Source organism: Glycine soja, chromosome 7, assembly GCF_004193775.1.
Source record: "Glycine soja cultivar W05 chromosome 7, ASM419377v2, whole genome shotgun sequence".
Lineage (NCBI taxonomy): Eukaryota > Viridiplantae > Streptophyta > Magnoliopsida > Fabales > Fabaceae > Glycine > Glycine soja.
The window spans coordinates 43,634,555-43,778,733 of record NC_041008.1 but is presented as its reverse complement, the minus strand read 5'-3'; the positions used below and the strand labels follow the sequence as shown (position 1 = coordinate 43,778,733).

Sequence of the window (144,179 nt, the reverse complement as noted above, 5' to 3'; positions counted from 1 at the left end):
CCAAGCATTATTTGAAGACAGAATACAGCATGATGTGCTTTTCACACAACAGGTAGTATATGTCCAGCAAATTCCTCAATCTCATATCATATCTATACGAGTCTCAGCTTTGAAAACAAGTCAGTGGCTATTTTCAGTATATTTTTTATTCAACCAGCCGCCTCTGATCTTTGAAAGTCCACATCCATTATCATATTAATTAGCTATTCAACAAATTCACGCTGGAAATGGAATTTACCTGAATATGCTCAAGAAAATTTGGCCTCACTAAAGAGGATAATTTTAATTCAAATTTGATCTTTTGTTGAACAAAAACATCTATCAATTTTTAAAAACAAATTAATAACATCACATTTTCCTTTGGCACAAACATAACATAACATAACATGACGTTATTAATAATTGAAAATTAGAATATTATCTGGTTATTTCCTTACTCTTTCCTCATCCGCTTTATGGAAAGTCCATGGCTCCACCGTTAGTAAAAAAATGCCAGGTTATATGCATCTTTGGCGTCTTCATCCGGAAAAGCACTTATAGCTAGGCATCGTAATTTCATAATATATTATATTCTTTGGCGGACCCAAGCTAAACGAGCGTTGATTAAAGGTTGAAGTTAACTTTTAATATATTTTTTTTTTAATAAAATCACAACACAAGTGCTCTTGGGAGAGACAAATGTGGGTTATCACCACTTATGCTTGTAAAACTTCAGCTGAGAGAAAAAGTAAAATTGATCCCATTTAAGTTTAGCTTTTTTATGAGAAAAATGTAAGTTTAAATTTCAGCACATGCTAAAAACTTATGACAATATAAAATTGCTATAAAAACTTTCTGGAAATATTAACTTAGTAAAAAAAAGTGTAAGAAGTAAATTTTAAAACAGAAAAATCAACTTGTTATTGTTTTGAGTGATATTAGACTTTATTCCTTTAAATAAGTATGAATTTTGTGAATAAAAAAAAATGTGAATGAAAAGAAATAATTCCATTAAAGGTGACTGATTAAGTTTTCTAACAAAAATTAATAATAAATAACATTGATAGATATTTGATGACAATGATATAGCAAAAAAACTTAAAATAGAGAAAATTACATACCAAGTAGATAGTTTAACGTAAAAGATATTACAACCGTTGGGAGTAATCACTTTTCCAATTACTTACTTCAATTCAAAGTCAACAACATGTTATAATAATATGAACTAAAAAAATGCTTTCATGGGAAAAAACAATCTGCACAAGGACTTTCTGTACCGGTCAATGATGAATGAGGTGATTAAAAAACAATAACTAAATGAAAGAGAGAGGCACACCAAATTAAACAAGCGCAACAACTCTTGTTTGGTCTTGTAGATGTAGCAAAACAGCTCTCTTTATTCAATTGAATGAAGCTTTGACAATCACACGACCAGATTGGGTTGTTTCCCCATCAGGGGGCCACACAAGAGGTGGCTGCTATAGGATCTTCTTCAGCAAGTACTGCTTTCCTTGTTTTAAAGGAGAAAGAAAATAAGACACACTATTGTTTTTTTCTGTGTGAAGACTTTTCTTTCTCCCTTCTCACAATCTGTAACAATCACTGGCAACTTCTAAGATCATATCAGTGATTGTGAGAAGCTTAAGGCTTAACAGCTCCAGTAGTAGTAGCTGCTTCAAGCAAAACTAAGTTCAATTCCAATGGAGTTAACTCCAAGAGGAAGAACCCAAGGCCATGTGTTGACCTTTGAGAGAGATGCAGATTCCTTTGTGGAGGAAGATAAGGAGCTTCAGTCCAAGTGGGCTGCTATAGAGAAACTACCTACTTTCAAAAGGATTAAGACTTCTTTTGTTGATGTCAGTCAGGAGGAGGGTGCAAGCAGCAGCAGCAGCAGCACTGTCATCACGTTGAGAAGCGGCAGCAAAAGGGTGGCTGATGTTTCCAAGCTTGGAGCTGTGGAAAAGCGTTTGTTCATTGACAAGCTCATCAAGCACATTGAGAATGATAACCTCCAACTGCTGCAGAAACTTAGAGAAAGGATGGACAGGTATTTACACTTGCCTTGATCAAGTTGCAAAAGATGTTCTTTGTGTTGTTACAAACAAAATAGGGGTAACATTTTGTTTGAGTAATTGGTAGAGTGGGGTATTGACAAGTGACAACAACCCTTCATATTTGTCATCTAAAATAGGATAGCTTTTGACCTGTTTTCAAAATTCTATTTGGTGTTAGAAACTTCCTTTTTGTGTTTCCCCCATTGATTGGTTTTCTTTTTATTCAGTTTCCCCATTTTGATTGTGTAGAGACATAAATGGGGTACCAGTTGATGTAGGCACTTTATTTCAAGAAATTGACAAATTGGTTGTTTTCAGAGTCAATGTGAAGTTACCTACTGTGGAGGTCAAGTACAAGAACCTGAATGTAAGAGCAGAATGTGAGGTTGTTCAAGGGAAGGCATTGCCAACTCTATGGAACTCTTTTTCTAGCTCACTTTCTGTAAGTAGATGCTTCCTCCTTGAACCTAAGCAGGCCACTCTCTTATGAAACCGAATAATATATAAAGCAATATTAAGAGACACAAGCTAAAAGAAAAAAAAAAACAAAGAAATATCTGTGGCTGTTCATACTAAAATGGGCTAAATTTATCACTTGAACAGGGTTTCATGAAGAATATATCGTGTACTTCTCAAGGGGCAGAGATAAGCATTCTGAATGATGTCAGTGGCATCATAAAGCCATCAAGGTAATTGAATATGTTATGTGCGTATGTTATTTTAGAACATGAGATAACTTAGAAATGCTAACAACACACTCTTTATTTTTGGTTGAAATTTATTGAAATTCATTTAGAGTAAGTAAGACTGGGAGTGAGACCCACATGATTTAATGGGTTTCAACCAAATTTTAAACAAAGTAAAGAGTGTGTTACTAATATTTCTCATTTTTAGCTAGTTACTGACAAAATAAGTGTTCATGTCCACATGAATGTATTCAAGCACATGTTTTCAGTCTTTCAGTATTGAGTCCCTTAAAATTCACAAGTAGCGAAAACTCTATTAAGCATGGATATTGTATTGTGACAAAAAAAATGATAGAACTTACAGTAAAAGGGGCCAAATTGCTAAGTTATCAAAGATGGTTCTGAATGCAGGCTTACTCTTCTTCTCGGTCCACCAGGGTGTGGGAAAACGACTTTGTTAAAGGCACTGGCTGGAAAATTAGAGCAATCTCTCAAGGTCTGTATTTTATACACAATATACAGTGAAATCATTGGACAAATTCATTTAGTTCAAGTAGCTCTTTGTATCTAAGTTTTCATAATCATATAGAAAACTTGTTTGAGCATAACATAAACTAATCAGGAATATGGGCACTACAATTGATGCTTCTTCATATATGAAGGAATTCTAAAAGTCTTTCAAAAACTAATGTAATGGAGCAAGCTGAATTTCCCAATACTCCAATCCCTGTGACATTCTACTGCTTCTACTTATCTTCAGTTTTCTGGAGAAATCTCTTACAATGGCTACAAGCTAGATGAATTTGTTCCCCAAAAAACATCTGCTTACATAAGCCAATATGACCTGCACGTTCCAGAGATGACAGTGAGAGAAACAATCGACTTTTCAGCACGCTGCCAAGGTGTTGGAGGCAGAGCTGGTAATGTTTCTTACTCAATCGTTGATTACCCACAAAATTGTAACTAGTTACAGTACCAGTAGTAATTCATATATATCCTTTGTAATGCAGATCTAGTGGCTGAAATCAGCAGGAGAGAAATAGAAGAAGGGATCATCCCTGACCCAGATATTGATACCTATATGAAGGTAATTTTAGTTTGTACAACTCATATTTCATAATTACCAAACAACCAGTTTACAAAGAAAATAGCAATATTTTTGCAGGCAATTTCAGTTGAAGGACAAAGCGAAAATCTTCAAACAGAGTATGTTTTAAAGGTACATCTGCTTCAAGCAGGGCTGAGTTAGAGTACATACTTATTGAGTGGTTCATTTAAGATGTTTCTATCCTTTTTGACATGTGAATACAAACTTTTGATATACCAGATTCTCGGACTGGATATCTGTGCTGACATACTGGTAGGTGATGCACTAGATAGAGGCATTTCAGGTGGACAGAAGAAAAGGCTAACTACTGGTATGTGGAATGATAAATAAGATTTTATATGCCATTTTGTTGTAATTGAAAAATTCAGAACTCAATATTCTCCTTGTAACTATTAGAACTCCTGGCTGAAAATATATGAAATGCCTCACCTCTTTACTAGACCAATGATCAATGATAAATTGAAGGCTAGTGAAACTTCTGCTTAGGCTGCAAATAAACTATTTATTCTTCATCTTCATAATATTTTCCACTTAATGTATCCATTTAATTTTTTTTTTTCAAAATACTATGACAGGAGAAATGATTGTGGGTCCTATAAAAGCTCTTTTTATGGATGAAATATCAACTGGCTTGGACAGCTCCACAACCTTTCAAATAGTTACATGTCTCCAGCAATTGGTGCACATCACAGATGCAACTGCAGTGCTTTCACTCCTTCAGCCAGCACCAGAAACCTATGAGTTATTTGATGATCTTATATTAATGGCAGAGGGGAAGATAGTATACCATGGCCCCCGAAGCCAAGCACTCCAATTTTTTAAGGATTGTGGTTTCTGGTGCCCAGAAAGAAAAGGAGTGGCAGACTTTCTTCAAGAGGTGAGATAACAAAAGATCCCCTGTTCTCTCCTTTTCTTTTTTTTGGTGTCATAGGGAGCCAGGCATTGCTAACTGGACCTTAACTTTTGTTCAGTACTTAGCTACCATTCAGCCAAAGCTCAAGAGAGTTTTCCTTCTTGTTTAATTCACTTTGGCCTCATAACATAGCCTCAATTTTCAACTATGTACAGGTAATCTCTAAGAAGGATCAAAGGCAATACTGGTACCGCACTGATATTCCTTACAAATATGTTTCAGTGGATGAATTCTCTCAAATATTCAAATCAAGTTATTGGGGGAGAATGTTAAATGATGAGCTCTCACGGCCAGATGATAAATCAGAGTCCCATAAAAATGCTTTATCATTTAGCAAGTACTCCTTGGGAAAATTGGATTTGTTTAAAGCTTGTATGAAGAGAGAGATTCTTCTCATGAAACGGAACTCATTTATCTATGTATTTAAAACTGCACAGGTTAGTATCGGGTTCAACCCAACTAAGTGACACCTGAATACTTCAGCCAGTTACTTGGATCTTACTTGTTTCCTTTTCTCATTTTGCAGCTAACAATCACAGCTATCATAACAATGACAGTCTTCATACGTACTCAGCGGGCTGTGGACTTGATAGGTGCAAACTATTTATTGGGTTCATTGTACTATACACTTGTCCGCCTCATGACTAATGGGGTTGCAGAGTTAATCATGACTATTACTAGACTCCCTGTTGTTGATAAGCAGAAGGAATTCTATCTCTATCCAGCTTGGGCATACTGCCTTCCATCGGCCATTCTAAAGATTCCATTTTCAGTTCTTGATTCTATAGTTTGGACATCAGTAACATATTATGTTATAGGCTACAGCCCTGAAATAACAAGGCAAGTACTTTGTTTAATTTCATGCACACACAAAATAGCCTACTTTTCTTTTACTTTGCAAAGTTTTTCTTATCTCTCTCTCTCTTATGGGATTAGGTTCCTCCGCCAGTTTCTTTTGTTGGTCACTTTGCATATGTCATCAACTTCCATGTGTCGTTGTCTTGCTTCAGTTTTCAAAACTGATGTTGCAGCTACAACTGTTGGTTCCTTGGTCTTAGTACTGATGTTCTTGTTTGGAGGCTTTATTCTTCCTCGGCGTAAGCAATTTTTATCGTCTCTAGCTATAAGATGTTGTACTAATCACAAAGTTACTCATGTCTCATGGAGTTATATTCACTGCAGCATCACTACCACGGTGGTTGAGGTGGGGATTTTGGCTTTCTCCCATGTCATATGGGGAAATAGGAATAACACTAAATGAATTTCTTGCTCCTCGCTGGCAAAAGGTATCTTCTAAGACAATTATTTATTCAGCTTCATGATAGGTCAGAGTCTTATGTATATATCTAAATTATTTTCCTTTTTATTTGCAGATCCAAGAGGGAAATATCACTGTAGGGAGGGAGGTTCTTAGGAGTCACGGTTTAGATTTTGACAGCCACTTCTATTGGCTATCAGTTGGAGCCCTACTTGGTTTCACCATACTATTTGATTTTGGATTTGTCTTGGCATTATCATACATAAAACGTAAGTCCTATCTAAGTTAATACAAGGAAAAGAATCGAACAGTTAAATTATTTTGTTCAATCCACTGACTTAATGGGGAATGGATCCAGAGCCTAAGATGTCTCGAGCTTTAGTCTCAAAAAAGAGGCTCTCTCAACTAAGGGAACGAGAAACAAGCAATAGTGTGGAACTAAAGTCAGTTACTGTTGATATTGGCCACACACCAAGGGAAAATCAAAGCACAGGTGAATAAAGCTTCTATGATAAATTATCTCAAAGAAGAGTTATTTCTTTCAAGCAAAAATAGTAAGGAATTTTGGTATCTTTTACATGGTTGGTCATGCAGGGAAAATGGTCTTGCCCTTTGAGCCACTGTCAATAGCATTTAAGGACGTCCAGTATTTTGTTGACATTCCTCCGGTAAAAAGCACTCCTATCTTGTTTGTCATGATTTGAGGTCATTGACATTTGACAATGTTGTCAATTTAGATTTTTAACACTGTCATTCTGAACAGGAGATGAAAAAACATGGTTCTGATGAGAAAAGGCTACAATTGCTCTGTGATATCACAGGAGCATTTAGGCCAGGAATTCTCACTGCACTGATGGGGGTCAGTGGAGCAGGAAAGACAACTTTGATGGATGTTCTTTCAGGAAGAAAAACTGGAGGTATCATTGAAGGAGATATAAGAATTGGAGGATACCCCAAAGTGCAAAAGACATTTGAAAGAGTTTCAGGTTACTGTGAGCAGAATGACATACATTCTCCATATATAACCGTTGAAGAATCTGTCACATACTCAGCTTGGTTACGGTTGCCAACAGAAATTGATTCTGTCACAAAAGGGGTATGACGTCCTTATCACTTTCACCGTGGTTTCTCTTCCCCAGACAACATATGTATTTTATAACTTTCTAAATTGTGTATATCTACTGAGCAGAAATTTGTTGAAGAAGTCCTTGAAACAATTGAACTTGATTATATAAAGGATTGTTTAGTTGGCATCCCTGGTCAAAGTGGCTTGTCTACCGAACAGCGTAAAAGACTAACCATTGCAGTGGAGCTGGTTTCCAATCCATCAATAATATTCATGGATGAACCTACATCTAGTTTGGATGCTCGAGCAGCTGCAGTTGTTATGCGTGCAGTGAAGAATGTTGTTGCCACTGGCAGGACGACAGTTTGCACTATACACCAACCAAGCATCGACATATTTGAGACTTTTGATGAGGTAGTCCAAAGTTCCTTCTGTTGATAATGTTTGTGAAATAACAGCTTTGAAAATGTGTAATAAGTCTCTATCTTATGTACAGAATAAGATAGTATGTATACTGAAGTCTAAAACCCTACAACTAAATAAGTTCGTACATCTCTTTCTGTGATTTAGTAAATATCTTGATTTTTTTGCTTCTAGAATTGGAAGTGGCAAGAAGCAAAAACTGACTTCCCTTCTTTGCAAATGTAGAAATAAAATGCATGATATTACCTTCTCTGTCATGTTGACAAGGAAAATAATATACAGGTCAGAACTAAAAATAAGTTATTTTTCATGCAGTTGATTCTAATGAAATCTGGAGGACGGATTATTTATAGCGGAATGCTAGGCCATCATTCAAGTAGACTGATTGAATATTTTCAGGTATGCTCAAACCCAGTAGTAAAGTACATAGCATTTTATATTCTGGGTAAATTAATGATCATCTTATTTTCGAATGTCCTTTTCTTACAATAGTCTTAGACATGCAAGTGACTGATAACAAACTGGTCACAAGACTAATAATAAAAAATGCCCTTAGGGGAGAATCTTTATCTCTCACTTCTTCACTTATGTTGTTGAAATTTGAATCTAATTCCACTGTCCATCAGAATATACCTGGGGTGCCAAAGATCAAGGACAATTATAATCCTGCAACCTGGATGTTGGAAGCTACCTCTGCATCTGTAGAAGCAGAACTTAAAATAGATTTTGCACAAATATATAAAGAGTCCCACCTTTGCCGGTGAGAATCCAATCAACTGTTATTCATTTAACAAATTTATAAACTTATGTTTTTCAGGATTTACATGCCATATCTGGTTTTAGTTGTAATGGTAATGATCACACATTTCAGAAAACACTGATCCCAAGTTTTGAATTGCTGTTTCTGTTTCTAGGGATACCCTTGAATTGGTGAGAGAGTTGAGTGAACCACTGCCAGGTTCAAAAGATTTGCACTTTTCAACTCGCTTCCCACAAAATAGTTTGGGACAGTTCATGGCATGCCTTTGGAAGCAACACTTGTCTTATTGGAGAAGTCCTGAGTACAACTTAACACGTTTCATTTTCATGATTGTTTGTGCAATCATATTTGGAGCAGTATTCTGGCAGAAAGGGAAAAAAATGTAAGTTTCTTTTTGTATACTTGTATGATTTGCACAGAAAATAACTTTTTCATTTTATCTGGAAAAATAAATATGTATGTTAAAAGAAACTCCACAACCTCAAACTCCAGACAATGTAGATGCAACATTTTATCCAAATATGCCCACTGTTTCACTGTCTGTCTGCAACAAAGGGACTCAGGTGGAAAAAGTTAACATATATGAGGTTCTTATAGTTTTGATAAGTTCATTCAACAGAGAGAAGTCGAAATCCATAAAATAGTACTTTCAGATTCTTCATTGTGATAATCACAGATAGAAACAACTATATTACTCCACCAAGTTCCATAAATAGCAATATAGCATGCCTTATTAATACATTTTGGAAACATAAGACAGCGTATATTTTATATCAAAAACATACTAGGCACAATCAGCATAAGACATTCTTAAACTGTGAATTTTATGATGCAGACTACATTAATGTTAACATCATTCTAGACTTCTAGTGTAATGTTGAAGTTGCACAGATGAAAGCGCTGACATATACTTTTTCTATGGTTAAAGAAACAATCAGCAGGATTTGTTCAACGTACTTGGATCAATGTATATTGCTGTAATATTCTTGGGTCTAAATTACTGTTCAACAATTCTACCATATGTGGCTACTGAGCGTGCTGTCTTGTATCGAGAAAAATTCGCTGGAATGTACTCTTCCACAGCTTATTCATTTGCACAGGTTTGCAGTCACTTCAAGCAAATTCAAGTGATACTTCTTTGATAGGAAAATCAGTAATGTTATTAAATCTGTGATATTCTTTTCTTAATGTAGGTGGTCATTGAAATACCATATATCTTGGTGCAATCAATTTTATATGTGGCTATCACATATCCAATGATAGGTTTCCATTGGTCAGTTCAGAAAGTGTTTTGGTACTTCTACACCACATTCTGTACATTTTTATACTTTGTATATCTTGGAATGATGGTAATGTCGATGAGCTCAAATCTCGATATAGCTTCTGTATTGTCGACTGCAGTCTACACCATATTCAATCTCTTTTCTGGATTCCTCATGCCAGGACCGGTAAGTCTTTTATAGCACCACAAGGGCTTGAATTTGTACCTTAATTATATTATATTTTCATCCAAGATTTTTTTTGAGGGAATTTGGATCCAAAGTTAACATGTGGAGAAAAGCATAAATTGATGCAAAACCCAAGTTTTTAGTAATCCAATCCTAGTCAAATGCTTACTTTTAAAGATAAATTTTATCCTTTCCCAAAATGTAATCCATTCCATCACTGAAAGATCATACAGTCTATCAACGTCAACATTCATAACAAAAAACTATCATGGATAATCATTTCTTGAATTTTTCTTTATAGCATCATGCACACAGAAACAACAGTAATTTGGAAAATAAGGATAAGATGCTTTAAAGCCTGACATAGTAACTGTTACTTTTTTATGCAGAAAATTCCTAAATGGTGGATTTGGTGCTACTGGATTTGTCCTACTGCTTGGTCCTTGAATGGCCTCCTAACTTCACAATATGGAGACATAGAGAAGGAGGTACTTGTATTCGGGGAACGAAAATCAGTTGGTTCCTTTTTAAGAGATTACTATGGGTTCCGGCATGACAGATTAAGCCTCGTGGCTGTGGTGCTCATTGTTTACCCAATTGTTTATGCCTCTCTGTTTGCCTATTTCATAAAGAAAATGAATTACCAAAAGAGATAAGATAGACACAGACACAGACACACATTGGATCTTCAGCAGTATGGTGGCTTTAATTTTCATGTATAGAAATATAGAAATATGTGGCTGTGGCTACATGGATTAGCAAGATCTGTACTGCAAGGTGTTTATATATAATATTCAGATTTGTTTTATAGTTCTGTTGTTGGTACTGTAGACCCTGAGGTGCTTACAAACAAACATGTCAACAAGTGAGATAGGTTTATGGGACTTAAAGTCCAGTTATTTTTTCAGAAAAAAGCTAGTTATGCAGTGATAAAGAATATTCAAGTTGTATAAGTTAAAATAACACCTTTTCATTAATAAAACTGAGGGCTTAAAAAACTTTTGTACCTATGATATATATTTTTCATTTTAATTCTCTTTAATTTTTTATTATTATTTACGTCCCTGTTTTTTTTAATCATTTTAGGATCTTTGATGTCAAAGAGACAATATTGGATGATGATGTGACTAACAAAAATTAGATAAACTTATTTTCAAAATAATAGGAATTAAAATGAACATCTTTTAATATAAGAGGAATTTATATAAAAAGTTTATAATTTTATAAAGAAAGAAATAATAAGGGAAGAGACTAAAATATTTTTTTTAATATAGATGAAAATAAAAAATAATTTTAAGATCAAAATTAAAAAAGATATATTATAGGAATTAAAAACTTATTTAACCTAAAAATAAGACACTAACTTTTATGATGATCGGCTTTCAAGTACTTGCTGGCCCAATGTTCTGTTTCCAGACATCTTCAATAAGAGCAAATAAATCAAAATGATTAGACGAGTCACATTTTCTAGAAGTGATAAAGAAGAGGAGTTTTATTATTGAACTGAGTTGCCAAAACTACATAACATATAACTTTAAGATAAAAAGGCTGAAAGTTACTAGATTATGAGACAACAAATATTTTTATTGACAGTTTTTTGTAGGCCTTCATATAATTGAGTACTCTAAGTTAAATGGCAAAACTCCGCAAAAGTAAAAGAGATAAAAGTGTTTTAATTTGAGCCTTTGAATTATTCTATGACCAAATGAAGTTAACTGGTCAACTCATCTCATGGGAACAGGGAAAGAGTAGCTATGCCACCACTTTTAGTTGCACGCAATGTATGTTCTTTGAAGCACAAAAAATAAGAGTTATACATGATTACCTTTTCCCACCTAGGAGCAAGAAATTCATTCACAGTTAAGCCTATCTCTCCATATGTCAAAGGAGAAACCCAAAATCCCCACTGCAATCAAGATGGCATATATGCTGCAATGGAAAAGTAACTAAACTTTATCTTCTGAATAAAATTCCCTGTTAAAATTAAATCAGTTCTGGATTCTTACGTTTTGGAATGATGAAGCCACCAAATAGTAAAACAACTAGTATGGTCATAGTACCAGCTGTCACAGAAGCAACCACAGTTTGACAAATTGTGGCAATGAATCGAAACATGGATACCGAAGTCATGTGTATGATAAATGAGAGAAGGAACTGGCGAAAGAACCTGAAGAAAATTTGGTTAATATGCCAGAAATATCAAAACAGACTTTCAATAGTAAAGAAACAACACAAATCAACTATATCCTATAGATTCTCCATGGAGTCTTCTTGTAACCAAGAATAAGCAAGAAGCCTTTAGCATCATTGTAAACAAATCATATTAATTGTGTTAAATTCTAGAGGCAAAGGCAACTTCAGATGTAGTTCTTTCTAGTACCCAATGACTAATAAGTATCAAGTGTTTTGTATGTAAATTTACTCTCATATCTAACAATACACAAATGAAAAATTTGGGAACATAGTTAGCATTCCATCAAAGACTAACCTGCCAATCTCGGGGCTTAACCAATGACATAATAAGAAAGTGTTGTCCAAATGAAAGATTCCAACAATGAAAGCGGAATCTTTAAAACAGCAGATGGAATTGTATAAGCCCAGGCAGGAAAAAAACACAACTCCTTTTGCTTGTAAATCACTGCAAGTCTTGATACAGTCATAGATAGTTCCGGAAATCCATCAACGAGAAGTATGATGAGTGAATAAAACGATGAACCCATAAAATAATTCCCATGGAGCACATCAACAGCCATTTGTGTTCGAATGAAAACAGTCATTGCTACAAATGCAACAGTGACAAGCTGCATCGATAAAGAATACAAAAATACTTAGAAACTTGAGGAGTTTGGTGTAGTTATCATGACATGAAATCATGAAAGTAAAAAGAAAACAAACACAAAATACCTGTGTTGACTTGAATACATAAACAAAAGAGTTTCTTTTCATTAGAAGAATTTCCCTCATCATGCAAGCCTTAAATAATTCCCATTTTGTTAATGAGTATTTTTTAAATACAAGGGCATTCTTGTGGCTGAGACTCATCAAATGGCTTTGAGAGCTCCTCCTTCAGCTTTAGACCAAAAGGGAAATCCTTAAATTTCTCAATGAACTGGTCAATTGAAACATAACTGTAAGGTTTTTCTGAGCTATTCCAATACCGTGCTTGATCTTTCGTAGAGGTAACCTGGATTTTACAAGCATTTAATATGGTCAAAATCTATATCATATCATGTTAGAAAATGGAGATACACAATTGGGCTTAACATACTTCTTGAAGAAAGTCAGCAGTGCCTTTTCTTTGTGGGCATTTAAACCCACAGTCCTCAAAGAACTCAAGTATATAATCATGCGGTCCGTGGTACACAATTTTCCCTTCTGCCATTAAAACAATATCATCAAAGAGATCAAAGGTCTCTGGTGCTGGCTGAAGGAGTGAAATTAATGCAGTGGCATTTGTGATATGCACCAGATGCTGAAGACAAGAGATAATCTGGAAAGTAGTGGAGCTGTCTAAACCATTGGATATTTCATCCATAAAGAGTGCTTTTGTTGGTCCAACAATCATCTCTCCTGTACAATACTCCAGAATCAGAAGCTTGATCACTTCATATATCAACTAATTCTCTAAAGGTGTATAAGTTTGATAAGCTATTATTTTGCAGTATAGCAGTAATACCTGTAGTTAACCTTTTCTTTTGACCACCAGATATACCTCTTCTTATATCAACTGATGTATTGGCACATATATCAAGACCAAGTATCTGCATGTCATTGTAATATTCAATAAACAATAATAGAACAAATATTTAGTGGGAAAAATGATTTACAAGCCAGTAATAAAATGAGTAGACTACCTTTAAAATATAGTCTGTCTGAAGGCTACTCTTTAGAGCTTTAATTGATGTTGCCTGTACCAGAAACATTGCTTTTGAAGTAATAATCATCAAGACTCAGGACAACAGATTTGCATAAAGGCTTTTGAAGGACTAAATTGGATTACAAAGTCATGCACCAGTTATCCTAGTGACATTGTAAACAAAAATAACTATTCCAAGTTTTGCAGAAAACAATAGGCACTTGTCATACTGAAATTCAGGTTTAAAAGAGTGAAATTGGGTTAAGAAAACAATCATAACTTTCTCAAAGCTACAGCTTGAGAATTCTTAAAATTTGGACTTAGGGCCTAACTCAACACTACAAAAAGTTATAATATGAGGATTGTCCAAGCTATATTTAATTTATATCTCTAATTGATGTGGAACTAAATACCACCCTTGAGGCTGCAATTAAGGCAGTCCTCAAGAGGTCATAATTAAGGTTGGTTAGGAATGACTACAATAAAGTAGATTTCCAACAAGAATTTTGTCATTTTAATAATTTTTATTATAGAATTTGGTATATTGAAGTTAAGTTAGATGAAAATGCTGACATCCCTAAGGACTCCATCATTGCTGTCATGTTCATGTTTGCGTGACCATATATGCATCTAAATCAGGGTCTGGGACTATTCCTGCCTCTTTCTCCTTTCTACTGATTTCCATCAGAAGTTCTTTCATACACGGAGCAAAATTCATCACTCGTTTCTAAAGCCAATATATGAAATTTATTTAATTTTTAACTTTAAGTATACCTACCGGAGTGGCTTCCTACGCCTTGACAACGTGCTGAGAAATCAAGTGTTTCCCTCACAGTCATTTCTGGAATATGCAGATCATATTGGCTTACATACGCTGAGGATTTCTGAGGAATGAATTCTTCTAGCATGTGTCCATTGTAAGAAATGTCCCCTTGAACGTATAAAAAAGAATGCACCACAACAATCAGGGGAAGGACTCATTTTAACTTGAAATAGTTGTCAAATTTTGAAATGTAATATAAAATAAATACAAAGATTGAGTTTATTCTGCCTCATGCATAAATAATTTCATTTTAGTTCATTGGATTATGTCTGAACTGAAAATGGCAGTAAGTCAAAAAGTACAAACAACTAATAATGAGCATTGAATATAATTCACGTACCAATGCTCAAAGGATTCAATATAAAAAATATAACCAAAGATCTAAATCTGCTGAATAAATTTAGATTCAGGAATATCTGCGTTTTTTTCTTTGGAGAATTTGAAGGTAAACTCATTTTTGGAGAAGCAGAACTATTGTTTCTCTCTTCCCTGCAGAAAGAATGTCATCTCTCAACCACCACTCAGTTGTTGTTTCTTTCTTAATTCACTCATTTTCAGAATTATCAGTGTGTCTACACTCTACACTCTACACTCAGAAACAAGCTTGAAACATTGGTGCCCATTGTCGAAGACTCCATGGCTAAGTCAAATTGTCACCATGACTAAGTCCCATATCGATTAGAAGAGAGGACAATCACTCCAGAGCTTATTATAAAAGAGACATTATAACACCATAGTACTCATACCTTTCTCGGCCTTTTGGCTAAGATCAAGTGTAGTATCTGTTCTTATCAGTTTAATATCTGATATGTGGACCATTGGTCCACACGATATTAAATTACTTTTTTAAAGGGGAGAATCCAAAACAGTGGCTTGCTACTGGGATTTTCATGTGTCGCCCAAGTGTTGCACTATAGCATGGGCCTGGCACACCCTATATTTCAGTTTAAATTATGATCTGTGAGATAATTTTCATTATGGATTCAGGGAATGACCATAGAGAGGATTGCTTCGGCTTATTTTTAGTTTATTTGGTTTTCTGAACAGAAACGAGTAAATGAGCATTACATGAATCTAATTCATGTATTTAGGCCCAAAGGATTCAACATGAGAAATATAAGAAAAGATCTAAACCAAGTTACCTCTCCTTCCTTTTGACCAACCTTATGTCTCCTCATTAAATTACCTAACTATACCACTCTTGAGCATCGAATATTTACAGAATGTTAGTCTATTCTTTTATGCTACAAAGGGAAAGAGAAAGAGAGCGAATCTAAAAGAGAAATGATTACTTGTCAATTCTTTTCCTGAATTTCTGCAGCAATCGAAGATTATCATTTTCAATGTGTTTAAATAAGCTTCTCTATGAACATGTGCCGTTCTTGAGCTCCAAGCTTGCTGACATCAACAACCTGTTTCCCTTCAATTTTCTTACCTGCTTCCATGCCATCATAAATAATTTAATAATAAATTAATTCTTAAATTTTATAATTTGTTATTAAATTATTTATAAGATTAATTTATTATTTTTTTTATACTTTCAAAAAAGATTATTACATCACAATTTTGAAGATAAATTTCACAATTTACTCTTTTTTTTTTTTTTACTTTTCCTTTCATTTTTTTATATTTAGGGAAAAAGGGGGGGGGGGGGGGGGAAAGATATCTGAACGGGAGGAAAAAAAATACAGATAAGACTCCCTCCTATCCTAAATTTAAGATATTTTTAATTAATTCTCACTTATTAAAATAGTTAATTAATTTAATTAATAATATTAAATTATTAATGATTTATATACTTTTTTCAAAATTATTCAGGTAATTACTTTCCGTGTTAATATGTGTTAGTCATTTTATTATCATAGTAAGACAGTGAATAGATTATTTTATTAACTTATAATATTTATTATAATGTAATTAAGAATAGTTTGATAAAATTAATAATTAATATAAGAGATTATTTGAAAATAATCTTATAAAAAATTTAAAGAATGGATCTAATATTTAGAAACAGATGGAGATGGAGAACTATACTAATTTTAAAATTTTCAAAAAAAAAAAATCTTTTCATTTTTTCCTTTGAAGTTTGAAAGTTTTCTCTTATTATATACTACAATACCAAACATACCCTAGAAATATGAAATTAAATATACAATTTTACATTTTCTACCTTTCTTTCTCATTTTTGGAAATACAAAACGAATTTTGTCTAAATTAGTAAATTCACGCAATTTTCTAACTTAAATCATTCGCCAACTTCTTCAATAATCTAGTTAATTTTTAGCATGAAGGCTTTATTTGTTTCGAAAGGAAATGGGAGGACAGAAAAAAGAAGGAATGAAAAGTTTTTTTTTTAAAAGAGCAATCCTTCTCCGTTTGGTGACGAGAGACAAAGAAGGGAAGCTGTGCAATACGCAAATGAGACAACTTTTTATCCTTTTGTTGTGTTTATTTTGAGATGGAAAGGGAGTTTATACAATCATTAAATTTAGTTAAGGAATTATTTGTCATTTCTCACTTTTTTTTTTCTTTCACTTCACTTTCTATTCACCATTACAACCAATCCCTCCAAACTTCTGAACCAAATCAGATAAATTTTATTTTAAGAAAGTACCTCTCCTTTTCTCAAATCAAATACCAACAAAATCTTATTTCACTAAATAAAATTCATTACAACAATTACATGATGACATCATTCAACTCAATTAAATATCAAAATTTCATACATGTAATTTAACATATAATTCTTTCGGACAATTCTTCTAATCCATCAAACCAAACACGTTATAGTATTATTAGAAGATTTAGATGTATTTTTTGTTCCTGTATTTTAATGTTTTTTTCATTTTCATCCTTGTAATTTTTTTTTCTATTTACAAGAATTAAAACAAACAATATTTGAAAAACAAACCCATTTTACAAAAATTAAAACAATTTTTTTTACAAGAATAAAAACGAAAAAAAATACTAAAATAAAAAAATTTAAACCTTATTGGAAACTCATTTGTCATCACGCTAACAGTATTTGAACCATTTGTCTCATACTGTACAGATACTTATATATCCATATCCATATCATCACGGTGACCTCACCAAAATGATATCATTTATTAAAAGAATACTAAATTGATGGCATAAATATATAAACCGTGATAATTAAAAGAATATGAAACTGAACCGTAAATATCTTGTATTTATTGATTAATTAATACAAGGCAATTTCCTCAAATTGCTTAAAACTGTTATGGCGTTATCCCTATTATCACATATATAATGGCCTAATAGCATTGACCCCATATTTAACAGGTTCACAGGTTTCATAATCAAGATTCTGTTCTGAACAGGTGAAGTGTCAACCTCGGGTTTTCCCCATATATATTGATGACAGCTACTATTACTATGGATGTATAACATGTCAATACTCTAAACCCAAAATCTAAGACTTACCCAGTTTCTAAAATAATATATTAAGAAAAGGTGGAAGCTTACAGCAGAAAACACCTGATATACAACATTACATTGCCCCATACTCTAATGATTCCCAGTTGAAGGGCTGGAAGACATAATAAACTCTAGGTGAGCTTTTGAAGAGCAAAGCTACACAGACACACACAACTGCTATGGTCACCATGGAGAGCATGACTGGCCTATAAACCATTGCTGTTTTCATGCCACCATAAGCCACCTTCTGCTGGCATGCCCTACATTGACGGGGCATTGCTGTGGTTTCAATCTTCTCAGTCTTTAAGCTTGGAACTCTACATGTCCTATTTCCATCTGATTGCTTCTGCGTTGTGTTACTATCTACAACAGTTCCAGGGATATCAACCAAATGTTGTCTTTCACCTTTTTTGTTGGTCTTGTTCTGGACTAGTTGAATGTAAGAGTAATAGCCCCTAAGGCAAGCATGGTCGTTAGGGGTCAAACCTGTACTGTCCCGGGCACTTTTCCATGCTTCAATTCCCACCTGAACACAACAGAGATAAGGTTAGAAACGTTGTATACTAAAGTGTGTTCAGTAATTCAATCAAGGCCAATGTAAATATACAGAAAACCATGCAAACTTTCCTGCACAACTACTTCGCGCAAAATGTTCACGCTAGAGTACATACTCGCTGAGAAGTCCTAAAGCCATATAAGCCCGCTAGAAACCATTATATTGAACCCAATGATCAAAGGTCCACCTCCTCAATTGAACACTCCAGTGGGAATGGCAACAAGAGAATGGAATAATCATTCCCCACCCAATGTTTGGTGTGGTTATGACTTTCATTCATTGCAACACTAGTCACATTGACAATAGATCCCTTATATAGCAATAAGGTAGGATGGTAGTGGTGCATTGAAGTCGTGGCAAAATATCTTTTTTTGTTTTTTTTTTTTCATTTCAGAAAAGCACATGGAATACAGATTATTGAATTTATAATACCACGATTCTAATTTGGAGAAAGTGATTGTTTAAACTCATTTTTAGCTCAATTCTCTTCCCATTCTATCCACCTCCATTCCACCAGACTAAATATAAAGTGAAAAGTGGGAGAGACAGTGCTCTAAGTAAAATTATTGAAGCCTTTATAGCAATCTCATTTCAATCTTGGAGACACTGCTCTAAAAGCCTGAAAATACATAAAGCATACAGACAATAAAGGATTACCATTCGTGGATCATTGGTTAATGCATCCAACACATTCTCTGAGCCACTCATACTTGCTGCAACATGAAGAGGAGTCAACCCAGCTGGCCCGACAGTATCAGGTCTAAATAAGAATCTGTCAGGGGCTTTGGCAACTTGCTTCATTTCACTGTCTGCACCATCTGAGGTTTTAACTGGAACAAATCTTAACAGTAGTTCTACCATAGGCCTACAGTTTCTCTTTACAGCTCTGTGTAGAAGACCCATGTTCAACAATGCAAGCTCAATGGAGGCATGCTCTCCTGCATCAACACCACCCTCAAATATAATGTCCAAGAGTTTCTTCATCACAGCACACCAACCATGGTCCATGGAGAAGTCAACAAGCCAAGCGAACCGATTGAATTGGAAGAGATCATGGAAAGGAGCCATGGAACCTAGCTTAAATTTCACATGACTTCTATGAAGAAGCCAACCCATTTCTTGCAAGAAATCCAAAGCTCGAGTCTTTTCTTCCATATGTTGGTTTTTTATCTGGATATCATCAGTGGTTTCAGCTTCCTCAATCACATTTTCCAGCTTGCAGATCTCCGAACAAACTTCTTGCTCTGCAACTATAAATGGAAAGGAACAGCTGCTAAGACCATGATCTTCCACCTGACAGTAAAAATTATCAAAATATTGCTTCAGACGATAGCAGAATAGAAAAATCCATTTCAAATGTATTGCTTTATCTGCAAGAACCATCTTTGCTTTCTAAACTATATGGGACTAAGGTTACAAAAGCTATAAGTAACCAATTGGGAGGCATCAACAACAGCAATATTGAATCATTAACAAAGGAGTTATTCATCAATGACATTTCAGAAGCAAGCACCAGAGCTTTGTGTTCTTCTGTTAGTTTCAGGAATTTTACAGCATACAATCTAAAAATTACAAAATGAAATTAAACCATGTTTCACTTTGCTGAAATGAAAAACCCAAAGAACAAATGCTCAGAATACTTTTGGAGTATGATGAATTGATACTACCTCAATAAACCCCCTCCCAGTTACATTTGGTATTTGACAAGAGAAGCTTAGATGCTGAATGGGTGCATCAGCTCCACCTATCAAATCATGACAACTAGCATGTACCAGATACTTCCCTTCAAGTGCACAGTGCAACCTGGAAATCATTAGCAACAGATCAACATCTGGGCTAATCCCAACAAACAAAAATTAGAACTCAGATCTTCCCTATTTCCAAATCATATACAGAAAATGAATAACTAAATCCAATTTATACCCTGGAACTTAGGTAAAAGTGTCCACACACACACATCCCAAAAAAAATCTCTCTCATCCCTTTGCGAAATTATTTCAGTGGCTGGATAACTACAACTGCACAGTATTTAGCATATGAAGCCACCTTTCTTTCAAAATTACACCCAATTACATTAATGTTTTTGCCTTTTTCTAATCCCTTATGAAATTGTATATCCAGCAGCATGATATACTAGAATCTTTCAAGTCAACAATTTTGATTATTAATAGATGTAAAGAGATTTACCTTGTGCTAGATTGGGAAAGGTTGAAACCTTTCACAATAAACTGAGCACTAGCACTTGCAGGAACAGCAAGTGGATTAATGCATGAAATCATACAATGTTGTGGGCTTTTGAGACGCAAGGGCACATCTAAGACTACCTGACCTGCAGAAGAGATACATGAAATCAAAAAACAGTTTCTAGCAACCAAATTAATGAACAATGAGTTCTTCATGATACTAAAAAAATACAGTTACATGAGAGGAATGCTCACACAACACACAGTATGAGGAAGAACAAACCGTTATACAGGAAAGCTACAGCGTGCTGCACCCTTGCATATACCCATCCTGTTCTCCAAAACGAATCATTTGATGCAGCAAGAAGCTTTCTCAAGCTTGATCCTAGATTACAGTAGAGCTGCAATATCAAAATAGCAATAAGCACATTTAGATTCCTTTCCCCCTTTTAAATAGATTCATCCAGTAGCCAGCATTTGTGGCATTATATCAAACAATACCTCCTCCCATGCAGATTTTTCAAGACGGAGATATATTGTTAATATGATACAACCTGGCCTTATATAGCTCTCTATCTCCGTGGGACTGCGGGATAACCAGTTGAGAATCTGAAACACAAAATAACTGTAAATCAAACGCAGCACAAAGAAATATTGCTGTAAAATTGTCTATAGCAACTTCATGGCACAAAAAAGTACCTGTGATCGGAGAAGAAGGGGAAAATCAGATGGATCCTTGCCAAAGAGTTTAAAAACAATTCGATCTGTGCGACTCTGTAAACAGTAAACAAATAACATGTCATTCTGAGTCAGCCACAAAAAGTAGACCTACACACTAATGAAAAGGCAAAGAACCTGAAAAGGGGACTTCAAATGATGACCTTGGCAAAATAGTATCTTTATCAGTAAAGATATCTATACAATCATTTAAGTAATCTAAATATTTTGATACAAAGTAAATAGCAGAATTATTAAATTATTCAGAAAAGAGGAAATGGATTTAAATTACATCAAGAGTATACCTGAGCTTCTCCACTGGAACTAGATGGTGATTGGGTAGAGGTTGAATCTGAGTTTCTACTTGTCTGTGGAGGACTTGTTTTGAGAGAATCACATTGCAACCATGAGGCATGGTCAATAAACCCCATCCCTGAAGCCACAGGAGGATAAGGCTTCTTATGATTCTCAACAGTATTCTGTATATCATTGTAAACATTATTAAGGTCAATGTTATTCAAGTTTCCCCTTCCTACTTTAGTCTCTGCTGTAGTTAATTGGGATGGAACGCTGTCCCTTGGTTCACATACATTTGAGAGCAGTGGTCCTGAAGGAGGTTTTAAATTTCCTACTCCACCATCACCTGAAGCTATACATTTTTGTGTCATGCCATTAGCAGGTGTTTCATACTGCACCACCGACATTGGAGGGTCCTGAGCGATGATGCCATTGTCTGTCTTGATGGAAGAAGAAGGCCTGGAAGCTTCAGGAGCATTTGAGTTAAGGTTGGGTTTATCATGATCAGCTCCATGCGTCCCAGCATTTACCAAGCCTTTAGATTCCTCCAGTAAGGGTGCTAACCTTCCACCATTATTTGGACCAGCCAGACTTGCCAGGTTCTTCAGCAGATGAGAGAGAATATCTTGGTTCCTTGTATGATCTGAGCCATTGGCTGCAAATTATAGAAGGCATAAAATGTGGAGTCAAATAAATATGCCAATGATGACATCCAGGATGAAGGTGAAATGCAAAAATGTTCCAACACCAGAGACATCAGTATAACTATTAGCTCAAGTCATAAGCAATTTTCTTCTTTTTCAAGTCAATTTTCAGCAGAACATACAGTCAGGCTTTCTAGCTTTGCAATAGGAATGTGCCAAAAAGTCATCAGAAGGCACAAACAAAAGGAAGTAAATAATCACAAAGATGATATACTTGGAAAACAGAAAATCACAATCATGCTTTTTTTTTTATCAAATACTTTGTGCTAAAATAAATTTCAATTTGGTCTGGTTCCTGATAAAATGTCAAAAATCAAGTACCTAACTCCTTGTGCCCGCACAATATTCTTATTTAGGCAGATGAAAGTCTTTAGTAGAGCAGAAAAGTCAAGCTATGCTGTTAAAGCTAACAACCTAAGTTTTAACTTGAGTTTAACATTAGCAACAATCAGGTGAAGCTTAGCATAGGAGAAAAGTAGAATCCTCAAGTCATCAAGCTACTAAGAAAAAAATTTATTAAATACAACTGCATCATAAAAGTATAAGAATACCATTTGCAAAACTAGACTATGCAACAAAGCCGCTCATCTCAGGATCTCAAATGTCCAAATTCTCTAAATTAGCATCAACACAGATGACACCTACCTTATTAAGATTTTACAACTAAAAAGAATTATCAAACATTAACAATTAGTAGCATGGGTTCATCATCATTACAGTTACATAGTGCGTCAGCCTAATAAATAAATGAAGAAGAATGCCTAGCAGATAAACTTAGGATGTCACAAATACTTACAATGCAAATTGGTCAGTATCCGTAACAGACTCATCAGCAGATAGTTACTGTCCCTTTGATCGTTCAGAGAGCCTTCATTAACAACAGAGACATCAGGATGAGTTTTTCTCCTCCTCCTATTGTGGCCTGCCAAACGCCTTCGACAACTTCTCTTCCCTTCATCAAACTCTTGAAGAACATGAAACCTGTCAAAAAATTAACAGGTTGCATCCAACTTGAGTACACAAAGGTAGGTAAATGCAGTGAAATTCTTCTATTATATTTTAAAATAAAAATTATTTCAAACAACTTCCACTTAGGACTAAACTACAAGAAAAAAAGGATCTTCCCTTTTCTGAACTTTCATAAAAAAATTTAATATGATGATTACATAAAAAATATGAAATGTATATTATAACCCCCAAGAAATTATCAGTTTGCAACCTAACTGACCTGCTACACTGTTGACAGAAACGTTGCATAACATTTCCCACTAGTGCCATAGTGGCCTTAGAATGAACATCACAAACCTTATGCCGACGGTGGTAATCCTTGGCATTACTAAGATCAGCCCTACAATCTTGCACCTGACAAACGGCACGGTTAGAGGTAGTAGTAGTAGTAGTTGTTGTATTGGTCCCAATTACCTTTGTTTTCTTTCCACTTTTTTCCTCTTCTTCCAGCATGAGAGGGTAACCTTGACCCCCAAGGTTCAAACTAAGAGAACCACCCTCATCATTCAGCCCCTCACCTTCACCTTCAGCTATAACATCCCTCCTCCTTTTCTCCAATTCCCTCTTACCTTCACCTAAGATGAATACAGAAGAAGACAAATTGGTGGTAGATGGATTAGCATTTTTTGCAGGAATTTCAGGATGAGGTGGGAAAAACTGGCAACCCCTACAATCTGATGGCACTGAATTGAGTGGTTGAGCAGTGAAAAGATCACCATCCCATCTCCAATCATTCAAATCCCATTCCAAACTCCTCTTCCCATTCCCAACAACAGCTTTCTTCATTCCTGACACCACAGGTCCATACAAGTACTGATTCTTCCCCCCAAACTCAGCTTCCATCAATCAAAATCTAACTGTTGCAACGAAGCCCAATTCCTATTCCTATTCTAACCGCACCTGCAAAAAACACATCAACTCATAATAAAAACTCAAAAGGGTGGCAGGCCAGAACAGAAAAATTGAAACTTGCAGGAGCATTTTGACACAAGCTTGAGAATTTACATGATGAGAATAAGAATTATTTTGTGGTTTTTCAGGAAGTGGGGAGAAAAGAGAAGAGGTGGCCTTAAAAGGGAACAAGAGAGAAATAAGGAACAGATTATGTGACATCAAAATGTCTCTTTTTTCTGTGCTGACTGCTCAGACTGAGGACTCATGATGAATCTGTTAGTTCTTATATTGAGTGTGACTGTGACCACATTCTCATCATGCCTTGTGGTTTGGTAAAACTTAAGGAATCTCCACTGTCCCAAACCCATTTACTACTTTTCTGGATCGTTGAAAATTGAGAAACATAGTTGAATTTCTAAAAGTAAATAATATATATATATATATATATATATATGATCACGGACCAGCAGTTATGAATAAAGTGCTCGAGTGTGATCATAGATATAGTATCATACAATAGTTTTTTTGTTTTTTACATAACAAAGTATCACTAGTTTTATTGATAATTATTGTTTGTTCAGATTCCCTCCTCATTTTTACTGAGTTCTCTCTTTTCAATTATATTCTTTTTATTTAGAATACTGAAATTCAAAATCTTATTGTAATCTTAGTAACATAGAATAGTTTATGGCTTTGTGCTAGTATTATTAAGAATTTTTTTTACTGTCAAAGTTTAATATAAAAATATTTTTAATGTATAAGTTTTACATTATCAATTAATTTTAAATATATATATATATATATATATATATATATATATATATATTATAATTTTTAAGATAAGTATTGTAAAATTCACAATATTATTATATATAATTTATAATTAAATAGCAATATAAAATTTTTACTCTATTTATGTATATATTATTTTTTTTATTAAACTGTTTATCATTTTAATCTCTTACCTAATAAAAACATTTTTACAGTTTGTTTAAAGATTAATATAAAAAAATTTACTCTATCTATCACAAATAATTTCAGATGTAGTTTTTAAAATAATTATGATAAAATCAATAAATTTATATTATTATGAAACAAAAAATTTAGAATGTTAGTAAATTTTAATGAAAATTTTGTTTAGATAGTTTTCTTAAAATTACAAAGAATATTTTCTGGTAGTGAAAAAAAAAATGCAGAGAATCTAGCGCCAGCAAAATTAGAGAGAATCTCAAATTCTCAATATCTGTGATCAGGGATCTCAATTTAGAAATTAAAGGATCTAACTCACCCATTAATAAAAGACTTAAATAATTTTTTGTTTATAACATAGTACTTTTTTGTTTTTGTTCTTGTAAATCTTTTTTCGTTTTAATTCTTATAAAATATATTTATTTCATTTTCTTCCTTAAAATTTTATATGAGATTTTGAGTGATTTTTGAACAATGAAGATTCAATTCATGAGTTACCGTATAAGCCAATTTTATCTACGACATAAAGATTCATTCATATTAAAAAAAAAAAAAAACTTGTGGTTAATTAGGGACGCGTCATTAAACTTTTTAGCTCAGAATGTGAAAGATATTATAGAAAAATGCAAAACAGATAATAAATACCTCACAGTCTAGTACCTTTTTTCAAAATATCTTGAACAGATGATAGTATTATTTTACACATTGTGGGGGAAAGAGATTGTTCACATATCTTCCTTAAATTCAAAGGGTAATAATTATAGGTTTGCATACAGGAACTGAAAAGTAAAATAAAAATAAGTATATGAACACACTTTTTAAAAAAAAATATGTTTAAAGTGTTCGATAAATAATCAAATTTTATTTTAAATTTCTAACAAATTTTATTATTATTTTAAATATTTGATATATTAATTTTTTTTTGTTGAGTTTTTAACTTAATACCATCACAATTATTAATAATATTAATAAAATTTCAATATATCATAAACTAAAAATAATAACCCCCTTCCGTGCGAGATCGAAGATAACCGTCTCTCTCAGGCAGCCATATAGTTTCTGAGGGAAGCTGGCTTTACTTAAATTGATAAATGGTAGTACGAAGTTCTACCAAAAAAAAATTGATAGTGGCAAGTACCAACTATTGAGGGATGATTATTCAAGCAATTAATCCTACATTTTCACTTTAAGGTACGTAGTAGATGAACTCACCTCATATATCATTCATTGTTTGTGTCCAGCCTTAAAAGGTAAATGAAAGCTACAGATCTTCACGTGGGTCTGAGCAATTGATTGAAATTGGAAAAGGGTTTTTAAAGTGACTCAAAATCCACATGGGAATTTCTTTAGATATTATTGGCATTGCGATCCAAACATTTCTCTGGAATTAAGGTTTGGATCAACTCAACTACAAAATCTAGTAGTATGGCCTTATCATTATCGAAACTTTGTAATTTGAGCCAACGTTACTAAATCATGTTTTTCTCAAAAACATTTTATATACTTTTTTTTCCTTACCATTGTATCATTTCTCCTAATTAAATATAATTTTTAACTTAACTAACTATTATGATTAACTCTCAATAAAAAGGCCCCGTGCAATCTACAGAGACTAATGATTCAATAATAACACGAAAACGAATGGTGCAATAAGTCTAACAATAATATTAATATAAACTTTAATATTATCTTAAAATTTGAATTTTAATTAATTAATTTGTGACAAATATTTTTTGTCGCTATATTCATTACCAAACATATGCAAACGCTTTTTTGATCGCTAAAACAACAGCGAGATAACCTAGCGCGAATTGGATTTACTATCGATTTTTTTTTTTTTATTGCTAATTGAGTCGCTGACATTATTAGTGACCGATTTACTTTATTTAGCCCCAAAATCATAGGCCGCTAAATCATCTTTTATTTTATTGTATTACACATAACATCTATCTATCTTTATTTAATATTTACAACAATCTCTTTCACAAAGAGTATCAGCATAATTCTTTCAAACATTTAAGAGGATTCATGTAGAAATTAAAAAAAAAAAGTGATGTTGTGCCTAGGTGTAACAAAATAATAGATTTAAAAAAATTTAATTCAAGATCATGGTGGATCAAATCAAAATAATTCACTAATTCATTTTGACTCATTTAAAAAATTTGATCCATTCATAATCTACTAATGAAACTTAATATTTTTGTCATCATAATATTTATATAAAATATCAACTAACTTAATTAATGATTAATCATCGTCAAAAAATTTAACTTATCACCTTTTGATAAAAAATTTCTCTCTATTTATATTTTTTATTTGCAAAATTCAAATTTAAAATCTTATTTAAAAATATTAAATTTAATATTACTCGAATTAACAACTTATTGATAAGAATCATAGAAAAGATTCAAACCTAGAATATTTAATGATAACAATTTTTAGCAATGGATATTCCACCTATCCATAAAAAATTAAAAATTAAATAATTATTATAGAAAAATTATATATAATTATTTATGATTAGATTATAGTATAAATTATGCATTGCATATTTTCTTCTGCCATTTTGTTATATTTTACAGTTTACACATATAAGCAATATAGCTCTAGCTTAATTGAACAAAATTGAGGTGGTTTTATTAATATACATGCATATCAGATGTGTGTCCAAAGACAGAGACAAACTGAATCTGTCCTTCCAAATTCTAGACTGCCATTGGATTTGACGTAGCTTTTTACCCAAAAATAAGATTTTAATTGATCCTCTAGGACTAGTACCATAACAAAAAGCTAGTATAAGATGCTCTTGGTTCTTGGCCCCTTCCCTTTAATTGCAAGCCAGTAGGTCCATTACATGCATTAATTAAAATGGATTTGAATCAAACATTTATACAGTGTCTGGATCAGGAAAGAACTTTAGCATGCGGGTTCCTCCTTATCACCACCACCTCCCTCAAAGGTCCTACAAGCTAAATGTTCTAATGTTCAAGAAGATATGTTATATTTATAAAATAAAATTATATAATAATTTATACAACACTTTGTATTTTCTCAATTTTCATATATTATCTATTTTATTCATATTTTCTCTCTCCTTTTTATTATGAATATATGGAAAATTTCTCGGTTAACAGTATATGTTCATGTTGTATCTGAATTGAATACCGACACATGTACAATATAATTGTTTTCATTTAAGAGAATTATTGTATTATCATCAATCTTTTTATGTACGTTTTTTTTAATCTCTGGATATATATATTAAAAAATCATGGCCACAACATTGAATATGACATTTTTTTTAAAAAATTTAACTACGTTTATACTTTCTCAATAAATTTTGTAAGAGATTATAGATCAAGAAGCATACGTTGATAATGTCAGATCAAAATAAATATAATTTATACAAAAATTTTGGAAAAAATACAAGTTATATTAAAAAAAAAGTAAATTGTGTTCCTCTAATTTAAGAGACGTTCTTGCCCAGCTTATTTTATAATATAATTATTCTTATTGGGTGATGAATACGAGTTATATTTGAGTTTGTTTTAAATTACATAAGTTGTTGTGAATTTTTTTGCTTACGGAAATTCTCAACATAATCAACAATTAGTTTTAAATATTTATCATTAATTTTGCAGATGATAAAAGCATATTTGGAAAGAGAGAATCTCACCCAAAGATATTCCACCAAATTCCTAGATTGATATTAGTCATCATAACATCTGTGGATATTCCGTAGTAATTAACATCATGATAAAAATGAAACAGTCATGGAACATAATCAAGAACCCAAGAAGATCAGATTAACTAAAACAACAGAGGAGAACAAAACAAAGGAAAGTAAAGAAATTGAGTAATGGGTAGTAGAAAGAAGAGAGTGAGTGTGCATATCAATTACACTACATTCATTAATTGTACGTAATGTGGTCCCAGAGAGAGACCAAATCACTGGCAACTCGATCATGTGCTTGGTGTGGACGACGTTGCCTCCTTCCTCAGTATGTGGACCTAAGATTATTTTGTCCTACACTCCCTCTTTCTCTTTATTACGTATTACGTTGCTAAGAAAGAAATATATATACGGAGAGAAATTTAATTAGAAAGGAGATCAGAAAAGTGTGTGATAATTTTATAATTTCCCTCATTTAGATGGTACACCAAGAGTGGGGGAGAGCCGGAAAAGACAAGTGAGTCACACCCAATTATCTTTCATGAGTTGAGAAGATATACTTGAGTGTGTTTTTTTAAAACAAAAATTTATAACATACAAAACAATATATTTTATATTAAGAAAAATAGTAGAGTGATTAAAAAATAATTATTTTTAAGATTTAATTTAGTTTTTTTTATTAATATACATTTTTATACAAGTTATTTATGTATTTTTACCCTCTTTTCTCTTATTTAAATCAGTCACGATAAATTTCTCTATTTTTTTTTTCTTTCTTTCTTATTTCTATTAATTTAAATGCCACGTTTTATTTTATTTTCTTTATACTTTCTTTTTATCATTTTTCCTATTATTTCTTTCTTCACCATTTCAGTCATTAAAAAAATAAATAAACCAAAACGTGTCTGCTGAACATAATGTAAATATGTGGTCAAACCTTGCTTATTAAAAGAGAATTCTCGCTTTTCTAAATTAGGAGGATTTTTCCATATTCATTGGATATTTTCTCCCATCAGAATCAGTACATGTTCCATTTCAATTTGCTTATTTACCGGAGAAAAGGTAAATCTCACTAACAACGGTTCATGCATGGACAAATAACAGATTCTGTGCACAATGATCGTAAACCTTTTGTTTTTCTTTCTTTTTTCTTTTTATGAATTATGTAAACTAATAATAATCGTTATTTAAATTTCATAAAATATCTTGGCATATTTGTGCGACCACCATTTTTCAAATCTTTACAATGTACCGTAGAATTAGATCTCTTTCAAACTCAACCTCCAAAAGGACCAAAACAAAAGTGATCTTGCCAACAATGCAAACATGAAAAACCTGCACTCTCTTAATTAGTGCCTGAATCAATAAGAGAAGTGGTATATGATATTCATATTTTGAAGAAACAGCTATAGGTCTCTTTCTTGTTTGTTTTAGAGTTTCTCAGCTCTTAGCGTACGTTCTAAGAGTTGTTTTCTTTAATACATAGGATCTTGGATACTGTGTAAAGGAACTTTAGTGTTTATGTGCATTTGTATAATATGACATGATTAACAAATAATTTTATTCTTTAAGCATATATGATGAATGTCCATTAGTATGATATGACATGATTAACAAATAATTTTATTCTTTAAGCATATATGGTGAATGCCCATTAGTATAATAAGACATGATTAACAAATAACTTTATTCTTTAAGCATATATTGTAAGAGATTTGATTTGATCATGTTATGGAAAGACAACATAAACGACTAATTTTAGTCATAATGTGTCATGTCGTCTAAAAGACCTTAAGTCACTTGTAATCAACTGATGATACTGACTTGAGACTTATTCTTGTGGAACATGCTCAGACTTAACATCACTGTCACGGGAAGACAATATTAACCACTAATGTAGGGTATAATGTGTCATGTAGCCTAAAGGACCTTAAGCCAACATCACTTATAATCAAATTACAGTGACTTGGAGGTTAATGTTACAAAATACGCTTAAACTAAATGTGCTTCTATTCCAATAATTAATGCGTGCTAATATTATAAGATAATTATATTAGTTATTTATCATTTAGTGAGTTTTATTTTATGTGATCAAATTAAGTGAGTCCGTTAGACAACTACATTAGAGAATATGGACTTAAATGAACAGATGTTAGTGTTGGTCCATTAGGAAATAATGGAAACCTTATTAAGTTAATAGACTATAAGAAGACTATAGTCCCTACTATACTAGTCGTCACATATAATTTCTTTTCTCCCCATCTGAAGAGTTACAAATGTCATATTAAGAAATAAAGAGGTTTTGATTGAGGAAGAACCATGAAGTTACTAGTTACGCTGTTAATCGGTTATCCGTTCCGTAACAGATCCTAAGAAGAGTACATGGATCAGAAATCACCTACAGATTCAGATCTTGCTGCGTTTGTTTGATCAATCAGTATAGATCCAGGTATTCCTAAAACTCTTTCTAATAATCTAATGTAATGTGTTCTTGATGGTTATTGATATTTTATATAGATCTCCTAAAATTTCAACAATAAGTAGTTATGTTAAAAGCCAAGTCCAGTCATTAGCGGATACATCATGATCCAAATTCAAGAGAAGAAGCTGAAGTTAACGTGTATAAAAGGAGTTCGAGTAGGATAAAAGAACCAACTGAACTAGCACTACTACACTACCCAGAGAAGATCAATTTCATTCTCTCGATTCCAAAGCTTATTTTGGCCGAAAACCATCCTTCAAACCACCGCTCTATGTAATTAGAACTTGTGTTCAGCTATCTCCTATGATCACTAGCACAACAAATCCCAAACTTGTGTGCTTAAAAATATATCTGTCGGAAAAAGTAAGTTCCTTAAATAAATTTCAATATATTAAAAGATTATTCTTTGAGTCTCGAGAAATATCCGGATTCACCTAAAAACACCCTATGAAGAAATAAAGTATTAGTCACTTCCTTTGCTACGCACATGCATTATCAACCGAACTAGGTCCAACCAAAATCAGTTTTACTGCAGCCAAACGAGGGCCCAATTTGTATAAGCCTCTTGGCTCATAAACCTTCGTTAGTCCAAAATGCTAACAGAGGATAATACTATTTTTTGGGTCCAAACACAGCATAAAACTGTATTTAGATCCAGGCTTTCAGGTCTCCCCATTGAGACAAAAATAAAAATGGCCTTACAATGATCTAATGCACGACCAATATGAAAATATACATGGGCATGGCACTATCCTCCTAAACTCAGTCATAATTAAATTCCTTTGTTAGGCTGTAGTTTACTGTCTTGTAATTTTTATTCTCAATGTTCAAAAAAAGTTATACTGATAAATTAAAGTTTTTAATACATTTTTTCATATAAAGTACATAATTTTTGTACTACCATTTTAAAAAATAAACATTAACATAACTACGCTCCAAACAGTAAAGAATTTATACTTAACCAGAAAGTACATTAGGTAAAAGAATGAGTATGTTTAGATTTCAGTTAAGAACCTTCAAATCGCGATTTAGATAATATTTATCATAGACATTTTTTTTAATACCAAAACCATGATTTGGAACTTTCCCATAAAAAACACGCACAAATTGGTTGACTTGACCTATACATTTGATTTTTGACTGAACTTTTGTTGTAGTTGCATCTCCTGGATGTTTCCTGGGTAGCTCTTTAAAACATGGGCATTTTGTGATCCCAATTCGCACGTATATATCCAAACAAATAAAAAGACAAAATCAAAATGATATTTCTGGCATTCTGACTATGAAATTGACCTTTAACTTTATAAAAGGTGATTTACAAATTAATTTTGTAATTAACACAATTCTATATTTTTAGGTGAATAACCCAAATAAAAAAAAGAGAGAAAAACTTGATGGAATCTTTAAGAAAGGTGCCAAGGAGATAAATTCAGAAGCCAGCCAAATCCAGCATCACAAATGCAATTCCAGCGAAGGCTTCTAAAAGTTGACAACAGTACAATACGAGCACTATGCTATCTTTATCGATTTTTGGTGTATAGCATTTAGTTTACGCAAAACTGTTTTTAACACCTTTTTTGTGAACTAATTATTTAAAACTTTTTAATTGCTAAAAAAACATAAATAATTTCATGTTTAATAAAAAAATGATGAAATAGTCCAAACACTCACTATTTAATTTAATTACAAATTGATAACAATAACTTGATTAAGTTTTATAATAATTAGTTTAAAATTATTTTTTACGTACTATGATTTCAGATAAGTTGAAGTATAAATAATGCACTAACTCATAGTATTAGGTAAATGAAGCATCTCTGTGTAGGGAAGGTTTTTTTTTTTATATTAAAAGTGAAAACGATAGAAAAGAAATAAGATTATTTTTTTTAGATTAAAAATAAAAATAGAAAAGATATATTATTTAGATGGGCAAATAAATAACATGTTTCTTTAAAAATTACATGTTTTCTATAACTCATTCTGTTATTCTATTACATTACATGTTTTATTATATATTATACAATATTATATTATTGTCTTAAATAATTTAAACAAGTATTTCATTCTATTATTAAGTTAGGATTTTTGTAATATATTTGTCACTAAATTAAAGAATTTTTTTAAAATATAATAAATCATCATAAATAATAAATAATTCGTATAATGAGTCTCGCTCGATTCTTGGTTGGATTATAATCTTGATGTCAACAAAAAAGATCATTTTTTTATCTTCTTTTTATGCAATATTTTTTTATTTAATTTTTATGATTTTAACCATAACAGAAAACTATAAATAATATTTTAATTAATATAAAATTGAATTTTAATCATATTAATTTATACTTAAAAGTCAAAATGCCATACTCAAACTATAAATTTGATACAATCAATTTGGCCGGTTATTACTTTTTTTTCATTAATTTAAATTTCAACTTTATATAAGTATCACATTTTTTTTTACATTTATCAACTTACATAATTTGTTACAATAAATAACTATAACTATTTTAAAATACACTTAAAGTATAGCTTATTGACATACTCATTCTAGAGTCACCCATGAAAACTTTGATACTTAAGTCATTATGAGAAGGAGTGAAGAAGTGATCAAATTGGAGAGTAAAGACATATTAATTTTATGTTCTTGTTTTTGGCCCTTTTATGTTGAGATTCATCATTCATCCCTCACGAGTAGTGTTAATTTTGTAATACGTCTTTCTCGCCTCACGTGATTTTCGGAGGTTGTTTTGTTATTGGATAAATTTTAGTTCTGATTTGTTGTTTCGCATGTGTATTACCTTGATGTATCATTGACTGTGTGTTCTTACAGCTTTTGGGTCTCTCGTGCACATTTGTCTCTTGTTTTTACACTTTTATGATCTAAAACGAATAATTAATCAACTGATAACCATGTTTTAATGTGAAAAAGATTATGAAAAAAGTTGAAAGAAAGTAGAAACATTATCGACAGTAGTGGCTCATGTATTTTTCTATTTTGTTTGTTTGTTTGATTTGATTAATTTTCAGGCTACTCTAATGATATTAAGTCACAATCTAATTATTCTTGCAGTAGATTGTCTTCTCGCAAACGATAAATTATAAGATCCAAAATATCCTTTGATGAGGCCTGATCCCTCCCGTATATATAAAACAAATTTATACATAACTTAAAATTAATGTTCAGAATGCACTTACTTTATTATAAAACTATAAATATGAAATGGTAAAGCAAAAGTGCAAAACCTTTGGGTTTGAGACTAACTTAGAGTTTAATTATTAACAAAAAAAACTTAGTGTTTAATTTTTCTTTAAATTATATCTAAACGGAATAAAAGTTACAAAAATTATATTATTGACAGTGGCAGACACAGACAGACAACAGCTAGATTTACAAATTGGAACATTAATTAAATACGTAAATTACGTGTTTCTTATAGTACTTGTTTTTTAGGAAAGAAAATGATAAAAAAAAAAGAACAATGATGTATTTTTTATGATTTTAATTAATAGGCATACATTGCTAATATATATAAAAAATTATATCATTAAATAAATATAAAAAGTATATGATTTTTAAAATATTATATAAAAGTAAACAAACTTATTAAATGTATTTTAAACTATTATTATAATATTTATTTATCTGAATGAAGAAACTAAAAAAATAAATTTATATTTATAGAAGTATTTTTTTAAGTTTTAAAAAGTTATTTGTTCTCTCATTGACTGGACTATTTGTAACGGAGAATGGAGAATCGTGAATAAGGAAAAGAAGGATAAAAGAGAAAGAGAGAGAGAGAGTATCCGCCGTTTTGGAAACGGGCTTTTGAGTTTGTTGACTTGGCAAAGGCAAAGGCAGCGGTTGTAATAAATATGAATAAATAGCGTTTGGTGATGTTCATAAGACGTGTCTCTGTCTTTCTTCTCGGTGAAGTCAAGGTTGTTCTGTTCTTCTACGCAGACACACACACAAACACATAACATAACGCCCCTCCTTCTCTTCTTCTTTCCCTTCAAATTCTATTTCTTCATCCATTTTGTGCTCCAAACAGCACAAACATTACAATCACACCGGTGTTCTTCGCTTTCTACTCTTCTAAAAGGTGGGAATTTTTTTTCTTTCATAGCGCCAATTCTTCTTTCTGGGTTTTCGTTTCTCCGTTTTTGTTTTGTTCCTTTTCGTCTGTTATCCTTTTCCGTTTTTATTAAATATGCGTGGATGAGTGTTGATAAATTGATTTTAAATGAATTTAATTTTATAAAATTAATTTTAAAGTGATATGTTTTATGTTTAGATATTTTATTATAAAATTAAATTAGGATTAAAATTTAATATAATTTTTTTGAACCTAATGTAGTCAAAGTTGCTATAACTTAGAATTAATTTTGGATTTAAAATTAATTATAAATTCTTCATTAACATAAAATTAAACATATAAAAATATATCTTAAATCAATTTTGTCCTTAGAACAATTCTCCAAATATCAAACCAATAACTCACTAAAATAGTGAGATTTTTACAAAGTCCCTGCGACTATCTATTTATTTATTTAAAACCCAGAATTCTCTTTAATCAGTTTGGTTTTTCGCTTGCTTATTACTTTCTGGGACTAATTGAAAGTTGTTGTTTTTTTCTTTCTGGGATATGTTTAAGGTGGTTATGCATGCTTGTTTTTTGTTTGACCGGTTACCTTTTTAGGGTTTACACTTAACGGTTAAAGATATAAATAGTAGAAATAAGAAATTTTATACTTTCTGGCTTTCCGAAATTTGAGACTAATAGAATGTAACCGTAAACCTTTCTGGTTTCTTTGTTTTTAATCGTTTTTTGAAAGTGAAATTTGGTTTCACCACATTTATTTATTGGGGATAATATAATGTGCCACTGTTGGTTTTGATTTGTGGGGATGGTTAGTGATTTTTCTTCTTCTGAAGTTTAATTCATTTGTTGGTGTTTCTGTTTGCACTTTGACTAATTTGCATGTAACTAATTTGGTGTTCTGTCATGCAACAGCAGATTAATAGGAATGTGTGTCCTTTATTTGTACATATTTGTTAAATGCCCATGTGAACGGAAAAAAACCTTAGCCGATAGTGGCTACTTTTCTTATTATTCCCTTTGTGCTCCAGCCTGAGTATTTTTCTTCTCTTTGATTTTATTTTATAATGTTGCTGCGAAGTTACTGACAAATAGCATATTAGTTCATCTCTAAATTCTATTTCCTTGTCCTTGTCTATAGTTTTCTAATGGTGCTATTTATGTTTGTGTTCCTAGTGCTTTATTTGTTTTGCAAAATTAAAATGACTATTTAGTTATACGATTAAAGGGAAAAAAGATGAAAAAATTCTGTCAATTTATGAATTGCTTTCGATACTCTCATCATTTGAAAATCTGAACAGTTATAACGATCAATGTTTTGTCCCAAAAAGCAAATGATCATTGATCAAAAGTTGAGTTTATCAGAAATGCCGAAAAGGTGATTCCACAGTGTGAGAACTTCAAAGTTCTCCTAGAAGTATGTGCAATAAAAATGGCTGCTATCTGATCCACTTAAGGCAATTGTATATACACTAGCATGAGATAACAACCTAAATACATTTGCATAGGTGGTTGATTGGTTCTTTTCTTTTGTTTATGTCTGTTGTTGTTTATCCTCAGGGAAAGTGTGCCTAGTCTTATTTATACTTCTTTCAGTGACTTAACAGCTCATATTGAAACTTACCTACAGAATAGAGGATCATGGGTTGCTTTGGCTTCTGCAAAGGAGATGATAGTGTCACAGTTGCTGACAGAGGACCTTTCATGCAAAGCACTCCTACTGGTAATCTGCTATTTCCAGTCTTTTTTCGTTCTTTAAAATTTTTTGTTTTACAATTGCATCTTATATTTAATTTTATACAAGTCATTGTCGTGATTTGAAACGCAAGGTTCATGCTTTGTGTCTACAGTCTGTACAAATTCCTATACAACAACAATATGATCTTGCTGTCATTGACATTTCACACATTTCTTATATTTTTTTTGTGCCATTCTCAAGTGACCACCTTCTAAATTGAGATGTTCTGAAAATGGCCTGTCCAAAGTCTACATTTAGTGCTCCACTCAGTCTGTAGTTTAAGTGATTGTATTAATTGTATATTTATACTTCTGTTAGCACTTCATAAGTCTGGAATTTTGTTAATACAATGCAGGGAACCCCAGTTATCATGGAAGACACGCAGCAGTAACTGCTCCTCGGACTATAAATGTTCAACCTATTGGTGTCCCTTCAATTACAGTAGATGAGTTGAAGCCTTTGACAGATAATTTTGGCTCAAAATGTTTCATTGGTGAGGGTGCATATGGGAAAGTATATCAAGCCACATTGAAAAATGGGCGTGCAGTGGTAATCAAAAAGTTAGATTCCAGTAATCAGCCAGAGCAGGAATTTCTTTCTCAGGTTTGGCTCAATTGTAGTTGTAAACTTTTAATGATAAGATTGTAAAAGGGAATATGTTTCTATTCAGTACTTCTGATTCCCATCTTGTATAGGTCTCCATCGTATCAAGGCTAAAGCATGAAAACGTTGTTGAGCTTGTTAACTATTGTGTTGATGGTCCTTTCCGTGCCCTTGCCTATGAGTATGCTCCTAAAGGATCCCTTCATGATATTCTACATGGTTAGTCCTAACTAGTACTGTATTATCTCTCTTTTTCTGCACACAGATATATTCAAACTTACTTTTATTAATGTAATTTTAAGATTAATGCTGGCTGATTTTCTATAGAAACTTGTAACTGGTTTAGCCTGTGAGATTGAAAGCATGCCATCCTCCTTGGAAATGAAACTTAACAGCTTTGAAATTATACCATCAATCAGATGTTTTTATGCATATGTTCACCCACTAATCTTTTAATCTTTACTGATTGGATGAAAACGGCATGAAAAGCTCTTCAAGTTCTTTTGCCCATAGCATTGAAGCTGCTCTGTACGCACACATCCCATTAATTTCTTCATTATGATATGCAATTTTATTATAATTGTGGATACAGGACGCAAAGGTGTCAAGGGTGCACAACCTGGTCCAGTTCTCTCATGGGCTCAGAGAGTTAAAATTGCTGTTGGAGCAGCCAGGGGACTTGAATATCTTCATGAAAAGGCAGAGATTCATATCATCCATCGTTACATTAAGTCTAGTAACATACTTCTTTTTGATGATGACGTTGCGAAGATTGCTGATTTTGATTTGTCAAATCAAGCCCCTGATGCAGCAGCACGTCTTCATTCTACCCGTGTTCTTGGGACCTTTGGTTACCATGCTCCAGAGTAAGTTATTCCTGGAAGCCTAATATACTTGTTTGATCCTTTTTCTCAGTGCATGCTTGTTTTTTCACATACAGAAGACTTTTAAATAGAAGAATTTCTGCCTTAGTTGAAAGATGGAAAATTGGAACAAAAGAATATGAAAATTATAGTTGAGTAAACATGAAACTGATTAATTGTAAATTAGTAATATCTTTGGACAGTGTTGTACTGAACTTCAATCCACTTTACAGCCAATTATAAAGTTGGCTCATTGTCTCTCTTTACATAAGTTGTGGCTTTTTAGAACTTATTGGGCTTGATTTTTTTATGACAGATATGCAATGACTGGACAACTCACTTCAAAAAGTGATGTTTATAGCTTTGGAGTTATATTACTGGAACTCTTAACCGGACGTAAACCGGTTGATCATACACTACCCAGAGGACAGCAAAGCCTTGTGACTTGGGTACCAATATTTACTTGTTGCTGTTCTGTTGATAATTATTTTTGTGTTTTCTTCCCCTTTCAATTTTTTGATTTTACACATTCTGATTTTGTTCATTGGATTTTATCAGGCAACACCAAAGCTTAGTGAAGATAAGGTGAAGCAGTGTGTTGATGTTAGACTAAAGGGAGAGTACCCTTCAAAGTCAGTTGCAAAGGTAATTAGGCTATATTCTGGAAATGGAATATATATTGTCTTTAGTTCCAACAATGATATTCCAAAACACTTGCTTTTGTACATTTTGCTTGCAAACTTTCGATTCTATTCTTAATAAGCTTTAAAAAAAATGTGCTATATGTTATTTTGACCTTTTTTATTTTTCCTTGCCAACTACATAAATTATTTGAGAGAAAAATGTTAATACTTTTCATTTCATTTAATTGTTTTTGTATTTTGTAATAGATGGCTGCTGTTGCTGCATTGTGTGTGCAATATGAAGCTGAGTTTCGGCCAAATATGAGCATTATAGTGAAAGCTCTACAGCCTCTACTGAATACTCGATCTTCTCACTCAAAGGAATCATCCAACATGTAAATTCCAAAATCATTCTTCCCTTCTTTCAGACTGCAGAGTGTGTTGACCAATTGTCCTTGTGACACGTGTCTGTAATTACATATTCCGAGGTATTAGTATTAAAATATCATTTGCTGCGTTATTATATTTGTATCTCAACAAAACATGTTATAAAAATAGTGATGTAGGTGGCAAGAGATCATAGATAGTTAAGTTTATGGTTTGAACTTGAATACTTATTGGAATTTGTATTTGTTTGCTTGTTTATTTTTTCTCTCCCTACCAGCCGTGTACAAGTGAATTTATAAAATATTACTTCTCATGCATGTATAGTTGCATTACAATTTTAAAGTGAGGTTTTTTCTCAACGCATAGGGAATCTAGAAGCATGCTTATTTTTTCCGTTTTGATGTCGTTAAGTTTTACCGTTGAAACTTCTCAAACCTTTTCTAAATTATGGTGTGGCAGCATCACAATGCGAATATAGCTTATTAGTTTGTCTTTTAACTCAATTCTTTTTTTAGAATGTTGAGAATACTCTCTGATCACATTTCTTACCAAGGTGTGTTATCACTTTCTAAGTTTTTTCACTTCTACAATGGTTTATTGAAAGATTTTGTTATTTGCGGATGGTGTGCCATGCACAGAAAACAGAACTGGTTGAATATAGTTTTTACTAAGAACTATTTGACTTGAACCATGCGTTCATTGCGTTTTTTTTTTGGTCTTATGGTTTTCTTGGCGGAAGCTTTCTCAAGGGTAATCAAAGAGGATGGATATCACAAATAATAAGGAAAAAGTAATTAGGGGTGTGCAAAAATTAATTCGGTAAAAAAATCGAATCAAACTAGTTTTAAACTGTTTTACTCGGTTCGATTTTATACCAAATAGTCAAACTGATTTAGAAACAGGTTCAAAATCAAACTGGTTTTAAAAATTGGTTTGAACTAGTTTTGAATAGGTTTTTGAACTATTTTTTTTTAAATAAAAAAAATATTTAAGTGAAAATTAATTTGGTTAACCAAATTAGTTTTATAAAATAGTGAACTTTTTTTTTCTTGAACTAGTTCGGAAAAAAATAATTTTGATTACAATTCAATTAAAACCGTTTTTTTGTTTTTTTGCATGCCTCTAAATGTAGTATATCACGTTACTTTTAAATATCTAAATGAGAAATGTAAGTTACACTCCATTTTTTTTTAGTAAGTTTTGTAATGATTTTCTCCTAATTTATATTAAATGAGAAACAAAACTTACCAAAATTAATTATTTTTAATAGATTCTAACCAATTAAAGAAATAGTCTTTGAGAAGAATGTTGCTAACATTCCTCTATTTAAAAAATTATATGTAATGAAAAATGATTTAATAACAATTGTACTTTGTTTAGTTTGTCTTTGATTAAAACTGACTTGTTTAACTAATCAAATAAAGAATTGGAGATCTTGCTGATTATGAAAATTTGACAACAGCTTATTTTATTATCATTCAAGTTCATTTAAATGAAAAAGAAAAATATAAGGGGAGCATGTTTTCACTTTCGGATTCCACAGTCAAATAAACCCTTAATTCTCAGATTTCCCAAGAACCTCTTGTTAGAATTAGTGTTTGGATTCTTCTAAAAAAGGAAGAATTTGTGTATGAATTCTTGTCCGAGTGTTAGTGACTTTAGCTGACCTGTTTGTCTAAAAACACCTTGATGCTATGGATGTATGGCGCTCTGGTTGCAACTTGTCTTTCAATGTCCAACTTGAACTTGTATTTTAAGTTTGAGCTTCAGATAACACAAATCTTGCTTTCATTTATTGGCATTCTTTTGTTTGACTCCTTTTTTTTTCTATTACTATTTTGGGTCTTATAATCTCCAGTTTTGGGCATATAGACCTTCCCTTCGATATGGATTTTGATACCATTGTCCAAGAATGAGAGAGATTGTATGTTGGTAGACCTAACTTGAAAAGTCTATTTGTCAAAAAATTCTTCATACTTGAGTTAGAACCCGATTATTTACCCTTTCAACCAGAAAAAAATTAAAAATAGTTAGATTTTAATAAAGTGTGAATTTTTAAAAATATATTATTATGTAATGAAGTGTATAGCATGTTTTAATTTTTATAATTAATGAAAGATATGTTAATAACGCAATAAATCATATTAGATAGTAGGATAATTTGTTTTGAATTTAATGATGATATACTCAATACACAATAGTTTTTTAGTGTCATCTAATAACATATTATAGTTTATGTAACTCTTAATATAATTTAGTAAAAGTTAATAAATTGATCGTAAATAATAATTTATTATTAAACGATGAACTGACGATCCTTTTTATCATATTAAAATATATCACACCAATTAATTCGTTGGTCTCAACGAAAGAGATTCACATCCTTTAAATTAAAATTGCTCAGAAGATTAGTTTTGAATCCATGTTTCGATCAGCCGAATAGAAAAAAGACACGGACATGTAATCATGAATCCATGTCTGGTAGGTAATTCAAACTGAAACTTCACACGTTTTGCCGCAGTTAAAAACAGGTTGCCTACGTTGCTGCCAGCCTCAACAACACCGACACGCTTCCATTTTATTCTTTACGATGCATATAATTAAGAAGAATCTAAATTTGTTCGTACTGAAAAGTCCATACCAAACCCCACCACAATAAGTCAGTCATGAAAATCAGCACATAGTTTCACCTATTTCTAACAAATTCCACCAACTTATTTCAGTAGATTAACATCAACACTTGTTAATTTTATCCTTTTTATGGTAAATAAAACAAATAATTCTTAGGTGATTGCAGTACTTATAGACACTTCTAACTGATTAATAGTTTAAAGTTACGTTAAAATAAATTCAACATAAACTTTGTTGACCGCTGTAATATAAATAAACTTTGTTGACCTTTTATTATTCTTATTTTAAGAATTTAATAAATATGTATCTTCAGTAATAGTATATTTATCATCACGATTAAATAACAATGTAACATATATTATTTATTATTTTTTTAATACCTTTACTTTTGAGTGATAAGTGATTTGATTTTGATTTAATGTGTGTTTAGATGGACGTTGATAAAATTAATTTTGAATTAAATTAGTTTTCTAAAATTGATTTTAATTAAAAATAATTTTGAAGTAATATAATTTATGTTTAGATGTTTTGTTATAAAATCAAGTTAAAAATAAATTATACTATAAAATTTTGGATCCAACATAAAAGTTATTTAAAGTTGTTTTAATCCAAAATCAATTTTAAACTTATAATCAATTTTAAGTTCTTTGAAATCAAACATCTAATATATAAAATTTATTTTGGACTCTGGAATTAATTCTTAAACGGCAAACCAAGTATTTACTCTTACAAGAATTACTCAAGAAACAAATGGTTACCATAATTTAGCCAAGGCTATAATTGATCCTTAGCTTTATCTAGCCAAGCTAATCTCACCAGATCATATATTCATTCACATGTAATGTTGGTAAACAAACAAAAAACCACCAAACTACAAATGGTAGAAGCAAATGGGTGAACCACTGCATTCAAAACAGGCCAATCTGCTTAACTTTTTGTAGACCTTTATTATTATATAAATGGTAAGTTATGCCTTTGATTAACATCACATTGGTTGAACTTGAGGACTTTTAATTGTTGAGATGGCTAGTGTGGGAAAGGAGCGTGCAGGGGCAGAGATAGTGTATGGTTCTGAAGAATGTTATCGCCAATCCATAGAGCTCTTAGAAGAGTTGGGTTTTCCAAAGGGTGTTCTTCCGTTGCAAGACCTGGTGGAGTGTGGAAGGGTTAGAGAAACTGGGTTTGTGTGGATGAAGCAAAAGGCCCCTTATGAGCATTTCTTTGAGGGAACCAACACGAGGGTGAGTTATGCTGTGGAGGTCACAGGCTATGTGGAGAAGTTTAGGATGAAGAAAATGACTGGCATTAAGAGCAAACAGATGATGCTGTGGGTGCCAATAGCTGAGATGAGCATTGAAGATCCTAAGGGCCAGAAGATACTCTTTAAGACCCCTATGGGGATTGGAAAGTCCTTCCCTATCATGGCTTTCATGACCCCAGAGGAAAAGGAAAAGCACCTGCTGTTGCAGGATAAGGAGATTCAAGAAAACAATTAGCTTTCCTCGTATACCATGATGTTCATGAATTAATACATGATACTACTGAGGTCCTGATTATGAATAATGAGCAACTAAAGTATTTAAGAACGTTTTACTATAATTGTTTAATTTCTATGCATGGTGAGTATAAATAATTTTACGCTATGAACTAATTAGAGAAATCGTTGTTGGTATAAACTTTAAGATAGTTATTGAAAAAGTCAATAAACATATTATATGACAGTTTGTTATGAAATGATAGTGTAAAAACTCTTTGTACACTTGGGTACATATACTATTACTCTTACTATACGTAAATTAGTTAATTTCATGGTTATAATTCATGGTGCGTGCAATTGCACACTTTGTTCTTTTGGTTGATTTGTAGAATGCGATGTTTACTATTTTCACCGTTGTTATATTTGTTCCAGAAGAATCGAATGATACGTTACGAAATAAAAATGTTATTAAATATTAGTGTTGCATGCAGAATGGGAACAACTGAGAAGGTTGTTGTTGGGTCTTTTACGGTTGACACACAAATCAGTGGAGTTTAAGACGATATTCGCTACCAAATTATTTTCTATACATGACAAGGTATCTATCTGCTACGTCTGCATATATACACCAAGGGAAAATCCTATTAACTCAAAACAGAGGCCTGCACCTGGCCAAGTTTAGTACGTTTAAGTAAATCAAAATTTGGCAATGATGCTTATTAAATTATAGAAATTTGAAAAGTTATTAAGCCTTCTTGTTTTCTTGTTGAGAGGACTAGATGATGAAAGCTTTTCACTGTGTGCATGAATGTAATTTTAAGTGAATGATATTAGTAGGGGCAATCAGATCGTCTCTCAAAAAAAATTTGATATTGAAAATTTAAAATTAAAAACTAGTTTTGCCTTATTCACCCATGTTTTGAACTTTATATGAAATGATTTAGCTTTAAGTCTTCGGTCATCATCATCTCATGTACTGAAGGTTTAGGTGTCATCATTAATTTTAATAAGTTTCACCTCATTAAAATCTAGTTTTACCTTGTTCACCCATATTAAAATGATTTAGGTTTAAGTGTCAACATCTCATGCACTCAAGGTCTCCGTTCAATTCTCCAGTCCTATCCCATTTTTAGATTAATATTATTAAGAGTCGTATATCCTTATTATTTTTTAAAATTTAAATACTTGTTTAGGTCTTAAAAATTAACTCAATCAAAATTTATAATTGAATGACATAATTATTCTTGTTAACACTCCTAAGTCGTACACACTAACACGAGGCTGCTATAATTATTGAACTTCAGAATCAAAGCTGAAAGTATGTCTGAAAGCTTGAATAGTTATAACAAAAACCAACGAATTCTCAAGTTCTTCAATCCCAAATGCAAAAAATTTGGGTCTCAAACTTTCATTTCCCTTCTCTTCTATATTAAACTTTATGATTATATTCTTGATTCACCAAAAAAAAAAAAAATATTATTGTCAAGAAAACGAAAATAAGCATTGTATTCCTAGGGTTTTGGTGGTATTAAAAGTGGTTGTCATAACAAATAAATTAGTGGAGAGCCTACGATGCCACCATAATCATCAAGAAATTCCTTACAGCAATTATAGACAATAACCACATCTTTTCTGTCTTTCACGCTTTGGTAAAATTTTCATGTCATCTTCCACAAGAAATATCAATTCCTTCATGATCCTAATGAGTGGTGAAAGAAATAAAAAAGCAAAGGGAATGTATGAATAGCAATGAGCTGTACACACTAGTGTAGTGTAAGGATTTTTTAGTCCCATATTAATACACAATCATCTACATTCTAACACCTACATCTATGCTATAACAACAAAATAGGTATACAAAACATCCCAAAGTAACTCTTTCCTTTCCATGTCTTTGATGTCAAACGTGGCAGTTATCCAAACTCAAGCTCAAAAGAATGCAAAAATGGCCCTTCAAGAGTGTATCTTATCCTCGAATTGGTACTTTTAGCTTTGAGAATTGAGATTCATGGCTCTACTTCCTTTGGTTCCTTCTGCCATTAGACTTAGAATCTGGATTCTCAGTCTTTTCTGTGTCAGAAGTCTCCTTCTGGTCCCCCAGCTCAATATTTCCTGCCAGGCTCTTTCGGCGTCTTCGATCCTGAAATGTCACCCACTTCATTTGAGAAACATATCATGTTTCTTAAGAAAAAAGAGTTTAATGGTTGTTGCAAGGAACATGATGAAGTTAAAACAAAAAACAACTGCCACACAAAGTTGGAAAGTTCTTGTGATTTAATGTATGAGATTATGAGAACTTAAACCTCGCGCGGTATGGGATATTCCTCTGATTCAAGCATGCGGACAACTTGACTCATCTTTGGTCTTTTCTCAGAATCTGGATCAACACACCTCAAAGCAGTCAAAAGGGCACGTTTAAGGGAACTTGTTGATGGCCTGGTCTCAATGTTAGGGTCTACCACCTCTTCTGCACGCCTATTCCCAACCATCATCTTCAGCCAGTCAACCAAATTTACCTACAACAACCATCCAAAGATATTAAGGGATGTTTGATAAGTTCTAAGTATAATAAGATAGTGTTATGAGAACAAATAAAGTTACCAACTACTCCATGGAAATTTCTAATGTATATCATTCTCCACAAATCAAGTGAAGATATGTATTAGTGAAAAGTTCCTTAACTCTTATCAATTTACCCACAAATCAATTTACACAAGTACATGTACATTAGAGTATTGATTTCTTTTACTCTTTACAGGTTACCAGTGACACACCTCAGCTGCTGGCCGGTTATAATCCACTGGGTCTCTTCCAGTAATTGCTTCGAGGAGCAATACCCCAAAACTATAAACATCACTCTTCTCGTTTAGTAATCCAGAATTGGCATATTCTGGAGCCACATATCTGACAAATGCAATTGAAACAGGAAAAAGATCATAGTTAGCCAACTAGAGCAGTTAAAAAGGCCAATTCAGTTAATTTTATAGGTTTTAGACAATAGTCAGCATTAGCAGTAGAGTTTATATTCAGAATTGACAATTAATCATAAATATTAAGGCAAAATGAAATGCTTGATGTTCAGTTTGATCTGGTATGCTCAGTGTGCAATTCATGAATAGATTACCGAGAGAAGTAAACCTACGAGATTACTATACAATTACTCACTGCATTATAAAATATATAAAAAATGCATAACAGCATTAGTCATAGTGTCTTACAAAGTGAGAACTAACAAGAAAAAGTACTTTGCATCATAAAGTCCCTAATCTGTAGGAATTAGACAAACAGCTTACCCAAAAGTACCCATTACTCGAGTTGTGATATGACTTTTTCCAGCACCCAATAACTTTGCCAGCCCAAAGTCAGATATTTTGGCATTGAAGTCATCATCAATTAGAATATTGCTTGATTTAATATCTCGATGTACAACTTTTGGCTCAATTGCCTCGTGCAAGTAAGCTAGCCTGCAATAGAGTAATAATAAATCAGTAAAAGGGAACTCACAAAAGATTAAGGAAATTAAAAAAAGGGGACTAAACAAGCATACGCTTTTGCAGTTCCAAGGAGAATTTTAATCCGAGCATCCCAAGTAAGAAAACCATACTGCTGCATGGCTCCATGAAGCCATTGCTCTAAATTGCCATTGTTAACATACTCATAAACCAGCAACCTGAAATAAACAGGGAATTCACTAGGGATCAAGAATCCAAATTATACAAACAGTACCCAAAAAAGTAGTATGCAAACGCAACTATAAAATAAAACCATGAAAACTATTTACTAATGAATTCTATGCTAAAAAAATTTCTCAACATCATTTGTTGTTAATAGATTTACAAGATACCACAGAAGTTATTTTAAGATTGTAAACTATTTCAATCAAACGATACAATCAAGATGAAAGTTGTTAGAAAGTTCTTGTGGGATTTGCTAATGTACACTTCTTTTCTAGAAGAAGTATTTTAGCAATCTATACTTTGGGAGTATTTTTAAAAATCGAAATTATAACTTTCTAAAATACTACTTTTAAAAAACAAACAATTGTATGTTAGCAAATCCCTAAAATAAAACCATGGACACCACTTATTAATAAATTATGTGCTAAAAATAACTCTCAACACCATTTATTGCAGTTAATAGATTGACCAAAAGGTATTTTGTAGACTTGTAAACTATTTCAATCAAATGAACAACTGATGATGACAGCAGACACAAACAGTTAAACACACATGCGTACACAATTGGTGACAAATGACAATTCATCTTTGCCTCTCTGCTGATTCCAAAATAGGTAGAATAAAAACACAAGTGGACATCTGGATGTTTAGCCCAAATAAAATGATAAAACAACATGCTACCTGTGAGTGCCTTCAATGCAATAGCCTAGAAGTCTAACCAAATTCTTGTGCCGCACATGGCCAATAGCCTCAACTTCCACTCTAAATTCCTTTTCAGCTTGTCCTCTGCATGATGTGCATCAACAGTATTAGATAAACCAACTGGCAACTGCATGCAGACATGCTAACAAAACATGAAACAAGAGATTAAAGACCTAGTTTGAAGCTGAAATTAACAATAAACTCCATAACGTAACAAAACAATTTAATGTCAAAACTTACAGATTGTTGAGTAGCTTCTTAACAGCCACAGGACTCCCATTGATTAACTGGCCCTGATAAACAACACCATATCCACCTTCACCAATAACGTTGTCTTTCGAAAACCTGTTTGTTGCAAGTTCTAGGTCCCTTAATGTAAACCAGTGTCCCCAGCCAAGGTGAGAGAATTCAGGCAGACCACACAAGGGGGACGGTGCAGTTATAGGATGCGAAGAAGACCAGTAAGTAGAAACAGACTTAGCACCACTTTCTTCACCTGATTGAGAGCCATCATCTTTCTTAAGATGAACAAAAGAGCCTGATTGACTGCTATTTTCCCCATTATTATTTGTTTGGATCAAAACCTTTTCGGAGTCTCTGTCACTAAACCTGTCATACAGACTCACAAAAGCTCCATTCTGAGGATGATTATTGGCTGAAACTTGATCAACTCTAATTTCCTTGATCTCATCTGAAATCGATAACATATGGCTAAGGGGAAGCATGCCATTGACTCTTCTAGATTTCTTTCTTGAAGTAAGACATATTGATATCACCACGAGAATGATTATAATGAACAACCCAACTATTATCCCCATCAATTCCCATGCTTTCAACCCAAAAACAGATGTTTCCTTGGACAACCCCGAATTTAGATCCGATGCCATTTGCCACTGCCAATATATATCTGCAGAAGTTTTCAATGTTAGATATAAGAAATCACTGCAATGCACGCCACACAGCAAATCATGTTGCAAAATAATACACATTATTGGCAAATTACTGGGATGACACCAAACTCTTGCATTGGATTCCTCGCACCATAAATACAACTATTTTTCTGAAAGAGAATCTCAAATCCAATGATACAAAATTCCAGCAAGAAACTAAAGTGTTTGACATCCTTCTCATATATAAAACAAATAGAAAAGTGCATTCATTTGCTGAAAGAAACTCAGTTACCCAGTAAACGTGCAAAAAAAAAAAAACTAAATTGCATATGACAAACTCAGCATTCAAATCCCAGACAAATCAACCAAACATGAACCAGAGCCGTGAAAGAAAATTGCAACAAGTTGACTCAGAAGGTTTTGTAAAACACAAATCTTTAGAAACCAAAAGAACATAAAAGTGAATAAAATCGATTTTATGTAGCACTTGATAACCAAATTAGAGAGAAAAACAAAAACCTCATTCAATGTGTACACAGGAAAAATGAGGCCAATAAATATCAAATTAGCTAAACAAAAAGCAACCAAGCAAAAAAATCAATGACCACAAAAGCAACTCAATTGTAAACATCACCTGTGACCTTCCAGCAACTTCGCAGAGATTTAAACACTGTTCACAATCAAAATCCTTGACAGATTTTTCTGCAGCCGCTTTTCAGACCCTGAATCAACTTAAACACTAGATCTCTTATGAACTCAAAATCCTCTTGGATAAGAACACGTTGGCACATGCCCATCTAAACCCCATTGTCAAAATATGATTTTGGTTTCAGGGATTCCTTAACTGTGCCAATGGGTCTGTGTTGCCAATCTCAAAAATGGACCTTTTCAGAGCAGCACCATTCCCCCTCTTCCTCACACACACTTCACAAACAGAAAGAGAAGGTAAAGGCAAGGCTTTCACCGACCCTTGTGTGCTGTGAAGTTGTTGGAGGGAATTGGAGAACACAAGAGGCACATGAAATTGTGAGAAGAGGGAAATGGTGTGGTTGGGTTAATAACAAGGCATGGAATTATCAGTGGTAGGTGATGGCCTAGGCAAGTGACATGGACTCACATTGCCATATGGTAAAAAATAAGCATCAAATTGGAAACTTTCTTTGCTGTTTCTTCAAATTTCTTCCCTCCCCCACACCTTCTTCTTTTATCTATCTCTCTCACATTCCCTCTGTGTATGCATTTCCCTTTTTATTTCCATTTCTACTCCATTTATTTTATTTTTTATTGTTTTTATTATTCCTAAGGTTTCTTCAGACGGTGACAGATAAACAAATGCTTCAATGGTACTATTTGACATTAAATACACAAGTGTGGAAAACGAAAAACAAATAGTGAAATCCCATTTTTCAATGAATAAATGGTTAACTATATTTTAATATCTCTCTCTTTCTTTTTCTTTTCTTTTCTTTTCTTTTCTTTTCTTTCTTTTCTTCTTTTCATTTTGTAATTTGTAAGTCAAACATCAATTTTTTAATATCATTATCTTTATTATTATTACTAGTAGTACTAATACATTACACAAGTAATCAGTGTGATCTTCTTGAGTTAAATGCTAGAATGCATATTTGTAAGAAAATAAAGATAAAAAAATAGGGTGAAAAGGTCAAATGAACAGACTGCACACCCAATAAGCCCTGAGTCATTTGTAATTGCAAATTTCCATTTCCTTGAATTGCGTAAATTATTAAATTTCATTTGAAGATCTATATTTAATGAGACTTTGTCATCTCATCCAGTAGGCTGGATAGTCAAGGAAACAGACTGGACACCATACCATTTTTTTCTTATAGCCTATAATACCCCTATTCTAGAAGTCCTTATCCTATGCATCCTAGGTGGGGAGGATGTAATCTTCCCTGCTTACCACCATATGCACATTAATAAAACTTTGACACTGTATTCTCATCCTCAACCACATGTCATGTGAGTGAATTCTAGTTTCTATATTCAACTTTGCTCTTCTTCGAAAGAGTAGGGAAGTAAAGGGGGGAAATGGATAGATGAAATTGTATACACTAAATTTTTCAACAGTATTTTCTTTAAAAAATCAATGTATAGTTTATTACACCAAAATACCAAATATACTGAACTTATCTCACAAACGAGGTTTGATGAAGGAAGTACTTAATCACATACCCAATGAGGGATGAAGGTCTTGTACAGAGTACAGTATGATGTGAAAGAGATATAATAGAAAACAAAAAAATGCTGTAATGTGATGAGAAATATATGACAATTTTAACTTGTTAAGACTATACACTCCACACTGTATGGAGCAATGATTGGTTTGGAATGCCTAAGCTTGCATACATTCCATACAGATGACACACACAAGCCAGTTGCAGTGATTTGCTTTTGTGGTCCCATGTTATTTCTTTTAGGAAAATTATTCTGATTTGGAAGCAGTGTGACACAGCTATATGACTTGTTTCAAATGCCTAGGGGTGCATTGCTTCACAATTCAGTTAAATGTAATTCTTTTTTGGATTACCGATTATAAAGTTACTGCTATCATTCTATTTACATAGAATGACTTGTTATCATGCTCTATTATATAATATTTGTATAACACACCACAGTATTTAATGACTTCTTCAATTGTAAGTTGTGGTGTGTTATACAAATAATTATAAATTTAAATATAAAATAAATTGAAGAAATTATTAAATATTGTGTATCATTGATAATGAATATTATATAACAGTAAGTAAAAAAATTAAAGAGATCAGACTTTTAAAATTAAGAAAAATTGTAGAAACAAACTGCTAAAATCAAAACATGTTATTTTTATATAAAAATTTAAAAGCTAAATCACATTAAGATTTAATAAAATTACGCTAATTTAAAATTTAATGCATTAAAAATAAAAATATCTTCAATTTAATACAATGTATTATAGTTTAAAATTTAATTAAAAAATAAGAAATAAAATTTGTAAGGAATAAAATTATAAATAAATTAAATATTCAATGCAAGAAAAATTACATAACTTACGAAGGATATAAATAACTTCTAACAATTAATACTCTTATTTAAAAATCAGGACTCAGATTTATAATACAAAAAAAAAATCCAAAAAACTTTTGTGATTATTTACTTTACTTATAAGGATTACCGGACTCAAAACATCCTGTTTAAGCAAGTATTGATGTAAAATACTATTAAATAACTTAGGGTGGCATGTCTTACAATGAATATTAAATTTATATTTTATAATTAGGGATAAGATTGTTCCAATGATTGATGTACATTTTTATATAAATATTTCAAAAACATAATAATAATATTATTATTATTATTATATAACTGATTTAATTGAGTATGAATTAAATGAGTATACAATTTAATGTAATAAGTATCAGAGTAAAAAAAAATATCATAATACACTACTACCATTATTATTAGTTATAATTTGATGTTATTTTTTATTATTTAAATTAATTAAAATTTAAATATGAATAAAATTAGTACATATTGAATTTTTATTTATTTTTAAAGTAGTACATATTTATTAAGTAAACATTTGTTTAATTTTAATCAAAATTTATTTTTAAATTGATTTTTTTATTCATTATTTCTTATCATCAAAAAACGAAAAGTATTTGAAATCTAAATTATTAGAATATTATCTTACACTTTGTTTGTATATATTTAACATTAGAAAAATATTTTTTTAAAAAAATTGAGAATATTAGAAAAATATATACTTCAAATTTAAAATGTCAAATTTTAATTATTAAAAAATAAATATATTTTAGGAGAATGAAAAGTTGAAAGATTACCTTACACTTTATTTGAAAGAAAAGAAAAGAAGAACGAAACACAGGAAGGAAATTGAAAGGAATTCCAAGTGAAAAATGATTTATTTATATTGGTAAAAAATTAGATTTTTTTTCTATTGTTTAGTTATATTAAAAAGTAAAAGAAAGAAATAAGAGATAAGTAAAAAAAAGATTGTGTTACCTTTTTTTTAAAAGTCTTGTAACCTGAAAAGAAAAACTACAATAACACTTCCCCTCCACAACTCATAAAAAAAGATATTATATACTTTTCTTCATAATATTTAACAATAAACATAATTAAAACTGAAGTTAGACATCAACTTTTCCATATATTGGTACAATTTTTTAAAACTAAAAATACTTAAAATAAAATAGAAAAATCATGTTGTTAAAATGAAACATATATAAGTCGAAGCATGAGAGAATAAAAGCATGTGTAGTGATGTAAAGTTGTTGGAAATTGTGTTGTTACAACCATAGTCAAATATAACAACAAAGACACCCAGAGAAAAAAGATATCTTATTGGTAAAATAATTTTATAATTACATTGTTATCAAGATAACAATCAAACAAGATAAAGATAAAAAAAAACAAACAGCTTGTCGTGTTAAATTTTATTTCGAATCATACATAGCAAGGGGAGAAATTATCTCAGGTGGGATCTAAGAATTTGTAATAATTTTTTTTGTTTTATTTCTCATTTTTATCCTTCTCATTTCATCTGAAATAAACAAAGTGTTAGAAAAAAGATGACAAAAAAAAAATGAAACTATAAAAAAAATCACTAGTATTTACAGGAGAATCAAAATTAAAAGTTATGAAGTAAAAGAGAAAGAAATTGTTACAAGACTTGTTATTCAGTAATAATGCTAGTTATACTACTTATAAAGTTTTTTTTAAAAGGAAACCTTGCTTGTTCAAAGCAGAAAAGTATACTAATATATTGTTTTAATTGCACGATTTATTGTTTTAAAATGTAATTATTTGAATGAATATATATATATATATATATATAATTATCAATATATAAATAATTGATGAAATAAAACTAAATATTGCACAATTGAATTTGTAATGAATTTGATTTTATTCTATCAATTGATTTGAATCAAGCAATTAATATATAAAAATAATTGATGAAAAAAACAAATATTATGAAATCAAATTAAATATTGCATGATTCAATCTGTAATAAATTTGAATATATATAATAATATATAAAAAAATTTATTGAGTAGTATTGATATATATTAATCAAATTAAATACTAATAACATCGTTAATAGAATAAATAAACAATTATTATTGTAAGCTAACTGAATAATAGCATAATCAATAATTATGGTAAGTTATTTTTAAATCAGGATAATATACATATAGTTTCTATAATTATAAAAAAATATTCAATACAATTTATTAATTATATTTCTTAATATTTGAATTAATCAGTTATGTAATATTTAGATAATCAATCAATTATCCACAAACATTAAAATATTGGATTAGTATGAAAATTTAAAATGAAAATTCTCATTTGCTCACACATATAAATATTATTTAATAAAAAAATATATTGAATATATATTTTTAAATCAATCAATTGATATATTTATCATATCAATTAATTGAAGATTTAATAAAATAATAAATAAATTTTTAATTATTAAGTAATTGAATTATTTAAAAAAAAATATGATATTCTCACATGATATCATCCCATAAAATCAAACCTTTAAATGAAACGAGTGTACCTTAATCATATATATCGTTTCATTTAACTACAGTATTTGTTTTAGTCTGCATGCGAGTTTATACTACTTGTTTTTTCTTTATTTTTTTCCGTGAATCACAATATCATATTCTACTTACATGTGAATTAGTGAACGAGTTAAAATTTGCAAATTTCAATTAAATTGTTTATCCATAAAACGCGTGTGCTTTTGATCAGTTTTGACATTGTTGTTTAGCAAGAGATATGACTTGCACAACATAATTATGTGCTCCTTCCAGAACAGATGTTGCAGTCAATGTCTCTTTAGAACACTAATTATTGTGTTTTTTCTGCGATAATTTTGTTTTAAGTTTGATTTATATATACTTGATTAACAATGCGGTTGCGGTGCTTCGCTTTTGTCAATTTAAATGGGGCCCAATCAAAAGAAAAAAAAATAGCAGAAACAAATTAAAGTACTGGGTGATAAGATAAATACCCGGTTAAAAGCATGACTTTAATTTTATTCTATAAAGATAATTGAAGTGAGAGATTAGGTATACTTAAGTATTGTTATGGTCTAAAAAAAATTATTGATATGGTGTAAGCGTAACTAGGAAGAATTCCATCATGATTAAGAAAAGGTTGAAAATGTTTCTATGATAGCGCAAACAATTTTTATGCTTTTTGCTATAATAAATTCCACTAATAAATTAATATTCTGTTTAATTATCGCATAAAACGAGAATCTTATGTTACAGTATTATATACTTTAAATTCACAATACAAACAAGCTAGAAGCAAGTCTTTTTTTAGTTATTTAAGTCTTTTATTTCATTTTGCAGGGTTTATATATGTTCCTTTTTTTTTCTTTCTATATAGCAAAGGTTAGGAAAGCAAAAGCTAGATGTGAAACATTTTCAAGTTATTTATTCACATGGAAAACATTTATTCTTCGACATATTTTTTTGGAACATCTTTAGCAGTTGATAAAAAATAAAGCAAGAGTTTTCTTTGACCAGACACATTTCAAAAGCAGCTCAAACAAAAGTTGATTTAGCATATAGTTGCATAATTGTATTCCCTAATAATGATGGAACATTACTTAATTGTTTTGTGTTACTTGGATGCACGCAATATTATTGACAGCGTATACTCAGTCTTTGTTCGTATCATTGCAAATTGCAATTATACAGCCCAAAATCAAAATCATTGGCAGCAGAGGGAGGAGTTTATTTTGTAAACCCAAACTCTTGAAAATTATGTGAGTGTATATGTACGTGATCATCATTTTCATTCATTTCTTTTACTTATATCCAAACTTGGTTCTCTTTCTTAGAAAGGATAGTAAATTTTTTTATTTATTTAGGTTAAATTAGATATTTATTCTCTAATTTATTTTTTAGATAAAATTTAGTTACTTAAATTTTCAAATCTTTTCAATTTGATTCTATCCCATAAATTAAATCAATGATATTAAAAAATCACATTTATAACAATTTTAAATTATCAAAATATATACATTATCAATTTAATTTAGACGATATTAAGTGATTTTAAATCCTCAGTGAGGAAGTGGTTGTAAATCTGTTAGAGTAAAAAAAAAAAGAATCTTTGCTTTTGTCTATCTCTACTTAATTTGTAATTTTTCATAATTTTTTTTTAAAAATCAAATGTAGAAGAATTATATTTATATTGGAGATCTTCAATTCGAGAGTCTAATGGAAATTGGATTATGGGTTGCTATGGAGCTTTTGGCGTCTCCGATAATCCCAAACCGGAGCTTTTAGCTATTCTATTTGGCTTATTTTTTACGAATCAAACTCGTCCTAATACTTACAACAAAGAGAATGATTCAACAAATCAAATAAAACATGACAAAACTTATATAGTTCGGTGTTGGCACTCTCTAATATATGCCAAAAAATATATCAAAATTAAATATTTATATATAGTAATCAATCAAGTTGAAATAACATAAATTTCATTATATAGTGATTTGAACAATATTTGTTATATAAAGTATTTTTTTATTATTTGGAACTTGGAAAGACATAATAAATGTGTTTGTTTTAGCTTATTTATGTTTTGCAATACACGTTGAATGTGAATCCTTATCCCACACCGGATTTACCTTCTAACAGCGATACAGACACATTTTATGTCTATTTTAGCATTTTGGTCCATTGTTTGACCATTCACAATAAAATTACACGTAGTATAGTAGCCAAATTACATTACTACAGTACTACTAATTCCAATAACTATGTCTACTAAATATCGTTTTGGAAAAAAGTTAAAAGCTTTACTAGATATTCTCAAGAAGAAAAATAGCTTTTCTTCCCTTTTCTTTGTCTCAGTACATATTGGGTAAACGAAGCAGGGAGACATTGGTGGCAGCATATATTCTCACAGATAACGTAAACAAATGCAAAGGCTCTTCTTCTGCCGACAATGGCCAATTTGGCCACTAGATTTTTTTACAATAAAATTCAGAGTCAACCTCTCAAGACTCAAGGACATTTGCCTTCTATAGTTAGATTTTGTCAGAGACTTAGATACATTAGGAACAACTGAACTTTGTACTTTGATACACAGATAAATAAATAACGTGAAAATTATGTGCGCGATTCATTCACTTGACACACACAACTCGCATTCATTTTTACACAAGAACCAAAAAAAAAAAAAAAGAGTCAAATAACCCTTTTTGGTCATTAAGCTTATTCCCTTAAAAATTTATTCTTGGCTTGTCTTGACCCTCTTGAAAGAGAGTCCTCCGTGTCCTAAATTTATATTGCATAATCTCCTTTTGGGACCCAAAACCGTAAACTTAATTATGCTTCGTATACATTTATAGCTAACAAAGTTCCAAAACCAACATTACACATGTTTAACAAAAATAAAACAAAATGAGAAGTCTCCCACATTAGATTATACCTTGTTATTGACATTTCATTAATCAAATCTAGTCCAACAACATTCAAGTCACAGACTAAAATATTACAAAAAGAATAATCATAACTGAATTACATCGTCTATCAATATATATATATATATATATATATATATATATATATATATATATATATATATATATATATATATATATATATATATATATATCAAAACCGATATTAACGAAGTGATGTTAAAATCGGTTTTCAAAAAACCGATGTTAACGTCGCTTCGTTAACATCGATTTTCTTCAAAATCGATGTTAACATATGATCAGTTAACATCGGTTTGTTGAATAAAACCGATGTTAACGTTCACATCAATTTGTTAACATCAGTTTTTTTATTTTATTGAAAATCGATGTTGAACTTGCATTTTAAATTATATTTGATGCGACCTATTTTGCTCGCGCTCTCTTCTTTTCCGTTTACCCTCTCACGTTTTCTTCTTCTCCGTGTACCCTCTCGCGCTCTCTTCTCCATTGCACTGTTAACATTGAAGCTTGTTGTTCTCCATTGCACTGAAGACTGTGATAGGTACGTTTCGTCTACCTGTGTTGTTCTATTGAATAGCTAGGTCTGTTTCTGGAACTCGTGGTTAAGCTAAGGACCTTTTTTGGTTTCTGGTGCAAGGATTGGTGAACTCGTGGTCACCTGAGGTACATTTCACTGCTAGTATGTGGTCTTTGTGGTCACCTGAGGTACATTTCACCTAAGTTACAATCTCGCCGGCATTGTCGTTGTTGGGTTCGAGGTACATTTCACTGCCTTCATGCCTTCATTGTAACTTTGTGCTTCCGCGTACGTGGTCTTTGTGCTCTTTCTTCTTATAGATTGTTAGTTAGTTTGTTAATTAGTTATTACTACTAGGGTTTGGAATGCAGCTAGTCTTGCTTGGAAAGCTGTGTCAAAATATTGCCTTATTTTGTTGAGTTGTTGCTTGGAAGCATCTACTTTCTTCCTTCACTGTTGTTGTGTACTCCTTTCTTTCATGCTCTAGTTTTTGTTTCCATGCTTCATATCCTATAGCTTTTTGGGATAATGCCTGTTCAAGTTGTTTGGCCTTATTGTTCATAGCTTCAGCAGCTTCTATTGATGATTGCTTAGATTCCCTAACACTGTTGAGCTTCTTCAAAACGTTTGACCCTATAGTAGCCACATGCACAGGCTAGCACTGCTTTCAATTATTTTCAGCTAGCTGCCATAGACTGCTAGGCTAGTGGATGACATTACATTTAAAGGCAGCTAAGCTAAAACTGGTTTAAGTTAGTTTCTGAAATCCACTACAAGTAAGAGCAAGAGTTCCTAAATTCAGCGCTAATTGTTTGTTTTTTTATTGGCAAATGTTAGTTGTTAGTTTGTTAATTTTTGTTAATGAGAGGGATTCAGGCCCACGACTTCTCCCTCACTCCTTCTCCCTTCAACCCCCAAACCAACCTTATAATTCTGTGTAATATTATGACTATGGTTTACTCATTGGTGTGGTTTAATGGTCATTGTTGGTAAGAGTATGAGACAATATTTTCTTCAAAACCATATTTAAGCACTCATCAGAACTTTTACAAGATATAATGTTGTTTGAATTCTCCCTTATTTAAAGAAAGCTCTAGCTGGGGGTGCCATCTTACCTAGCTACAAAATGGTTTAACGCCTAGGACCTATACACAACTATACAGATCATTTCTTCTGTTGCTTCCTTTCGTCTAATCTTTCATGTTTCACCATACAAGAACAATAAATGAGAAAAACAAACTGGGTGAGGAGTGTTGCTCACTGCAAATGTCATCATCAGCAATGTCGCCAACTAGAGATACTAGAGTGCTACTGCCTTCAAATTGCACTCTTTAGTATACTTATGCTTACCTTGTCAAGTGATGGTGCAGTAATCACAACATAGGGCTCTTTAAAATCACCTCAAAAAAGAACTCTTGTATCTTCCCTTGCTCGTTCCACTGTTTCACTCATTCTTATAGTGACATATATATGTACATAAGTCTTAATTCTAAAACCTATGCTAGAGGCCAAAAGCATTGTCAGCAAATCAACTGGGAGCATGACATTCTTATGGGAGAAAACACTACAGTGAGTCGTGCATGATCAGAAAGGGAGTAGTCTTCAGGCCATCTACCTTTCTCTACTTCTGGAGGGAACAAAATTGTGTTTTTTACACTGAAACCAATTGTTTGCTCCTGTGCATCATTTGAACTATCGTCCTAATCACCATTCTTGTTGTCATCTATATCTGGAGCTGTTGAACTCCAGATTTGCTGCTGCATCCAAATTATATCAAGATCATGGATTTATCCAACAAACTAGAAAAAGAAAGGATTAAAAAAATAAATGGGAATTCTGCCACTTATTCTACAACAAAGCCTTATCTCACTTGGCGAAAAACAAAATAAGAACTCTCAATGATTCTCTATGCAAAAATGTTTTACTTCACTAAATGACATTACATATGCCCTTTACAGGTTAGTTGTTCTTGTTGGATCAGCCACTTCCTAGTGGAACAAGGCTTATTTGTTCTTGTATCAGCCACTATTGATCAAATGACATGCTAGCAATAGTTTCTACGAATTACACATGACAAAACTCTTTGATTTTGATATGTTTATGTCTGATGACTCATAAACTAAAATATTGATAGGCAAATTCCTTATAGCATTGCTATTGTAACAGCTGTAACTTTCCGTAACTTTTAATAAGTAAATAAGAAATTAATAAATAAGTAAAAAAAAATTATTAGGTCATAAATTCCTACTATATAAGCCAAATGTTAACCTAGAGCAACTTTTTAGAAAACACATTATGTTCCTTTCTTCTTTTCTGACGCATAAGAACCCTAACAGAGCAACTAGAGGAGGAGCTCTAGAGAGTACCAGAGACGCCACAATTGCTAACAGAGAACATTTAAGCGACTACATCGAGGTAAGGGATGAGTTACTCACGCTTGGGGATTAGAATGAACATGTGTAGGGATCTCTAGATGATCAATTTTTGGGTTATTTTGGGGGTGTTTATGAAGTTTAATTATGTTTTCATGTTTAATCGCGGACTGAGTGTGTTTGATGAATCAATTGGTGTTCTGTTGCGAGTTTGTTGTAGAATTGATGTGTTCCTGTGTTAGGTGTGTACCTTAGGAATTAGAATTCTTTATAATTAGCATAAAAATTGTGTGGTGGTGATTTTGTTTATACCAAATATGTTGGCCTTTCAATCTTGTTCTTTTTTATTTTTCCACACCGCAGTGTATACGTGTACATATATATTGATACTTTTATTTCACAAACTTTATATTTTATTTCACGTGGGTGATTTTTCGTCATGAAATTCATATGTGTAGAGATTGTTGGATAATTGAATTGGCTAAAATCGTTTAAAGAAATTAACTAAAGTTGTATTCACATTGTAATTAGGCATTTTCTTGATGTTGGTAACTTAGTTGAAAAATGTTTAGAATATAGGTATACATGTTGTTCATATAAATCAATATGAGTATATATTTTATTGTTATATATAATTTGTATTTACTTGATGATATGTTTGATATTATTGTGATTATTTTATATTAATATATACTTAATACATTTGATATATATATATATATTGAATATAATATATTTATATATATATGTTTCACATGTATTTTTATAGTTATTTGTTTATAAATCTTGAAGTTAAATATTGTATGTTATTAGTATTATGATACATTGTTATTTAATTGTTGAATATATTTTGTAATTAGTTAAAGTGTGAAATGTTAAATTGTAGACATGAAATATGGTTGTGAATGAGTGTATGATTGATATTTGTAGTGATACTACTTGTCTTGTGAGTTATGAGTTATACAGTAACTCGACCAGTGTTTACCTTGAGAGAATTTTTATGCGCAGTGTTAAAGGAAATTGTAGGATTCCTAGTTAGGATCCTGAAGGGTTAAATTGTAGCGCAATTTGTTAAATATCTTTGAAATATAAGAGTGAGGTCATGGGTATTATATAACTCATAAACAGTGTTTGCGTGCAAAAAAAAAAATATTTTAGGGGTTGGACCTGAATCAGGAAGGTGAGGCCCAAACGGATTTTTCGGAGTCTAGGCCTTGGGGGTAAAGATACTCGGTTTGAGTGCTCTTTTAAGCCCATGTTGATCCCATGTGGTTGGGGCATTCTCGCAAAACAGAGTAACCCTAACTGGTCACCTTATGATGTTACTTAGTGAGAGTGACCGAGTATACCCATTGTGTGGTGTGCTTTGTCATGTACTCCTAAGCGTCTCAGTGTTATTTTTCACTGACATGGTATCACATTGCATATAGGCTTGAATCTTAGTATAATTGTTGCATAACGCTTGTGTTTGAATTTCATTGAGTTAACAAATGTGGTTGATGTTATTTTATGGAGTATGCGAACTTGAATGGGTGTGAATAATGTGTGCGATGTTGTGCGATAATGTTATTTATATAAAGTTAGCTTTAAGTATTATATATTTCACATGCTCTAATATTTTATTATATACGAATGTGATAAATTACTCCCGGTGTGTGTTTGTGTTTGGGCTGATTGCCACTTTGTTTCAAGTGAACCTTCATATGATGAGTCACATGCTAGAGATGGAGAGACTTAGTCTGTGATAGGGATATGCTATGATAAGTGTGACATTGGGGCATAGGATTTTACTTCGCTTATTATGATTTTCACATGTTATGATTTACTGAATGATATAATTGCGTTATACTTTTCTATTTTAGTTTTTTTTATTATTTATTTAGAGTGGACGACCTTGTTTTGAGCCGGGATAATTTTATATTTTATTCAAAAAAAATTTCTATTATGTTTTCACTAAGTGGATGTGAACCTTTTATCCTTTTGAATTGATTTAAATTAAATGTGTTTAAAAACAAAATTATTAATTAATTTTGCATGTTTTGTTTCTCCTTCTTGTATTATCATGTGTTTATAAACTTAATACTAAATTTTATGATTTATTTAGTTACTTATTTATATTTGTGAGGGTAGAGGGTGTCACAGCTATCATCAGTGCAATACTATATGCCTTATGGAGAAAGCCATTTAGATTCAGGGATCCTCTCACAATTTTTATAGGAAAAATTCAAGATTTTAAATCTTGTATAATATTTATTCCAAGAGCTAATTCAATGTCAATGTCAAATACATTACCAGAAATTTTTTATAATCAAGAACACCATTTCCATCTACATTTGCTTGGACCCACAAGTCCTTTATCTCTTCGTCACTCAATCCATGGCAATGACCAGTTAAACTAAGTTGCACATTAATAAAAAAAATAACCATTAGGATTATTTCTCAATCACTGAGTATTACTGAAACTAACAGTTGTAGATTTGTACACATATATATATGATGTCTACCATGCTTAAATTACCGAGGTCATATTGTCAGAGAAATTGGAATTCCACATCTCATAAAATCTAAAAATAACCCGTTATGTTTTCATCCAAGACAATCCTTATGATGATAATGAATAAGACATTCACTTGAAGTATATTTGATTCTAGAGAGGCATAGAGCAAAACACATATATTTTTTATTTACAAGCAAACACAAATCTACTGATATGCTCAAACTCAGAGTGAATTAGCATCCTAGGTAGGCATTCAGCCATAAAAAAGTATAGCAAATTCCACTTTCTGAAGTGTTGTAAGCAGCCGATTCAGTAGTATGATTAAACCTAAGCAACACTGTTACAAATTTAAGTAGTCTAAGTCTTTCTTCTTCCTCCTCAAACTATTTCTTCATTGGAAGTTGAATGCACCTGACCTTCACCTTGCAATAGGAAACCGCTAGAAAACCTATTCAAAGCAAAAAAGGAATCAATTTAAACTAAGAGGAAAAATAAACCATGGAAATCCCATTAAACATTCTCACCAAAATCTCATTTGCATGGAGTCCTGCTGTATTTGTATAAAAATGTTGAATCACAGTTCTTTCATTCCTTCAATCCATTATCACGACTTTTAGCAGTGCAAAAGTCTTTTAGTTCAAGAGAGCAGTCACTAGTTTCCAGCAATGGAAACCACTGCAGCAGGAACAACTAGCAATAGTTTGTCCACTGATGTGTGCCATATCTGCCAACAGCACAACTTTTTGTTTATCACACACCTGTAACATGCTTCACAAGTTCAACCTTTGGTGTTCCAAATAACCATTCAAATTTAAAACCACAAATTCCAAGCAAACTGATTTGAGATCTTCAGACTATCCGATATCAGTTTTTGATAATTATGACCTGATTTGAGATCTTCAGGCTATCAAACATCAAGCAAACTGATTTGTAATTTTGAATTTAATTCATTTTTAATTTTTTGAATCAATTGATGGGTTTTGCCATAACCTGAGGCTGCTGCCACCCAAGGTTAGATGCCTCATTGATGGGAATGCCATTAATAAGAGATGTAGAATGGCTGGTCATTGTCTATTTTGAAATGGAGGAAGTTGGATTCATAGAACTATGTTGCCTAGCTTCTCTCAATTCAATTTTGACTAGTAATTCGATAAATTACTAGTCATGGCATGACATCTATACATTGTTCATAGTTTGCATTAGAATTCCCTTTTCATTTTTCTTTTCTCCAGTCTTCATATTACTAAGTAGGTATAAATTCTTGTCAAAATGCTTACTTATTATCTCTTTGCAGCAGCTGAATTTGCAGAACTGAACTAAAGCTTCCTTCATCATATTGTCCAAGAGCTTGTAAGTTCTACAACCAAGCTCAATTCAGTTTCAATAACTTAATTGATTGCCCTTGGATTTGATTGTAACAAAATTACAAAATAGCATATAGGATAATCTTCTAGAGCCAATATCCTCTTGCCACGTAATCATTGTCTTGGCTGGACTTCCTTGACATAATCTTGCAGATACTGAGGTTTTTTTGCTACACTTTTTGGTCTGTGATTCATATGTATGCTTTGTATGGTTTGCTCTGGTGATGATTTTGTTGGTGAGAATTGCAATTGTCATATGTTGAAATTGATTCGGTGATTTTATATGAAAACCAAAAACCCAGTCAAAACTAGGTAAGGAATAGAAAGATTACTTCATGAATATAAAAACCACAATAAAGTTGTATGACTTTTTTTAAACCATTGGATGCATGTATCCGATGGTTATGTACTTATGCTTGTTGCTGGAGAGAGGATGTGGATACATCAATGGGAAAGGATCCAAACTCATTATTTTTATGGTCTAGTTAAACTTATAAACCCGGTTTATATATATATATATATATATATATATAAAATGTAGCATGAAGTTTATAACAACTCACACATCCTATTTAATTAACTGAGTTTAAGTTAGATTCTCTCTTGGTTATAAATCCAATTCTAAGTTTATGAACTAAGTGCTTAGTTAAAACATACCATAAACATCATTAATGTGAGGGGAACAATCAAGTAATTTGGAGTGAAGGAGTACCAGGATTCCATTTCAGTATGGCTGCATGGAGTGGAGAGTTTCCAAAGAACCGAGGAAGCTTCTGATCTGCAGGGAATGGAATTTGCAACAGAAGATTTAGAATTTCCACCTTCTCACTAGCAGCTGCCAAAAACAGTGGTGAACACCTAGACTTGTTCAATTCATGGACCATATCTTTATCTCTTTGTAAAATGACTTCAACCACACTAAGATCTCCATTTTGGACAGCCTCATGCAAAGGAGTGTCCCCAAGTTCATTCTTCTCTCTTGTTATCTTTTTATCTTTCATCACATCATCATGTGTTGACTTCACTAATGCATATTGGGAAAGAATGAGGTTGACCATAGTAGTGTTCTTGGACCTCACAGCAACATGAAGTGGAGAGTGACCTCTTACATTTCTCCTAATAAGAAGTTCAGGAAAGTGACAAGAAATCAACTCTACAATCTTTTCTCTCCCATTAACTTCTGCCACATGAGCAATGTATGTCCTGTTTCAGTGACTTGTTCAAAGATATCAGACAAATTCAATTTCCTTTGTCTGCATTCTTGCTCCAACACATCAACAAAGTTATCCACATTTCCTTTTTCATCAACAGCCTTATACAACTCAGAAATCAGAATAGTTTTCTCTCCAACAAGCTCCTTATGCAGTAGTCCAGGGTCTGAAGCTGCATCTTGACCTGAGAATTGTGTGTTCTTCAGTTCCTCCATCCTCTTGTTGCGTCTCTCTTTCCAGCTTGCATCATCTTCGATAGGAATTTTCAAATACACACATACCCTCATCACACACACACACCCTCATGACAAACACACACACACCCTCATCACACACAACGACACACACACCGTCATGATACACACACACACCCTCATCACACACAAAGACACACACACACACCTTCATGGCACACACACACACACGCTGATGATACACACAAACACTCCTTCATCACAGACAGACACACCTTCCTGATACACACACACACACCCTCATCACACACACACACACACACCCTCATCTAAAAATTGAAAGGCAGAGTTTAGTCACCTTTGTTGGCACATGAGGTCCACTCAAGAGGTCAGGTCTACTGGTTATGGAAGCAGTGGGTTGGCTGGTGTACTCACAACCTAATCCTTCTTGGTTGTCACATATTCCATCCACCTCTGTCATACCTCTAACATATTCATAAAAGAAGACACATACCCAACTACAATAATAAAGCATAAGCACCCTACAAACCCAGAATTTAAAATTAGTTACATAAAGAACTATTGATGTTAATATTTGTCTGTAATTGAAATTTAGATTTTTTATGTTCTTGTACGTCATCAATGTAATTTGCTATATAAACAACTGTTGTTCATGCTGAGTGAACCTTAGGTTCCTGTTTGAGACTAAATGCAATGATTCTTGCGGACAATTTGCATTAGTCATTGTATTTAGTCTTGAATTATCCGTTTGGACAGTTTGGGGAGACTGGTATTTTTATGTTAGATTCATTCGTTAAGGTTATTATTATTTTGATTAATTTGATGAAGTTTCGGTTCAACGCATTTCAAGTTGTTCTTTGAGTGCATACTTGATTATCGGGAAATTCATTTCACCGATGTCATGTCGTGTACTTGGAGACCAATGCGAAATGCTGCCAAAATTTAGTCAAAATTTTCAAAATAATGCTAACACTGACATTTGAAGCTAACATAAAAGACAATCTTCCTAAATGGGATAGGGCCACACCTATAAATAAAAAGTGAGATTTTCATGCATGGAATTGCTTAGATGGATCGAAGTTGGATGAATGAAAGTCACATGAGCCCAGAATATGAGGATGACGTTGAGCAATTCTTGCAATTTGCTTCAGAAAAAGCTCGACTGAATGAAGAAGGAAAATATTATTGTCCTTGCATCAACTGTTTGAATGGAAGACGACAACTACTGGATGACATACGGGACCATCTATTGTGTGAGGGGATTAAGAAGAATTACACGACATGGATATGGCATGGTGAAGTGACAGACATGCAGAGTGGGTCCCAGTCTGAACCGTTTGATGTAGAAATGGGAGATCGCTTGGAGGACATAATTCATGACCTTGGACAAGAGTCTTTCCAGCAAGCACACGCCCCTGTGTATGAAGGATTGCAGAGTGATTCAAAGAAGCCTTTGTATATGGGGTGCAAGAATTCCTTAACCCTGTTGTTTGTGGTGTTAAGTCTGGTTAATGTGAAGGCCAGGTATGGGTGGAGTGACAAAAGTTTCACCTTATTGCTTGAGGTAGTGCACAATCTGCTTCCAGAGGACAACACGTTGCCTAAAACTTACTATAAGGCGAAAAATATATTGTGTCCGATGGGTATGGAGTATCAGAAGATTCATGCTTGCCTCAATGATTGCATACTGTACATGCATGAATTCCAAGAAATGTCGAAATGCCCTATCTGTGGGACTTCACGGTACAAAGTGAAGGATGAAGAGGAAAGCAATTCTGATGAAAACTCCAACAAGGGCCCCCCAATGAAGGTTTTGTGGTATCTTCCAATCATTCCAAGGTTTAAGCGTCTTTTTTCTAATGAGGACGACGCAAAAGACCTTACATGGCATGCAAATGGAAGGATTTATGATGGAATGGTCCGTCATCCGACTGATTGCTCGCAGGGGAAGAAGATTGATGGTTTGTATCCGGATTTCGGGAAAGAGCCAAAAAATCTTAGACTTGGACTAGTCAGTGATGGAATGAATCCGTATGGCACCTTAAGCACTCAACACAGTTCATGGCCAGTTCTACTAGTAATTTACAATTTGCCTCCTTGGTTGTGCATGAAGTGAAAATACATGATGTTGTCTATGATGAAATCGGGCCCAAGACAGTCAGGAAATGACATAGATGTTTATCTAAGTCCGTTGGTTGAAGACCTGAGAAAGTTGTGGGACGAGGGGGTTGTAGTGTTTGATGCGTTTCGCAAGGAGACGTTTGAAATGCGTGCAATGCTTTTTTGTACCATTAATGACTTTCCAGCATATGGGAATCTCAGCGGTTACAATGTTAAGGGTCATCATGCATGCCCCATCTGTGAAGAAAACACAAGCTACATACAACTAAAACACGAAAGAGGAATGATTTTGTCCATACTGCTCTGTTCCAAAGCCATGACACAAAACTAAGGTTTCATAGCCTGAGCCTATGGTTCCGGCATATAAAGCTGTTGAAAGGCTCTTTTCTGGTGTCACCATGTTTGAAAATATGGTTCAATAAGCAGGGAGAAGAAAAAAACTGAACTAGAGTTATGTATAGCTAGGTACTTGAAGGTGGTTTAGTTTACTCCTGTCTGATCTCAATTTATAGACCTAAAGAAATGGCTTAAAGTTAAATATATAATAGATTGGAGTGGTTAGAAATCCGTCTGTCAAGTGCAGTTTGATTAATTATTGTGCAGACATCATGAAATTTAAAAAAGTGATGGAAGCTTGACTTTGTTCTTATTAACAGGGGATAGAACAAGTCGTTAATGAGAATATGCTGTGATGGGAGGTCTTTGCATTTAAGAATCTTCGTGGTTAGAACATAGTTTTTCAAGTCCAGTCCCAATAGTTATTGTGCAGAGGTCATGAAATTTAAAAACACATGATATTATGTTTTTTTAAAAGTAAAAATACTCTTTGGCAAAAAAAAAAAAACTTTAATATTCTACATTTTCCTATTATTGAGAGGCCTCTTATTTGTAAGTATTGCCTAGATGTTACCAAAGAAACAATTGAAAAAGTAACAAATTAGTACTTTAGATGAGATTAGAAAGATGACCAATTCTAGGTCTGAATCCCTGATGGTGAGATGGTTTCAAGCATTAGGCACAAATTAACGATAAAAAGAGTCAAATAAGCACATACAACATATTGCACATTGTGAAAACTATTTTCGATCATTTACATAGTTGGTCGTAGACACAGCATAATTAAGCCACTTAACACAAGCACATGAAATACACAATAAAAGGATTGATCAATAGTTATGAAATACACAACCTCCAATGCACTAGGTGTCATCACAATGTAAAACAAGGCTTCAATGGAGACCCAACTCATATCGTGGCCTTGCAAGATAAAACAAGCATAATCTCAATCATGAAATTAGCAGAAATCAAACACAAAGTGCCAGAGGAACATTCATTATTTCAAATCTTAAAAAGTTCATCACATTGTTAGATTGATAAATGTGCTATATACAAACCTCAAATAAATAGAGAAAGTAGTTAACAACAATCTGATACCCAAAAGTCATCATCCAAACTATCTATTTTCTCACCAACAAGAAATGCATGCACCAGATCTCCAACTTGAACCCAACTGCAACCTGGATTTTTCTTAGCTCCTCTTGACTTCATCAATTCCCTAACCTTGTTTGCCTCATCCCATCTTTCAGCTTCTGCATACATATTTGAAAGGAGTATATAGTATCCACAGTGCTGAGGCTTTAATTCAAACAAATGTTCAGCTGCCCAGAGCCCCAATTCTATGTTCCCATGTATCCGGCATGCTCCAAGCAGTGCACCCCATATATTAGTATCTGGTATAATAGAGAGGCCTCTAATAAGGTCTGCAGCTTCTTCCATTAGACCGGCCCTTCCAAGGAGATCAACCATACAAGCATAGTGTGTATGTGTTGGTTCAATATTTAGATCGCACATCATCTTAAAGTATTTTCTTCCCTTCTCAATTAGCCCTCCATGGCTACACGCAGACAAAACCGCAACAAAAGAAACTGAATCATATTCCACACCATCTTCCTTCATTGCTTCAAAGAGGTTGATTGCAGTGTCCAACTCACCCCGCATACCATAACCCAAAATCATAGTATTCCAAGAGGCCACATCCTTGTTTTGAATACAGTAAAAGACCTTAGTAGCGAGATCTATTCGTCCACACCTGGTATACAAATCCAAGAGCGAGTTTGCAACAAAAAGATGAGTGTGAAAAAGCTTTCTCACCAGCAGACCATGGATCTCTTTGCCTTGTCTTATGAAAGCTAGATTTGCACAAGCTGATACAACACCCATGAATGAAACAATATCAGGCCTCATGCCTAAAAGTCTCATTTCTGAAAACAAACGTAGAGACTCCAAGCTGTCATTTGTTCGAGAATAGCCTATAATTAGTATATTGTAGGAAACTTCATCCCTGACAGAAATATTAAAGACATTTTGAGCAAGGTTTAAACATCCACATTTTGAATACATGTCTGTCAGAGCATTAGAGACAAACAAATCCAAGGAGGATCCAACACGAATAATCCTGGCATGAATTTCTTTTCCAACATTCAGGAAACCTAATCTTGCACAAGCTGGAAGAACATTTGTGAAAGTTACATTGTTGGGGGTTTCTCCCTTGGCTTGCATTTGCCTCACTAATTCTACAGCTTCATACTCAAGCCTGTTCCGAGCAAAATTTGCAATCATAGCATTCCAAGATACAATGTTTCTTACTCCCATTTTATTGAATATAGTGGATGCTATTCTTGAAGATCCTGATTTTGCATACATATCTATCAATGAGTTAGAAATAAATACATCAGACTCAATAGCCATTTTCAAACTAAACCCATGGACTTCCATTCCCAACTTGAAAAGTCCTAATTCTCCTAACACAGGAAGCATACTAGAAATGGTGACAGAGTTCGGTCTCATTCCCTCATCAATCATCAATCTAAATACATCCAAAGCATCCATATACTTCCCTCTAAACGAAAAACTAGTAATAATAGCATTCCAGGAAATCACATTCCTCTCATCAATTTCATCAAAAACTTTCTTGGAAGCCTTCTCACTCCCACATTTCCCGTAAACATCAACCAACGCATTTCCAACCTTCACATGGCCTCCCAACAAGCCAACCTTCAAAGCATAACAGTGCACGATCCTCGCCATCACCTTGTCCTCAGTTTCTGCACACACCGGCAACACACTAACAACTGTAACCAAATCCGGTTGAATTCCCGGTTTGGCCGCAACCATCACTCTGAAAAACCCAAGCGCCTCCTCGTAAAACCCATGAAGAGAACACAGCCCAATAACAGTATTCCACGACACCTTATCCCTCTCAGGCATTTCATCAAACACCTTCATCGCATCGCCAAAAAGCCCGCAATTCCCATAAAAGGCCAAAAGGGTATTCCCAACAAAGACATCCCCATCAAAGCCAAGCTTAAACGCAACCCCATGAACCTCCCTACCCTTACGAACCTCCACAAAATCAGAACACACCTTCAGGACAAAAGGGTAGGTGCACTCATCAGGCTTAACACCAGCACGAACCATGGTGTTATAGGTGCCAAATCCATCAAACACACCAGCAATGGAATTGGCACGAATAAGGGTGTTCCACAAGAAGGCGCTTCGGGAATATGCCACACTGTGTTGAAAGAGAAGAAGGGAATTTGAAGGGTGTCCAAAGGATGCATATTGGAGAATGAGAGAAGCGCAGAGGGAGACACTGCGGGGGAGGAAGCCATGGAGGAGGGAAAAGGCGTGAACTTGCTTGGTTTGGGAAAGGGTGTCGCATAGGGTGCAGAGTTGAAGAAGGTTCGGGGGATTGGAAGTTTGAAGAGAAGTTGAAAAGAATGAAGAAAAGTGGGTGTTTTTGGGGAGTGGTGTTGTTATTGAGGGGAGTTTGTTGACAACATGGGAATGGAATATCATGGAACAATTTTGGCCTGAGTGATCAACCAACAAGAACTAAGAGCATGATGAGGTTACGTCTCACTTTGTTAACCTGTATCATAGTGCGTTTCCAGGTGGAGATTGTGCTCACCTTTTTTTTATAGTTCAACAGTTGGGTAAATGAATCTTTGTAATTTTTACTTTGATGATAATTTGGTCTCTATATTATGTAAATTAATAATTTACTTCATAAATATATAAATGTATAAATATATAGACAATTTAGTCCAAACGTTAAACTTATCTCTATTTCTGTTAATATCGAGTGCATACTTGACACACATAATATCAATGTGGTATAGAAACGTGCGTAGAGGATGTTTTATCTTGGTCAACAATATTTTGGACTAAAATGCATCTTTTTTTTAATATTGATTTTTCTATTTTCAAACCTAATGACTATTTTGCAAAGTTTCTTCTTTATGATTTTGTGCTAATATGTTCTTACACAATGACATTTTGATCTCCAACATATACAACTTAATGACAAAATAGTTTATGACACTTTCTTGAATTAAAAATATGCAAGCAACAATTGAGACAACATTATACTATTTCTCAATATATTTTTTGTTTATTTAGAATGTTGTTATTTGTTAATTTATATTACTTTCATTCATCCACTCCACAAGGAAATTGGTTGCTCTCAAAGTTCATTAGTCGTTGATAGGGGTGAGAATAGGTCAGGTCAGCCTACAGAGGCCTACGACCTGGCCTACATAAAGTCTGTTCTGAACTGACCTATTTAATTAAAAGGTTAGGCTCAAGCTTTTTTAAAAGTCTATTAAATTAAATAGACCAGGCTTAGGCTTATTAAAAAGCCTTATAAGAAGCCTGACAGGCCGGCCTTTATATATATATATACTTATATACTTATATTATTTTTTGGATATAATTAATTTTTTTTTGAAACTATCAAACTTTGATTACACATTACTGCTCCATAACTTCTATTCCTATAATCAAGTACGACTTTAATTACAATTAGGTGTGAGTCATGTGCCCTTTTATATTCCTCATTATTTTTATTGACTTTCATTTTCCTTTAACTTTCCTATTACGTTTCTACTCCATAAAATATTAAATATTTATTATGAAGAAAGTTTTTAAAAAGGCTATCAGGTCAGGCTAGACTTTTAAAAAGGTCAGGCCGAGCCAAAATAAAAGTCTTTGATAGGCTATAGGTCAGGTTCAAGCCTCAAAGATTTATCGTAGGCTAGGCTAAGGCCTTTCAAAGCCTGGCCTGGCCTATTCCCATCCCTAGCCCTTGAATCAACAGAAGTTGAAGTTTCACCACAAGTTGCTTCTCATGTTGAAGTTGTAAGTGTCCCAACATTTGTACCAATAGCACCAGCATTTAGACCACCTCCAATCTGCCCTGTCACTCCTATGATTAGAGTTACATTTCCAAGTGGGCCATTTCCAAGAACGAACCAACCAAATTTCATGAATTTCCTACGCCACGCTTCCAACGTCCTCAACCTCTTTCTAAGTGATTCGTGGAAACAACCTAATATTTTAGATGATTAGGCTGTGATGAATGAGCTGTCATTTCTTTTGTTATGTTTTTTTTAAGAACTAATTATTTTTTTAACTTGTTCTTTTGAAATTTCTGTTGTGACAATATTATGTTTGGCTTGTGGATAGAATGATGGATGTTAATCCATCATTTGGTGCCCTTTTTTTGTACAATCATATTAGAAATTTTGCTAGAATTTGGCTATGTTATGAATATAATCTTAAGTTTAATTACAAATGTGTGTTTTTAATTCACGAAAGTGCCGTGGACCATTTTTTCATTAAGTTATATCTATTGTGGACAAAAGTGACATTATGTAACAACGTATTAGCAGAAAATTAGGATGAAGAAACTTCTTCACAAAATAGTCGTTAGGTTTAAAAATAGAAAAATCAACATTTTAAAAAAGGTTTCACTGATTTTTTAGTCCAAAACATGGTTGGCTGATGTGAAACATCCCCAGCACATGTTACTTTGCCATGTCGACCTTCATGTACTTTTTGTTATATTAATGATAATGATATTTTGGTGCTCTTACCTATCTTTTAAGTTCTGAAGGATGTTTCTTTAGCCTAGTGTTTTTTTCCTAATGATGATCATTTAATTGTTTCTCACTTATGGGAGTAATTTGACATAAAGCACAACTCCACTCCTGCTTTGGTTTCTTTTTAGACCCTCACTTTCATCAATTGCAGGAGGTGCCACTCCTTTGCACTTTGCACCATAATTATCTGCATTTGGCTTATCCTTCAATGGGATAAAAAAACTTTTCATTAAAGAAGAAGTAGGAAAAAATAAAATTGAAGAAAAAGATATACAAAAAGAAGGATAAATTAGACATAACACTATGCACTAACTAGTATGGTCACTTTACCCTTGTCAATATTGGTCAATGTATACGGTTTCATGATATCCACTTGGCAGTGAAACTCGGATTGTGACCCAACAAATAGGTTGTTGTGATTAACAGGGTTCATACTTTGATTTGAAGACCCCAAATTGACAGAAAGTCGTTATGGAAATGAGAACCCCTTTATTCTTTGCATCAAGATTCCTACCTTTCTCTTTGACCGAATCTCCATATTCATTTCCTCCTCCAGCGCTAACGGACTAGGATGCACCAAAACAGGGACGGGGACATATACAGGTACGAGGATAGGGACAAAAAATGGTAAATCTATAGATGTCAATAGATGGGTACGACTAGGAAATGCCCAATTTTTTTAATATTTTTTATTATTTACATTCATCCACTCTTACTACCTGCAAAATATGTAATATTTCAACCATTAGTGAAAAATGCAGAGGAATGGACAAGCTAATAAACACAAAATCAATTCATGTAGTGCTCTGGCACTACCTACAAAATATGTTATATTTTCGTATTACTATGTTTTCACTTTATTTCTGTTTTTCACAAGTTTGTACAAATAATTTACATCATGTCTTCAAAAAAAATTATGTTGTAAGCCGTATGGGTAAACCATGAGCCATAAAAATCAAGGAAAATATTGTCATGTACAAACATTTGAAAGCAAGCTAGAACTTTTTGTAGTTAAAAAATTAAAAAAAAAAAGGTTAAATTTTCCAAAACCAAATGTCCCCCCTTAACTTTCCTATTTCCTAATGAATTGAGTACTCCAGAACGTATTGCAAGTGACAACACCTCAGCACACAGATTGTTCAACAACCAACCAAAGACTTGCAGCACTGCAAACGAGTTAAGAGGAGATGCAAGAAACTAGAATCATGCAACGTAGGCCTCTGCCATTGGTGGTTTGCTGGTGGTGGCCGCCCAACGAGGAGAGAGAGTGAAAGAAAGAAAGCCTTAATTTTTTCTATCGATTCTCTTATTTCCTTTTCTTGTATTTTTTTTTTAATTTTGGATTGTGGGGACGTGCGTGTAGGCCACCGCTGTCCACAATACGTCTCCCAGAAAGACCACCATAGTCCTTATCTTAGTCAAATGTACCCAATAAATTAACGTCGTCCCCAAAATGTCCCCTTGTCGTCCATGTTTTGTCCCCGCCCCTGTGCAATACAGGAAATGGGGGACGCCACCTAACAGGTGTCCCCGTGCTTCATAGCTAACATATGTGCCAATGCCGCCTCACGGGCATAGTTATCAAACTCTCGAGTTAACTTGCTAATTCTCATGAATTTACGAATCCACTTATCCTTTATGAGTCGACTCGTGTGTAAATTCTCTTTTTAGTAAATTCTGGGTAAATTTGATAAATTCTAAGTAAACTCGGTAGACTCTCGAGTTTACCACCAAATCAACGAGTTATCAAGTCAAAAAAATTAGACCAAAATATAAGTTATTTTGGGTTATTTTCTGTCTGTTTAATATTCAACATACTTTCATTTAGTGTGTTGTTCCCGAATCAAAAAATTCTTACCTTTAATAACATCAAACCCTTGTTCTCTAATAACACCAAACCCTCGATGGGAATGATCTACCACTACTATAACATATGCAAGCTATCATCTAGTAGTGATGCATTACTAGACTTGGTTATTTAAGTACTGTGAAATTTATAATTTACTATTTTGCTTTATTATATTGTTGAAATGTTTAATTGCTACGTTATTTATAGATATTTTGCTATTATTTTTAAATGAAGTGTACTCTTACGAGTTTACGAGTTGAGTCTATGACTCGAATCTATGGAACTCTCATGAGTTTATGTAAACTTTTGAGTTTGATAACCTTGCTCACATGTAATTATATCTTTTTTTATTTCCTCCTTCCCTCGCTTCCTTTGTATCTTCTTTTTCATCAACTCTTACCGGAATGCTTCCTCGACATTCATCGACACTGCCATTGAGAAAACATTGGGTGTCGAAACATTGCTAGAAAAATTGCCTGGTACAAACCCAAACCTACAAATGAGTTGATGTTAGACAAGTTTGTTTGCTTTTTTAAAACAAGAAAACAAATGGGTCCCTTCAAAGTTGAAAGAAATTTGATGAAGAAAAGAGAGTATTATCTTCAATAGATTTCTAGAAAGGTAGGTGATGATGGAAGGAGGCATTGTTAATGACGTCATTTGGTTTTGACCATCACGATATTGAAACTCCATTAAAAAGGTTGGAACGTTAAACAAAGAGAAGGAATGACTCAAATAAAAAAAGGTTAAATTACTCATTTGGTCCCTATAGTTTCATGATTCTTACTTTTTTAGTTCCTATAGTTTGAAAATGATATTTTTAGTCCGTATAATTTACATTTTAATTCTCTTTTAGTCCTTGTAATTTTGAAAGTGGTCTTTTTAGTCCCTATAGTTTCATGATTCTTACTTTTTTAATCCCAAGAGTTTTCAAATTACAAAAATTAAAAGAGAATTAAAATGTAAACTATAGGAACTAAAAAGAATACTTTTAAACTATAGGAACTAAGAGAGAATTAAATACTCTTTCTAGTATCTCCTGTGAAAAAAAAAACTAAAAAAAAAAACTATCACAAATTGTGTCTCCAAATCTCTAAAAATTAATCAGCAGATACTAACAAAATATTTTTCGAATACCAAAAATAACAACGATCCAAGTTAGGAAATAAAATCAATAGGACCCAAATTTAAGTAACATATATTCAAGCCTAAATTTAATCTTATATTTTTGTTATGTGTCAAATTTTACTGAATTAACATAGTACTCTTAAAATGCATATTGTTTATTTACATACGTAACTTTTTGTACATCAAAATATTGAATAAAAAGACACCTACATTTATATTGTGTCATGCCTCACAGTATATTACCTCTTCCCGATCCTATTTCCAATAAAATCTTGCACAAAAATTTATGCAAGTCACGCAAAATTATATATAGATAAGTTTCTTTATAAACTTTATATTACGGGAAAAAATAGGAAGGTGAAATAAAATAAACTTCTTCCGTAGTTTAAAATTAATTTATGTACAAGTTTAAAAACAATTTATACATAAACTAATTTTAACTTATAAAAAAGTATTAGGTTAAATATGTTTTTTTCATTAAACTTTTTTAAAATTTTACTTTTATTCCCCAAGCAAAAATTTTAGCATTTTTGTCATTATACTTTTTTTTTGTCTTAATGGTTTTAGTCTTTATTATCAAGTAATAATATTAACTACTGAAGTATCATTTATGCTGGCAGCTTGTGATTTGTCATATTACCAAAAAAGTCTAATGCTGCATATTGTTACATATGAAGTCGAATATTGTATATTCAATTAAGTTTTTATTTTAAATGCCAAAATATGATTTATGTTGGTAGATATTGTATTGTTTGTTTAGAATAGACATGTGTGATTGGTTAGGATAAGTTTCGTGCCTTTTAAATAAGCATAGAACAACCAAAGATGAACTAAGTCAAATATGTGAATTGATTTTTGAAATTCAATCTTATTAATCGATTATAATGATTTGTAACTGATTACAGAGTATAAATCAAATTTGGGAAGTACTAGACTACCAAACTTGTTGTAATTTATCAGAATAATCGATTACATAAGGTAAACAAACTTGTTTATACAAACATGATCAATCATTGTTTTAATCGATTATACTTTGAATATAAACAGTTTTAAAACAGTTTTATACAAACTTGTTTAACTGATCAGAAAGAGTCTCAAAAAGAAAAAGTTTCTATTTTAATTGATTACATGTTTTATTAATTTACTACTTTGATTCATAAACTTGTCCAAAATGGACTTAGATCAAATTAATCGACATAGTTTGTTTTTATCAATTATACCTCTTAAAATTTTAAAAAATAATAAATACCCATTGCTCTCGTGTGTAATCACTCTCTTTTTACTAAACATTATTGTTGCACACTTCTTTTGAGAGCTCAGAGGCAAATTAACAAGCAAGAATTACATCTTTTATGAATCTTTGATTCATAATTCAAAATCATCATGGCTTAGACTTCAATTGGTTATCATTGTGGTAGCTAGTAGGAATCTTCACATCAGGTGATATCTTTCCTTACCTTCTTCATCTTTCTATTTGTACCTTGAGTGGGGTGCCCAGGGAAACTATGTGATAGGATTCTACATAGGTGGGAAAGTTCTTGTGGGCTCAAGAACTTGGAGCAATTGTAGAGTTCAATTATATGTGATGATTGTATGTAAACTTTAAGGTTTTCAGGAATTTTGAGGGACCAGATCCAAGACCAGTTCCCCGTGCTGATATTCTGGTTGGCAGGATCAAGGTTGAGCCAACGTAGTGTTTTTCCTCCTAACATCCATAGGAACAGAAGTAGCTAGAGAGTGCCATTGAAAAACACTATCCATATAGATATCTTTCAGGCAAAGATGGGAATCCAATATGCAAGCAGTCTACAACTCCCCAAGGCAACCATCGGGCAGGAATTTATCGAACCAGAACGAGATATTACCATTCCTGGTCTGAGTCTGAGGGGAAGCCTTAACTATAGACGCCCACAAGTATAAGAAACTGGGTTGTAACAAATGGTTCACCTAATTTCCTCTTTAATAATTGTGTTAAGGGGTTAATTTCGGTTTTAATTCTTCTTTTAATTGATCAGCGAGGGCTTTCATCAAAATATTTTTTGTTTTAGCAAAGATTATAGAATTTGCAAAGAATTTCAAAGGGAATCAATTCGTCCCCCTCTTAGATTCCAGTTTCCGACCTTTGCTCCAACCCTCATAATGTTGTTTTTGGGTGAATTATGATTTTAATCTTTCATTTGTTCAAACTAATAACGTCAATTTAGTTGATAAAATATTCAAAACACATTTTATAATATATATATATATATATATATATATATATATATATATATATATATATATATATATATATATATATATATGATTATTTTGTTAGACTCCATAAAAACATGATAAATCACTATCCTGCCAACTTGATTATTTTATCATCAATTGTTACTTGACAAGAGAGACTATAAATGTTAAAAAGGTACGGATAACAAAATTGCTGAAAAATTGTTTATGAACGAATTTTTAAAAAAAAATAACTAAAAATACAGCTAACCTTATTTTATTTATTCTCTTACAGGTGCTTACGGAAAAAATTGTTCAAACAAGACCTGAGTGTCCTATTTAAGAATTAAATTAATTCTCAATGAAAATTCGAATTGATATTTTCACCTTCAACTTAGGGCGAGTGCAAGTCGGTATTAAGGGACATTTACTCTACATACAAAATCAGACCCCATAAGTACAAAGCAATAAGCCAACAACAGCAGAAGGAAAGCTAAAGCAGCTTGTCTTTCCATAACTTTTTCCCATTTCCCCTCAATGTTAGTTTCTTATTACAGAAAGTAACAACCTAAACTAGGGGTACCTAAAGTACATGCCAACATCTTCAAACATCTATTTTAACTACCTACATACACACCAAAAAAAGATCTATTTAACTACCTTGACCACGCAATCGTTTCAACAACCACTTTTTCCTTAATCTCTCATCTAATTTCAAAAACATCAATGCCCTCTTTTCGTCAAAACATAAATACTCACAAGCTTCAATGATGAGATCGTCGTCAAAGTCCGGCATATTTTGTACCTTTTCAACCACTTCCTCCAAGCACACGGTCTTGTTATTTTCACTCAATGCATCGACGATTCGACTGATATCTGCAGCCATAACACTCATCATTTCTAGCATAACATCACTGGTGCGTCTTCTTTTTGATGGTTGCTTTGAATGTGATTGTGATGATGAAGGCCTTGCCCTTGTCTGCTCAGATGAACCCTGCACTTCATCACTTGCATTAGCATCAGGGCTTATCTGTACATCAGCCAACACCAGTGCAGGAGCTTCTGCATGCTCTTCATAGTTAGGTGTAAGATTTACATCAAACCTCTCAAAGTTTTCAGACCAATTTCCACTTCCTTGCTCATCACCAACAATCATACCTAATTCATGGTAATTCTCTATATGCCGGTCTCTCAAATGCCTAGCATAAGGATGTTTCTGAATAAACACAAGCAAATGATGAATCAAAAGAACATATAGAATTGAGAACTGCAATGGGATAAAGGTGAAAAATATGCAGTCAAGGTAGTGGTTGTGGTTGTGGTTGATAGCAAATGGAACCCAACCAACTAATCATAAAAACAAACAAAGGAACATAAAATGTGACACCTACAAAGACAATGATAGTGCATTTTGGTAGTTATTATTATGATGGGTCTCTGGCTAATCTTAAACGGCATGAAGTGACTAAGTGGGGATAACAAATGATTCAAGAGTATCACTGGATTTATGGCCTAAACTAGATAACCATTAGGATCTAGCTAATGTACTGCAATAGCAAATAAATATAATCCAAAATAACTAGAAAATAATTTAATATTATAGAGAACTAAATATACCTTAATGTATTCATCCCATGCTAAGTCAGTTGCAACAACCATCTTACATCCCTCATCCCACTCAAATCTCCCTTGAGAGAGCATTTCCTTCAAAACGTCATACTGTTTCTTCCATATTTTCAACCGGTTTATAATGTTTTCTTTTGTTAAATTCAGGTCAAATCTCTCATTTAGAGCAGTTAGAGCAGCTATATATGCGGAGGTCTTGAAAAATTTCTCAAGCCTGTTTCCCAACATTACTTGATTGACTAGCAACTCTGTCAAGCAATGATCCATCTCATCTGTCCATGTCACAACATTCTTAACTTTTTCTTTTTCTTTTGTCTCTTGAACCTCCATAACACCATCGTCTGTAGTCATACCCATATTAGCACAAGCACCATTAATGGAACTATCTGCTGGATCACAATGACCTAGAATTATGCACAATTCATTGTAGTTTCTGATAACTCGTCCTTTAAGAATTCGAGCATCAGGATTTTTCTGCACCAGAAAGGTATACTTATTATAAGCTGCTGAATAATATCATTATGCAATGACAAATGCCAGACAGAAGTTAAAAGTAGGTTTATATGTACCTTAATATATTCAGTCCATACAGAATCATTTGCAATTACCATTTTTCGCTTCTCATCCCATTCAAAGCCACTCTGGGTCATAAGTTCCTTCAGAATGGCATACTGTTTCTTCCATGTTCTAAGACGATTTTTAACATGTTCTTTCGTCAAATAAAGCTGAAACTTCTCATTAATAGCCAACACAGATGCTTCAAATGCATCAGGTCTCAATGTGTAGTCAAATTTGCTTCTGTTACCTTGTTTTATTTGCTGCACAAGGATTGCAGATAGACAACTGTCCATGTCACTTGTCCACCTTATGTGCCTTCCTACACTGATATCATAGTTAACTGGGTAGACACTTAGAGCCTCAACTGGCTCATCACAAGTCCCAGATTCATCCCAATGCAAAGGCTCATAAAAATGGCCAAAAATAATGCAGAACTGATCATAGTTCTCAAAAACTCTACCACGGAAAGTCCTTGCATCTAGATGTGTCTGGCATGAAAGTGAGAATGAGTAACAAGAAGTCATCAACATCACCAAACTTAGAAATGTCAAAATGCTGTGGTCAAATTCTTACGCATTAATGCATTATGGTCTTTCAGGTTAAAATAATTAATAATTTGACATGTATGATCCTTAAACCAAATTCTTATTTAAACCTACACTGTTTAAATATATACCTGAATACACAAAAGTAGAGTATGAATGTTATAAAGATATAAATTACAATTTCAAGACACCATGAAACTTTAAAGTGATATACCATTAATAGATTAAGATTTGTTTATAACTAATTTTGATCTATTATTTTCATTTTCATTATTATCACAAATAAGTTAGAACAATTAGAAGCAGTAAAATGCAAAGCAATCACACAGACACACCACAGTTAAATACTGAAATACAGTATATAAGAATGATAAATCATTCTGAATTCTTGTTATGTAACTATTTTAAATGTGTTTAATTTTTAGAAAAGACTGTCAGCCAGCCCAGGTGATTGACATGAGGGAATCAACAAGTTTTTTTTTTTTTTGGTAAATAAGGGAATCAAGAAGTTGAAACTGCCCAATGTTATTTTGTACAATCAAACACCAGTCAGCATCAGCAATGATGAGATACACACTAGCTTATGTACCCATCAACCAAATGATACAATCAAACACAGTTCCAATAACCTTTTTTTTTGTGAACCTGTGGTATCCTTTTGCTGAAAATTAAGGACTAATCACTCAAAGTACTAAGATCCATTTAAGGGACTGGCCTCTCCTAACAAATTCTCTTCCAAGAACTATTAGTTCTCTTTATTTTTCCCTTGTTTTTATGGACCTATTATTAGTCTTAAAAAATTAAACTTTTTATTACTAATCAAACAATGTCTCTTTTAGTTCATTGAAAATATATTAATGAATTTGCATCTTGAATACATTGCACTTCCCTGTACATCAATAAATATCTACATGAGATTTGAGAAGTTGCCTATGCACCAGATGTAATTACAGGCACACAATTTTTATGCATATACTACAATTTTCCTTAAAATAAATAATTTGATTTTAACATTATTAGAATGGTTTCGTTCATACAAATGCTGTTATTGCAATTAGTGGAGTCTGAAAAAGCATTAACTTAATATCTGAATTCTACTTGTGATTGCTATTGCCTATGATGAAAATATTTTGGGATAGGCCTCTTTTTTATTTGGTGAGAAAACATAAAGATTGTGATAGGCCTCTTATTCACTAATAGGAGATCGAGAAACTTAATTAATGGTAGTGTTTGGTATGTTTTCTTTTTCATTTTCAATTACTATGCTTTCATCAATAAATATCAAAATATCACCTTGCTTTCACGATGTTTACTGTTTTAGATTATTGTCAATGAAACAGTGAAAACACCAAGTAGTTCCAATATACAAAGAAGAAAACATGTCATTTACTTTTATAAATGATAAATTTACCATAGCATCTATATTCACCTTTTATTTTTGAGAAAACATCTCTGTAGCGTTGACAAAATAGCAGCCTAGTAAAATCAACTTTGAGCTGCACATTTATCTTTCATGATTTTAAAAAATGTATATATAATATAATCATCCTAAAATCTTTGAACTTCAAATTTATAATGTTTCCTTATTCACTGTCATATCAGGTTCAACAGTACTATTTGACATACCAAAATCTTACCAAATGCCTTCTCCAGAAGAGGAATCACCTCTAAAAAGGTTTCTGTAGAAAAAGATTAACTAGTACAGGTCTGTTTGGACAAACCATTTAATTAAGTACTTACTAAAAAAGCTCTTGTGTAATAAGAGCTTATGTCATAAGTGTTTAAAATTCAATAAGCCAAGTGTGTTTGGATATACAAGTTGAAAACTGCTTGTACAATTTTAAAGTGTTTGAATGTATCGATACACAAGCACTTATAGAATGTTGTCTTATTTTAGAAATTAAAAAAAAAAAATTAGACTTAAATATGTTTTAGGTCCCTGATAAATTAGCATCTTTGTTTTGAGTCCCTATTAAATTTTTCTGTTGCTTTAAGTTCCCAATATATTAAGTTTTCGTTTGGATCCCTGCTGTTAGTGGTTCTCTATTATCTACTGACATGGCCATTAATTTTCTTAAAACAAATATCTGTGGTGGTTTATAAAGTCACCAATATTCATTTAAAATTTCAAATTATAATTTTTGGCGGCTAAAAACCACCAAAATCAATTAAAGCAAAAAAAACCTAACAATTTTATTCTTCTCTTCCGTAACCTCCATAACCACCACTCCCGAACCTTCACCACCACCATGTAAAACTTCCATCGCACTACACCACCTCCATAGTCCATACCACCACCACAACCCAACAAAACAAATTAATCAAATAAAAAATCAAACTTTATACACAATTGCACAACCCCAATTCAGCCGCAAGTCAATTTCCAAGAACAAAGGCACAACTACCACCGCCCACTCCCCTTGCCACCACCCTCTTTGACTCCACCAGCGCCACCTCTTCTACCACCCTCTCCGACCTCAGCAGCAGTGCCTACTTCCTCCAACACCATCCTCGATCTCACAAACCAACACTCCCATCCTCAATCTCACAAACTGTTACCGCCATCCTCGATCTCGTAAGCCACCACCACCATCCTTGATTCCAGCATGCCCAACCCTAGCCCATAATTCTCTCTCACTCAGACCTTCAAGCCCAAACTCCTCCCCCGACCTTCCCCACCAAACCCCAAACCAGGTCTTGCAGTGACAGCGGTTTATAGGTGGAGGAAGTGAAACGCCCAATCGAAGAATGAAAAAGAAAGAATCTTGGGTGTTTGGATCAGATCTATTTTCCTTTTTTTTAATTGATTCTGGCAGTTTTAAAACGCCAAAAATCGCATTTTAAAAATTTAACAGTCACATTGGCAAATAACAGAGGACCAATAATGGCATAGACCCAAATGAAACTTTTAATACATTGAAGATTCAAAACAAAGGAAAATTTTAATAGGGACCCATAACAAAAAATGTTAATATATTAGGGACCTAAATTATATTTAAGCCAAAAAATTAAGAATCAGACAATGATTAAAAAAATGAAAAGTAATTAAAAAAATAAAAATATAGCATTGTATATATCACAAAATATTGTTAAAAAAACTCAGTGGTGACCTATTTTTAGTTTTTAGAAACCAAAAATTTCAGAAGCAAACTATCATTAAAATCAATTTTGAAAATTTAAAAATTAGTGCCATATATATATATATATATATATATATATATATATATATATATATATATTATAAAATCATGATTAAAATATAAAAATTCACCATTCACAAGTTTATAATTTTACAATTTGGAAAAGCATAAAACCATGAACCCAACCTCATCTTCATTTCTCTAGTAAAATTTCATAAAATTAGTGCCATCTCCATTTCAAAAGCATGGCAATGGCAAATGGAATAAGGGTAGCTGGTGACTGGTGAGGCTTCAATGGCCGTGGGAAGAGGCTGGATGAGTTTCAGTTCTGGTAGTGTCACAAGTGACAGGGATCCCTATTATCGATTCGGAAATCAAGATGGTTGGCAAGAAGCTGAAGAAATTTGGTCCATGGTGTTGAAAAGCTGATGGAATGCCCAGGGTGGGTTAGAAAGATGGTTGATTATGGTTCTCTAGATCAATGGTGGATGAGGGAGTCTTGAGGTGAGGGCATAGCTTGGAACAATGATTATGTGCCTGGATCAATCCTAAGATATTTTTATTAGCTCTTACAAGCACTTATTCCAGTATATCAGTCCAAATAAGCTATTCATCAGCTCATCCATACAAGGGCAACAAAAAGAAATTATTTGTGAAAATTCCTTAATAATTCTTTGAGCATTTCATGTCCATCCATGACATAATCATCCAAAAAAAAAAAGTTCTCAAATTAACTGCTTACAATTATTGACATGATAGCCAGGGTAAGCACACATTGATTGAATTTGGGGAAATCACAATTTGAAACACAGAACAAGATCTAGGTAGACAAGTGAACTTCCTTTTGAAAAATTAATGGTATTTGCTACTATAATTCATTTTGGCTATTTTCTATATACCTTTTTGTCAGGCACTACATACAGGTTGTAATAAATGATGGACGTCAAAAGTGGATGTCCTTGTCAAAATGGACAATGGTAACCATAACCATCTTGACAAGGACATCCACTTTTCACTTCATTACTTCATCTAAAATCATTTATTTAAATAGCTCACTTGCCTGGAAACCTTCTAAAAATAAGCAGCTTCATTTGCATGTACAAATATTTCATGCTATAAAGATGCCTTCTTAGCAATAGACAAAAATTGGGTTCACGAAAGCTACTCATGCCCCAAAATGTTATCCACAATTAATTATCTTTAAGGACAATGGTTGATGACTTTGGGAAAAGATTTATAGAAAAATCACTTTTGCTATAGCAGAAAGGTTTAGTCAACAAAAGGAAAAAAAGGAGCGGGGGGAGTGGCAAGAAAATATGAAAAAAAAAATAGTCATTGCTATATAACAGTCCTATAGGAGACAACATACCCGGATGTAGTCATTCCATGTAGAATCATTTGCAATGATCATTTTCTTTGTTCCATCCCACTTAAATCCAGTATGAGACAGAATTTCCTTTAACTGTTCAAACTGTTTCTTCCAAGTTTTAAGTCGATTTTTAACATTGAATTTTGTTAGATGCAGCCCAAATTTTGCATTTACGGCTGAAACAGCTGTGTTATATGCTTCTGTCAGAAAAACTTTATCTACTTTAAGCCCTTTCCTCACTTGGTCTACAAGAATCTTTCCAAGCCAATGGTCCATTGCAACTGTCCACCTAAAGTTTTTAGTCTGGTTTCCATCAGTTTGTATTTCAGACACAATGGCAAGATCTGGATCCCCCTTATCAACTGCAAATGTTACATCTATGTCTGTAACATTGTCAGAAAGGCTTGCAATTGCTTGATCATTTCCAAGGATAGTACATAATTGATCATAGTTTTCTATGGACTTTTCTCGGAAAATCCTTGCATCAGGGTGTGCCTGCAGGTAACATAAGAATATCAGCCAATCACCATAAAAGTGCAAACTGATGAAATGCATACTGTATCACATGTAACGAGATTACCTTGATGTAGTCATTCCAAACAGAATTATCCGCAACAACCATCTTTTTTGTCTCATTCCACATAAATCCACTATGAGCAAGCAGTTCCTTCAAAACCCCAAACTGCTTCCTCCATGTCTTCAGCCGATTTTTTATGTGTTCTTTTGTCAAATACAAACCATACTTTTCATTCAATGTTTTCAGTGCACCTGCAAATGCTGCTGGCTTCAAAATGTTATCCACTTTATTCCCCTTTTTTACTTGCTCAGCGAGTACCTTGGTGAGGCACTTGTCCATTTCATTTGTCCAAACCATGTACTTTGCTTTCTCTTTGTCACTAGAACTACGAGTCTGGTATACTTTTTTATTCATCCCTGAAAATACATATAATACACTGTGATACTTTTGCTTCTTTTGCAATAAAATGGATTTTGTGTAAGGAAAATTAAGAGCATTGCAACAGGGGTGTAAATTTGGTCTCATAAATAGAGCTCAGTCAACTAAGACAAGAAGAGAACTTGGTTTATGAAAACCCCATCCTCTCCCCATTCAATTGTGAAAAGGTTGGCAAAGCAGAAATGCACTTAATCCAAAAAAGTAATGTCAGTAGCTGAAACTCATGCCAAATGAACCATGTGTATTTGACAACACAACAATACAAAAATATTTATCAATCTCAAACAGTAGCGCGCGGAGGCTTAACTCTAAAAATGCCATAGGCAGATAGTAGGAAGCAGGACGATCACTATTTTAAATATTATAATACAAACTTAATAATTTATGCTACATATATAAATACTCAGAAAACAAAACAAAAACACAAAATTAAAGAAATTCATGATAAATAAATAAATAAGACATAGTTTATACACACAATAACTATCAATTGAGGAGAAATAAAAAATCATAGTAGTGAAGTCAAAAAAAAAATGGAAGATGATGGTGATATTAATAGTAAAAGAACATAAGAAATTAGATCAAAAAAAGTAAGCAGAATGTGAATTGGGAAGTCTAGAGGAAGAAGAAAGAACAGAACATGGGATAAAATACGGCCAAAAGATCCTTTTGGTCCTTTATGCTTTTAGTAATTCCCACTTTGGTTATTTATGTTTTAAAACTCCCATTGGTCCTTTTATTTTAAAAAGGAGACAATTTTGTCCTTCCATCAGTTTCACAGTAACATTGTTAACGTTTTACATTTTAAAATAATTAATTTAACATAGTAGCAGTTTTTAACTGCCACTATTTTATTTTATTAAATTTTTAGGATGTTTTAGACTTTAGTTTATAAAAAGAGTCACGGCATCTTTGTCATCTTCATCTTCATAGAGATTCAAACCTAAACCTAAACCTAAACAGATCTAATTTCTCAGTCCCTCTCGTCAGAACTTCTCAAAACTTTCTTTTAATTACATCGTCACAGCACACTCCGATATATCTGGTTATCATACTCGCATTGGTGGAAGCATGACCGGCACAAAGCAGCATTTCCTAAAGCGCACAATCCATTTGGTTATTTCATCCCTTGCCCCACTGACAGGCTCTCCATTGTGCACGTGAGAGATTGCAAAACAAGAAACATGAAATAATATCTCAGATTATAAAACAAAATACACTTATACATGGAAATTTCCAATTTCTAATATTTAAGATATTTTACCATTCATCAGTTTGTCCTACACATCCCAAAACTTAAATATAATTGACAATTTGACATACTGATAAGCAACAGATAGTATACACGAGGAAACATGGTAAGGGAAGTGTAGGGGATCATCCCACTAGAGGAGTAACTAACTTAGTGGGGAAGGTGTGATGGGACAGGTGGCAGAGAGAGAAAGGAGGGCTGTAACGTTATATGCTGAGGGAATAATCAGTAGTGGGGAGGTATGGATTCAGTTAGAAACTGCATGGGAGTTTTCTAAGCAGCTCGAAATGCTTAGCCTGTTTTCTGCAATTTTCATTTCCATTGTTCATCCATTGTAATTCACAAGTTAGATCCCATTTGAACTCTAACTTGATTTACATCAATAATATCTCCCATTTTCATCTTAAAATTGTTATTTTACTGTTTTATTACTTCTGGATATCAGATTGAGACCTATCAATTTGGTATCAAGAGCCTGGTTTCGATCTAAACGGTGGATGGTGGTTACGAGACACATCATGGAGAACAGAATCGATACGATGGAAGAGCGATTGGGGAACGTGGAAGCGACGGTGGTAGAAATCCGTCAAATGCTGCGGGAACAGAACGAGAGACCTCGACGGAGACAGGGAAGACCTCTAGGTCGGGGAGATCCACGTAACAATGACGACGACGGGAGTGATAGTAGCACGTTATCACATGGATCACGTTTCCGACCACGACGGCACGGTGGTGGTAACGAACGGAGGTATTTTGGCGGGAGAAGGAAGTTGGAGATCCCTGTTTTTAAGGGTGATGATGCTTACGGGTGGTTAGTTCGTGTTGAACGGTACTTCAGGCTGAATGAAGTACGTGAACATGATAAGGTGGATGCAGTGATGATTGCGATGGAGGACAGAGCGTTGAATTGGTTCCAATGGTGGGAGGATCAAACACCATTGAGGAGTTGGGAAGAGTTTAAGGAGGCAGTGATTCGAAGGTTTCAACCGGGAATACTCCACAATCCCTTAGGACCTTTATTGAGTCTGAAACAAGATAGCACCGTCATGGAGTATAGAGAAAAATTTGAGATGTTGGTAGCCCCATTGAGAAGGGAGGAGAGGGGAATGCTTGATAGCATTTTCCTCAATGGATTGAAGGAGGAGTTGCAGGCAGAGATGAAGTTGTATGACTATCATGATCTTGCTGACATGATGGATCGTGCATTGTTACTAGAAGAAAAAAATGAAGCTCTGAGGAGGAGGGGAATTACTGGGAAAGATAGAATAGAATGGAAGGATAAAGGTGGAGGGTCCAAGTTTCGAAATCCTGGTGATTTTGGTAAGGACAGAAGGGAAATACCTAAAGTAAGTGGAGTAAGTGAGAAGGAGGAAGGAAAAGGGGTGGAAGGTGTGAGAGGTAGGAGACTGAATCCTGCAGAGTTAGAGGAGAGAAGTAAGAAGGGACTCTGTTTTAAATGTGGGGACAAGTGGAATAGAGAGCACATCTGCAAGTTCAAACATATGAGCTTGAGGCTGTGTGAAGGAGGTAGTGAGGAAGAAGAGATGGAAGAGGAGATAGAGAAGGTAGACAGTGAAACAGATGCTGTTGGGGAGTTGAAAACCTTGCAATTGTCATTACAAAGCAAGGAAGGTTTCACTTCTAATAAATCATTTAAAGTCTGGGTGACCATTAAGGAGAGGCAGGTACTTACCTTGATTGACTCTGGAGCTACCAGTAATTTTATAGCTTCAAAGTTAGTGGAGGAATTGGGATTAGAACTGACAGAGACACCTAGTTATGTCATTGAAGTAGGCAATGGTGAAAAGGTAAGAAATCAGGGGGTATGTGAAGACCTGCAGTTCCAAATTCAAGGTGTGGAATTCAAACAACATTTCTTCTTGATGGAGTTAGGAGGGTCAGAGATGGTGCTAGGAATGGATTGGTTGGCTAGCTTAGGCAATATTGAAGCTAATTTTGGAAATTTGTGCCTAAGGTGGGAGGCTGAAGGGAAGAAGTATAGCATTCAAGGTGACCCAACTATGTGTAATAGGCAATCATCTTGGAAGGTTATGATGAAGGCTCTAGCTGATGCAGGGGTAGGCTTTTACATACAGTCTATGGAGGCAGAGTTGGAAGAAGTAAGGGAAGCAGAAGGGTTCAATCAGTGGCAGCAGATACTGGGAGAATTTGCAGCAGTTTTTGACATGCCAACAGGTTTACCACCCCTCAGAGAGCATGATCATCCTATAATGCTCAAACCTGGGGCTGTCATTCCTAATATCAGGCCTTATAGATATCCCTATTATCAGAAAGATGAGATTGAGAAGATTGTGAAGGAAATGATGCAAGCTGGAATAATAAGGCACAGTACCAGTCCTTATTCAAGTCCAGTTTTATTGGTTAAAAAGAAGGATGGAGGATGGAGATTCTGCACTGACTACAGAGCTCTCAACAAGGTGACAATTCCCAACAAATTCCCTATACCAGTAATTGATGAATTATTAGATGAATTAGGGGGCTCAGTTATTTTTTCCAAACTTGATTTGAAATCTGGCTATCATCAAATTAGAATGAAGGAGGAAGATATTGCTAAAACTGCCTTCAGGACCCATGAGGGCCATTATGAGTACTTAGTTATGCCATTTGGCTTAACTAATGCTCCTTCAACATTCCAGGCTCTAATGAATGAAGTGTTGAGACCATATCTGAGGAGGTTTGTGTTGGTATTTTTTGATGACATCCTTATTTACAGCAAGAGTGAAGAAGAACACAAGCTGCATTTGAGGGAAATACTGCAAGTGTTGAGAAGGAATCAGTTATATGCTAACAAGAAGAAGTGTTCCTTTGCCCAGAAGGAAGTGGAATATCTTGGCCATCTGATATCTGATAAGGGGGTGTCAGCTGACCCCAAGAAGATAGAAGACATGCTCAAATGGCCACATCCTAAGGAACTCAAGGGCTTGAGAGGATTCTTAGGATTGACTGGGTACTACAGGAAATTTGTAAAGAATTACAGTAAAATAGCGTGGCCACTCACCCAGTTACTGAAGAAGGATAGTTTCTTGTGGAATGATGAAGCTCAACAAGCATTTGACCAATTGAAACAAGCAATGACTACTGTTCCTGTGCTAGCTATGCCAGATTTTGACAAGGAGTTTGTGATAGAAACTGATGCTTCAGGGAAGGGTATAGGTGCAGTACTTATGCAAGAAGGAAGACCAGTGGCATACATGAGCCAAACCTTATCTGACAGGGCTCAAGGTAAATCTGTTTATGAGAGAGAATTAATGGCAATTGTCATAGCCATTCAGAAATGGAGGCCATATTTGTTAGGGAGACATTTTCAAGTGCATACAGACCAGAAAAGCTTGAAATTTCTCACTGAGCAAAGAGTCATGGGGGAAGATCAACAAAAGTGGATTGCTAAATTAATAGGGTATGATTTTGAAGTTAAGTACAAACCCGGAAAGGAGAACAATGCAGCTGATGCATTGTCAAGACAAATGACTTATGCCACTATCACCACTGTGCAATGTGAAGTATGGGAGGGTCTGGAAGATGAAGTGCAGAATGATGAGAAGCTGAAGGTTCTGGTGCAAGCCTTATTTGGTGATCCTCTCAGTCACCCAGGGTACCAGTTGAAGGGAGGGAGGTTGTATCATGAAGGAAGAGTAGTGATTCCCAAGAATTCACCCAGAATTGCTTGGTTGTTACATGAATTCCATGCTACTGCTGTGGGAGGTCATTCTGGGTACCTCAGAACTTATAAAAAAATTTCTGGATTAGTCTATTGGGAAGGCATGAGAAAGCAGATCAAGGAGTATGTACAGGCCTGTGAGGTGTGTCAGCAGAATAAGTACCAGACATTGAAACCTGGAGGGTTACTCCAACCCCTGCCAATCCCTAAACAAATATGGGCTGACATCTCAATGGATTTCATAGGTGGGCTACCTAAGGTGCAAGGTACTGATACCATTATGGTGGTGGTGGACAGGCTAACTAAATATGCTCATTTTTTACCTGTTAGTCACCCTTACACAGCTAAGGATATAGCTAGTTTATTCATTAAAGAAATAGTCAGATTACATGGATTTCCTACTTCCATAGTTTCTGACAGGGACAAGGTCTTTCTTAGTAATTTCTGGTCAGAATTGTTTAAGCAGGCAGGCACTAAATTGAAGTATAGTAGTGCATATCACCCTCAGTCGGATGGACAAACGGAGGTGGTGAATAGGTGCGTGGAAACTTACTTGAGGTGTTTAACTGGAAGGCAACCAAAGCAGTGGCCTAAGTGGTTAGCCTGGGCAGAATATTGGTACAATACCAACTACCATGCTTCACTCAAAACTACTCCATTTGAGGCACTATACGGGAGAGAGCCACCTATGCTAGTCAAGGGTGATGTCAGTCTATCTGCAGTGGAAGAGGTTAACAAACTCACAGCTGAGAGGAATGCGATGTTAAAGGAAATGCAGGAACAACTATTGAGGGCACAAGATGTTATGAGAACTCAAGCTAATAAGCACAGAAGGGAGGTTGTTTATCAGATTGGTGACATGGTATATCTGAAAATTCAACCTTACAAGTTGAAGAAACTAGCAAATAGGTTCAATCAAAAATTGAGCCCAATATACTATGGCCCTTATGAAGTAGAGCAAAAGATAGGTGAAGTAGCATATAAATTGAAGTTGCCAGCTGACAGCAGAGTCCATCCAGTGTTTCATGCTTCATTGTTGAAGAAAGCTCTAGCACCTAATGTTGAGCCTCAGCCCTTACCCGCTTGCATGAATGAAAACTGGCAATTAGAGCCTGAGCCAGAGGAAGCTTTAGACACAAGGAAGAATGAACAGGGAGTAGTGGAAGTCTTGGTGAAATGGAAAGACCTTCCAGACTTTGAAAATTCCTGGGAGCCAGTGGAAAAGCTCAGATCAGAATTTCCTGGATTTCTTCTTGAGGGCAAGAAGAGTTTTGAAGGTGGGGGAATTGATAAGCAACAGATAGTATACACGAGGAAACATGGTAAGGGAAGTGTAGGGGATCATCCCACTAGAGGAGTAACTAACTTAGTGGGGAAGGTGTGATGGGACAGGTGGCAGAGAGAGAAAGGAGGGTTGTAACGTTATATGCTGAGGGAATAATCAGTAGTGGGGAGGTATGGATTCAGTTAGAAACTGCATGGGAGTTTTCTAAGCAGCTCGAAATGCTTAGCCTGTTTTCTGCAATTTTCATTTCCATTGTTCATCCATTGTAATTCACAAGTTAGATCCCATTTGAACTCTAACTTGATTTACATCAATAATATCTCCCATTTTCATCTTAAAATTGTTATTTTACTGTTTTATTACTTCTGGATATCAGATTGAGACCTATCACATACATCTTAAACTTCTAACTCATCATCAGATTCATTAAATATTAACTCTACTACTCCCTCCGGTCTCTATTATAAGCAACCAAAAAAAATGATTTCACACTTATGAAGAAATTAGTTAATTTCATTAAATTGTGTTAATCCCAAAAAAAAAAAAAATTCTAAACTATCCTTCTTTGGAACTTGATACCAAGCATAAAAAAGTTTGACCCTATTAAAAAAGGGCATTTTGAAGATAGTCTCATTAAATAAGGCAAAGTTAGTTAACTTTTGCTTATATTTGAGACCATAAACAAGTGATTTTCGTTGCTTATAATAGAGACCGGAGGGAGTATCTACAAAAGCACCGTACTCCAATACAGTTGACATTTATGTTTACCAAGTATCATTCATAGCAGGAATACGAGAGCAACATGTTTCAACTGCTTGCCAATATGAAACAACCAAATGCTCTTCCACAGAAAAGTTTGAAGCCAATGCTACCTATAAACGCTATTCTAAGTGAAGCTCCAAGTCAAAAAAACCACAGCATATGAAGTTTAAAAGGAGCTTTCTAGTCTCTATAAACTATCTTCGTATATATTTAGTTGAATATTTTATCACATTAAGGAACATAATAACATGGCAGAGAACCAACAATTGCAAATAGTCAACACTTAAAAGAAATAGGTTCAAGTCCAACAATGTAATTGATAAAGTTTGGTTTATCTTAGAAAATAATCACTTTTATTTTGTCAGCTTCCTAAACCAGCCTACGAGTACCCAACAGGGAGTTAACTCACCTGGTGGGCCTTCTTCTATTTCAAGGCATGGGCTTCGGTTCGATTCCAGAACAACCGGTTGATAAGTGACACGTATACCTGCCATAAATCCTTGCTCAGTGTGATGGTCTTCTTCGACCTTACATGGAAGTAAACTTTCCCCTAATCCAAACTTTCCTATTACATAAATAAGAAACAAAAAAACAAATGAGCTTTAAAAAACAAGTATTATTTAACAAGGTTAATCTCCAACTAAACATGCAGTAAAACTGATGTTTTACACACACAGAACAAAACACAGCTACATGGAACTTAAAATCCCGATAAATTATTATATGGTCTCAATTAATATCCACGTGACACGAAATTGAGATTTTCAATTTAGAAGAAAGAGTTAATAAAATCCAGTTAGTACATATTATGTGGAAATTAATTGAGATCATTGATATGTAATGGTCGTGAATCATATAATAATTTCTTGTAAATCCACACATAACAACCACAAAAATAATAAATAATAATGAAGATAATATATTAAATAAAACCCAACAATTTGTATCAAGACCAGACATACAGCACCCAAAAGTGGGGGAAAAAAACTCTGCTTTCAATTCAGACCAAAAGAGACCACTCAAACTCAAATAAGAAAGAACCCTCACAAGAATAAAATATAAATATAAATACATACAAATTTATAAAATAAAAAAAATACAAAAAAAAAACTCAATTAACTCCAAAGCTTAAGAAAAATTAAAATTTTAAAAAATAAACAAAAGAAAACCCCAAATGCGAACTCTGCAGAAACTGAATTGTGGTGGTGAGTAAAATTTCTGACAATTTCAATTGGTGCGTAGTAATCGAAATTGAAAGAAGAGAAAGAAGAAGGGAATGACCTGCCATGGTGGCCGGAACTTATTTTCTTGCGAAAATTTCGTTTGAATGGCGGAGGCACTTACTGGGGAATCGAGATAGGTGTCCGTCCGTTTACATATGAGCAGCGAAGCTCTTTACATTTTACAACAAGCAGCCATTCTTTCTTGCTTTTTTTGTTTTTATTCTGTATATACTCAAGTTATGCGAGGTTAATTTTATTTAATCTATAACTAAAAGATATAAATATAATCTCATTTGGTGTTGATTTTTTATTTTTACATTTTTATCTCTAACCGTTAGAAATCAGTATTCACTGTTGCATTTTATTTTAACTTAAAACTGTGTTTATATTTTTTTTAGACAAATCACTACATAAAAAAAATATACGCACAGTTAACTTTCATGTTTAGTCCAAACACGAATTCGTGCCTATTTTACACTAATATGTATGAATTTAATAAGTATCTAGGCAAGCGTAAAACTGTCATTATTTTTGGTAAAAAAAATACTTGATCCACCAATAAAAATAATAATTAGTATGATTTTTTAAAATTAATTATTATAAATTTTAACAAATATTTCATCTAGATTCATGTTCTTTAAGTCTCGTATTTAAGTGTTATAGGAAAAAAACATGTTGAAAATTAAAAGAGTTGATCACACATATTTTCTCACAAGAAAAAATCTCTAAAGTAAATATTTTACATATATAATATGAAAGTCAATAAATTATAAACATAACAAATTTTTGAAATAATTATTATAAAATTCAATAAATTAATCATAGTAATTTTTTAAGATAATTATTAAAAAAGCTATCAAATTGATGGTCTCTAAAGCATTATTGTAACACCCATACTTTTTTAGTTGTTGAACTATTTTTTTTTTTTATAATGTATTTATTGAATCAGATGAGAATCTCAAAATTATGATACTCAGTGTTGCATTGTATACTTGTATGAGTGTGTTATGTCTAGTTTAGTCTTTTACTATCTTATCTAGGCTAGGACATAGAAAATGATAAAAATATCTTATACATCTCGAAAGAGTCGCTTAATAGCATAACATGATAAAAGATAAAAGATAGTATTTGGAAAAGACAATCATAAATATGCTTAAAATAATTAATTAAAATTTTGATTATTTTTAGAATTGAATTCAAGATAGTATTTGGAAAAGACAAAAATGTCTCTGGGACACACTATGTAGTGGTAAAGTTAGATAGCGTTTTAAGGCCCAATTATTTTTAAAAAATTAATGAGTATATTTTACATAGAAATATTTTATTTGAGCTTAAAAGTCTCACAGATCCTGAAATTCACAATTAGTTAGCAAAAACTTGATTTATTAGAAAATTAAATAGATTTTTAAGAAAAATAATAACTATAACTATAATAATTAATATATAAATGGAAAAATCATGAGAGAAAAAATTGGAGACCCAAAATATATATACAAGGGCATGATAAAATTAGTTTGGCCCAAACACACTCAAAATCCAATAAAATATTTCTATAATTAATCATTAAAAAATTTATCAACTAATAATTAAAAAATTAAAGACTTAATATATTTTTTGTCTCTCAAATTTAGATTATTTTTATTTTTGGTCCCTCAAATTTCATTTTTTTTAGTTTCTAAATTTTGGAAAATGATCTTTATAGTCCCACTTCATAAAAAAATAAACATTTGGTTACACCAAAAATAATATGGGAAACAATTTTTATGAAGGAGAATAAAAAAGAACATTTTCTGAAATTGAATGGCTAAAAAATTTAAATTTAAATTTAGGAAACTAAAACAAATTCACTCAATTTTGATAAAGCAAAAATATATCTAAATCAACATTAAAATTAAAATATCTTGGTGATCACTAATCAAAGACCATGAAAATTGAAACATGGGAGATTAAAAGTCCATAAAATAATATCTTATTGTTATTAGTACAAAGAAAATAAATAAATAAAATTATTTTTCTTCCATGTAAGTCCACCCCACCACCTAAACTATTATTACACCTTTAATTCTTCTTATCTCCCTACAAGTGATGGATCCAAAAATTTCTTAGTAGAGACGATAAATAACTTATAATAATTTTACAAAAAAAAATATCACAATTTTTTACAAAATACATAATATCATAAAAAAATTAAAATAATTAAATTTCTACAAATTACAATTGTCCTCTAAAAATTTTCATACTTAAAAAATATTTTATGATTTTCTTATTGTCAATACTATGAAAAAATTAAAAGGATAATTAGGGTAGTAAAAATTAGTATAAATTTATTCTCTTTTTTATTTCTTATACTTTTTACATTAATTTCCAAAAAAAGTTATCTTTTGGGGGCAAATTTTTTTATTACACATATACAAATAAATAAATAAATATTGTGAGTGCAATTGCCCACACACTCTTATATGTGGATTTGCCAATGCTCCCTAACAACATTATTATACATGAGTTTGAAGAAGAAAAAGAAGTTGTTGTTGATTGTTGGACGATGGACGATCAAGGTAGTGTGGACAACAGTGTTGGTCATCTAGTCCAATACTGTTGTCTTCTATTGGTCGTCCAATATTCTATAATTCGGTGAAGCATCCAGTCATGTAGAAGGGAACATTCAAATTAGTAGTTCATTAACATAGGTTTTGTTCTAATTGAAATTATTTTGTTTTGTCTGTTGTAACTATTTTTTGTTAGACAGTTAGTTGTTGTCTCCTTTATAAGGATCATTGTATTATGAGTTTAGTGAGCTTGAGATTGCTTTGAACTCCTTCATTGTAAATTTTGTTATTCGCAATAAGCTTAACAATTTTGCATGACATCTCTCTTTTTCTTCTGTCATCTGAACTTCCCTATCTCAATAGAATTTCTTGAATATTTTCCAACAAATTGGTATCTAGAGCTTCAGTTCAAGATCAATTCCGCATTTGTTTCACGGTAGATCAAATCATCAATGATCAACCATTCTGTTTGTTATTTGTTTGTGTTACGTTTTTAAGATTCTATCAAGAAGGTGGTCAACACAATCAAGATTGAGAATTTCACAGGGAAGAATAGCTTCAACCTTTGGTGTATCAAGATGCAAGCCTTGTTGAAAGAACAAGGCATATGGGCTCCCCTCTCCGAACAACTGTCGAAGATTGGTAAGCCAATGCTTGAGTTACAAGAGGAAAAGACACATTCACTAATTCTCTTATCTTTGTCTGATAAGGTACTTTATGAAGTTTGTAAAGAACTAACTGTTGTTAGGCTTTCTCACAAATTAAAGAAACTTTTCATAATGAAATCAATCAGCCACAAGTTGCTTCTAAAATGACATTTGTTTGGCCTCTAAATGAGGGGAAGTGTAGAAGCAAGCTTCATGATGATAAATCAAGTATAATTCAAGTAGTTTTGATGATGACAAAAAGCCCAAAAGAATGATGTCAAGATTGAGTAAACAAGTTCAAGATCAAGATTAAAGAAAAGACATCAAGAAGAATCAAGATTCAAGAGAAGATGAATTCAAGATTCAAGAGAAGAAACCAAAAAGCAACAAGTCAAGACTTCACAAGGGAAGTATAGAAAAAGATTTTTCAAAAACCAAACATAGCACAGTTTTGTTTTACAAGAAAAGTTTTTCCAAATTTTTCTAAGTTACCAAAGTATTTACTCTCTGGTAATTGATTACCAATTACCTGTAATCGATTACCAGTGGTAAAGTTTGATTTCAAAAGCTTTTAACTGAATTTGCTACGTTTCAAATGTTTTTTAAATGGTGTAATCGATTACAAAATATTGGTAATCGATTATCAATGTATCTAAACATTGAAATTCAAATTCAACTGTGAAGAGTCACATCTTTTCATAAAATGCTTTGTGTAATCGATTACATGGTTATGGTAATCGATTACCAGTGACAAGTTCTGAATAAAAAGTCAAGAGATGTAACTTTTCCAATGGTTTTCTCAAAGATTTTCTCAAGGTTATAACTCTTCCAATGGTTTTCTTGACCAGACATGAAGAGTCTATAAAAGCAAGACCTTGACTTGCATTTGAAAACACTTACAACTTTTAGAATTTCTTGAACAACTTTTGAGAAATCTTGAAACCTTTGCTTCTCATCTTTCTTCTTCTTCCTTTGCCAAAATGCTTTCCAAGTTTTCAGTTTTCCAAACCTTGTTCTTTTGCAGAAAACAAAAGTGTGCTATATCTTTTCATTCTCTTCTCCCTTTGCCAAAAAGAATTCAACAAGGACTAATCGTCTGAATTCTTTTTGTGTCTCTCTTCTCCCTTTTCCAAAAGAACAAATGACTAACCGCCTGAATTCTTTTGTGTCTCCCTTCTCCCTTTTCAAAGAATTCAAAAAAACACAGTCTGAGAATTCTTTTGATTCTTCCCTTTCCCTTAAACAAAAGATTTCAAAGGACTAACCGCCTGAGATATCTTTTGTTTCCCTTTTACAAAGTTTCAAAGGACTAACCGCCTGAGAACTTTGTCTTAACACATTGGAGGATACATCCTTTGTGGTACAAGTAGAGGGTACATCTACTTGGGTTGTTGTAACTGAGAACAAGAGAGGGTACATCTCTTGTGGATTAGTTCAAGTGGAGGGTACATCCACTTGGTTGTTCAAAGAGAATAAGGGAGGGTACATCCCTTGTGGATCTTTGCTTGTAAAGGTTTTTACAAGGTTGAAAAGAAATCTCAAGGACCGCAGGTTGCTTGGGGACTGGATGTAGGCACGGGTTATTGTCGAACCAGTATAAAATTCTTGTGTTTGTTTTCTTCTTCCCTATACTCTTTAATTTCTGTTGTGCACTTTAATTATCACTTTTACTTTTGGTTAAGTTTCTATTTTTGTTCTTTACTTTCTTAACATTATAGTAAAAGCCTAATTGAATCTAGTAACATTAAGAATGATAGATTTTTGATTAGTAAAGGTTCATTAATAATTAATTCAACCCCCCCTTCTTAATTATTCCGAGGCCACTTGATCCAACAAGTGGTATCAGAGCAGGTATCTTGTAGAAAGTTTAACAACTTCAAGATTCATGGCCTCTTTAAATTCTTTGTCTTTCAAAAGTATTTTTAGGAATAGGTCATTCCAAGATCATGATGAAGACCAAATCAACTTGTGTCTCATGACAAAATCTCATGAAAACAACAAAGAAGAATCTGTAAGGAAGAAGTGGTACATCGACAGTGGTTGTTCAAAGCATATAACGGGAGATGTATCAAAATTTACAACCATTTCCCCAAGAAAAGTGGACATGTTACATATGGAGACAACATGATCAGTAAAATCTCAAGAGAGGTAACATCTAAGTCATCTCTATAAATTAAGGTATGATTAGTATTTTCAGTTAAGTTATTTTTGTGGCTAATAGAAAATAATTGTTGAAACTGTTTGATTGTGTTTACAATGTTTAATTAACTATATTTAGTTTTTAATTTTGAATATGTATGATTAATTGAATTTTGTTTGAATTGATTAATGCTTGAATTGCTTATGTTTTGTTTCTAAGATGATTAGATTCTGTTAAAAAATAAAATATGACATGTTAGAATAATTGAATTAAGTAAATAATTACCATGATATGTGTTGATGATTGTTATTTGATACTTAAAATATAGTGTTTAATTATCTGGTAATCGATTACCACTATGTGTAATCGATTACAGTAGAACAAACTTAGTTCTATAAATTGAAGTTAAGTCCAAAATTATTTGATTATGTTAAAATTTATTATGATTAATTAACTATATTTAGTTTAAAGAATTTCAATATACATGATTATTTTTTTTGTCTTTGATAATTGTGTCCAACTAGTTGAAAGTTCAAAAACAAAAGTGTGAATTCTGAATCTTGTTGGCATCTTTCATTGCATGATGAGCCTGCTTTGTAAAAGTCCCAACTAGCCTTGCCGCTATTTTTTTTTTGTTTTAATTTTGCAAAGTTTGTAGGAAGCCATGTTCATTTTTTACTGTTACTACTATTATTTTTTAATTACAATTTAAAAATGCATCTTTCTATCCTTCAAAGTATCTAGGAAACCAGTTATACATACATATATCTCCTATGCCATACAGCCATACCACTGTTTTTATTAGTTTTATGTCGTCATCCTGAGATACCTTCTGATAGACACACTAATTGTTTCATGTTAAATTCCTAGGATATACTACTACACAACTCCTTCATAGTTGCCTATCTGCCACAGCCAATATGCTTTTTAAAAAAAAAAAAGAATTTGATGCATTATTTTGGTAGTGTTACAATTGAATGTGTAGATTTTATTTTACTTCTGAATTATTTTTTACAAGTCTTTTATATAAAATTTCAGAGCTTGGTCTTTTATATGAAGGGTCCTAGCCATATTTATGTGACTTGACCCTTTTTTTTAATTTGCTTTTTTGTATGGTATAAGTCTTTTGATGTTGACGTTATAACCTGATATTGCACAAGATTCACCATGGCAACTATGAGAGGCTGTAATCGATTTGAAGGATGAACCACTGGACTTGTCTATAATTTTTGAAGGAGGAAAGGGTTGTAACAACAGATTTTTGTTCCATCATCATATTATCTGAACTTCTGGTAGAAAATGGCAGCTGAAGATGATAGGAATCTTGTCGAAATCATGGAAACCCTGAATCCAATAGATGTTGCTAAATACATGAATTTTGTTGGTGCCCCCCAAGCTGGTGCTATAGCTACATTTTCAGGCACAACTCGCGACACCTTTGAAGGAAAAACAGTCGTGGAGTTGAGATACGAAGCTTATGTTCCAATGGCAATACGCTGTATCAAGTCAATCTGTTCATCTGCTAGAGCATCCTGGAACATACACTCTGTTGCTGTTGCTCATCGTCTAGGCACAGTGCCTGTTGGTGAAACAAGTGTCTTCGTTGCTGTCTCGTCTGTCCACCGGGCTGATGCGTTGGAGGCTTGTAGATTTTTGATAGATGAGATAAAAGCACAAGTTCCTATTTGGAAAAAGGAGGTCTATTCAAATGGGGAGGCTTGGAAGGAGAACAGTGAGTTCCTAGAGAGGAGGTCTGAGCTTGGTAACAAGAATGCAGCTTGCTGTGGGAAAAAATGCAGAAATTAAAGAGCACAACAAAAAGTCTTGCTGTAGGACCAAGGTTCGGGCTGATGACGAATGTAGCTAGAACTAGTATCAATGTTGGGGATCAAATATACAAGAGGGTAATTGCAATTGTTGTAGTTTGAAGAATATGCCCTTTTTCCTCCCTTTGCATTTGTCCAATCAGTTGATAAGATTGTATTTTAGCTTTGAAGTCAATAAGTTTGCCTATTGAGATAGATAGGCTACTTTGATATCTCATTCTGCCCTTTTTTTAGTTTATTGTGAACAAAGGTGATAATGACATATTGACAGCAAGAGTTTTATTAGAAGTTAATTCCAAGACGTATACTTTTTGTATTAACAATTCCTTAATCACTTGATTTGGGTTTAGTCACACTTAAAACTTTTCACCCCTCTCAAAGAGTATTATGTGGGAATTGAATTCATGTTTTTTTCTCATAAACTCATTGTAAATTGTCAGCTGAATTACATCTATTAGGTATTTAATGGTTAGTGTTATAGTGCAAGGATGAAAGCAACACCAGAGTTTGTAAGAATGTTGCTATCTTTTCAAAATAAATAGTGTAATATAAAAAAATTTCAAAAAATAATAAAAATATAGATGTATCATCTATCATTATTAATATCCTATGTAATAAAAAGATAAAAATAAAAATCCCATCTTATGTAAAAAAGAATAAAACTAATAAAACCTTACCTTATGAGTTACGAGTGGAGGAAGAGAAAAAAAAAAAGAACCTACCATATATAAAAAGGATAAATTATTATTAAATATTTTAAAGGCAAAAGGAAAATTAAACATAAGAAACTAAAACCTAAGGGCTTGGTTAAGGTGGTTGTGAGTTTTTAATTTTTGATTTTTAAATGTAATTTTTAAAACAATACAACATGTTTGAGAAAAATAGAGTTAAAATTGTTTTTAAATCATTTTCAAAACATCCTTATACTCATTTTAAAAACCAAAGAAAAAAAGTTCTGTGAATTTGAATTTTAATGTTAAAAAAAATATATTTCCTATATTTTGATAATGACACTTTTTTCATTGTCCACTACTACCATCATTATCATTGCGACTACCACAATCATTTCCACCACTTCCACCACCAATATCACCTTTGTCCTATCATCATCAGTGTCACGACCATCATATCATCATTATCATCCCCACCAAAGTCATTGCAACTACCACTAATACTGCTACCACCATGATGACTACCAACATCACCATCACCACTAACATTGTTACCGCAACCAACATCACTTTTTATACCACCACCGCACCACCACCACTTACTACCACCACCAATTCCGTTACCCATTGTCACCCTGCCATCACCGTCACCACCATCGCACCAACACCACAACTATTACCACCTTCGTCATCACTACCATTGTGGTCACTCTCATATAAAAATACTCTTAATCTTAATATAACATGAAACCTTTAAAATGAGTTTTTATTTTAAAATTAGTTTAAAATTAAAAGTAAAAATTGGTTATTATTTTTAAAAATTTCAAACTTCAAAACTAAAAACAACCTCAAAAAGGATAAATAATTTTTAAAACATTACAGATAGTAAAAAATACTACAAGATATTAAAAATATTGCTTATTTTTTTAAGGAAAAAATTGTTTAATAAATCTTATTTAGAAACATTTTTTAATTAATAAAAAAATTTAGAAACCAATTCAACTAACGTGCCAAATATAACTTAATTTGAGAGATTTATTTCCAACAGTAACAAATAAAAAGAAAGAGTAATTAATATTTTTTTTTTTCAAGTGAGTTTAATTTTTAAAGTAGTTATTATAAAAATGATTAATAATTAATATTGTTTTACATGACAATTTATATTTAAATACAGTGGAAAAACATTTATGGTTTTAGTGTATTTAAATTGAAATCCTAATTTTTTCAATGTTTTAATGTTTACAAACTAAATTGTTGTTCTCTTTTTCCTAAAAATCTCAAGTCTCTTTTAAAATTTTAATGTAAAAAATAAAAACATTTTAAATAGTGGTGCAAACAGGACAGAGGTTCTGGGTTTTCTTTTCACATTACAAAGTACAAACCCTCTGCAGCAGGAGCGTACGCATAACTCCCCGCCGTCCGGACATTTCTTGGTTCCTGGTACGTGTGTCTGACTTTTTTTTCTTACTATGTTGTCTTCTGCCTTAGGATTTGTGCTTTGTTTCTGCGTTCATAAATCAGAATCAAGATCTCATTACTACTTTCGCACGTGTTGCTTTTGTTGATCTGGGTAATAAGGGTTGAGCCCTTTTATCTTTTCTGTGTGTGCGTGTGTGTATGCATTCCTCAAGGTGGATCTATCAAAAGCTACGTGTGTGCAGTTGAAAGAGCATTCATCCTCCACACCAACCTTGGAAAGTGTAGTTATGTTTGGCATGCTTTATTTAATAGTTTTTCTTAGTATCAGAATTTTGGACCATTCCACTTTCCTTCCTTCTCTTTATTATATTAATCAACAACAATAAGAAGAATAATTAATTGGTATTATTGTGCAGAAACTCTAATTTCCCAATTTGTGGTTGAAGATTTGGGTAGGGACTTAGGGTAAGAGATGGTACAACACAGATTTTTGAGAGACAAGTTCTCTCCTCAAATCACTTTACGTATTGTGATACCATTCCACTTTCCTCTTCTCTATTTATCATTCCTGTAACTACCACCCCTTAACTGCTTAACAAGTCTCTGAGTACAACTATCAACAAATCAATCATTCCGTTAGTCTTCTTAGAGTCATGATTCCCTACATCACTTCCTATTTTTCCTAGCATACACCCCTTAGTAAAAGGGGGTCTCTGGTAAGGATGTGATATTTTTTTTTTTGGTGTCGTAACTAATAAGAATGTGATCGTAAGGATAATATCGTTGAAAGCCATCTATAGCCATCATTGTTACCCGGCCCCTCCCTCTCATCTTTCAACACCCTCAGCTCAGCTAAATGCAGCGTTTAACTGGTAATTGCTCATTCTTTGTATTGCTTTTAATTTTTTGCTTTGCTTTGTTCTGAGGTTTTTGTTTTGTTTAAGGTTTCTATTATCTAAGTTGCTGTTCGTTTGGATTTCGCTTTGTAGAATAGTAGAGTGAAATTCAAACGACTTTTGAGTTCAATTAATATTATTTTTCTCATAATTTTTTTGGTCACATGATTCTGTACTGATTTTGAGGGTCAGAATTCGAAGAATGTTTTGATTTGTTTTCTTTCCATTAAGAGCAATTTTGGACCGGATTTTAATTTTTAATTTCCAAGTTATTGAATTAAGCTTTCCCCTTTGGAGGCTTTTGAGGCTGTTTTTAGATGTGGGTTGTTTGGTTTTTACTTACTTATATTTTAGTAATTTTCTGTTCTGGGTCTCCCTCTTGTTACCGAAATTTTTTGTTTTCTATACAATGAACCTCGTGCTGTGAAAAAATCACCAAACTGCATGTTGGACTTGTATGAAACAAAAGACCAAACTTAGCAGCATATGCTTTCTATTCACTTTTATAGCACACCCTATAACAGGGAATATAGAGCAAACTCTTTGGTCAATATTGTACATGATAAGTTGAGGGAAATTGGTAATGGTGTGTGGTGTTCTAACCTTGAAATTCATGATGCGCTGACTTAGTATTTGGCAAAATATGTATCCTCAGTTACGTTAAAATTTGAATGCGAAAGCTTGACTCCTTGTCTTTTTCTTCATTCTTCTTTGTGTTGTTTCATTGTGCTTATATTTTCCCCCTTAGTATTGTCCTTTTTTCTGTACTGATTTTATCTATGCACTTATTCTGTGCTAAATTTGAAATTCTGTATTAAAAGTGACTCCCCTTCTTTAAAAATCACTGTGAAAATATGAAAGAGGGAATGGAACTGACCCTTAGAATCATTAGCATTCTTGTCTGGATGGTATATGAAATGAAGTAGAATTAGCTAATTATTAAATTAACCAACTCTTTTCAGATGAAAAGATAGGAAGAACAGTCCATTAGAGTAACCAGGTGCACCTGAAAGAATATTAATCTATTCTTGTAAAACTCCTTTATTTCATTAAGTTTTATTGATTAGTTGTTAGGTCCGGATATCAAATGTATGAAACCAATATAATGGCATGATGATAGACCAGAGACCCCCTTTTACTAAGGGGTGTATGCTAGGAAAAATAGGAAGTGATGTAGGGAATCCTGACTCTAAGAAGACTAACGGAATGATTGATTTGTTGATAGTTGTACTCAGAGAGTTGTTAAGCAGTTAAGGGGTGGTAGTTACAGGAATGATAAATAGAGAAGAGGAAAGTGGAATGGTATCACAATACGTAAAGTGATTTGAGGAGAGAACTTGTCTCTCAAAAACCTGTGCTGTACCATCTCTTACCCTAAGTCCCTACCCAAATCTTCAACCACAAATTGGGAAATTAGAGTTTCTGCACAATAATACCAATTAATTATTCTTCTTATTGTTGTTGATTAATATAATAAAGAGAAGGAAGGAAAGTGGAATGGTATCACATTACATGTTCTGTTAATTGGAGCTGGACATTTCTTTGTTCCCTTTTCTCAAATTTTCTGAATTCAATAGATCAAAACCCTAATTCTCTCAATTTCAGTTTTCATCCTCCAAAAACCTCTCTCTCTAACTTCTCAAAAGGTTTTCCCCATTTAACAGCTTAACCCACAGGTTCTTTCTTCCTCTGTTACTCAATTTTCAGTTTGTTTTTTTGCTTTTAATCTGACCCCATAGCTATGATGTTCTGCGAATTAGATTCCATGATAGTAATGTTGACTGTTGCTAAGACTGGAACATGGTAAATGCCACTGTCAGTGCTCCTTTAGATATCTGAATTGTGGAAATCTTGGATAAACAGCTCATAACTATAACAGAGACATTCAAAATCTTTATCTTACTCCTGTACCTCTGTACATGTAATAGTTAGTGGCAATGAAAAATAAGAGCTGATAATTTCTTCTTTAGATTAGTTGTTGTGATACAACATATTGATCTGTGAATTCTGAATCTTGTTGGCATCTTTCATTGCATGATGAGCCTGCTTTGTAAAAGTCCCAACTAGCCTTGCCGCTATTTTTTTTTTTTTTTTTTAATTTTGCAAAGTTTGTAGGAAGCCATGTTCATTTTTTACTGTTACTACTGTTATTTTTTAATTACAATTTAAAAATGCATCTTTCTATCCTTCAAAGTATCTAGGAAACCAGTTATACATACATATATCTCCTATGCCATACAGCCATACCACTGTTTTTATTAGTTTTATGTCGTGATCCTGAGATACCTTCTGATAGACACACTAATTGTTTCATGTTAAATTCCTAGGATATACTATTACACAACTCCTTCATAGTTGCCTATCAGCCACAGCCAATATGCTTTTTTTTTTTTAAAAAAAAAGAATTTGATGCATTATTTCGGTAGTGTTACAATTGAATGTGTAGATTTTATTTTACTTCTGAATTATTTTTTACAAGTTTTTTATATAAAATTTCAGAGCTTGGTCTTTTATATGAAGGGTCCTAGCCATATTTATGTGACTTGACCCTTTTTTTTTAATTTGCTTTTTTGTATGGTATAAGTCGTTTGATGTTGACGTTATAACCTGATATTGCACAAGATTCACCATGGCAACTATGAGAGGCTGTAATCAATTTGAAGGATGAACCACTGGACTTGTCTATAATTTTTGAAGGAGGAAAGGGTTGTAACAGCAGATTTTTGTTCCATCATCATATTATCTGAACTTCTGGTAGAAAATGGCAGCTGAAGATGATAGGAATCTTGTCGAAATCATGGAAACCCTGAATCCAATAGATGTTGCTAAATACATGAATTTTGTTGGTGCCCCCCAAGCTGGTGCTATAGCTACATTTTCAGGCACAACTCGCGACACCTTTGAAGGAAAAACAGTCGTGGAGTTGAGATACGAAGCTTATGTTCCAATGGCAATACGCTGTATCAAGTCAATCTGTTCATCTGCTAGAGCATCCTGGAACATACATTCTGTTGCTGTTGCTCATCGTCTAGGCACAGTGCCTGTTGGTGAAACAAGTGTCTTCGTTGCTGTCTCGTCTGTCCACCGGGCTGATGCGCTGGAGGCTTGTAGATTTTTGATAGATGAGATAAAAGCACAAGTTCCTATTTGGAAAAAGGAGGTCTATTCAAATGGGGAGGTTTGGAAGGAGAACAGTGAGTTCCTAGAGAGGAGGTCTGAGCTTGGTAACAAGAATGCAGCTTGCTGTGGGAAAAAGGCAGAAATTAAAGAGCACAACAAAAAGTCTTGCTGTAGGACCAAGGTTCGGGCTGATGACGAATGTAGCTAGAACTAGTATCAATGTTGGGGATCAAATATACAAGAGGGTAATTGCAATTGTTGTAGTTTGAAGAATATGCCCCTTTTCCTCCCTTTGCATTTGTCCAATCAGTTGATAAGATTGTATTTTAGCTTTGAAGTCAATAAGTTTGCCTATTGAGATAGATAGGCTACTTTGATATCTCATTCTGCCCTTTTTTTAGTTTATTGTGAACAAAGGTGATAATGACATATTGACAGCAAGAGTTTTATTAGAAGTTAATTCCAAGACGTATATTTTTTGTATTAACAATTCCTTAATCACCTGATTTAGGTTTAGTCACACTTAAAGCTCTCCACCCCTCCCAAAGAGCGAATTATGTGGAAATTGAATTCATGTTTTTTTTTATAAACTTATTGTAAATTGTCAACTGAATTACATCTATTAGGTATTTAATGGTTGGTGTTATAGTACAAGGATGAAAGCAACATCGGAGTTTGTAAGAATGTTGCTATCTTTTCAAAATAAATAGTGTAATATAAAAAAATTTAAAAAAGTAATAAAAATATAGATGTATCATCTATCATTATTAATATCCTATGTAATAAAAAGATAAAAATAAAAATCCCATCTTATGTAAAAAAGAATAAAACTAATAAAACCTTACCTTATGAGTTATGAGTGGAGGAAGAGAAAAAAAAAAGAAGAACCTACCATATATAAAAAGGATAAATTATTATTAAATATTTTAAAGGCAAAAGGAAAATTAAACATAAGAAACTAAAACCTAAGGGCTTGGTTAAGGTGGTTGTGAGTTTTTAATTTTTAATTTTCAAATGTAATTTTTAAAACAATACAACATGTTTGAGAAAAATAGAGTTAAAATTGTTTTTAAATCATTTTCAAAACATCCTTATACTCATTTTAAAAACCAAAGAAAAAATTTTTTGTGAATTTGAATTTTAATGTTAAAAAAAACATATTTTCTATATTTTGACAATGACACTTTTTTCATTGTCCACTACTACCATCATTATCATTGCGACTATCACAATCATTTCCACCACTTCCACCACTAATATCACCTTTGTCCTATCATCATCAGTGTCACAATCATCATATCATCATTGTCACCCCCACCAAAGTCATTGCAACTATCACTAATACATCTCACCATGATGACTACCAACATCACCATCACCACTAACATTGTTACCGCAACCAACATCACTTTTTATACCACGACCACTTATTACTACCACCAATACCGTTACCCATTGTCACCCTGTCATCGCCGCCACCACCATCGCACCAACACCACAACTAATACCACCTTCGTCACCACCACCATTGTGGTCACTCTCATATAAAAATACTCTTAATCTTAATATAACATGAAACCTTTAAAATGAGTTTTTATTTTAAAATTAGTTTAAAATTAAAAGTAAAAATTGGTTATTACTTTTAAAAATTTCAAACTTCAAAACTAAAAACAACCTCAAAAGGACAAATAATTTTTTAAACATTACAGATAGTAAAAAATACTACAAGATATTAAAAATATTGCTTATTTTTTTAAGGAAAAAATTGTTTAATAAATCTTATTTAGAAACATTTTTTAATTAATAAAAAAATTTAGAAACCAATTCAACTAACGTGCCAAATATAACTTAATTTGAGAGATTTATTTCCAACAGTAACAAATAAAAAGAAAGAGTAATTAATATTATTTTTTTTCAAGTGAGTTTAATTTTTAAAGTAGTTATTATAAAAATGATTAATAATTAATATTGTTTTACATGACAATATACAGTGGAAAAACATTTATGGTTTTAGTGTATTTAAATTGAAATCCTAATTTTTTCAATGTTTTAATGTTTACAAACTAAATTGTTGTTCTCTTTTTCCTAAAAATCTCAAGCCCCTTTTAAAATGTTAATGTAAAAAATAAAAACATTTTAAATATTGGTGCAAACAGGACAGAGGTTCTGGGTTTTCTCTTCACATTACAAAGTACAAACACTCTGCAGCAGGAGCGTACGCATAACTCCCCGCCGTCCGGACATTTCTTGGTTCCTGGTACGTGTGTCTGACTTTTTTTTCTTACTATGTTGTCTTCTGCCTTAGGATTTGTGCTTTGTTTCTGCGTTCATAAATCAGAATCAAGATCTCATTACTACTTTCGCACGTGTTGCTTTTGTTGATCTGGGCAATAAGGGTTGAGCCCTTTTATTTTTTCTGATTATGCATGCTGATGAAGTTGATGGGAACGTATTCAGTTTTTTTGAGCTTCTTTTTAGGTTGTTTAGAATTCTGAAAAATAAGTGAGGGACTTGAGATTGATTTTCTAAGGTAACTGTTCAGTGCACTGCCCAAATGTTCAAAAGTAACAACATACACACAAAGGAGAAGAAAATAAGAAGGAAAAGTGAAATAAGTTTCTCCCATAAGTTAAAATTAGCCTTTTGGAGAAGCTAATTGATTTTAACTTCAGAAGCTAATTTTAGCTTATGGGAGAAGCTTGTTTCATTTTTTCTTTTTATTTTCTTTTAAGTGCTTCTGAAGAAGAAACTTATCAAAACAGGGCCTTAGAAGAAACATGTTAGCATGTTATATGTCTGAAAGTATATTAAAATCTAAAGTTTTAACCTGCTATTGCTAATATACTCCTTTTGCAACACAAGGAGGAGAATATTAGCATCCTTTATTCATGTGTGTGCGTGTGTGTATGCATTCCTCAAGGTGGATCTATCAAAAGCTACGTGTGTGCAGTTGAAAGAGCATTCATCCTCCACACCAACCTTGGAAAGTGTAGTTATGTTTGGCATGCTTTATTTAATAGTTTTTCTTAGTATCAGAATTTTGGACCAACCAAACTTATCTAAAATGAAGTTTCTCAATTTGCCATGAGATTCCTCGATTGCACTTCTAATGTGGTTACTTAATGCTGCTTGATAGAAATTTCAAAGAATACCAATGGCTCACAGGCGTTGCCTCTTGATAAGAGGGAACCTCATGAATCGGAAGTGCCACCCATCTTTCAGTTATGTTCTCCATAGCAATGAAGGGAAACGTGAATGCCCTGATGAAAAGTCATCTTCAGCTGGCATTAGTAATTCTATCCAAAGAAGGATGTTTGGGAACTCAGTTGATGGATCAATGCGGTTTGTTTCCTATTCTGGTCAAAGAATGCATTCAAACAGATTCCTTTCTCCGTACTCTGGATATAATTTCTGTCGACATATGTCAACAGTCAATCAGGGTTCTGATAAGATTGACATAATGACTGACATAGCAGATGTTCTCAAAGACACAACTGTGGAAGCTGTAACTTCTCAGGCTCCCATCGTTAAAGAAGTTGCAATTGCTGCTGCTGACTCCGCTTTACCTGTGAAGGCCTTGCAGTACATTATAGATGCTGTGCATTCCTACACTGGATTAAACTGGTGAGTTTATACTTATTTACCTGTATGATTTTAAAAAAAGATATAAAATTAGTGCTAATTTTAACATCTGCCAGTAAAAGATGAGATGAGAGAGATTAGACAGAGAGAGAGTAGAGAGAGAGAGGGAAAGACAGGGGGGGGGGAGAGAGACTGAGAGAAACTGACAGAACCAGAGGGCCACCCCGAGGGAGACACCTAGAGAGAGAGCAGCGGCGAGGACGTGTACAGAGCAGGAGCATTGATCGTCGACATTACAATATTCGACGAGGAAACGCAGAGGAAGGGGACGTGGGCAATGATGATGACACCAGAACCTTAATCAATGAAGGAGAATGGGTTGAAGTAACCCGTAGGAGGAACAAGAACACGGCAGCTACTCGATTGCAATCACGGCCAAAGAACCAGCATCTACCTAATAGAACAGTAACATGGAGGAACAAGGCTGACATCCCAACTTTTTACTTCTCTAGATTCCCATCATGGGTTAACGAGAAGGACTTGTGGCAGAAATTTCAAAGATGGGGTAAGGTACGGGAGGTTTTCATCCCCAAATATAAAAATAGAGAAGGGCAGAGATTCGTCTTTGTCAGATATAAGGATGTTGAAGACGCAGTGGGGCTGGAAAGAAAACTAGATAACAACATCTTCTTCGGAGGGAGGAAAATGTTTGTTAACCAGCCCAAATTTGAAAGGAGCACGACAGCCATAAGGAAGCAAAATGGTAACAGTACGCCTCGTAATGTCAACTTGCAAGGCGAGGATAGACGTAGACAAGGAGGCTTGAAAATGAATGATAATGGCGGAAAATTTCGATCGTACGCCGATGTAGTTAAGGCGGCTTCGCCGGGAACGAGTGCTCTCTGCAACTAGAACGAAAAATTTCCCCAACTCGTAGAGGTTGCGAAGACACCAGTGGTCCTCCATATATCAAAGGCGCAGAAGGAGTGGATACAGAATGCTTGGGTGGGTCGTTTAAAAAATATTGGCATGTTTGAAAGGTTAGAGGAGGAATTCAAATGGGTGATAGATAACGATGTTACCCCGTGTTATTGGGGTGATGATTGGGTCATCTTCCATAACCTGCAAGAGTCTAAGGCCACGCAAATTATACAGGAGGAGAGGAAGAACGGGTCCACTCCGATCATGGCCCTTCAGAAATGGTCCCAGGACATTCGTCCGACACATAGGTTGGCATGGGTTTTCATCTGGGGTCTGCCGCCGACGGTGTGGGAGCCGGAATCAATGGGAAAGGTGGTGGCGGAACTTGGCGACTTAGTGGAAGTTGGCGAAACGGTGGAGAACAGATCGCGGATAGACGTGGCAAGGATCCTTATCAGGACGAAGCGTAGACCGGGGATTCAATCGGAGGTGACGGCGGCCATAGATGGAGCTTCAAACGTCATTCATGTGGTTGAAGATATGTCGTGCTTGGGTGCGTGGCGGAACCTGAAGAGAATGGACACTGGGTTTCCGCCGTCCCCGTTTTCGACGGAGCCAAACACCCCTGCTACTGCTGGAGGAGATTTCCAAGGGGCCGCTAGCAATTTCGAGATATCCGACAGTACTCCCGGCGATGATGAAGGATTCTCCACCGACGGGAGGCAGCCATACTCCCTTCACTCGCGCCGTGACCATTGGGTAAAAGCCATTGGTCAACGATGTTTGGCCCGGGACTTTGGGGACTTTGGGGACCATGGGGTCATGGACCAACCAACCAACGACAATAATTTTTTGAATTGTCCCCCACCCGTTGGTCCTGCTATCTTACCCGAAGAAGCCTCTGCCCAAAAGCTGATGATGAGGAGTGCAATTAATGATATTCCGAAAGGGGATGGGAGAGATAAAACCCACATCCAGGAGACCCAACATGGAAAGCTTATAGTGGAAAGTCCGACAGGTTCAGCCCGAGACTCAGCCAAGGAGCAGCATAAGTCTACTCCAAATGAAGCAACTCTGCCAGCTTATGTTGACCAACCTTATAATAAGGTTTATTCTACCCCAGATCAAATTTATGAGGATGAGGGGGGGAATATGGGCCCCAGACCTAAAGGCCCAACACCAGCTCCTGCCACTAGATATTATGTAAGAAGAAAGGAGCTGCTGGGGTACAGAGGACAGGCCCTATCTCACGTGGAATCAGATGTGGACCTCCTAACCTCTCCTAATTTGCCTCCTGAAGTGGTTACAAATAGCAAATCTCAAGACAATAATCCTGGGCAAATCAGTTCTCATACCCTGGAAAACCAATATGCCTTAGTAAAGCAAATGGGCCTGACCCATGGAGAGGATAGCTTGCAGGTTCGGAGGATGATGTTAGACATGGAAAACAGAGATACCAAGAAGGCAGCATAGATGGGAATTAAATTGGCCTCATCATGATTATTCTCTCCTATAATTCAAGAGGTTTGGGTAGGGGGATTAAGTGGGCTGTCATCAGGAGGATTAATATGAAGCATAAGGTGGACATTGTGTGTATTCAAGAAACCAAAAAGGAGTCTTTTGAAAAGCGCATCTGCCAATCTATGTGGGGAGATTCTTTCGTGTCATGGGATTTTGTTCCTTCAATTCAAGCATCTGGCGGCTTGCTGTGCTTGTGTGGAATAACTCAGATTTTCAGGTGGAGAGGAGGGTTAAAGGCAGAAATTTTCTAATGTTAGAGGGGAAATGGATAAAAGATAATCAGTAGATTCGAGTTGTTAATGTCTATGCACCTTGTGACTTACCTGGGAAAAGGGCACTGTGGGATGACCTGAGGCACCTCAAGGATTCTGATCCTAGTGGTCTATGGTGTTTTCTAGGGGACTTCAACACTATAAGGAATCAGGCAGAGAGAATTAGTATATCTCAGAGGTCTGATGTTACCTCAGATACTTCAGACTTCAATGACTGGATATTTGTGATGGAGCTCCAGGATATTAGATGCTTTGGTAGCAATTTCACTTGGTTTAGGCCCAATGGCAGTGCCAAGAGTAGGCTAGACAGATTCTTGGTGTCTGATCAGTGGGTATCCTTGTGGCCTGACACCTCCCAACATGTCCTTCAAAGAGATTATTCGGACCATTGTCCAATCATCTTGAAAACAAAGATGGTGGATTGGGGCCCTAAGCCTTTTCGGGTGGTGGACTGGTGGCTTAACCATAAAGGGTATCATTCTATGATTAAAGAGGCATGGAATATAGATCTGCAGGGTGGATGGGGGGAGTTTCCCTTAAAAATAAGCTGAGGAACCTTAGATTGGTTATAAAACAATGGTGTAAAGAGAAGGGGGACATTAAAGCTTCCAAGATTCAGAACCTGAAGCAGAAATTATGTGATTTGGAGAACCTAGCTTCTCACAGAACTTTATCTGATACTGAAGTCATAACCAAGAGAATTCTGCAACAACAGCTGTGGGATATTTCAACTGCCTATGAATCATTGTTGAGGCAGAAATCAAGGGCTAAGTGGATCAAGGAGGGCGACAGAAATACAGCTTATTTTCACAAACTGATAAATTTTAGAAGAAGCTCAAGTGCTGTCCATGGTATCCTCATTGATGGTGTTTGGGTCCAGCAACCAGACCTTGTTAAGAAGGTAGTGCTTAACTTCTTTGCTGAGAGGTTCACTGAGCAGAATCATCATAGACCTACTTTGGATGGGGTGCAATTTCCCTCCATAGACCAATATCAAAGAGAGGGGTTGATTGCTCCCTTTTCTGACATAGAGCTCAAGGATGCTGTTTGGAGTTGTGCTGGAGATAAATGCCTGGGACTGGATGACTTTAATTTTAATTTTATCAAGGAGTTTTGGGGGCTGTTGCAACCAGATTTTAGAAGATTTGTGGATGAATTCCATGCTCATGGCACTTTTCCTAGAGGAAGTAATGCATCTTTTGTGGCTCTTATCCCTAAGATAACCCAACCACAGTCTTTAAATGATTATAGGCCCATATCTCTCATTGGCTGCATGTATAAAATCATGGCTAAGCTCCTAGCAAATAGGTTGAGGGTAGTGCTACCAGATCTAATAGATGAAAGGCAGTCAGCCTTCATAAAGAATAGGCATATCCTTCATGGAATTCTCATTCTCAATGAAGTGGTGGATGAAGCTATTCAGAGAAAGAAGCCTGCTATGATATTTAAAGTGGATTTTGAAAAAGCCTATGACTCAGTATCCTGGTCTTTTCTGGACTATATGTTGATGAGATTAGGTTTTTGGCTGTGGGGACAAAATCAAATTTTGGCAGGATTCTTGGTTGAGTGAGGGCTGTAATCTTCAGCAGAAGTATAATCAACTCTACATGATCAGTAGACAGCAGAATCTCTCCATTTCTAAGATGGGAAAATTTTCTCAGAATGCATGGAGCTGGGAGTTCAAGTGGAGAAGGAGATTATTTGATTATGAGTACGCGATGGCTGTTGATTTCGTGGATGAAATTTCTGATATCTCTATCCAGCATCAGGTTCAGGATACCATGATTTGGAAAGCTGATTCTAGTGGTGCCTATTCCACTAAGTCAGCCTATAGGCTCCTAATGCCCTCCAATAGTCCTGCTCATACCAGGAGGAATTTTCAGATCCTTTGGCATATGAAAATCCCCCCAAGAGCTGCGGTTTTCTCTTGGAGGTTGTTTTTGGATAGACTCCCCACTAGGGGTAATTTGTCCAGAAGAAACATCCCTATTCAGGATATTATGTGCCCTCTTTGTGGTTGTCATCATGAGGAGGCTGGGCACCTTCTCTTCCATTGCAAAATGACTACGGGGCTGTGGTGGGAATCCATGGGATGGATCCGGGCTATAGGAGCTCTTCCAGCTGATCCGGCTAGCCACTTTATCCAATTCTGCGATGGATTTGCTGCAAGGAGTAATCACAGTAGGAGGGGCGTGTGGTGGATTGCTTTATCCATTACAATTTGGCAGCATAGGAATTCCCTCCTGTTTCAAGGCATTCCTTTTGAACCGCAAAAAGTATTGGAGGAAGCATTATTTTTGGCTTGGTCTTGGCTAAAAGTAGGAGACAAAGGTTTCAATACATCATTTAACCACTGGTCTACCAATCTTGTGGAGGCCTTTGGTTAAATGTGGGTATTTGTATTGGTGTCCTTTTGGTGGGATATGTTGGGGTTGTTGATATTTCTGTTTTTGGAAGGTGGCACCTTCGTGCCTTGTACTTGTTACCTTCAGTACCTCTGATACTGTTTAGTTTATTAATAATATTCATATTTTTGCCTTCCAAAAAAAAAATAAAAAAAATTAACATCTGCCTGAATTCTGAGGAATTTCTAAAATATTTCAGAATTGGCACTCATGCATGTCAAGTTATGATTGGCGAATGCTTTGCTTTTTTGAGAGATTGTAGGTTTTAACTATCAATTTCTTTGGTTTCTCAGTTTCTTAGTTTGATTTACCATACATAATAAGTACTAAAACAATTTATTTACCCCAAATATTAAGTTTTAAGATTCTGTATATGGCTAAAGAGTACTCTTTTGTGGGAGAATTGATTATGGTGTAATTGTTTCTCTCATGATGAGTACATGGTATAGCCATGTAGGTTGTTCTTGCATCTTAAAATACTGAATGTCATTTTAAATGGAAACGCATTTTATTCATAGTAAATAATGTCTGTATTGGCATCTCAACTCCTTTGATGACATTTCAAAGTTTACTGAGAATTCAGGGCTTTTGGGATTGTGCTAGCAAGTTTATTCTTGGATTGTTACCATTCATGATACATATTCTGGGGTTCAATTCTCCAATGATCTGTATCTTCACATTTAAACAAAGATTTGGTGGCACATGGGCATTGAAAGGAAACAACATCACCTTATTACTTCATTGTTTCAGGTGGGCATCCATAGTTCTAACAACTCTCTTGATTCGGAGTGCAACAGTTCCACTCTTAATAAATCAACTTAAGGCCACTTCTAAGCTTACAGTATGTTGTGCGACTTGTATCTTCATCACTTTTTCTTTCTAAACTAATGTATTTGCAATAATTTTTTCTTGTTCCTTTTTCCTTCACATGACTTGGTTGGAGTGTGGACAAATGTTAAACATTTGGAGAGGGAACTGTTTCCTCTCTTTGAATTAAGATATTCTAAACATGGGGTTGGTGGATAGTTCCCTTGTTCCCAGCTCTGCTCTTTCTCTCTCTCCCTGTTTCTCCTTGAAGGTCCTCAACCTTGTTGTAGTTATTATATCAATGATGAACTTTTTCAATATTCCAATCTACCTTGTTACCTAACTGTTTCATGTGTGTTGCAGATAATGAGGCCGCACATGGAAAAAATAAAGCAAGAGATAGAGGATAAGGTATTGAAGTTATATATCTTCTAGTCAGTTCCCCGCCCCCGTTAAGTCAGTTTTAACTATTGGTAATAGTGGATATAATAGTCGCACAATAAGGTTATGCCATGTGTCAATGGTCTGTTTACCAAGTCACCACTTAGTCGAGAAAAACTAATGGTAGAAAGTAAAACCATGTTAGGGATTGAATGGAAATCTTTTTATATAACTAAAAGCCAAATTTGACTAATTTTTCAGGGACAGAAAACATACTTAAGCCTAAAATTTTGCCTACATACAGCTCGAATACCATATTCCTGTGAAATATTGTATAATTGTGATTTCATCAAGATTATAACATGATTCATACTAAATAAAATAATAAACTAATGCCTATACATAACATACAATTTTTTTTCTAGTCGGTAAGGTTGAGGTTTGACGTTATTATCTCCTGTTCTACATAAAAATATAGGCCACCTTATCATTCAGTTATTACACATTATTTGTATTTCTACAAAACAATCTATTTGGTTGCTGACCGTGCATTCCTTGTGCCTGTCGAGATTGCTAGTATTTTCCCAGTCTAAACATGTATGTTGAGAATCAGGAAATATATCTCGTTTATTGTAAATTGATATGTTAGGATTTCATTTAGGGGAAACATATCCAATTTAGGGGAAACTACATCTCCTGCAATTGTATGTAATTAATTCCTCCAGCTTATATAAATCAGTACCGTAGGGTCTCTTGGACATATGGTTTCCAGACAAATATCCCTCTGTTTCTCCTATTTTTAGAATGTATATTTATTAATTACTTTGAAATTCCCCTTACCTTTGCCTGCCTTGTTAGAGAAATTTAAGTTTGTATTTTCATACATGTATGCTATAGAATGTTGTACCAGAAACAACATTTTCTCTATTGACAATAAGTATTCATTTTTCAGGCTATGGATCCTGTAGCTGTTGCTGAAGGTCAGAAAAGGATGAAGAAGCTATTTAAGGAGTAAGTGGTTTTTCAATTTGCTTGTAAAGGATTTAAGGAAATCCTTGACATTATTTTTGTGGCCGTTTTAAGCTATAACCGCTGCTAGTCATGTTTGATTCTCCCAATCTGATTTAATTACTTTGTTTGGTGATATAATGTATTAGTGAGCAATCTTTGAATTGACATGTGATAGCCTTAACAGAAATCAGTAAACAATCAGTGCCTGGTGTTAACTAATATGGAATGGTATTGTAAGACAACTCAAATGCTGCTGGGCCTGAATATGGAAAGGAGGACAGAATAAATAGCGTGGAAATAAGTCAACCCATTGATGAGTTAGGCCAATTTGAGACTTCCCCAATTATATTGAAGGGCAGTGGATTGAAGGAACTAATTGACTGGGAAGAGCAGAGTAGTGAAAGGTTGGACTCGGGGGGTTCAACAAAAAATAAAAGCCCAACAACATTGGAGGTTATGTGCTAAAAGAAAAAATAAAGGGCCTCAAACATAGATTGAAAATCTGGAACAAAAAAGCAATTTGGTGACATTCAGAGGAAGATGTCAAGGACTGAGAGGGAGCTGAACTTGCTGGAAAAAGGAGACGAAAGACAGTTGAGTGCTCAAGAAATTAGACTGAAGAAGCGGCTGTAGGAAGAATAATGGGTGGTAGTCAGCTCTCATGAATCCTTGCTTCGACAGAAGTCAAGGACCAAATGGCTTAAAGAAGGGGACTGCAACTCCCACTTCTTCCACCTCTCAGTTAATGGGAACCGAAGACATAGTATGCTAAGAGGTCTGCTAGTTGATGGCTGTTGGATAGAAGATCCCAGCAGGGTAAAAGAAGAGGTCCGTCAGTTCTATATGAAGAGATTTCAGGAGGTGGAGGGGGTCAGACCAAGGCTGAATGGGGTCAGATTTCAGACAATTAACTAGCAGCAAAATGAATATCTGGTAGAGGTTTCATGAGAAAGAAATAAGGGACGCAGTGTGGGAATGTGGGAGTGATAAGTGCCCTGGACCGGATGGTTTAACTTGAAAAGCTTTGATATTTAGTGAGTTGAAAAGTAACCTCACTTAGCTTAGCTTTATTAACTTTAACACACATACATATATACATAATACAAGGCTTAGAGATAAGACAGCTTGATGGGACATTACAATGCTGTCTTCTGAAACAAGTTAAACATAAAGCTAGAAGCAAGCATGTACACACATAATTTAACACTCCCCCTCAAGCTGGAGCATATAAATCATATGCACCAAGCTTGGAACATATAAACTGAATCCTAGTTCCCCTTAAGGACTTAGTCAAAATGTCTGCTGGTTGATCATTAGAATTGATGAACTCAGTGGTAATCTCCTTGGACAATAATTTTTCTCGAATGAAGTGACAATCAATCTCTATGTGTTTGGTCCTCTCATGAAATACTGGATTGGACGCAATGTGGAGGGCTGCCTGATTGTCACAAAATAACTTCATTCGTGCAACTTCACAAAACTTCAATTCTTGAAGAAGTTGCTTAATCCACATAAGTTCACATGTGACCAAAGCCATAGATCGATACTCAGCCTCTGCGCTGGATCGAGCAACAACAGTCTGTTTCTTGCTTTTCCAAGAGATAAGATTCCCTCCAATGAAAACACAGTAACCTGAGGTAGATTTCCTATCAATAGGACAACCAGCCCAATCTGCATCACAATATCCAGATACTTGCATATTACCCTTGTCTTCATATAGTAATCCTTGACCAGGAGCTCTCTTTATATATCTAAGAATACGCATAACGACATTCCAATGATCAACATGAGGACTCTTCATAAACTGACTAACCACACCAACAACAAAGGAGATATCAGGTCTTGTAATGGTGAGATAAATAAGTTTTCCCACAAGTCTTCTATATCTCTCAGGGTCAGGATAAATATCACTCTGATCTGCCATGAGCTTCAGATTTGGATCCATGGGGCTATCAACAGGTCTGCAATTTTGCATGCCTGTCTCCTCCAAAATGTCAAGGGCATACTTCCTCTGTGAGATCACAACACCATCTCCTGACTGAGCCACCTCAATACCAAGAAAGTACTTCAAATATCCCAGGTCTTTGGTCTGAAAATGACTGAATAAATGCTCCTTTAGCTGGACAATCTTAGTAGCATCATTCCTTGTAATCACTATATCATCAACATATACTATCAAATAAACACATTTTCTAGGGGATGATTGACAATAAAAAACAGAATGATCGGCTTCACTACGTTTCAACCCAAAAAGTTGAACAATATGACTGAATTTACCAAACCAAGCCCGAGGAGATTGCTTCAAACCATAGAGAGATCGACGCAACTTACACACAAGACCATACTCCCCCTGAGCAACAAACCCAAGAGGTTGCTCCATATAAATATCCTCCTCAAGGTCACCATGAAGAAAGGCATTTTTAATATCAAGCTGATGAAGAGGCCAATGACGCATGGCAGTCATAGCAAGGAACAAACGAACAGTAGTGATCTTAGCTACCGGAGAGAAAGTGTCACAATAGTCAAGGCCATATATCTGAGTGTAGCCTTTAGCGACTAATCTAGCCTTAAGCCGATCAACCTCACCATTAGGACCAACTTTAACTGCGTAGACCCACCTACAACCCACAGTCTTCTTGCCAGGGGGAAGAGAAACAAGTTCCCAAGTACCATTATGCTCAAGAGCCTGCATTTCATCAATCATAGCCTGTCTCCATCCAGGATGACTAAGTGCCTCATGAGTATTAGAAGGAACAAAATGCGAAGATAGAGAGAATACAAAGGAAGAATATGAAGGAGACAAACGATGATAACTTAAAAAATTATAGATAGGATGAGGATTACGAGTGGATCGAGTATCTTTTCGGATGGCAATGGGCCAGTCTGAATCAGACGAAGGTGAGGAAGCAGGATCCATGGCTTGAGGATTGATTGAAGAAGAATGAGAATCATGAGGAGAGGCTTCAGGTATTGGAGAACCAACTGTCTGTGTCCTGTGTTCATGTGTAAGAAGAGGTGGAGAAGCAACTTCAGTCGGATGTGGTGGAGAAAGTGAAATTTCATTGACATTTTGGTGTGAGATACCTAGGGGACAAGGAGAGGAAATAGGAAGAACATTCTGGATGGAAGAGGAATGGTCTGTAGATGGTGAGAAAAATGGTGTATCTTCAAAGAAGGTTACATCTGCAGACATATAGTATCGTCTGGTAGATGGAGAGTAACATTTGTAACCCTTTTGAAGACGAGAATAACCTACAAAGACACACTTGATTGCCCGGGCAGAAAGTTTGTCTAAACCAGGAGAAAGATCATGAACAAAACAAGTACTGCCAAACACTTTAGGTGGAACATGGAATAAAGGATCATGAGGAAAAATAATTGAGTGAGGGATTTGATTTTCAAGGAAAGATGAAGGCATTCTATTAATCAAGAAACAAGCAGTGAGCACCGCATCCCCCCAATGGTGTGTAGGAACATGAGATGCTAACATTAGTGAGCGTGCAGTGTCAAGAAGATGACGATTTTTCCGTTCTGCTATACCATTTTGTTGTGGTGTATGGGGACAAGTAGATTGATGTAGAATGCCTTTTGAAGATAAAAGGGAAGTAACATCATGAGAGAAATACTCTTTGGCATTATCGCTTCTAAAGATCTTAATTGTTTTTCCAAATTGGTTTTCAATCTCATTTAGGAAGGACACAAATATAGGCAAAAGTTCTGATCTGTCTTTCATTAAATAAACCCAAGTACATCTAGAGAATTCATCAATAAAGGTTACAAAATATCGAAAACCAAAAGATGTAACACGGCTTGGTCCCCAAATATCAGAATGAATGGTAGAGAAAGCTGAATTACATCTTTGAACAGTTTGTGGGAATGAAGACCTAACATGTTTTCCTAGTTGACAAGACTCACACTCTAGGACTCGAAGATTCTTCAGACTAGGGACCATCATTTTCAGCTTTGGTAAACTTGGGTGACCTAGACGATTATGCAAAAGTTTGGGATTTGAAGTTGCAAAACAGGAAACAGAAACATTGGATTTCAAGTAGTAAAGCCCTCGTGATTCACGTCCTTCTCCAATCAGTCGACCCGTGCCATGTTCCTGAATAACAAAAGAATTAGCTGTAAAGGTTACTGATCAATTTAAAGAACGAGTTAACTGACTCAATGAAATTAGATTATAGGGACATTGAGGAATAAACAAAACAGAGTCCAACTTTAATGAGGATGATAAAGAAACTTGACCGCTTCCTTGAGCTGCAACTTTGGAACCATTAGCTACAGTAACAAGGTGAGGAATTTTTGGAAAAGAAATGGATGAAAAAGAGGACTTAATACCAGAAATATGATCAGAGGCACCTGAATCAAGAATCCAAGGACTGGGACCGTCAATAGATTGAGAAATACATGCCGTCGAGTAACATGGTACAGAGGAAGATGAGGCTTGACTGCTGGATTTCTCATATTTCAGCTTCAAATACTCTTGGTACTCTTCATCAGAGAACTTGGACTCTGATTTTTCTGTCTGAGCCACCTTGGCTACTTTATCAGGAAAGCCATGTAGAGAATAACAATTCTCTTGAGTGTGGCCCATCCTCTTGCAATAAGAGCATTGAGGACGTCCACCTCTACTACTCCGACCTCCTCTACTGTTACGGCCTCCCCCTCTCCCACGAGTTGCAACCATGGCTGATGTTTCCATCGTGTCAGCTGGATTTTCTTCTTTCAGCACATGGGGCACCCGAAGTAGCCTAGTGATGAGAGAATCCATCGATGGTACTTGATCTCCAGCAAGAACTTGATCACGCATATGATCAAAATCTGAATGAAGACTCCTCAAGATAAGAACCATATAGAACTTATCCAGCTTTTTATTCACTTCCTCCAGCGAATCAGCTACAAGAAACCTCTTCAACTCTTCCACTGCAGCTCGAGCTTTTCCTATGTGTGCAATCATGTCGTGGCTGGTTTGTTTGAGGGCTGTGACCTTCATAGTTGCATCAAACAAACTCTGAATATCATTGGCAAAGATTTCTCTGGCCTTCTTCCAAAAAGAACAACATGTTTTGAACGATCTAAGGATCTCCAAAACATCCGCCTCGACTGATTGCCACAAGACAGCACATAGCTGATAATCCAGCTTCTCCCACTCAGATTTTCTGTCACTTGGAACAGTATCGATACCCTTTTCCAAATGATCATGGTATCCTTGGCCAAGGAACCACAGCTCAACTGAAGCAGACCAGGACAAATAGTTCTTCCAGTTTAGTTTCGCAGTTGTGATAGTCGGAGTTCCAGAAAAAGAAAAAGTAGGTCCAGCAGAAGTCATTTTTGATCAATGACAGAAACCCTAACGGAAAAAAGGTAGAACTAAGCACAAGCTACCACACAAGCTTGTCAAAACAGAAAACCACCACTTGGAATGCAGCCACGAGGTGCCGACGAGGCTGCTGGAGCAACTCGGACAAGATTCCGATGACGGCACGGCGGCGCGTGAACTACACGCGCTGGAAGAGACACGAAGCTGTAACCGCGCATTGGAGGCGCGTGGAAGCTCCGATGACAGCGCGTTTTGCAAGGTTTTGGTCGCGCTTTTCCGGCGATCCTAACCCTGGTCTAGCCGGAGAAGATGACGGCGGCGGACGGCGGTGACAACGGCGGACGGTGGCGGACGACGGCGGCGGACGGCGGAACCCGCTCTGATGCCAACTTGAAAAGCTTTGATATTTAGTGAGTTGAAAAGTAACCTCACTTAGCTTAGCTTTATTAACTTTAACACACATACATATATATACAATACAAGGCTTAGAGATAAGACAGCTTGATGGGACATTACAATGCTGTCTTCTGAAACAAGTTAAACATAAAGCTAGAAGCAAGCATGTACACACATAATTTAACAGTTTAAACTTCAAATTTATTAAGGAGTTATAGGATGTAATTAAACCTGATCTGTTCCGCTTCTTGGATGAATTTAATGTAAATGGACGATTTCCCAAGGGAACCAATGCCTCGTTCATTGCACTGATCCCAAAAGTGCCGGATCCACAAAACCTCAACCAATAAAGGCCTATTTCATTAATAGGCAATATCTATAAGATTGAGGCCAAGTTGTTAGCAAGGAGATTGAAGAAGGTACTACCTGGTGGAATTGATGAGCGACAATCTACATTTATGGAGGCAGACACATGCTTCATAGTGTGCTTATTGCAAATGAAGTGGTTGGAAGAAATTTGGTGTAGATCAACATCCTTCAGTATGCAAACGATATGATTCTCTTCGGGGAAGCGTCAATGGAAAACGTAAGAGCCATTAAAGTGATGCTAAGGAGTTTTGAGCTGGTTTCAGGGATAAAAATAAACTTTGCAAAAGAGGGAGTGAGGAACGCTGTGTCATATCTAAACTACAGTTTGCTAATTGTACCTTTCTCATACTTGGGTGTTCCGACAGAGGCAAATCCATGAAGTTGTGTGACTTGGGATCCCATTATCAAAAATTGAGAGAAAATTGGTGAAGCGGAAGCAAAAACATCTTTCATTTGGGGGAAGGGTAACTTTGATAAAGTCTGCCCCGAATTCAATTCCTAATTATTTTTTTTTCATTTTTCAGAATCACAAAGGTAGTCGACAAGCTGGTGAAGTTGCAGAGGTGGTTCCTTGGGTGGAGGAGTAGAGCAAAAGAAAATTGCTTGGACAAGTTGGGAATTAGTATGCCTATCCAAGGAGAAAGGAGGTTTGAGAATTAGGGATTTGAACAAATTTAACTGTGCTCTTGTAGGAAAATGGAGATGGAACCTGTTTAATCATCAAGAAGAATTGTGGCTTAGAGTGTTGGACTCAAAGTACGGGGGATGGAGGAGCCTGGATGTTGAAAGGAGGAATTCTGCTGAATCTGTGTGGTGGAAGGACTTTTGTGATATGTGCCATGGGTTGGGGGAGGATAGCTGGTTTAAATCTGTTATAAGATGGAGTGTGGGATGTGGTTCAAAAGTCAGATTCTGGGAAGATGGGTGGAAAGATGATGGGATTCCATTAATGATAAGATATTCTAGGCTTTACCTAATTTCGAATCAGCACAACACATACATTCAGCAGATGGGGAGCAGTGTAGAGGGAGCATGGGAATGGTCTCTGTTGTGGAGAAGATTATTGTTCGAAGCTGAGATAGGTATGGGTGCAAATGTTTTGGAAGAAATCCAAGGAGTCACCATAAATGCCCACCAACAAGACTAGTGGGTGTGGCTGAATGATCCAAGTGGGATATATACTGTCCGTAGTGCATACAACCTGCTGGACAATGGCTCAAGAGATGAGAATCTGGATGGGGCATTTAAAGACATGGAAGTTAAAAATCCCGAGCAAAGCAGCCTTTTTTGCGTGGAGACTAATTAGGGACAGATTGCCCACTAAGTCCAACTTGTGCAGGAGAGATATTGACATAAATGACAAAATGTGCCCATTCTGCAGGGATAAGGAAGAATAGGCAGCTCATTTATTTTTCAGCTGTATTGGATTAACATGGTCGGGCCTTTGCCGAATAACCCAAGACAGCACTTTTTTCAGCAATCATTTTGTAGCTGCTTTCCTGGTATTAGAATTCAGCGTTGGCTCACCTGGTGGATTTCCCTAACTTGGTGTGCGTGGCACCACATGAATAGGATGATCTTCTCAAATGACAGCCTAAACGTTAACAAGTTGATGGAGGATGCTATTTTTTTCTGCTGGACTTGGTTGAGAAACCTAGAAAAAGGTTACGATAAACCTTTTCACCATTGGTCCAGTAATATCAGGGAGGGATTTGTGATCAGGGGAAATTAGGATTAGGTGTTGGGTGGATTTAGGAAATCTCCATAGTCAGATTTCTGGTTCCTTAATGCCTGCTAGGTAGTGTGTATTAGGGAACCATACTTCTGCTTGGGAGAGTATTGACATGTATATATATCAGTACCACTGGTACTGTTTTATCATATTAATATATACTATTATTTTTGCCAATCAAAAAAAAAAAATTCTGTTTTAGATTGTTTGTCTCCTCCTATAGACTAAGAAAGGTTTTGGCCCAGCTGGTGATTGCCCTCTACCCTCTTTCCTAACAATATTCTCCCCTTCGAAAGAAACCTTGTCCTCAAGGTTGAAGTCAGGAAATTGCTCTTGAATTGTTGCCTTTTCTTCCCAAGTGGCTTCTTCATCTGATTTTCCCTGCCACTGAATCAATACTTGTTGTATTGCTTCATCTCCTTGCTGTAATATTCTGGTACTCAACACGGTATGGTTGGAGCCCTGGTGACTGATCCTGTAACTCTATCGAGAGTTCTGCTTCTGCTGAGTGGTTACCAATGGCTAATTTTAACAAGAGGCATGGAATACTGGGTGAATGCGAGCTCCTTCTGGTAACTGAAGCTGAAAAGCCACTGCCCCAACCTGTTTATTCACTAGACAAGGCCCATAGTATTTGGCAGCCAATTTAGGATGTAATCTAATAGGCATGGAAGATTGCCTATAAGGCCTAATCTTCAAGTACTCCCAATCTCCTTTTATCTTGAATGGTACCCTATGAGCATTTGCATACTTAGACATATGGTCCTGAGCTCTTCTTAAGTGGAATTTTAACTGTTGTAAAGCCTCATCCCTCTCCATTAAATCCTGAGCCACTGCTTCTACCAGTATTTCCCCAGGAATAAACCTTGCCAATGAAGGGGGTGCTCTCCCGTACACCACCTCAAATGGTGTACACTTAGCTGCCCCTTGGTAACTGGTATTATACCTTTATTCTGCCCAAGGAATAAATTCTGCTCACATCTTTGGTTGCTCAGAAGTAAAACACACCTCAAATAAGTTTCCAAGGTCCTGTTTAACACCTCCGTCAGCCCATCTGACTCAGGGTGATATGCTGTACTCATCCTCAACACAGTTCCTTCCCTTCTAATTTCTAAAGAGCTCCTGCCAAAAATGACTCACAAATACGGGATCCCTATCACTGACAATAGAGGCTGGAATGCCATGTAACCTCACCACCTCCTTGGTAAAAACTTCAGCCACAGATCTAGTGAATAAGGGTGTTTGAGCAGAGCATAAAATGGCCTTATTTGCTCAATCGATCCACTACCACTAATAAAGCATCAAATCCTCTAGACTTGAGAAGCCCCACCTCAAAATCCATACTGATATCCTCCCAAATGGCATTTGGAATGGGCAACGGTTGCAGCAAACCAGCAGGAGATGAAGCTTGATATTTGCTTCTTTGACAGATATGACAAGCTGCTACAAATTCAGTCACAGCCCCTTTCATGCCCTTCCAGTAAACCGATTGAGCAATCTAAGAGTTCGATATACCTAGGGGTGGGAATAGGCCAGGTCAGGCCAGGCTTTAAAAGACCTGAGCCTAGCCTACGATTAATTTTTGAGGCCTGAGCCTGGCCTATAGCCTATCAAAGGCTTTTATTTTGGCTCGGCCTGGCCTTTTTAAAAGCCTAACCTGGCCTGGTAGCCTATTTAAAAGCCTATTTAAAAATCTTCTTCACATTAAATCTTTAATATTCCTAGTTGTTTTTACCAAAAAAAAATAACACACCTTCTATAATAGGCTAAACAAGGCCTTAATATATAATTTTCCTTAATTTTTAATCTAACGTTAATTTAGTTGGTAGTCCTAAAAATATATTAATAATATAAACAGAAATCACCAAATGATATAAAATAATCTAAAACAAAAGAAAACCTCATACTTGAGGTAGTATCATCCTAGTCTATCAAACCAACATATTAATTATTACAACAAAAAAATAAAGCCTACATCTCCATTCTATTTGAACAGAACCGATGCATAAAATATCTACCAATAAAATTAATAGTAACGTCATTTCATCATTAGTTCCTCCATATTCACCATAAGATAAGATATGATAGGATATGATTGATTTTTGTATATGAACGTAATAGGATATGATAAGATATGATTTTTGTATAGGAACGTAATAGGATATGATAAGATATGATTTTTGTATAGGAACGTAGGATATGATAAGATATGATTTTTATTTGCTCTAGAATATAGTAACGTACTAAAAGAAAAAGGAAACCTAATAGGAATAGAAAAAGGAATTATTAACAGAAATAAGAAAACTAATAAAAATAATGAGAAATATAAAGAAACTCACACCTTGTAATTAAAATTTTACTTAATTATAGGAATGGAATTTGCTAGTTTTTTAAAAAAATAATATTAATTGTATCCAAAATAATATATATATATATATATATATATATATTTAATTTAATAGGCTTTTAAAAAAGCCTGAGCCTAGCCTTTTAATTAAATAGGCCAGGCCAGGCCAGGCTTTATGTAGGCCAGGTCGTAGGCCCCTGTAGGCCGGCCTAGCCTATTCCCACCCCTAGATATACCCCTGAAGGAGAGGAGTGAAACTCTTGTAACAACTTAGGGATCCAACTTGAGGAAGAGGGTATAGGATCTAACAAAAGCAGTTAGACAGTTAATAACCAACTTACAGAATTGGGTATAGGCTGTTAGGGAGTAGAACACTACAAATAGAAAGAGAGGAGAAAGAGAAGGGGGTGAAGAAGTTAGTGAAAAAGTAGAGAGTAGTTGACGTCTTAAGGAGCTCTCCTATCATCCTGAAGAGTGTATTCTGTTACTTCTGGTTACATTGACCAGAGGGGTATCAATAAAAATCCTTGTTACATAGTTTTGTTCATCTTGTCTTCTTTTCCCTCCAGTTGAATCTATCAATGTTGTATCTGAAGATATATGCAAATAAATTATATATTTAAATTTTTTTTATTGTTTAGCTGTGTAATCATTGTATATATGTTAGAAGACTAGTTATTGTTAATATTTAAAACTGACATAAGTGGCCTGCAGTTCTCAGGAACCCTATTGTTTTAAGTACTAATTCAAACTTCATGGATCTTTTCTTTAGCTATTCAAATTTCATGGATCTTTTCTTTCACTAGATATTAATTTTCCCACTGTGGTTATGATAATGTAGATATGGTGCGAGTCCATTTACTCCATTGAAGGGACTCTTTATTCAAGGTCCTGTCTTTATTAGTTTTTTCCTTGCGGTAAGCTGGATTTCAATTTGATATTTTCTCTAATTTTGGGTACTTAGGAACCTATATGTTTCTATTTATTCTCATTCTTTTGTTTAACAATAGATAAGGAATATGGCTGAGAAGATGCCATCATTCAAGCATGGGGGAGCCTACTGGTTTGTTGATCTCACAACTCCAGATTCCTTGTACATTTTGCCAGTTTTGACTGCTTTGTCATTCTTAATAACAGTAGAGGTGACCATTTTCTTCTCAAAATCTTTCATTTCAATGCACTTCATAAATTGACCTTCTGAGTTCTTGCCTGAATGCTTGTGTGGCCTCACTTTTCTGTTTTGAATTTATCCTGGCAATGCACTAAAAAACTGGCTGCTTATAATACCTGAAAACATAGTCTCAAATTGAAGAGGCAAGAGTGGTGTTATCTGGTAAATTTTGTTACCAATTTAGATTGATTGATTTCACATTATTCCTCAGTGCAATATGCAAGAAGGCTTGGAAGGAAATCCAGTTGCTGGCACCATGAAAAAGTTCTCTAGGGGTCTTGCAGTCCTTACAGTTCCTTTCACCATGGGATTTCCAAAGGTAAGATTTTCCTTATTTTGTTGGGGAAGGAATACATTCTGTTTGCTTTCCATCTTCTCATTGTTTAAAATTATTTTGTATGAACTTAGAAAAGAAAAAATTAGGGTGATCTAAGTGTCTATGACAATTCTAGTAAAGGTTGTCACTTTGGTGCATTCAATATAGTTTGCTTCTCCCTTAACGGAGAACTTCATGCCAGGATCTTTGGGCTAAGGAATTTAACTAGAAATTGCGATAGTATAATGTCAGGTTTATGAGAAAAAATGTTTTGATGAAGATACTTAATAATAACTCTTAAGGTACCTTTGAAGCATTGAATATCATCATTGTTTGCATTACCTTTAGATAGGATGCATCCTGTAGCACATACATATCCTTTAAAATACATTTTTGACACGTGTTGGATGAGAGATTGAATGCTTATTATAATTTGATCTTGATAAATCACCATTATTTACAAATTTTAACTATGGTTGTCTTTTGAAAACTACTTGTATTAACTTGATTGTAATACAAACCCCGCCAAATTATTTTTTTCCTTCTCTTATAATAAAATTCTTAGCAGTTTGTGTTTTCTTATGGGTATTTGGTGTTTTTGAATGGAGCATAACAGCATAATTTCAAACTGGATATTTCTCCCTTCCCATCTTCTGTGGAACTGGGACAAAATAGTTTTCTTGACTTCTACGATCTCCATAGATATTGAGCACTGTTGAGATGATAGGATTGCTCTTTTTGTTTTGGTTGCTTTATCCTGTTCCGTAAGAAGATTTCTTAATTCTTATCCTCCTGCTTCGTGTTTCTCTATAATTTCTTTTACTTTTTCTTTTATAAAAGGAAGCTTTACCGTAGTAAATACCAAAGGTTGTTTAGTAATTAATGTGAATTAAAAGGATATCTTTGGCAAAGCAAAAGTTATGCAATCCATGCTTTTATATAGTATAGACATTTATAGTGATCATCCATTTCCGTCCACATGTATCAGTAATAGCTATCTTCTTGAACATTTATATCTGATGGTCCATGGGGGTCTCCTTAATAACATAAATAGTAGTTTATATACATTATATATATAGCTGATTGAGGAAGGAAAAGGGGGCTTTCCTATTTGCTTTTGTTTGTCATTCTATATAGTTTTAACTTGTGTTCGTTTATAATTGTGCAGGCTATATTTTGTTACTGGATTACATCAAATTTGTTTTCACTTGTGTATGGACTTGGTAAGGAATTTCAATTTTCAAGTTTTTCATATGCAATATTACTTTGTCTTTTTCACCATTTACCCTTTCAATAAGCAGAAAATTGTCTTTTCCTCAAACACATTCCTTTGAAACATTTTGTTTGGAAGATTTTCTCAAGGTCATGTGGTAATGTGGCCTAAGTTCTGTTGGTATTATTTTTGGGACTTAAAAAATCAGAGGACTGGAGTCATTTTAACAAAGGAAATAGTTTGAAAGACCCAAGTGAGAAGTTGTTTCACTATGTCTAAGTTTCTTATTATTATGTGTCAAAGATCTTGGTTTCCATTTTCAACTGTATGCTACAAAACATAGGTGGACTTCTGTTATATGTAATATGCTCTTGATTTTTTAATCCCAATAATCTCTCCTTTTGTTTTTCTTTTGAATTTTACAGTCCTTAAATTTCCTGGTGTAAAGAAAGCTCTGCGGATTCCCATAATACCCCAAGCAGCACCCACCAGTGGTCCACAATCTCCCTTTTCTATATTTCCAGCACTAAAACAAGCTACGTCAGCAACAAATGGACCAAACTCAATGCCTGTTGAACCATCAAAACATCCAAAGAAAAAAACATCTTCTTCTGATGTCAATCAAAGACTTAGACGTTTAGAGAAACAAGTGAAAGGAAGAAAGAAAAACAAGAACTGAGGAGAAGTTGAATTGTTCCTTAGTTAAACCATCTAATATATAGTAGATGTACTGAAATTTTGTCATCATTTATGTCAGAAAATCTGTTAGAATTAGAATCAAAATTTTGAGTTATTTGTGATCTGAATTCTAAAGGATTTGCTGCTAATAATTAGCATGATTTGTTCCCAAAATAATTGGATGAGTCTGATGTAACTGATTCCATATTCTTGTTTCCTTTTTACTTACTGATTGTCAGGAATTGTTATTTCCATCTATTCAAATCTGTAATGAAAACAATGAAGATCGTTGTATTTTCTTTCTGTTATTTTAAAGTTGGTATCATGGTATGAGAGCCCTAGGGATCGATCATGAATTTCAAAGCTGCCATGGTTGGCTCCAGTACAGCCAAGTTTATTTTCTGACTTCTCTAGATTCTTATTTGGTCATTTACTTCGCCAAAAGTCATCTATCAATTTTGCAAAATCAGGAACTAAATGATGGTTTATAAAACTCGGGAATTAAAGTAACTCATTTTTTTTAATAATCTTGAGGACTAATTTAGAGATTCACTCCTATTATTACCCTTATCTGCAGAGTTGATTGGTTTTACTCGGCAAAGAATTTTAAGCCTATTCTCAACTTAATAAATCACTTGAGAAACATGATAGTGATACTTAGATAAGAATACAAAAGTTTTTTTTTTTTTTTTAAAAGAATACAGAAGTCTTTTAGTCCACATACCCCTCTGAGAAAATTTTGCTAAATTCAAGCCTGGAAACCTATGATGCAGCATATGAAATCATCAAGGTATCAACATCAAAATGAATCCTTAACATGGTTTTCTCAATAATAATTGAATAAGTAAAAATGGGCGGAAAAAAATATAATGAAGGAACTCAATTAGCATGGAAAATCTTCACAAGAACAATGCAAGCTTCTCGACCAATTAGGTTATGGATAACATTCAGTAACTTTATCATCCTCTCGGTGCTACCCGTGGCTACAGCTGTTTGCAAGAAGTGACTTCTTCCAGCAAGTCTAGCAATATTCAAAGGAGAATATTATGCAATAACCACATTATTATTGTTTCACAATATTTTGGATTATTGACTTTTACACATTTTTTGGAAGAAAAAATAATCACGTGAAGAACTTTTACAATCCACTTTGCTTTGCAAATTATTACAAATATCCATGAACATCTTTAACGACTTTTATATATTTGGATTCTGGAATGGAGCTTGCATGAGAAAATATAGCAGATAAAGTTCACAAGTAATGTTAAGGATTAAATAAGTTTTTAATATCTAAAAAATAGATCGTTTTCAAATTACTATTTAATATTTTTTTTTCAATTAAATACTTGAAAATTATTTTTTATGTTTTAACATAGTACTTACCATTAGTCCTCTTCAGTTAAGTGATGATGTGACATATGTAATGCCACATCATCAAACCTTATCACTAAACATGTAGACAGAGGCTCCCATGTCATTATTTATTATTTCTTTTTAAAAAATCAAAATATAAAGGTTGACTTCCATTTTTCGTGTCTTTAGTTATTGTTGTTGCATATTTCGAACCCTAAGGGAGGCTCAAGGGAGACATTTGGGAATTTCAAACCCTAAGGGGGACTCTTGGGAAGCATTTGATAATTTCGAACCCTAAGGGTGTTTTGGTTGATGGGTGAAAGGATGAATGAAAATGGTGGGTCATCATTGTCGTCCTCATCTCTTGCATGGTGAAGTGTAAATGTGAGGTATCCATTATTATGTTCACGTTGCGCAGTGTGAACCATTCAGGGAGAAGGTTTTAGAGATGCCCACAATGGAATGTAAGCAAATGTCAATTCTGCGTTTTGTTTTGGGTTTTATTCTGTTCTATTACTTGTTTAATTGGTATTGTGTTGTAGGAATCAAGTTCTTGTAGATTTTTTCAATGAATTGGTAAAACTGAGGCTAGAAATAATGTGTTTGCAGAAGGGAGTGATTTGGCTCAATATGTTTAGGAAAATGAAGAGCTGAAACTAAAACTTGCTTCATTAATGAAGGAAGCTAAAACAAACGCAGAAGAAATAATAGATTTGAGAAAACAATTGTTGCACAAAAGGAAAAATGTCGTGCATCCTCAGTTCAATTATGCAGTTGAAGAGTAAAATTGGAAGGAAAAAGAATAATCTTGTTGTTGAAAGGAATAGAGTGAAGTTGTTAGGTTTTGTAATTGTAATTGCAATGAATGTTAGTGGTCATAGAAGGAACTGATTTTCCTTTTGTGTATCGGTAAGTTGGTAGGCTTTTGGTAGTTTGTCTTCTTAAATTTGGTATGTTGGTAGGTTGAGATGTAAATCTTGGAAAATAATTATGTTGTATTTGATGTAGTTGGATGCTTTTATTCTAACGACATGAGTTTATGATATGTTAAAGTTATATTGTACTAATGCTTAATTTTGACTGTGGACCTATTATTGGTTTGTGATCTTTTTCACTAGCTTACTGCTAATTACTAAGCCCAACAATGTCAAGTAACATTTACTTTATTAGAGCCAACAAAGATTTTGAGGTAGTAAAATGAAAATGGTTTGTTTGTTTTCCAGGTATTAGGATGTCAGCTAACTAAATTTTAGGTAGTAAAATGAAAATTTTTATTTTTTAGGTACTTTGATGAAAAAATAAATAAATGTGAGGTAGTTAAATAAAAGTTATTTAAGTCAAATTGCTTGAGTCTTTTTTTTTTGTGGTCCTGCTGTTTTCATTTATTGAACACTTGAGTGTCTTACTGTTCACTTCAACATTTATGATAGTTTCTATTTAGAAAAAGGGATTTCAATATGTTAATGATAAGTGACATGGTCTCAAAAGGCCTAAATTAGTAGTTAATGTGAATGTATGTGTATGAAGGTTTTGATGATGGCAAGACAAAAGCAATATAAGTTTTATTTCAAGTCCAAAGCAAGACCAAGAAAACAAAGATCCAGAAAAAAGCTAAGTCTTAAGTCTATCTTTGTTAAAAGAGTCTTTTAGTGATTGCAAAGGTTTGACCTCACAACATAGTTTTTAAATTGATTATAAAAAGGTTTTACAATATTTTTAACATTTTCTGAAAAAGTCATTTTTCCACTAGCAATCGATTATCAGAAGCAAAATTATTTTAAATTTTTTTTTTCAGAAAGTTTGAAATTTGAAATTTAAAATTTGAAATTTGAAATTTGAAAATTGAAAGCTGTAATCGATTACCACTTGTCTGTAATTGATTACCAGTAATGGAACTACAAAAATTCAAATTAAAAAGTCATGACTTCCTCATTACATAACTGTGTAATCGATTACCAAAGAGTTGTAATCGATTACCAGTGAGAAAACTTAAGAAAAGCTTTTCGAAAAGATGCATTTCTTCAAACCATTTTGAAAAGGCACAATGGGCCTATATATGTGTGTGTCTAACTTCGACAAGTAATAAGAGAGAGATTTGAAAAAGAGAACTTAATTTTTAAATATTCTCTCAATAACTATTGGCCAAACACTTGCAAATCTATTGAGAATTCTTCTAGGATCTTCAATTTTATCATCTACTCTTAAAAGGAGAAATCTTTCTATTCATCTCATAAACTTAGTTGTAATCAAGAGATTGGTTGTCTCTTGGATTGTGAGAATATTGAACACAAGGGTGAGAGATCCCAAGGTGTGCTCAAAGCCTGTAAAGGATTTACAGAGATAGTGAAAAATCTCAAGTGGGTTGCTTGAGGACTGGACGTAGGCACGAGAAGTGGCCGAAGCAGTATAAATTGAGTTTGCATTTCTCTCTTCCCTTATCTCAGTTATTTTAATGCAGGCTACCAAAGTATTTCACACAATCCTATTTTTTTCCATTTGTATCTTCCAGTGATGCGCTTACCTTGGCTTGAGTGACAACAAGTCCAATTCCCAACTGAACCTTCTTTTCAATAGTTGGTAGTTGACAACCTTTAAGTTTTTTTTTGCTTGAATTTGTAATATTTGTTGTTGGTGGATTATGTTTAGGAGCAAGTATCTTAACTAGTTCATTGATAGATTTGTTGTGCCCACAATGCCCCTACAAAATTGAAATTTGTGAAAATTAATGCATGAACTTGATGGTAGTAAGTACAAAATTAATGCACTGACATTGATGCAGTTAGTACCATTGTGTGCCTATTTAGAGGTTTTGCCCGTTGATGTTGTTGAGGAGTAAGAGCTTTTCTTGTAAATTGCTACACACTTTTTCCCTACAAAATTAAGTTACAAAATTAATCTATATGAAATTTCATGTAATATGTTAAACATGTATAAAAAATTTACCTTATTGTTTATGTTTGTACATTTGATTTGTGTGATGTCATTTTTTTATGTTGAATAAGACTACTTTGAACTCCACCACCTTCACCCTCAATTCCACCATCGGCTGCTCCTTTAGTGCCACCCTTAACAACATTGACTTGCTTAGTCTGAACTCCAGCAAGTGCACCCTCGTTTCCACCTTGAGATGCTCCTTCAGTGTTAGCCTTTTCTACTCCTTCAGTGCCACCCTTAACTACATTGAGTGGTCCAGTTGAACTCCAGCAGCTGCTCCTTGAGATGCACCCTTAACTACAACTTCATCTTATTGACTAAGACTTTGGCCACCCAGATAAACTTAACACTTGTATTATTGAAAACCCTCCCACATGTGTTTAGGATGTAAGGTATTAAGATTATATGTTTTAGTCTGACCTACCTTACTGACATATACCAGATAGTCAGTGCAATGCTTACACCTTGCTCTTACTCGTCTCTTATCATTGAAATCAAACCTGATTTCTCTCCCATTAAATGCATTGAATTCTAGTATGGCTTCTTTGAACTCTTTTAAAGAAGCAAACCCCTATCCTAACTTCCATTTAAATTCCTTACAAAGCAACTCGTTGTTGAATCTTTCATATTTTTTCTTGAATACCTCTTCATCTGAGTCATCACTGCACAACTGTTCACTAACATACCCATCTCAATATCATTTTTAGGCAAACTGGGTGCCACAAAAAAATTGCCATTTACATTCAAAAAGTTTTGTTCAGCCTTCTTACCCTTAGCAGTAGGCTTCTTACCTCCACTACTATCCTTGTTACCCCTATCGGTAGGCTTCTTACCCTTACTAGCAGCCCTTTTACCACATCTAGTAGCCTTTTTACCTTTAGTAGCCTTGTCCATCGGTCTGAAATGTGCATCACTCTATACTTCACTTGGTAGGTTTAAGTTTTCCTCCTGGTTGAAGTAATCATTAGATACTTTAATTAATTCAACACTTACACATTGCATGTTAGCAATGTCATCATCTATATGAATAAAAACATTGACACAAGCATAATCACTTGAACCACCTTTCTCCCTCGGATTACACACCATTTTTAAAGCTACCCTCTTTATTCGTTTATTTTTCATTCTACCAATTTCTGGAATAGGTAAATCAAAACCATCATCCAATCCAATTGTCCTTTCCTCCTCAGAGTCATCTAACCACACATCCTTCAATGATTCATCATTACTGTCTTTAAAATCAACAGAAAAATTGTCATCCACAACCCCCTCATTACCATCAGTATATTCCACAAACAACTCCACCTCACAGCTATTAGGAATGACATAATTATACAACTCCAATGCATGACTGCCCATAGTCATCTCCTTATACTAACCATCACCACCTTTCCACTATAGTCTCATTGGTTGATCACCATATCCAAAATCTTATTTTAAAATTCCAATTGCTTCAAAGAATGACCACTTGTCAACATCTATATCAACGACACTTCCGGAATTGCTAGTCCCAACATATTGCATCACAAGGTCTCTTTGAAAGAAACCACCATGATGCAATTTTAATTTTAAACTCATGCTCGCAAAAAATATAGAAACAATGTTTTAACTCCAAATAGTTTAAGGGAAAAGGAAGAAGAACATTATAACTTCAAAATAAAATAAAATGAAAATCATACATTTGAACCCAATTAGTGGAAAACAAAATATTTTACAACTTATATAACCCTTGGAAAACTTCCATCAAATAACATATTTCCTGCATCACACATTTCTAGAGGCTAATTCAATCTCATATTTCCTCCATCACACATTGCTACAGGCTAATTCAATCCCACCCATCAAGTACTGAAATGGGTTCATAGGTTCTGGAATTTCTAGTGAACCTTCCAGCATCAAATTTTTTGCAAACCTACATTGGAAACCACTCTTGGTTTTTAGCAATTTTTTTAACAATGTTTCTTCTTGTTTCAAAAATACATGTCAAGAGATTCATTTCAGATGTACTCATAAATTAGTGCTATCATGTTTATGTCGATTCAAATAATGAATTCTGCCAATTATACCCACTTCTACCATTAACTGCTCTCAATTTACCGTCCACCATAATCAGACCCTAATTAAACACTAATAAAAATTTAAAATGAGAGCAATGCACATTCACCATAATCAGACCCTAATTGACACCCTTTACTATGACATACCTATAGTGAAAGGGAAAATGGAATAATGAGAGCAATTTAAAAATATTTATTTCACAACTCAAAATAAAACTTCTCAACGGAGTAAAAGGTTCACATTCACAATTTAACCAAGTTAAAACTTATCGATAAGGATATAAAAATGAGTTTTGACTCCAAATAAAGATTGTACTGCTATTGCAATTGAAATTCTAATGAGAATCATAGAAATAAATCATGTTCAATTACACATCTCAAAACAACATATGATAAAAACAACATAAAACCCTAAGCCCCAATGTCACATCCTATCAAAGCATAATGTCACAATGTCCTTTAGCATAAGGTTCTCCATAGTTATCCACCTAACCATATGCTCCCACGAATACAAGATTTGAGATCATCAGAGGATCCAAACACAAACAATACACAGAGAGTGAGTTATCACATTCCTAAATAGGAAGAGATAAACGAAAGCACACACACACACACACACATATGTATAATATAAGTATAACAAGCTCAACTTAGTACAATTCACATAATTTTACCACTCATTGCGTAACATCACTTGTTCCAAAGATTTAATCACAAAATTACATTCCACCCCTTCACATTAATCACGTGTTCAAAACAACACATCTCAAGTACAACACAACATCTCACACTCACACAATTCATTACCCACCTTCATGTAATAAGTCACAATGATCATTACAAAGATATTATGCAACTGATACACTATGACTCAATCTTATATTCAATGTGATACCATGTCAGTGAAAAACCTCGTTAGGCACTTAAGAGTACATGACAAGATAGACCACACATTATTAAGTCAGGTCACTCTCACTAGGTAAAATCATAGGGAGACCATTCAGGGTCACGCTGTAACGACCCGCCTCGATATACATTCACCAAACAACGCACCAATACTTTAGTGAATACATATATATTAGTATAGTAACTCAGTACACATCATTCACATAATGGAAAGTAAATTTGTTCATACATATATATTAGTATAGTAACTCAGTAAATTTGTGTCTATCTTTACTCTTGGTTTCCGTGTATGGTTTTACACATTTTTTATTGTTTCTGCATGAATCGCTGAAGGCATTCTAGAATAAGTGTTCCTAGTTTGGGCTAAGGGTAGGTTTCTCTTAGGCTCTTATTCATAGAGGACCCTAGTGTTGGGTGCCTAAGTCTCTTTTTCAAGGGTAGGAACTATATATTTCTTGTGATTGCTTGTAAGGATTCTACATGCATAGTGAAAATCTAATTCAGGTTTTGTATTACATATTTGGATTAGCTTCTCTAGTGATAGAGAGTAAACCAATATAAAAAGGTTGTGTACTTCTTATCTTGATCTTATCTTTCTTTCTCATTCTGGTCTTAATCAGTTTACTAAAGGTTCAAGAAAAGATATTTTTGAAAGAAAGAACTTTAACAAGGATCTTGTGTAAATGGTGGATTGATTCAGTATTGCATGAGTTCAATTTATGAAAGTTTTGTGATATGATCCGTGCAAAAGAAGTTTTTGCAACTCTAGTTTTAAAAGTTTGTTTTGTTTTGAAAACCAATTCACTCCCTTCTTGGTTTGTGAATACCATAATCTCTTTTTTATACACAGAACATACACAAACTTCCCATAGGAACTATGCAATATACACAACTACTTAATTGTTTTCAAAATCATTTTAACTCGTCGAACCTCAAAATGATTAGGCTTGTCGGGTTCCCATGGCGGAGCCCATCATAAAACACGTCGTGCATTAACTTGTTGCCCTTAAAGGGTCTTATAATTGTATGATTGTACAGTTTATTACTCACAACTCAATGCATACAATATCTCAATACGCATGTATCTTACAATTCAACACATTAATTTATCACTTACACACAATCTTAATCACAATTTTATAATTCCAATATAACAATTTATCACACCTTATGAATCATTTACACATCACACAGTAGTAATATTTGCATGTCATAAAACACACACACCATGACAAAGACAATAATTTGTATAAAATAAGCAACTAAAGAGACGATTGTTTAGAGTATAATTTGTTGGACAAGTGGTCTCAATAACTTAAGAGGGGGGAGGTGAATTAAGTTTCAAAATTTTCCAACTAACAAATTTTAACCCCATTTTAAATGATATACGATAGGCTCAAAATGTAGTAGAAGAAGAAACAATCAATTTAATAATGTTCTTTTAACTGTGCAAGACAAAGTAAATTGCAATAAAATAACTTCGATAAAGAAAGAGAATTGCAAACTCGATTTATGCTGGTTCGGCCACTTCTAGTACCTACGTCCAGTCCTCAAGCAATCCACTTGAGATTTTCCTCTATCTCTGTAAATCCTTTACAGACTTTGAACACATCTTGGGATCCCTCACCCATGTGTTCAAGATTCTCACAAGCCAAGAGACAAATAGTCTCTTGATTACAACTGAGTTTATGAGATGATCAGAAAGATTTCTCTCCTTCAGAGTGGATGATACAAATTGAAGATTCTAGAAGAATTTTCAATAGAATTGCAAGTGTTTGACCAATAGGTTTTTAGAGAGAATTTGACAATTAAGTTCTCTGAATAATCTCTCTCTTGTACTTTTCAAAGTCAAACACACATATATATAGGCTCATTGTGACACCCTCTACCCTAAAATATATGTATTAATAATAAAAGAAATAAGAAATCATAATTAATTAAAAGTTTTTAAAACACATTTAAATACAAGACTTTCAAAAGGGTAAAAGACTCACATTCACTTTTCTAATATCATAATAAAACTTGTCCAAATAAATAATAAATCATCTCGACTCAAAAGAAGGTCGTCCAAGACTTCCTACAATTAATATAGAAATCTATACCCGAATGTCACATCTTATCAGAGCATTATGTTCTCATATCCTCTAGCATAAGGTTCTTTATAGTCATCCACCTAACCATCTGCTCCCACGAACACAAAGTTCAAGATCATCGCAGGATCCAAACATAAATAACACACGGGGAGTGAGTTATCACATTTCTAACTAATAGAGAAAAACAAGACAACATGTAGGTATAAATATCATATAAACAAAATAAAACTTACTTAAACATAGCTCACATCATTTCACCACTTTGTCACCCAACATCACATCACAATATATCACGTCTCATTCATTTTCACAACATTCACGTACTTAAGGATCAAAACACAATATCACCAAGTCAATCAATATCGATCAATACACAAGCGTTATGCAGCATATACACTAGCACTCAATTCTATATGCAATGTGGTATCATGTCAGTGAAAAACCTCGTCGGGCGCCTAGGAGTACATGACAAGACAAACCACACACTAGTAAGTTAGGTCACTCTCACTATGTAAAATCATAGGGAGACAAGTCAGGGTCACGCTGTTTTACGAGAATGCTCCAACCATGTGCACTATTAGAAAATACACTTTCAACATCGGTTATTTAGAACATTCTACATCGGTTCTAAAACCGATGTTAACATATATATGACAACATCGGTTCTCTAAATACCCGATGTTAAACACAATGAACAACAGCAAAAAAAGTGTACGCATGATGAACGTTGACATCGATTTCTTACGATAACCGATGTTAATATATTTCATTAACATCGGTTTTGCTAGAAAACCGATGTCAACGTTGATGATGCATACACTTATTTGGTGTAGTTCTTTGTGTATAACATCGGTTATGTGTAGATAACCGATGTTAATATTCAAATGTTCACATCGGTTATTTATAACTAACCGATGCTAATGTACAAGAGTTGACATCGGTTATCTACAGATGACCGATGTTAAAATACAAACGCTGACATCGGTTATACACAAATAACTGATGTTAATATACAAAAGTTAACATTGGTTGTCCATTACAACCGATGTTAAGGTTCATGTCGACATCGGTTTTTGTAAATAACCGATGTTGTTTATCTTATTAACACCGGTTTTTGTTAATAATCGATGTTGTTTTCAAGTATTTTGTTTATATATACCTTTTGTTTTTACAGTAAACCCAAAATTGTACCTGTCAAATGCAATTTCAAGCCCAATTCACAACAAATAAACATTTTATTCTGCTTTCAAGCAGTTTTAATGATAATAAACATCAAATAATTGATTTATCATAAAGAACAATCATCAAATGAATTTAATGTTCATATTACATAGAAAATGTCAAAAATGTTAAACCAAAGTAAACTAAGGAAAAAACCATTGTCCCTAAATCCTAGGCCTGATCTCTAACTCGGAGATAAAACTGTGCCCACTGGATCCGCAATGTCTTTAATCTCTCTGGCTCTAATGGTCTAGGATCGTTAAAATTCTGCATGATGAAATAAATCATAATAAGTTAATAATGTAATACAAATTATAAATAAATCGATTTTGTTTGAAATAAACTTACCGCTTTCCAATTATTCCTAAAAGTTCCTAAAATGATGGTGGACATCCAGTGCATCACATAGTAGCCGCACTCAATACTTCCTTTTTGTCTATTACACTAAATACATAATGAAATTTGGATATTAATTAAACAACTAGTGTACAGACACATCAAGAAATATATATAAGTGGAAGTTTTATGTAAATGACGTACCTTGACGACAATCCACCTAGCAGAAGCCTTTGATTTAGGCTGTGGA

General features: G+C 33.9%; 11 protein-coding genes and 1 non-coding gene across 22 annotated transcripts; 7 read left to right on the top strand and 5 right to left on the bottom strand.

Moving 5' to 3' along the window:
- Positions 1-1,318: 1,318 nt before the first annotated feature.
- LOC114419915 (pleiotropic drug resistance protein 3-like) lies at positions 1,319-10,693 on the top strand. 2 transcript variants are annotated; one of them, XM_028385730.1, is made up of 24 exons: positions 1,320-2,026; positions 2,352-2,475; positions 2,637-2,722; positions 3,131-3,215; positions 3,480-3,639; positions 3,730-3,806; positions 3,885-3,938; positions 4,047-4,137; positions 4,403-4,704; positions 4,896-5,177; positions 5,267-5,580; positions 5,677-5,837; positions 5,923-6,026; positions 6,114-6,267; positions 6,357-6,491; positions 6,593-6,666; positions 6,762-7,094; positions 7,188-7,478; positions 7,803-7,886; positions 8,114-8,247; positions 8,402-8,629; positions 9,176-9,347; positions 9,441-9,695; positions 10,085-10,609. In XM_028385730.1, the coding sequence occupies exons 1-24, from the start codon at positions 1,680-1,682 to the stop codon at positions 10,349-10,351; spliced, it is 4,314 nt and encodes a 1,437-aa protein (XP_028241531.1). In that variant the 5' UTR covers positions 1,320-1,679; the 3' UTR covers positions 10,352-10,609. The 2 variants fall into 2 exon arrangements, with proteins under 2 accessions (XP_028241530.1, XP_028241531.1); XM_028385729.1 differs by having other exon boundaries at positions 1,319-2,026; positions 5,267-5,837; positions 10,085-10,693.
- A 4,423-nt stretch (positions 10,694-15,116) lies between these two features.
- Positions 15,117-15,312, top strand: LOC114420797. The gene has a single exon (XR_003668430.1). It is a non-coding gene; the product is annotated as a U2 spliceosomal RNA (small nuclear RNA).
- Positions 15,313-17,541: 2,229 nt separating this feature from the next.
- Positions 17,542-24,541, bottom strand: LOC114419913 (squamosa promoter-binding-like protein 1). 2 transcript variants are annotated; one of them, XM_028385727.1, is made up of 11 exons: positions 24,286-24,541; positions 23,501-24,180; positions 23,069-23,253; positions 21,577-22,223; positions 21,254-21,328; positions 21,056-21,163; positions 20,838-20,955; positions 20,559-20,700; positions 20,039-20,174; positions 19,029-19,664; positions 17,542-18,341 (listed from the first exon to the last, which is right to left on the bottom strand). In XM_028385727.1, exons 2-11 carry the CDS (start codon positions 24,121-24,123, stop codon positions 17,889-17,891), a joined length of 3,123 nt encoding a protein of 1,040 aa, XP_028241528.1. In that variant the 5' UTR covers positions 24,124-24,180; positions 24,286-24,541; the 3' UTR covers positions 17,542-17,888. The 2 variants fall into 2 exon arrangements, with proteins under 2 accessions (XP_028241528.1, XP_028241527.1); XM_028385726.1 differs by having other exon boundaries at positions 23,501-24,541.
- A 10,515-nt stretch (positions 24,542-35,056) lies between these two features.
- On the top strand, positions 35,057-39,947 carry LOC114419912 (pto-interacting protein 1-like). Of its 2 annotated transcripts, none has more exons than XM_028385723.1 (8): positions 35,057-35,401; positions 37,029-37,121; positions 37,492-37,739; positions 37,832-37,958; positions 38,332-38,605; positions 38,919-39,051; positions 39,161-39,247; positions 39,493-39,947. In XM_028385723.1, the coding sequence occupies exons 2-8, from the start codon at positions 37,040-37,042 to the stop codon at positions 39,622-39,624; spliced, it is 1,083 nt and encodes a 360-aa protein (XP_028241524.1). In that variant the 5' UTR covers positions 35,057-35,401; positions 37,029-37,039; the 3' UTR covers positions 39,625-39,947. The 2 variants fall into 2 exon arrangements, with proteins under 2 accessions (XP_028241524.1, XP_028241525.1); XM_028385724.1 differs by having other exon boundaries at positions 36,995-37,121.
- Positions 39,948-43,217: 3,270 nt separating this feature from the next.
- LOC114419911 lies at positions 43,218-44,027 on the top strand. Its single transcript, XM_028385722.1, has one exon. It carries the CDS (start codon positions 43,266-43,268, stop codon positions 43,737-43,739), a length of 474 nt encoding a protein of 157 aa, XP_028241523.1. The 5' UTR covers positions 43,218-43,265; the 3' UTR covers positions 43,740-44,027.
- Positions 44,028-45,301: 1,274 nt separating this feature from the next.
- On the bottom strand, positions 45,302-50,228 carry LOC114419909 (probable receptor-like protein kinase At5g18500). The gene is made up of 8 exons (XM_028385721.1): positions 49,624-50,228; positions 48,340-49,006; positions 48,079-48,183; positions 47,268-47,390; positions 47,014-47,184; positions 46,495-46,624; positions 46,024-46,236; positions 45,302-45,860 (listed from the first exon to the last, which is right to left on the bottom strand). The coding sequence occupies exons 2-8, from the start codon at positions 48,984-48,986 to the stop codon at positions 45,735-45,737; spliced, it is 1,515 nt and encodes a 504-aa protein (XP_028241522.1). The 5' UTR covers positions 48,987-49,006; positions 49,624-50,228; the 3' UTR covers positions 45,302-45,734.
- A 12,761-nt stretch (positions 50,229-62,989) lies between these two features.
- On the bottom strand, positions 62,990-65,800 carry LOC114419908 (ANK repeat-containing protein nipk-1-like). The gene is made up of 2 exons (XM_028385720.1): positions 64,958-65,800; positions 62,990-63,639 (listed from the first exon to the last, which is right to left on the bottom strand). Exons 1-2 carry the CDS (start codon positions 65,301-65,303, stop codon positions 63,632-63,634), a joined length of 354 nt encoding a protein of 117 aa, XP_028241521.1. The 5' UTR covers positions 65,304-65,800; the 3' UTR covers positions 62,990-63,631.
- A 3,097-nt stretch (positions 65,801-68,897) lies between these two features.
- Positions 68,898-71,789, bottom strand: LOC114419907 (putative pentatricopeptide repeat-containing protein At1g69350, mitochondrial). The gene has a single exon (XM_028385719.1). It carries the CDS (start codon positions 71,648-71,650, stop codon positions 69,209-69,211), a length of 2,442 nt encoding a protein of 813 aa, XP_028241520.1. The 5' UTR covers positions 71,651-71,789; the 3' UTR covers positions 68,898-69,208.
- Positions 71,790-79,341: 7,552 nt separating this feature from the next.
- Positions 79,342-95,534, bottom strand: LOC114419906. Of its 4 annotated transcripts, none has more exons than XM_028385715.1 (7): positions 95,378-95,534; positions 94,506-94,661; positions 86,744-87,096; positions 86,164-86,658; positions 81,121-81,597; positions 80,543-81,025; positions 79,342-80,141 (listed from the first exon to the last, which is right to left on the bottom strand). In XM_028385715.1, the coding sequence occupies exons 1-7, from the start codon at positions 95,382-95,384 to the stop codon at positions 79,578-79,580; spliced, it is 2,535 nt and encodes an 844-aa protein (XP_028241516.1). In that variant the 5' UTR covers positions 95,385-95,534; the 3' UTR covers positions 79,342-79,577. The 4 variants fall into 4 exon arrangements, with proteins under 4 accessions (XP_028241516.1, XP_028241517.1, XP_028241518.1 ...); XM_028385716.1 differs by having other exon boundaries at positions 94,584-94,661; XM_028385717.1 differs by lacking the exon at positions 95,378-95,534 and adding an exon at positions 88,174-88,255 and having other exon boundaries at positions 94,506-94,619.
- Positions 95,535-101,494: 5,960 nt separating this feature from the next.
- Positions 101,495-102,783, top strand: LOC114419905 (molybdopterin synthase catalytic subunit-like). Its single transcript, XM_028385714.1, has one exon. It carries the CDS (start codon positions 101,952-101,954, stop codon positions 102,456-102,458), a length of 507 nt encoding a protein of 168 aa, XP_028241515.1. The 5' UTR covers positions 101,495-101,951; the 3' UTR covers positions 102,459-102,783.
- Positions 102,784-104,465: 1,682 nt separating this feature from the next.
- Positions 104,466-109,104, top strand: LOC114419904 (molybdopterin synthase catalytic subunit-like). Of its 4 annotated transcripts, none has more exons than XR_003668322.1 (3): positions 104,466-104,589; positions 108,049-108,902; positions 109,015-109,104. XR_003668322.1 is itself a non-coding variant. In XM_028385712.1 (3 exons), exon 3 carries the CDS (start codon positions 108,226-108,228, stop codon positions 108,790-108,792), a length of 567 nt encoding a protein of 188 aa, XP_028241513.1. In that variant the 5' UTR covers positions 104,515-104,589; positions 107,070-107,140; positions 108,087-108,225; the 3' UTR covers positions 108,793-109,071. The 4 variants fall into 4 exon arrangements, 3 of the variants coding, with proteins under 3 accessions (XP_028241511.1, XP_028241512.1, XP_028241513.1); XM_028385712.1 differs by adding an exon at positions 107,070-107,140 and having other exon boundaries at positions 104,515-104,589; positions 108,087-109,071; XM_028385710.1 differs by having other exon boundaries at positions 108,049-109,071.
- Positions 109,105-110,720: 1,616 nt separating this feature from the next.
- Positions 110,721-133,337, top strand: LOC114419903 (mitochondrial inner membrane protein OXA1-like). 2 transcript variants are annotated; one of them, XM_028385708.1, is made up of 10 exons: positions 110,721-110,841; positions 111,721-112,208; positions 118,036-118,126; positions 118,456-118,503; positions 119,426-119,484; positions 130,493-130,568; positions 130,662-130,793; positions 131,034-131,141; positions 132,307-132,361; positions 132,777-133,337. In XM_028385708.1, the coding sequence occupies exons 2-10, from the start codon at positions 111,739-111,741 to the stop codon at positions 133,028-133,030; spliced, it is 1,293 nt and encodes a 430-aa protein (XP_028241509.1). In that variant the 5' UTR covers positions 110,721-110,841; positions 111,721-111,738; the 3' UTR covers positions 133,031-133,337. The 2 variants fall into 2 exon arrangements, with proteins under 2 accessions (XP_028241509.1, XP_028241510.1); XM_028385709.1 differs by lacking the exon at positions 110,721-110,841 and having other exon boundaries at positions 111,806-111,926; positions 112,061-112,208.
- Positions 133,338-144,179: the final 10,842 nt, after the last annotated feature.

Coding starts and splice junctions, on each gene's coding strand:
- LOC114419907 (XM_028385719.1), bottom strand. CDS start 71,650: ATGATATTCCATTCCCATGTTGTCAACAAACTCCCCTCAATAACAACA.
- LOC114419912 (XM_028385723.1), top strand. CDS start 37,040: ATGGGTTGCTTTGGCTTCTGCAAAGGAGATGATAGTGTCACAGTTGCT. Junction 37,959..38,331: donor CCTTCATGATATTCTACATG/GTTAGTCCTAAC, acceptor TTGTGGATACAG/GACGCAAAGGTGTCAAGGGT. Junction 39,052..39,160: donor AGCAAAGCCTTGTGACTTGG/GTACCAATATTT, acceptor GGATTTTATCAG/GCAACACCAAAGCTTAGTGA.
- LOC114419913 (XM_028385726.1), bottom strand. CDS start 24,123: ATGGAAGCTGAGTTTGGGGGGAAGAATCAGTACTTGTATGGACCTGTG. Junction 21,329..21,576: donor GTTCCAGTGGAGAAGCTCAG/GTATACTCTTGA, acceptor TACTGTTTACAG/AGTCGCACAGATCGAATTGT. Junction 19,665..20,038: donor CTGGGAGGGGGTTTATTGAG/GTAGTATCAATT, acceptor TTTTACTGTCAG/GTGGAAGATCATGGTCTTAG.
- LOC114419911 (XM_028385722.1), top strand. CDS start 43,266: ATGGCTAGTGTGGGAAAGGAGCGTGCAGGGGCAGAGATAGTGTATGGT.
- LOC114419903 (XM_028385708.1), top strand. CDS start 111,739: ATGGCTCACAGGCGTTGCCTCTTGATAAGAGGGAACCTCATGAATCGG. Junction 112,209..118,035: donor TCCTACACTGGATTAAACTG/GTGAGTTTATAC, acceptor TCATTGTTTCAG/GTGGGCATCCATAGTTCTAA. Junction 118,127..118,455: donor AGGCCACTTCTAAGCTTACA/GTATGTTGTGCG, acceptor TGTGTGTTGCAG/ATAATGAGGCCGCACATGGA.
- LOC114419915 (XM_028385729.1), top strand. CDS start 1,680: ATGGAGTTAACTCCAAGAGGAAGAACCCAAGGCCATGTGTTGACCTTT. Junction 7,887..8,113: donor GACTGATTGAATATTTTCAG/GTATGCTCAAAC, acceptor ACTGTCCATCAG/AATATACCTGGGGTGCCAAA. Junction 9,348..9,440: donor CAGCTTATTCATTTGCACAG/GTTTGCAGTCAC, acceptor TTCTTAATGTAG/GTGGTCATTGAAATACCATA.
- LOC114419904 (XM_028385710.1), top strand. CDS start 108,226: ATGGCAGCTGAAGATGATAGGAATCTTGTCGAAATCATGGAAACCCTG.
- LOC114419909 (XM_028385721.1), bottom strand. CDS start 48,986: ATGGCATCGGATCTAAATTCGGGGTTGTCCAAGGAAACATCTGTTTTT. Junction 47,391..48,078: donor TGCATTGAAGGCACTCACAG/GTAGCATGTTGT, acceptor TGTTTATTTCAG/GTTGCTGGTTTATGAGTATG. Junction 46,237..46,494: donor ATAACCGGCCAGCAGCTGAG/GTGTGTCACTGG, acceptor TGGTTGTTGTAG/GTAAATTTGGTTGACTGGCT.
- LOC114419906 (XM_028385715.1), bottom strand. Junction 86,659..86,743: donor TTTGGAATGACTACATCAAG/GTAATCTCGTTA, acceptor TGTTACCTGCAG/GCACACCCTGATGCAAGGAT. Junction 81,598..86,163: donor CATGGAATGACTACATCCGG/GTATGTTGTCTC, acceptor CTTTCATGCCAG/ACACATCTAGATGCAAGGAC.
- LOC114419908 (XM_028385720.1), bottom strand. CDS start 65,303: ATGGTCAACCTCATTCTTTCCCAATATGCATTAGTGAAGTCAACACAT.
- LOC114419905 (XM_028385714.1), top strand. CDS start 101,952: ATGGCAGCTGAAGATGATAGGAATCTTGTCGAAATCATGGAAACCCTG.